Here is a 144,179-nt window from a genome sequence, read left to right as displayed (position 1 = left end):
TGCCACAGCCTACTTTGTCTTCACTTTGTGTCTGAAATAATTAATTCAAGTTCTTGAGGGAATTTTAAATCACAGTGAAAACAAAATTCTGGCCATGTGTGTGGAGGAAATTTCTAGATTGAGACAATGGAGGTAGAAAGGTCATCATAAATGTGGGTGGACCATTCTGTGGCCTGAGGTTCAGAACTGAATAAGAAGGAGAAAGCCATCTGAGCAGACAAGTACATAATTCTCTGCTTCCCAAGTGCTGATTCAAAATAATCAACAGTCTCATGCTCCTGTCATCACGCTGTGCACACCTGGAAGGGAGGTGAAAAGGAAACATCCATCTTAAGTTAGTTACCTTTACTAATTTTTTTTACATAACAGCATAAAAAGTTACAAAGCATTCTCCCATCATGATTTTATCTAAGAAGCAGAGAAATCCCTGAGTGAATATGTATTGTTGACATGGGCATGGCCATGCCAAGGACTCCATGGCATCCAGGGATGAACAGCAAAACAATTGGGAAGATGCTCAGAGGTGCATGAAAAAGCCTTCCTCTGATCAATGTGTGGGTTTTGATAATGTACAGAAAATTTCCACCATAGCTATCTCATTCTGGATGTCAACAGACTGAAGACTACCAAGATTATCTAAAAGGTCCCCTTAATCCAAAGCTGTGTACAAACAAGGCCTCCTGGTTTATATGTACATAACAATCATCTTTTCTTCCGCAGTTAATTGAAATAACTTTGTCTTCTTGTTCAACTGTATATAACAAACTCAACAAGCTTCTGGGATACTCTGGAGAACCAAGACTGCCCCACCCCCAGCCTTTGTTCCTTATGTGCGTCCATGTCATCTCCTCATTCTCTTTCTGCCCCAGGTCAGGACCATCTGTAAGGCTATGGAAAGACGTGGAATTTAAGCCTGGAGAGGTGCCAGTAATGAAGTGATTTCTGGGGATGTTCAAGACTCTGGGACTTACAGATAAAAACTATCAGGCTGTACTGACCCATGCAAACTATCAAAGTAACCACTGATCCATTTCTATTTGCCTTGTATGACCAAATAACATTATGTATATATTATGTATGTATACATATACTTTTTGAATATATTTATATACTGTTTTCTTAACTAAATTTCAAAGGCATGTACTGTTTGCTTACTACAGATTTCAATTTTCAATCAGATGTCAAAGTTAACATGAGTTCAGCTGATATGGTATTTTCCATATCAAAAATAATGCAGTTGGCCTTTTAACTGCTGACCTCAAGCAAAAATGCTTTCTTGCATGGGAAAAAAGTGCTCAGCAGACACTCTAGATGAAAATCTACAGAACCTGTGTAACCTGATAGGAAATACAGACAACCAACTTCTTAATAAGTATATGAGATGAAGTTGTTCTGAGACAGCAATTAAAAATGAAAAAAAAAGTTACTATTTCATCTCTGATTATTCCCCCAGGAAAAGTGTAAATATGTGTTCAACCAGGATCACACAACGGCGTATTCATAGCAGCATGGCTCATAAAGTCACAGTGTAGAACCATAGTGAATAATCAAGGGATTCATCCATTCACAGAACACTGTGAGGCCTTTAAAGAATAAGGCACAATGGGTGTCCCAGTGTGGACGAAGCTAGAAAGTATTGTGTTCTTTGAAGAAGTCAAGTGTAGAGACTGGGAGGAGAGGGACCTCAGTCAGTAAAGTGCTTGCCTGGCAGATAAGTGGACTTGAGTTAAGTTCTTATGACTCAGAAAAACAAACAAAAGAAACAACAAAAACAAAAAACATGCATGGTGGTGCCTGCTTGGAATCGCAGAGCAGAAAAAACAGAGACAGATGGGTGCTTGGAGTTTCTTGACCAGCCAAATTAGCTTGCTTTATACACTCCAGACCAATGAGAGTCATTGTCTCAGTTAATACGATGGCAACTGAGGCCTCAGTAAGGATACACAAACTCCGTTCCTGCAAGGCATAAAAAACCCGGACACAGTGGGCCATATGCATTTTATCATTCTACTGAAAAGAACTATTCAAATCAAGAAATCCCCATAACAAGAACTATATTTAATGTTCACTACAGGTGTGAAAAAGCAGCAAGTCTGGAGTTCCCTTCTGATGTCATGGAAATGCCTGAAATTAAACACAGTGAGTTAAACATATTAAATGACTTAAATTCTTATCTTTGTTTGTATGGCTTTTATCTTAATAATAAATAAGAAATTATTGCAACATGGAGGCCTAAGCAGAACCTTGGCTTCCTGTTTTCATTTTGGAAAAATCATGTGTGTCATTGTCATAGTTTGCTGACTACTATTGACTTCCTATGTTTAGAAAAAATGGTCTTTCATTCTAAATTTATGCTGATCTAATAGAAAGTGATGGTGTCAGAAGAGAACATATTGAGACCAAAATCAAAGAACAGATTTTAATTATAAAACCAATGATTTCCCTTTTTAATAATTATTTTTTTATATAAAACCAAAGCCTCATGACAAGCTTCAGATTTACAAGTGATCCTACTGGGGAAAGACGTGGATGAGTAAGAAGAAGAAGTAATTCAGACAGTTGCTGTAGCTGACTGATAGTGCCTCGGTCCAGTGGGTGCTGGACTCCAGTATACAATCCCATCACCAAAAGGAGGACACAAAGGAAGAGACTGAAGAAGTATCACACTTTTTATAGTGGCATAACAGTTATCCTCCCATTGAAACCAAACAAGAATCTCTTTTTCTTCACATCCTGAACAGCATTTTCAATTCTGTCAAATTGCCATTCTAACTGGAGAAGGAGATAATTTTATTGTTACAAGAGCTCCAATTCATAATATTAATAAAAACCCAGAGCCAGATATCAGGGGAAATGCTGAAAGATCAGCGAGAGAAAGGAGTAAGCCACAGACAACCTTACCTTGCTAACTCCTCTGCGGAAAAGGGGCTGAACTCATGTCTTCTCCCAACTCATTTTCCTCTCTCCACCCAGCCACACACTTTCTGTATAGACATCCAGTGCTTGACTAGTGGCTAGCTACACTCTCTTATCTTCAGGAAAGCTTTATTTGTTTAAATACAAACAAGATATTACCACGTTTCCCTTTTTTATGTGTCAAAGACCAGTTTCGGCAAAAATACCACTTACCAGGACAAGGGCTTGGGGATTAGAAGAGTAAAGGGCGTGAAGTCGTGAGTAAAAACAATAAAACAGAAACATAGGACAGTATCAGGAGGAAGTTCCAGTGAATACTGAAATCTGCCTATGCTTAATTTTCCATATACTTTTATACCCCAACACAAGAGGGGGAAGGAAACAAAAGACTGTATTAGCATGATATAAAGAAGTGAACATACTAATTGAAGGTTGCAGGCTACATTCTTAGTTAAACATTAATTTGCCAGGATAAGACAAGTCACACTCACACCCTAGACCAAAACATTCTGTAGGCAAAAAACTCCCTGGGTAGAATTCATTGTTCTCTCCTTAAGGGAGCAGGAACTTAGTTGGATCCTTAGACTTTTGTTTGAGGTAAAAACATATCTACTTCTCTATTTCCTGAAATACAAGGTCTGGATATTATCCACACCTGCTGACAATAACGTTGAGAGAGCAGAACTCTCTGATCTAAATCTAGGTGGAACCTTTGCTTGAGGTAGAAACAGACAACATCCTTGAAGGAATAGAGATAAGTTACAACTCTCTGACCTATGGTCAAGGTGGAAATAGACTCATATTTTTGGGCCTCCACATTTTTGTCCAAAATAAAAGGAAAGTTATAATACAAGAAAAAATATATACAATGACTATATACAGTATTTACAGGCAATAAACACATAAACAATCTCTAGTTTACTAGCGAATTACAAATTTAGAGAAAATAATCCATACATATCCTATCTTGATGAGTCTAAAAGTTTGTAGCTAATTCCCTTTCTATTCTAACTTACATTACCAAAACTATCTTTAATGTCTCTCTACCTTATATGCTTTATACTTCTTTAGTAAATTTCTTAATCTGGTAACAAGGAAAACTTTAGCTATAACTATGAAGTCTTCAACTCCATCAGACACCAGAGAAGGAAATAATATTGCCTGAGTAAATAGGAAGTGCAAGAAAGTGACTTCCAAGATATGTAAGATATGGCAGAAACAGCTGGCTGCCCAGACACTCACCCAAGGTTTCCCTGCAATGTTGGGGACATCCATCTTCAATCAACAGGGCTAGCATATTTGACAGACTGTTTTATGAAGCAGAATATTGTGAAGGGCTATCCTGCTTTGTCTTGGCAAAGTTTGACAATCGTTTCCTTTATGTCCTTCTTGTCCAATTTGGACAATATACTGTAAGAAGTTGAGGCAAGGACATTTTTTTGTCCAGTGGCTTTCTTTTGCCACAAAGAACTTAAAATGCATGTGAATTTTCTTTGGTGCCCATCACCTTCTCTGAAGTACATTGATGCTGCCAGGAACAAACATTTCTCATTGTCCTAAAAAAGAACCTACATTATTAAAATATCTTAGATGCCACATTCTGTAGATCTCTGAAGTGTTTGAAGATGACCTGTCTATCTAAAATATATCTCTATTGACTTTGAAAACTTACCTAATATGATTACAAGTTAAATTATAATAGGTGACTAATTACTAACCTTCATTTCCTTATTATCCAGTTAGTAATAATAACTTTCAAGAACTAAAAATATATATCACATTGTTAAATGAGCTATAAGATACAATATCTTGAACAAGATTAGAAATGTTAAGTACAAATTAATCTCAAATTTTTATCAATATACAAAGATCCATATCAATGTAAAATATTTAAAACAAGTAGCTGCTTTTTGTTTAAAAGTAGATTCAACAATTTACCTTTTTATCCTATTTCTACATTTCCCCTTTTGCTTTTCAGAGTAGGTTCAGTAATCTACCTTTATATCTTACCATATCTATATCTCCCTAAAAACAAGAACTCTGAATCTTATCTCCTTTGCTCATTTTTTTTACTGACCATTACCAATAGCAACTTGTAATCAGCCCCCCTAAACAAAGACAAATATCCATAACCCAATGAAAGACCAAAAAACTCCCACCCCACCTCTGGGGAATATGGGTGTTATGTTCTCCTCTTCTGCCACTTAGAAGATTATTAGAAGAGATGTATACAGGCCTGGTGAAGTCGGAAGTCAGTGTGCAGAAAGAGTGGGTGTTATGTTCTTAAATTTACTTCCTGCTGTCTGGGGTCAACAGCATCTTTAGGGGATCCTGAAAAGAAAATTTTGGATTAGTTATCAAGTCCATGGGAGAGGTAGCTGTATTATTTGTTTTCCAGTCTCTGTTTAATGCATAAGTGCAGGGATTGTCTCAACCATGGCTAAAGTAGTCTGTAACATGGAGGGGCTGCATGTTGGGGTTTTTGTCCTGCTCAGTTCCCAAAGATGGCAAGTCCCAAAGAAAATCACGCAGAGGTTTCCATAAGTTATAAACTGATTGGTCCATTAGCTGAGGCTTCTTATTAACTCTTGAAATGTATATTAACCCATTATTCTTATATATGTTAGCCACATGGCTCGGTACCTTTTTCAGTGGGGTAGGTCACATCCTGCTTCTTTTGTGGTCTGGGCAGAACTGGGGGGAATGGGCTTCCTCCTTCCTAGAATTCTCCTGTTCTCCTTGCCCCACCTCTACTTTCTGTCTGGTTGACCCACCTATACTTTCTGCCTAGCCAATCAGCATTTATTTAAAACATGATTGACAGAATACAGACAATTCTCTCACACCACTGAAGACGTAAGTCATAAACAATGCCACACCAGTTTGGAATTATGATTAATAGGGTGGTATTTATTTAAAGGGGAAAAAACTTACAGATCACTGTCAGCCCTCTGCGTAACCAGGAAGGAAGTCAAGTCACCGGCGGAGCAGGAAGTGAAGAGAGAGAGGAGAGGGAAGTGGCCGCTTTTTTAAAGGGAGAGAGACCACGCCCCAAGGGGCTGGTATCTCAGCGGCGATAGGCTGGAGGAGTGGGAGGACCTCCCGTAACACCTCCCCCTTTTGTTTAAATAAGAGAGTTCTAAACCTACTATGAAATTATATACAATAAGTACAAATATCCTATTCTAACTAGCTTAGGTCTTGTATAATAAATAACTTGGCCAAGTCATGAGAGAAAAGTAACTACATCTATATAGTCTTCAACCCCATCAAAGATCTGAGAAGGGAAATAATGTTACCTGGTTAATTAGGAAGTTCAGTAAAACAACTTCCAAAACATGCAACACATCACAGAGACAACTAGCTACCTAGGCAATCACCCAAAGTCACATTAGCAGCGTTGAAGCAACCAACTTTGGCTAAGGCCTAACATAACTGACACACCATTTTCAAAGGCAAGCAACTTTTCAAAACTATCTTACCCTGTCTTGGCAGGATAAGACAGCCCTGTTTTATCCATTGATGCACGCTCTGTATCTTTGTCAGTGGTTGAGGTATGGGCATTTCTTTGCCCCAAGGCCAGTTCTGCCAAAAGGAAAGGCTCCAGGTGGAGTGTCTTTGGTGCTCAACATTCTCTCGGGAATAGAGTGGTGTTGCCAGGAGCAGTTGTGTCTCACTACCACAAAACTCTGAGTTAGATTAAAGGCCATTTTCTACAGCTCTTTGAAGAAGTTGAAGATTATCTATCTATACTGAGTATAATCTCTATATATCTAAAGAACCTGATTAGTCTAATTATAAATGACAAACTTAGATGACTATTAGTCTATATAATTCTCAATATCTATCTAACTTAAAGACTAAGAAAATAAACAACTGTGAAACAAATGAGGACAATGACCTCCAAATATAAACAATGTACAAATATACATTGCAGTAGGTAAATATATATCAATACACAAACATTATATAAGTATCTTAATCAGAGGTAGAAATGTACACTGAAATATGGTAAATATATACAATATATATATCAATACAATATATGTCAATACATAACAATGTTTTAAACAGAGGTAGAAACATGCATGCATACAATAGTCAATACAATTTAACTTTGTATCAATATACAAGAATCTATATCAATATATTTGTCTAACAACAGTAACTCACAATTACAAATCTATTATCCCATCATCCCTCTTTTTTTTTTCAAAAAGATCCCTGAGCTTATAAAATTCCTCCCCCAACCCTCAATCGTATACTAATTATAATCAACCCCTAAATGATGTCCCTAAACCCAAGGGCAAACTTTACTGGGAGAGGGGACGTCGTCCTCTAGAATTACTTCCAGCTGTCATGGAAGTAATTCTTTCTGGGGGATCCTGTGAAAGTAAAATGATGGTTAAATTTCAAGATCAAGTCTTTTAATATTGCCAAGAGTCTCTGAGTATTTTGTGCAGGTCTGACCAAAATGTTGTATAAGATGTGCACCATTTCAGCTAACCAAGTTGGAACTGTCTTGTGCAGCTGGTACCCAAAGCAGGTCTTGTAGTAGCGCTATCAGTATCATGACGTCATATCAACCAGGTGGAGTTGTTGTTATGGGGCCCCATCTTCTTCCTGGAAACTTCAAATGTCACTTCAGGAAAAACTCATTGTTCATTGTGAAAAACTTAAACGTTAATCATATAGACATGTATAGACATAGATATACATATTCACTGAAAGGCATGATAGATATGTTCAATGAAAAGTATGATAGATATGAAGAAAAGCAAAGATGTTTTCTAAACTCATATTTCTTTCTGTCCCATATCATGGCTCTTGACATGAGACAGAAACTCCAGAAACTCTGGGTTTTTCTCTTACTAACAGGCTTGGAATTGGAGAGGAACTGAGCCAGAGTCCAACTTCAAAACCAGCTTTATAAATTTAGAAATATGGTTTAATATTACTTACACAACCCATTCAGTTTTCTTGATATTTCCTATCGGGCAGGTATTTTTCCATCTGTCAGTATCCAAACATCCAGGGTCCCTTGAATTTCTCAAAGATGAGTGTTTTCCTGTGGAGATAAGAACAGAACCCTGCCCCCATTCTATATGTTTTTCTTACCACCTGTATGAATATCATCATTGTGGATGAGTTGTCATTTCTCCTTTCCAAGAGGTTTCTCCTCTTCAAATCGAAACTTTATTAATTTTGATGGTATCCACAATTTTTCTTCTCCTGTGGAAACAAGAGCAAAACCCCTTCCCCAACGTAGCACATCTCCTGGCTTCCACTGAGAGGTCAGCACATCTTTGAAATAAATTGGTTGATTTAGTTCAGCAGACTTTTCCATTACCCAATGTCTTTCTGCTGCTGTCGTTCCTTTCTCATTAGCGTTAAGAAAATTCAAGGTTAATAAAGCATTATGTAATCTATTTCTGGGGGTATTTTCGGTCCCTTTCTGTTTGTTCAGCATATCCTTTATAGTACGATTTGATCTTTCTATAACTGCCTGACCTGTAGGATTATTTGGTATACCTGTAATGTGTTTTATATTATAATAATCAAAAAAGCGTTTCATTTTCTTAGATACATATGCTGGACCATTATCTGTCTTTATTTGCGCAGGTATACCCATGATGGCCATAACTTCCAATAAATGTGTGATTACTGAATCAGCCTTTTCTGAGCTCAGGGCAGTAGCCCATTGAAAACCTGAATACGTGTCTATCGTGTGGTGTACATATTTTAATTTACCAAATTCTATAAAGTGGAACACATCCATCTGCCAGATTTCATTTCTCTTAGTGCCCTTTGGGTTACTCCCTGCAGGCAACGGTGTTTGATTATAGAAAGAACAAGTAGGACATCTCTTTATAATGTCCTTAGCTTGTTGCCAAGTAATGGAAAATTCTTTCTTTAGGCCTTTACTATTGACATGATGCTTCTTATGAAATTCTGAGGCCTGCAACACACTTCCAATCAATAATTGATCAATCTCAGCGTTGCCTTGGGCTAGAGGACCAGGCAGACCTGTATGGGAACGGATGTGTGCTATGTACATCGGACAAAGCCTGTTCCTGATTATGTCTTGTACCTGGATAAACAATGAAGTCAACTCTGTGTCATCTGGTATAAATTCAGCGGTTTCAATATGCAAGATAACTCTTTCTGCATATTGTGAATCTGTAACTATATTAAGAGGTTCTTTAAAATCCCTTAGCACCATAAGAATGGCATATAATTCTGCCTTCTGGACAGAATTATAAGGGCTTTGTTCCACCTTACTCAATTCATCTGACTTGTAACCTGCTTTCCCTGATTTATTTGCATCAGTATAGAACGTACGGGCTCCAGTTATTGGAGCATCACGTACAATTCTAGGAAGAATCCAAGAAGTTCTTTTTATGAGGTTAAGTCTACCACTTTTGGGATAGTTGCTATTAATTTCTCCCAAAAAATTAGCACAAGCTCTTTGCCACGGTTCATTGTCTTCCCATAACTTTTTTATTTCTTCAGTAGTAAAAGGCACTATAATTTCTGCTGGGTCTATACCTGCTAGTTGACGAAGTCTCAGCTTACCTTTTATAATTAATTCAGAGACTTTTTCCACATAAGTTTTTAATTTTTTACTTGGTTTATTAGGTATAAATATCCACTCTAAAATAATATCTTCCCTCTGCATTAGAATCCCTGTAGGAGAAATTCTGGAAGGCAATATGACTAGGATGCAGCTAAGATTTGGGTTCACCCTATCCACATGTGCCTCCTGTAATTTTTCCTCAATCATTGTCAGTTCCTTTTCTGCTTCAGCTGTCAGTTTTCTTGGACTATTCAAATCTTTATCACCATCTAAGGTTTTGTTTAAATGAACTATTAGATCAGGTGTTATCCCAACAGCTGGTCGTAGACTGGAAATGTCTCCTAACAATCTTTGGAAGTCATTAAGAGTCTTTAACCGGTCTCTCCTAATTTGTGCCTTTTGCGTTTTAATTTTCTCTAACCCTATTCTGTAACCTAGGTAATTAATAGAATTTCCTCTTTGAATCTTTTCAGGGGCAATTTGTAATCCCCACCTAGGCAAGACTTTCTTTACTTCTTCAAACATCCTTTCTAAAGTATCTTTATTTGAATCAGATAACAAGATGTCATCCATGTAATGATAAATAATGGACTTGGGGAATTGTTTACGATTTATTTCCAATGGCTTACTTACAAAATATTGGCACAGTGTAGGACTATTGAGCATACCCTGTGGGAGGACAGTCCACTGATATCTCCTATTAGGCTGAGAATTATTATAAGTAGGCACTGTGAAGGCAAATTTTTCTCTATCCTTTTCTTGTAACGGTATAGTGAAAAAACAATCTTTCAAATCAATAACTATAAGAGGCCATCCTTTTGGTAACAGAGAAGGCAAAGGAATTCCAGATTGTAATGGGCCCATAGGTTGAATTACTTTGTTGACAGCTCTTAGATCTGTCACCATTCTCCATTTACCAGATTTCTTTTTTACAACAAACACAGGAGAATTCCAAGGGCTGGTTGATTCTTCAATATGGTGAGCATCTAGTTGCTCTTGCACCAATGCCTGTAGTTTATCTTCAGCTAGAGGCCACTGTTTGATCCATATTGGCTTCTCAGTTAGCCATTTTAAAGGTAGGGCTGTTGGTACCTCTAAAGGTTTGGTATTTGCTGTATGTTCTTGTACAGCCTGAATGGCTGGTGACCTTTTTCCATAATACCTCATCATATACTTCCCAGAATTATGAGTTCCTGGAACTACAGGAATGTTAATCTGGGTATTCCATTGCTGTAGCAGGTCACGGCCCCATAAATTTATGGCAATATTGGCTATATATGGCCTTAGTCTTCCTATTTGCCCTTCGGGCCCTATGCATTCAATCCATCTTGTGCTTTGTTTTACACGAGATAGGGTTCCAATTCCCAGGAACTGAACATCTACCTCTTGAAGAGGCCAATTCGGATGCCAAGATTCTGGGGTAATGATACTTACATCCGCACCTGTGTCTAATAAGCCTTCAATAAAAGTGCCATTTATACAGACTCTTAGCTTTGGTCTTTGATCATTAATAGAAGTCTGCCAAAATATATGTTTACTCTGTCCAACTGGGTTTTTTGACTCATCCTCCACATGGATTTCATCATTTAGACCAGTATTACTTTTTACAGCAGAAATTGGAGCTTTTAATTTTCTTGGTGAGACACGTTCTCTACTGTGACTGGGAATGACTGGGCCACTGTTGGCTTGGGGGCCTGCGAGAGGCCCCTCAAGGAGTTTCCCAACGGTATCGGGTTGCCTTGTTTGTCTGTTGTTGACCTGCATTCATTGGACCAATGTCGGCCTTTACCGCATCTCCTACATATACCTGAAGGCCTAGGTCTCCTATTTTTGTCATTCCCAGAGGAGATAATATTCCTAGAAATTCTGTGCCTGCAATCCCTTTTCAGATGTCCTAATTTACCACAATTAAAACACCTGGCAGTTTGATGTCTCCTCATTGCTGTGGAAATTGCTTCTCCTACCCAAGATTCATCGTTATAGCTAAACGTCTCAACATTCATCGTATGCTGAATCCATTCATCCATAGGTGCTGATCTAGACTTTAAAGGCCCAATTATCTTTTTGCATTCTATGTTTGCATTCTCAAAAGCTAGAGATTCAAGAAGTATTCATCTAGCTTCTGGGTCTGTTACCCCTATGTCCAGAGCCTTAATTAATCTTTGCAAAAAGTCAATAAAGGGTTCTCTCTGTCCCTGCCTAATTCTGGTATATGATTCAACCCTTTTTGCTGGATCTTGTATCCTATTCCAAGCATTTAAAGCTGCTTGGTGACATAGACACAGTACTTCATCATCATAAAGAGCTTGGACCTGTGGATCAGCATATTCTCCTGCACCAAGAATTTGATCTTGGGAAACCTCAATACCTTTTGCTCTTCCTTGCTGTTCCATATGTTTGGATTCTTCTCTGAAATAAATTCCAAACATCAAGGAAGATCCATTATCTAAAACTGCAGACACTAACTGATGGAAATCATGGGGGGTAGCTCTAGCATTAGAAGCCCAAGTCCTTATCATTTCCTTTACGTATGCAGAGTGCAAGCCAAAATTAACAATAGCTTGCTTAATTTCTTTTAGATCATTCATTGCTATTGGCGTCCATCTAGCTTCTCTGACTCCCTTTGAGCCTTTAGAAGTTGACGCTTTGTCAGAATTAAGTATAGGGTATGCTGCTAAAACCTTTGGTAAGCCAGTTCTAATAGCTGGTGTTGGCATTGTATCCTGTCCTTGTGCCTTATTACTCTGTTCACCAGCTCCAATCATTTCTTCAATCATTTCAAGTCTTTTTATTATTGTCTCTTTTGAATCCTTAATCTCCTGACCTGCATGAGTTTCTAGTAAAGATTGTATGGTTCTTAGGAGTGCCATGATCTTCCTAAATGATAGAATATGCAAAAGAATACTGAAACCTAGTAACCAGTAAATTAAGTTATCCCCATAGTCATATAAACCTTGCATGATATAACCCATTGTATTGGTAACCAGAACAGTAAAATTCGCGTTTGAAACGAGAACTGGCATATTACCTATTATCCAGCAGGTGGCACTGTTGCCAAGTCTCGACAAAAACACGGTCCTGTTTCAGAGTCCGCCTAGTATTTGTTAAAAACTGGAAAATGTAAGTTGCTCAACAAAGTAAATGTAATTAAATCAATTCCAGAGATGGAACCAGAAACCAGAATCCAGGGGTAGAGAAGAGCAACCTGGAAGCCGCTTATGCCTCCACATGACAGAATCACCCTGAGGGGTTGCAGCTTTCAGCAACCGTGTGCTCTGGTTCACGCCACTTAAGAGCTGTGCTTGCAAGGGAGATTTAAAAACGACTCAGAAAAGAGCAAACCAGGTGGGCAGAGACTACGCGGGCCTGTGGAGTTTAAATCCCACGTGGGGAGGCCAAGGCCGCAGCCGCAAGGCACAGGCAGCGGCTGAGGAAGGGAGGGCTCCTGCCAAGCCGCGGCCGGCAGCCAAGCGGGGAAAGGAGAGGTTCTAAAACCAAACGTTGGGTGCCGATTGAAGACGTAAGTCATAAACAATGCCACACCAGTTTGGAATTATGATTAATAGGGTGGTATTTATTTAAAGGGGAAAAAACTTACAGATCACTGTCAGCCCTCTGCGTAACCAGGAAGGAAGTCAAGTCACCGGCAGAGCAGTAAGTGAAGAGAGAGAGGAGAGGGAAGTGGCTGCTTTTTTAAAGGGAGAGAGACCACGCCCCAAGGGGCTGGTATCTCAGCGGCGATAGGCTGGAGGAGTGGGAGGACCTCCCGTAACACACCACTTCTCCCTCTTTGTTTTAAACAAAGGAAAATGTCCATAGTCCATTTTTTTGGAATGTGGACATAGTATTCCAGGCTACTTCCTGCTGGTTGGGGGCACTGATAATCTTATGGGAACCTAAAGAAAATTTAGAATTATGATCAAGTCCTGACTGGAGTATCCTGTGAGGCTTGATCATCTCAGGCAGCATCTTGAATCTGTTCTGGATATAGAACTCTGACATCTGGGTCATCTGTTCCTATTGGAGATTTCTCAGGTAGTCTTCCTTGATCAAACCTGATTTTCTTAACTCAGAATGAAACCACAGCTTCTCATTTCCTTTGGAAACAAAAGCAAATCCTCTTCTCCAAAGTAACATACCTTTTGACTTCAGTTTTGAAGTCAAGGTATTTTTCAAAATACCTATCTTGGATTAATTCAGCAGCATTTATAAGCAAGTATCTTTTAGTAGCTGTTGCTCCTTCCTCAGCATTCAAACAATTCAAAGAGAGCATAATAACATACAGTATCAAGATTCTCTGTGTACTTTTAATCTTTACATGGCTTTATTTTAACCTCTATTTCTTTTATTTTTACTTTTAACTTTTGGTTTTTTGAGACAGGTTCTCTGTGTATCTTTGTCCTGGAACTCCCTCTGTAAACCAGGCTATTCTTGAACTAACAGAGATCTGCCTGTCTCTGCCTCAGGAGTGCTGGGATTAAAGGTGTGTACTACCACATCTTGAACTCACAGAGATCTGTCTGTCTCTGCCTCCCACGCATTGGGATTAAAGATGTGTACTACCACACCTTAAAATCACAGAGGTCTGTCTACCTCTGTCTCCTAAATGTTGGGATTAAAGGTGTGTACCACCACACCCAACTACTCTCTTTCTTCTTTATTTTAAGGACTTTAACATTTTTTTCAATCCTGCATATGTTTTTAACATACTGTAAACCATTTAGAGGTTTTCTTTGTTTTTGAATCTCTCTTTATTGTATATCTCTCTTTTTCTAACCACATGAGTCTTTAATTTACCAAGCAATATGGATAGGATTAAAGCCGTGGCTTTGACAGCTGGATCCAGCCCATTCCTTAACTTTCTGCGATTCCAGCCTCATGGCAGAGGTACCAGCTGTAGCCATGTTTATTGCCACAACTCTATGGTGATTCAAGGTTCCTGCCAGCAAGAAAGCTGCAGCAGTGTGCTCACAAACCACACCAAAATGATCTGTAGTTGGACCACCTGCCTGAAAGAGTCAGAGTTTGCCCTGGCAGGATGGCCCAGAAAGCCAGCATTTTAAAACAGGGTGGCTTTTTTCCTGCTATGACTGAAAATCAAAAAGCATGTGGTCAGCTTTTCATCAACACTATTTTAGTGTTTCATGGCAGGACCTCTTAAAAGAGCTTAAGGTTTTGCAGCTAAAGCTGAATGAGGAGGCCTCTCTTAAATGAGATCTCTTGCTTGCCTCTATCAAGGAGAGCAGACCCCAGAAATTGCTGATACCAAGAAGCCATGCTTTACTCTATTCTTTTCTTCGTAAAATTACTTCCCAAGCTCTCTCAGGTTTTATGTGGATGCGGTTGTCCACGTGGGCACCATTCTGTAGCATGAGGGCTTGCTTGTTTGTCCCGGCTGCCCAGCTAGCTTAGCCTGAAATAATCACACAGAAACTGCTTTCATTTAAACACTGCCTATCCCATTATCTCTAGCCTCTTATTGGCTAACTCTCACATCTTGATTTAACCCATTGCCATTTATGTGTATTTCCATTTGACTGTGGCTTACTGGCACGAGTATAACCAGTGTCCATCTCGGGCAGGAGAACCATGGCGTCTGCCACACTGCCCTTCTTCCCAGCATCCAGTTCTGTCTTCTCTGCCTACCTAAATTCTGCCCTATCAACTGGGGCAAGGCAGTATCTTTAACCACCAATGAAAGCAACACAAATACAGAAGGACCTCCTACACCAGTAGTCTGTGAGGCTTGATTATCTCAGCTAGAAACCTCGAAATTGTCCTGAACAGTTCGGAGTCCTAAGTTAATGTTTAGGTGGTGTTTTCAGCTTAGTGGCATTATCATCGTCCTGGGAAATCATTATTGTGGGGCCCCATCCTTCTTCTGGAGACTTCAAAGGTGACTGTTAGGCATGGTCTTGATTCATTGCATAAAACTTTTTAAATAAAACATTTTAAATGTCATATGCAGCACATCTCAAAAGGTTAAAGGACCACACTTTGTTATGTACATCTGGAGTACAAAACTTAATATAGCATGGCAACTATAGTTCTCTGAGCGAGGGACATCAGGATTAACACACAAAACAACCTCAGATTCTGCAGACAAGCCTTTATTCCACTTTCTCACACAGTATAGATAGCCCTCAGCAGGGGAGGCCAAGCCAGCAAAAGCAGGAAGCTCATCACTGTAATTCACATGGCGTAGGGGTAAACATGCTTAGAAACATTACTGAAAACAACAGATTTTTCCTGCTTTTGTTTCTGTTTTCAGAACAACCAACCACAAGAGTGCAAAACAGTGGGGTGCAAAGGCCTATCCTCAAGGGACCCAACACTAGTTATGTGATAGACACTCAAATCTGAAATCATGTACAAGAAGCTAGATGGAGCCTTTCTGTAAAAATAGTACTCTATATGAACATTAATATCATGACAAAAACTTTAAATACATATAGATTAATCTTATAAATTTTGCTATATTAATTTTATCTTAAGAAAAATTTTATTGTTTTTCTTATTTCCATATCAGCTGGCTCTTCTGCCATAAAATAGTGATTTTGGATTTTGCGTCCACAAGCATGCTAGTGTTTAAAGAAAGAGAGAGCCATGCTCCAACTCCAAAGCCAGCTTTAATTTTATTTAGACTGGGACTACCAAAAGACCATTTGTATTATATATCTGCAGAGAACAGCAAAAACAATCATTTGTGAAGATTTATGAAGTTTTATTCTTTGGAGATGTGATATATCAATAGGACAACTTATGTTGAGAGGTTCCACAAAATCCATTAATAGCATAAGCATAATATCATGAGCATATAATTCTGACTTTTGGATAGAGTCAGAAGGGTTTGATCTAATTTGTTTAAATTTTATGATTTGTAACCTGCTTTTCTGATTTATTTGCATCAGTATAATATGTCAGGACTCCAGATATTGGCGTTCACTGTACGATGCAAGGAAGGATGCAGTTAGTTGTCTACAAATTGAATTCTCTCATTTCTGGAATATTTGTTGTTAACACCTCACAAAATTGCTGCAATTTTCTACCATGGTTGACTCTCTGCCCATAATTTTTCAGTTTCATCATTAGTAAAAGCTACTACAATTTCTGCTGGGTCTATTCATGCTTATTGATGGAGTCTCAATTTTCCTTTTAGAATCATTCAGAGACCTTTTCCACATAATTTTTAAATTCCTTACTCTGTTTATGTGATAAAAGGATCAATTTTTAAGATAATATCTTCCCTCTGTTTTACTACTCCTGAAGAAGAACAGAAAGGCAGTCAACCTTTGGACACACGAGCATTCTGCAATTTCTATTGCACCAAAGTTAATTCAGTCTCAGCAACAGCTATCATTATCTTGGACTATTTAAGTCCTTGTCACCATCTAAGATTTTTAACAGATTACACAATCATCAGATTTTACCCCAATAATGGGCTGTAAATTGTGAATGTCTCCTAGCAATCTTTGAAAGTCATTAAGAGTCTGCAATTAATCTCACTTAATTACACATTTTGGCGACTAATTATTTACAGACTTATATTATACCCTAAATAATTAATAGAATCTCCTCTGTGGATTTTTTCAGGAACAATTTGTAATCATCAACAAGGCAAATTTTTCTTTACTACTTCAAGCATTCTTTCTAAAGTATCCACACTTAAATCAGTTAGTAAAATGTTGTCCACATAATGGTAAATTATAGACTGAGAAAATTGCTTAAGTATAATTTCCATTGGCTGATATGCAAAATATTGACACAGGGTGGGATTATTTAACATTCCCTGTGGGATAATCTTCCATTGATATCTATTAGAAGGCTGAGAATTATTAGAAGTAGGCACCATAAAGACAAATTTTTCTGTCTTTTTGTTATAAAGGTATAGTGTAGAAACAATCTTTTAAATCAATAACTATATAAGGTCATCATTTAGGCAATAGAGAAGACAAAGGGATTCCAGACTGCACAGGGCCCATTGACTGAATCATCTTAATAACAGCTCTTAGATCTGTTACCATTTTCCATTTTTCAGATTTCTTTTTAATAACAAATATAGGAGAATTCCAAGGGCTGGTTGTGTCTTTAATATACTGAGCTTCTCCTGTGCCAGCTCTTCTAAGACCTGCAGTTTCTCTATTGCTAAAGTCCATTGCTTAACCCTTATAGGTTGCTCTGTCAACCATTTTAAAAGTATTGATGTTGGTGCCTTTGAAAGATCGCCAGCTGTTGTGCCCTGTTCTTGTACAAGCTGAAAGGTTGGGGACTGTTCTTTATAATACCTTCTGATATTTTCCCCAGAAATATACACTAATGATGGCTTGTTACTGAGATTGGAGGAATGTTAATCTGAGTATTACATTGCTGTAAAAAATCATGACCCCATAAGATCATTGCTATGTTAGACACATATGGCTTCAATTTTCCTCTTTGTCTTTCTGGCCATATATATTCAACACATCTCATGCTCTGTTTTAGCTGAGATAAAGTTTCAATCCCTAAAAGCTCCTCAAGAAGCCAATTTGGATGCCAAGATTCTGGTGCAATTATTGTAACATCCACACCTGTGTCAACAAGACCTTCAATGACAACATCATTTATTCATATTTTTAATTTTGGTATTTGTTCATTTATGAAAGTTTGCTAAAAAATTTACATTATGGTTTCTCATGAATTTTTTGTTCTATCTTCTGTAGCTTTTCTATCATCCAGAGCACTTTGGCTTTTCATGTTATTTCAAAGACTTAATGGGTAAAGTACTTGTTAGGCAAACACTGGGAACTGAGTTTAATTCCTGGCAACCCAGTAAAATCTAGAAATGAGAGCATGTGTCTGTGGCATCAGCACTCCTGTGGAAAGATAGGAAGTGGAAGTGGGAGAAATCATGGCATGAGACTGAAATGGGGTGAATAGTAAGGACCCTCACTCAGAGTCTTCCCTTGCCTCCATGTGTGCTGTACTATATTGCATGCTACACTAACACCCGCAAAAAAATGCACAAACGTATACTCATACACATAAATGTACACATACGCAAATAGAAGACATCATTCCTGAAACATTTGGGTTTTAATCTTAAAGGGGAAGCATTAAAATTGTATTTAGAAGTGTAAACACCATTACATTCTAGACCCTGTAATACTTTTAAAAAACAATGAAATTATTGCTCAAGTCAAACAAACAAACAAATATATTCATCAGCTTACAAGGTTGCTTTTCAATGCATACAGAGTAAAGGTCTCGTTATAGTGCCAATGTAAAGGCTATTACATGACTATCAGCATTCAATGACTTACCTATAATTGGTGGACCTCCAAGACTGATTTTTCCCCAAGAAGATGGTTGAAATTATTAATATGTTGATTCTTTTCAAGGAAAATATTGTTTCATAATTCAAAAATTCAACAAATAAAATTCTAAAATTTCAGTAATCTTTTAAAATTAATTGGAACTTATATATTGTAAATATTGATTGGTCTATAAGAATATTTTCAGAAAGAATCTTCCCTGATGATGTTTGCCACCAATATCTTCCTTTCTACTTACTTTCTGTTTATGTGTATATACACACAAATGTATATATTGTTTCATGTGTCTATAAAAACTATTATCCGTGAATTAAGAAGCTGTTATTTTCTCCAAGTCTGACTTATTTCACCAAAATATGATTATAACCTGTTAAGTCAATTATCTTGAAAATGGAATAATTATATTTCTCTTTGTTTTGTGTTTGAATATTAAGTAGTATGTTCTGTATCTATACTGATGTGGGATGTCCTTTTGTACACTGGGAATATGTGTTGCTTTTATTGCTTGATGAATAAATCTGATTTGGCCTATAGCTGGGCAAAAGTGGGAAAGCCAAACGATGCAGAGAGAAAGAAGGCAGGGTTGAGGGAGATGGCAGCAGCCACCAGGGAAGCAAGATGTGAGGTAAAACCATAGCCATGTGGAAATACATAGATTAACAGGAATGGTTTAATTTAAGATGTAAGAGCTAGTTAGTAATAAGACTGAGTCATTGACAAAATATTCCACTTCCTATCTTTCCACAGGAGTGCTGATGCCACAGACACATGCTCTCACTTCTAGATTTTACTGGGTTGCCAGGAATTAAACTCAGTTGCCCATGTTTGCCTAACAATTACTTTACCCATTAAATGTTTGAAATAACAACCCCCTAAACTTTCTGGTCATTCTGCAGGGGCTTCTCTCCCTGGATACTGCCTCTCTTCCTATCCTATCCCAGCTTGCTCCCAGGCACCCCCTCCCTTCTGTGGGGTCATAAGATCCCCCAACTCAGCCTGTTTTGGGGCTGAGGCTCTGGGGACAAAGTGGTGAGTGCAACTGTGCAGGAGTTCCTTTGTTTCACTGAGCCTGCACGCAGCAAGCTAGTCCTTTTCTCTGCGAGGGTCCTGGGTTGAGGAATGTCTGCGTTCCCTCCCAGGGCTACCGATAGCAGGTCAGGAACACACTCACCCTCCGATGAATCTTCTGGTACAGGATCAGGGCCCCTTGCAGACTTCTTGTTTATTATTCCTATGCAGTTCATTTAAAATGTAATGTATAGTTAAGAAATACAAATAGTCACATATAATAGTCAAACTTATAGACATGTTACTTAGGTTTTCTACATATGCAATGATATATTTCAGATTGATAGGTAACCACAAGTACTATATTAAATAGATATGGAGAGAGTTGACAGCCTTGTCCTGATCCTGATTTTAGTGAAATCGGTTTAAAATTCTCTCCATTTAGTTTGATGTTGGCTGTTGGCTTGGTGTATTATTATGTTTAGGTATCCCTGCTCACTCCAAAACCTTTGTCATGAAGGGGTTTTGGATTTTATCCAAAGCTTTTACAGCATCTAATGAAATGATCATGTGATTTTTTTTCAGCTTGTTTACATCATGGATTACACTGATGGATTTTCGTATGTTGAACCATCTCAGTATCTCTGAAATGAAGCCTATTTGACCATGGTGGATAATTTTTCTGATTTATTTTTGGATTCGGTTTGCAAGTATTTTATTGAGTATTTTTACCTCAATGTTCATGAGGGACATGGGCTATAATTCTCTTTCTTATTAATGTCTTTTTGTGGATTGGATACCAGGGTAACACTCAACTTGGAAAAAGAGTTTGGCAATGTCCCTTCTATTTCTATTTTGTTGAACAATTTGAAGAGTATTGGTACTAGTTCTTTGAAATTCTGGTAGAATTTTGTTCTGAAACCATCTGGCTTTAGGATTTCTTTTGTTGTTGTTGTTGGGAGATTTTTGATGACTGCTTCTAGTTCCTTAAGGCTTATAAGGTCTATTTAAATTGTTTATCTGTTCTTGATTTAATTTTGGTATGTGGTACCTAACCAGGAAATTTCCCATTTCCAATTTTGTGGAGTACAAGTTTCTGAAGTATGACCTAATGATTCTCTGGATTTTTTCTGTGATTATAATTATTATTATTATGTCCTCCTTTTCATTTCTGATTTTGTTAATTTGCATATTCTCTCTGCCTTTTAGCTAATTTGGATAAGGGTTTGTCTATCTTGTTGATCTTTTTAAAAAGAGTTTATTTATTTATTTATTTATTTATTTATTTATTTTATTACTTTAAAAAATACCAATCCAAATTCCCACTCCCTCCAACACCCTCCCACCCCACGCCCTCCATCCTAAGAGAGAGCAAGGCACCCTGCCCTGTGGAAAGTCCAAGGCCCTTCCTAGTACATCTACGTTGGGCAAGGTATACATCCAAAGAGAATAGGATCCCAAAAAGCCAGTCCATGTAGTAGAGACAAATCCCAGTGCCACTGCCAGTGTCCCCTCAGTCTGCCCCAACTGTCAACCACATTCAGAGGGATTAATTTGATCCCATGCTCATTCGCTCACTCCCAGTCCAGTTGGAGTTGGTGAGCTACCATAACTCAGGCAAGCTGTCTCAGTCGGTGAGCCCCTCATTGTTCTTGATTTCCTTGCTCATACTCTCACTCCTTCCACTCTTCAACAGGATCTTGGGAGCTCAGTCCAGTGCTCCAATGTGGATCTCTGTTTCTGTTTCCATCTGTTGTTGCATAAAGATTCTATGGTGATATTTAAGATAATCATCAGTCTGACTACAGGACAAGGCCGTTCAGGCACCCTCTCCTCTATTGCTTAGGGTCTTAGATAGGGCCATCCTTGTAGATTCCTGGGAACTTTTCCAGAGCCAGGTTTCTTGCTAACCCCATAATGGCTCCCTCAATCAAGATTATCTCTTTCCTTGCTCTCATATCTGATCTTACTCCATCTCAACTATCCCATTCCCTCGAGTTCTCCTCAAACCTCCCCTTCTCCCCTTCTTTCTACCTCCCACCCCCATTCTCCCAATTTTGTCAGACGATCCTATCTGTTTCCAATTTCAGGTGGGTCTATATATGTTTTTCAAACTATAGGCTCAATGTCCTTTGTTTATGGCTAGTATCCACTTACGAGTGAGTACATACCATATTCATTTTGGGGGGTCTGGGTTACCTCACTCAGGATAATGTTTTTTAATTCCATCCATTGGCATGCAAAATTCAAGATGTCATTTTTTTTTACTGCTGAGTAGTACTCTAATGTGTAGATGCGCCACACTTTCTTATCCATTCTTCAGATGAGGGGCATCTAGGAACATGGTTGAGCAAATGCTTTTGTAGTATGATTGAGCATCTTTTAGGTATATTCCCAAGAGTGGTATTGCTGAATCCTGCAATAGGTTGATTCCCAGTTTTCTGAGAAACCACCACACTGATTTTCAAAGTGGTTGAACAAGTTTCCATTCCCACCAGCAATGGATGAGTGATCCCCTTACTCCACATCTTCTTCAGCAAAAGCAATCATTAGTGTTTTTGATCTTAACCATTCTGACAGGTATAAGATGGTATCTCAGAGTTATTTTCATTTGCATTTCCCTGAGAGCTAATGAAGTTAAACATGTCCTTAAGTTTTGGCCATTTGAAATTTTTTGTTGAGAATTCTCTGTTTAGTTGAGTACACAATTTTTAATTGGGTTATTTAGAATTTTAATGTCTAATTTTTGATTTTGGAGATCAGTCCTTTGTATGATGTGAGGTTGGTGAAGATATTTACCCATTCAGCAGGCTGCCTTTTTGTCTCATTGACTGTGTCTTTTGCTTTACAAATGCTTCTCTGTTTCAGGAGGCCCCATTTATTTATTGTTTTTCTTATTGTCTGTGCTTCTGGGGTTATATTTAGGAAGTGATCTCCTGTGCCCATGCATTGAAGGTTACTTCCCACTTTCTCCTCTATCAGGTTCAATGTGGTCGGATTTATATTTAGGTCTTTAGTCCTTTTGGACTTGAGTTTGTGCATGGTGATAGATATGGATCTATTTTCATTCTTCTACAGTTTGACAACCAGTTATGCCAGCACCATTTGTTGAAGATGCTTTCGTTTTTTTTCATTATATAATTTTAGCTTCTTTGTCAAAAATCAGGTATTCATAGGTTTGTGGATTAATATCTGGGTCTACAATTTGATTCCATTAGTCAATATCTCTGTTTTTGTACCAGTACCAAGCCATTTTCAGTACTGTAGCTCTGTACTAGAGTTTGAAGTCGGGGATGGTAATGTCTCTGACATTTCCTTTATTGTATAGGATTGTTTTGGCTATCTTGTTTTTTTTCCATATGAAGTTGATTATTGTCCTTTCAAGGTCTATGAAGAATTGTGTTGGGATTTTGATGGGAATGGCATTGAATCTATAGATTGATTTTAGTAGAATTGCCATTTTTACTAATGTTAATCCTTCCTATCCAAGACCATGGGAGATTTCTCCATTTTCTGGTATCTTCTTCAATTTCTTTCTTCAAAGACTTAAATAGTTCTTGTTAAATAGGTCTTTCACTTTTTTGGTTAGTGTAACCCCAAAATATTTTAGGTTATTTGTGGCTATTGTGAAAGGTGATGTTTCTCTGATTTCCCTCTCAGCTTCTTTATTTTTTTTGTGTATAGAAGGGCTACAGATTTTTTTTTTTTGAGTTGATCTTGTATCCTGCCACATCACTGAAGGTATTTATCAGCTGTAGGAGTTCTCTGGTAGAGTTTTTGGGGTCACTTGTGTACACTATAATATCATCTTGAAACAACGAAAGTTTGACTTCTTCCTTTCCAATTTGAATCCCCTTGATCTCCTTATGTTGTCTTATTGCTATTGCTAGAACTTCAAGCACTATATTGAAGAGATATGGAGAGAGTGGACAGCCTTGTCTTGTTCCTGATTTTAGTGGAATCGCTTTGAGTTTTTCTCCATTTAATTTGATGTTAGTTGTCAGCTTGCTATATATTGCTTTTATTATATTTGGATATGATCCTTGTATCACTAATCTCTCCAAGACCTTTATTATGATGAAGGGGTGTTGAATTTTGTCAAATGCCCTTTTCAGCATCTAATGAAATGATCATATTTTTTTTCTTTCAGTTTATTTATATGATGGATTACATTGATAGATTTTCATGTGTTGAACCAGCCCTGCATCTCTGGGATAAAGCCTACTTGGTCATGCTGGGGGCGGGGACGGTATCAGATGCCTGTGTTATTGTGGGTATAGCTATCTTCTTTGGGTTATGGTTTGTTTTTAGTACTTTCTGTAAGGCTGGGTGTGGATATGTATTGTTTAAATCTGTTTTTGTCATTTAATATCTTGTTTTCTCCATCAATGGTGAATGAAAGCTTTGCATGGGCTTGCATCCATGGTCTCTTAGTGTCTGCAGCATATCTATCCAGTTAATATAAAGTTATATTTAAGGTCGTTTTCTTCTGCATCATCTGTATTAGCTGTTCATGTCTTGTTGGTGTAGAACCACTCATTTCTGGTGATGCATATTGTTCTTAATGTTGTTGAATGTGTTCTTACACTGCTGCCTGACCACCTTTTCCTTCAATGGGTGCAGGTGGGCCTGTGGTTTAAGTGGTCACTCATCCTTATGGTTCAGAGGGTCCATGCCTCGGGTGGATGTTGATGTGGCTCTGAAGCTCCTCCAGGTATAGATGGGAAAAAGGGTCCAGTGGTTGCAGATGCTGTCTTAGGTGGTCAGGAGTGTGGGGAGGCTTCTCACAGATCTCTGGGCCTTCACTGGGTGTGGGTAGTGTGCAGGATGTGCCTCTGGGGGTTAGGGTCCAAAATGTAGGGTCCTCTAGCTGGCGACCCAGACACTCACCCCTGCAGGTGCATTCAGGGCCAAGGCTCTTTCCAAGTGGAGGTGGGGCCAAGGCTATTGTGGCCTAAGATGCTGTGGGAGGGGGTGGTTGGTTGTGTGGGGAGACTGCTTCCAGGTCCCTGTGGCTTTGCTAAGTGGTGATTAATCATTGGATGTGCCTCTGAAGACTGTGGCCTAGAGAGCAGGGCTCTCCAGCCAGGGAGCCAGAGAGGTGGGGGAGGGGCCAAGGATCCAGTAGATGATGTGGGGGTGGTTGGAGGTGTAGAAAGGTTGCTCCCAGGTCTCTGGGGATTCACTGAGTGAAGTGAGGGTATGGAATGTCCTCAGAGAACTATGGCCTAGAGAGTAAGACTCACCAGCTGGAGAGCCCAAAACTCACCTCTCCGGGTGGGGGTGGGACCAAGCTCTGCTGAATGCAGATGCTTTGAGGGGTTCTGGGGGTGTGGAGAGGTTGCTCCCAGGTCTGTGGGGCTTCACTGTGTGGGGAGGGGCATGGGATGTCGTCTCTGAACTATGGCCTAAAGAGTCCAAATCCTCCTTATTTATAAAGATTCTGATGAAAAGATTTTATAGTAAATGTAACAGTTCTTGTTTTATAAGTGACTTTACCTTTCCTGCAGCTTTCAGTGTCATGTTTTACTCTGTTTTTATTAAATCATGGGATTTTCTTCTCTGATCCTCTGTGTTTGGTGTTTGCTTGTTCATGGCTGGGCATCTCTTTAGGATTTGGGGATTTTGTCTGTGACTTCATTGAAAATATTCTTTGATACTTATAACTTCTATTTTGCATTCATTTGTGGTTACCTGGCTGGGGTTAATTGTATCTCCACTCCCATTGTTGTTCTCTTGTCTTGCTTTCTGTCTCTTTTTTGTCATTACTACTAATTAATCATTACCAGGATTTTTAGTAAATATGCATCTAGGTCATAAACTCTCTCCCACATGGCAAGTCATGCAAATCACTCACATCTTAATGCTAGATTCCATATGCTGATCTCTGAATTCATTTGAATGACCATTGCTTTTCTCATGCACTGGGAATCTACTTTATATTATGTTGTTCTAGTCACCAAACGACATTGGAATCTGTGTGCATCAAAATGGTATTTCCCCTCGTGGTCCCGACTTCTTTGCTCATGTTCTCCCTCCATCTGCTCCTCATTGGGACCTTGGGAGCTCAGTCCAGTGCTCCAGTGTGGGTCTCTGTCTCTATCTCCATCCATCGCCAGATGAAAGTTCTAGGATGATATGCAAGATATTCGTCAGTATTGCTATAGGATAGGGTCATTTCAGGTTCCCTATCCTCAGCTGCCCAAGGAACTAACTGGGGACCTCAGCTTGGGCACCTGGGAGCCCCTCTTGGGTCAATTCTCCTGCCCACCCTAAAGTGGGTCCCATAACTAAGAATTGTAGTTCCGTGCTCCCCTATCCAACCTTCCTTTATCCCGATCCTCCTATTTCCCCAAGTCCCCCCTCCTTCCCTTCTACCTTTTCTCTCCCCATCTCCCCTTACCCCCTTCCCACCCCACCCCCAAGATCCCACTTTTCTCCCCGGCAATTTTGTCTACTTCCCTTATCCAAGAGGATAACGATATGTTTTTCCTTGTGTTCACCTTCTTACTTAGGTTCTTTAGGTTCGCCAATTGTAGATTCTGTGACCCCTATTTATGGCTAGAAACCAATTATGAGTGAGTACATCCCATGTTCTTCTTTTTGGGTCTGGGATACCTCACTGAGGATAGTGTTTTCTATTTCCATCCATTTGCATGCAAAATTCGAGAAGTCATTGTTTTTTACCGCAGCGTAGTACTCTAGTGTGTATATAGTCCATACTTTCTTCATCCATTCTTCCATTGAAGGGCATCTAGGTTGTTTCCAGGTTCTGGCTATTACAAATAATACTGCTATGAACATAGTTGAACAAATGCTTTTGACATGTGATAGAGCATCTCTTGGGTAAATTCCCAAGAGTGGTATTGCTGGGTCCAGGGGTAGGTTGATCCCGAATTTCCTGAGAAACCGAAACACTGACTTCCACAGTGGTTGCACCCACCCACTGAGACAGTGGAGCTGATCTACTGGGAGCTCACCAAGGCCAGCTGGACTATTACCAAAAAAAGCATGGGATAAAACTGAACTCTCTGATCATGACGAACAATGAGGGCTGATGAGACGCCAAGGACAATGGCATGCAGTTTTGATCCTACGCAATCTGCTGGCTTGGTGGGAGCCTAGCCAGTTTGGATGTTCACCTTCCTAGATATGGACGGAGGGGGGAGGACCTAGGACTTAACACAGGGCAGGGAACCCTGACTGCTCTTTGGACTGGAGAGAGAGGGGGAGAGGAGTGGGGGGAAGGGGAGAGGGGTGGGAGGAGGGGGAGAAGAGTGGGAGGAGGGGGAGGGAAAGGGGAGGCTGGGAGGAGGTGGAAATTTGTTTTTTTTTCTTTATTCTTCTTTTATCAATAAAAAAAAAGAAAAAAAAATGGTATTTCCTTGTCATTGTCAAAGTACCCTGAATAATGTTATTGTTGTGGATGGAGCACAGAGAAATGGAAAGACAAAACACTAGAAAATCATTACAGAGAAAAGAGAGGGACTCGTAATGATCACCCAGTAATCTACATTTCTTAACTGAAATGATCCACATGAGGTAGTATTGACAACCATGTTAATTAAATCAACTAAAATTTTTGAGTCCTTTCATTAATGGCCAGACAAAGAGCAGGCTCAGATCTCTGAAAAGTCTCTTGCTTAATAAGCTCAGGGGTGCAGATTTTCAAAATACAATACCATAATACATCAGTGCCGGAGGTCGAGTTACATCAGTGAGAGATATGGGGTCTCCTAATAAAGTCTATTTTCTTGCAAAGCTCAGCAGCATTTTCCAGACAGCACACGGCAATAATCTTTGATTTAGACTTCCTCTTAGTTATTTTAGATTTGTTTAAAATATCAATTATTTTGGTTAATATGTCTGGACCGTGGTCAGAACTGTGGGCAGTCCCAAACGTATTGCATAGGAGGATGTGGCTGTTGAGGGATGGAAGGCTTAGACATGTCTAGGTAGTCATAAAATAAAGTTTGGAGAAAATATTGTTCCCTTGATTTTTTAAATAAAATTCAATGCCTTGAAGTGATGATGCAAACCTGGAGTTATCTGTTCGCTCCTTTGTCTTTTCTCAGTAATATCCATTGGCTTCCAATCACTTAACGCTTGTTCTTCAGCTGAACACTGCCTCCTGGCTGTTATATCTTAGTATATGCTCTTCTTTCTTCATTTTCAAAATCCTCTCCTACATTGCTCCTTATTTTTCCTCCTTCTACTGCTCCTATTATTCCATTAGCAACCCGTTGGTAACCCTCATAAAAGGAAGTCTCAGCTTACCTTTAACTTCAAGCACAGTTTCCATGAGAAATTCTGCTTACATAGCAGCTTTATTCATCTCTTCAGACCAGTTAGCATGGATATATTTCAAGAAGAAACATTTTTCCTTTGTCCCGTAAAGTTCAGCAACCACTGCCTGCTAAATACATGTACAGATTGCATACTTTAAAAACACAAGACAAATAATAAAGTTTAATTTGTCTATAAATGAGAGTTTCATAGAAAATAAACAATAACATTATGCAGTTTTAAGAAAGGATGAGACTTACAGGAAATTGCTAGAAATCTAAAATCTGGCAGAAATAAGTGATAATATTTTGAAGCTTACACACTTTTCAACAAAGTTTGATGCTTTACAGGTCAAATGAAGAAACAGAGAAAGATTTTGTGTGTCTGAAGGAATATTACTAAGAAGGATGTACTGGTTGTAACGGGGGAATCGTCTTGTGTCCACATAGTTTAAAGTGCTTCTTTCCCATGAATCATCCACCATAGTCTACAGCACTTTACTGGGATTCAGTGAGCTGTGCTAACACACTTATGAGCTATGATTTATGTGACATGTAATGGTTGTTCATTATGCATACAGGGCTAATTTTTCATATTTTTTATTTTATTTTTCTTAAATTTTATGTAGTAGCCTCAGTTTCACCCCCTTCCCGTTATCCCTCCCCCCATCTCCCCTCCCCACAATCCAGTCCCCATCCACTCCTCAGAGGAGTTAAGGCCTCCTTTAAGGACTCAACAGAATCTGGTATACCAAGTTGAGGCAGGACCAAACCCTTCCACCCTGTAGCAAAGCTAAGCAATGTATCCTACCACACAGAACGGAATTCAAAAACCAGTTCATGCACTCAGGATGAGTCCTGGTCCCACCATCAGGACCCTCCAACAAATCAAGCCACAAATCTGTCACTCACATTTAGATGGCTTATTTTGGTCCATGCAGGATCCCCAGCTGTCAGTCCATAGTCTGTGAGCTGTCTCTGTGGATTTCCCACTAATGACCTTGATCCCCATTGTCCTTTATTTGTGGCTAGAATCCACTAATGAGTGAGTACATACCATATTCATCTTTTTGGGTCTGGGTTACCTCACTCAGGATAGTGTTTTCTATTTCCATCCATTTGCATGCAAAATTCAAGATGTCATCATTTTTTACTGCTGAGTAGTACTCTAATGTGTATATATTCCACACTTTATCCATTCTTCCATTGAGGGGCATCTAGATTGTTTCCAGGTTCTGGCTATTACAAATAATGCTGCTATGAACATAGTTGAACAAATGCTTTTGTAGTATAATAGGGCATCTCTTGGATATATTCCCAAGAGTGATATTGCTGGATCCTGGGGTATGTTGACCCTGAATTTCCTGAGAAACCGCCTCACTGATTTCCAAAGTGGTTGCACAAGTTTGCATTCCCATCAGCAATGGATGCGTGTTCCCCTTACTCCACATCCTCTTCAGCAAAGGCTCCTATACACAAAAGATAGAGAAGCAGAAAGGGAAATCAGAGAAACTTCACCTTTTATGATAGCCACAAATTGCATAAAGTATCTTGGGGTAACTCTAACCAAGGAAGTGAAAGATCTATTTGACAAGGACTTTAAGTCTTTGAAGAAAGAAATTGAAGAGGACATTAGAAAATGGAAGGATCTCCCATGCTCTTGGGTGGGTAGGATCAACATAGTAAAAATGGCAATTCTACCAAAGGCAATCTATAAATTCAACTCAATCCCCATTAAAATCCCAACAAAATTCTTCACAGACCTTGAGAGAACAATAATCAACTTTATATGGAAAAACAAAAAACCCAGGATAGCCAAAACAATCATATACAATAAAGGAACTTCTGGAGGCATTACCATCCCTGACTTCAAACTCTACTACAGAGCTACAGTAATGCAAACAGCTTGGGTATTGGCATAAAAACAGAGAATTCAACCAATGTAATCGAATAAGAAGACCCGGATATTAACCCACAAACCTATGAACACATGATTTTTGACAAAGGAGCTAAAAGTATACAATGGAAGAAAGAAAGCATCTTCAACAAATGGTGCTGGCATAATTGGATGTCAACCTGTAGAAGGATAAAAATAGATCCATATCTATCACCATGCACAAAACTCAAGTCCAAAGGGATTAAAGACCTCAATATTAATATGAACACACTGAACCTGATAGAAGAGAAAGTGGGAAGTACCCTACAACAGATGGGCACAGGCGTTCGCTTCCTACTTATAACCCCAACAGCACAGACAATAAGGGCAACATTGAATAAATGGGACCTCCTAAAACTGAGAAGCTTCTGTAAAGCAAAGGACACTGTCATTAAGACAAAAAGGCATCCTACTGAATGGGAGAAGATCTTCACCAACCCTGCATTAGACAAAGGTCTGATCTCCAAAATATATAAAGAACTCAAGAAACTAGACGTTAAAATGCTAATTAACCCAATTAAAAAAAATGGGGCTGGATGGTGGTGGCACACGCCTTTAATCCCAGCACTTGGGAGGCAGAGGCAGGCGGATCTCTGTGAGTTCAAGGCCAGCCTGGTCTACAAGAGCTAGTTCCAGGACAGGAATCAAAAGCTACGGAGAAACCCTGTCTCAAAACTCCAAAAAAAAAATGGGGCACTGAACTGAACAGAGAATTCTCAATGGAAGAAGTTCAAATGGCCAAAAGACACTTAAGGTTGTGCTCAACCTCCTTAGCAATCAGGGAAAAGAAAATCAAAACAATTTTGTACCGCATTTCTTTATCCATTCATCTGGTGAGGCATACCTAGGTTGTTTCCAGGTTCTGGCTATTACAAATAATGCAACTTTGAACATAGCAGAGTAAATGGCATTTTGGTATTATTGTCCATATTTGGGTATATGCTCGGGAGTGATATTGGTTAGTCTTGAGGTAGATTGTTTCCCAGTTTTCTGAGAAACCACCATACCGATTTCCATACTGGTTTGGCTGTGTAAGTTTCCACTTCCAGCAACAGTGCAGGAGGGTTCCCCTTACTCCAGATCCTATCCAGCATAAGCTGTCATCAGTGTTTATGATCTTAGCCATTCTGAAAGGTATAAGATGGTGGTTTTGATTTGCATTTTTCTGATATCTAAGGATTTTGAGCGATTCCCTAAATGTCTTATTGGGCATTTGAGATTCTTCTCTTGAAAATTTTCTATTTAGATCTATACCCCATTTTTAAAATGGATCATTTGGTATTTTGATGTCTAGTTTCTCAAGTTCTTTATATATTTAGAAGATTAGCCCTCTGTCAGATGTAGAGTTGGTGAAGATCTTTTTCAATTCTGTAGGCTGCCATTTTGTCTTATTGACCACATCCTGACGGCAGAGTGATAGGATGCTTAAAAGAAATCCCACACTGAGAGATATATAGTTATTTAGTGTAGTGATGAGGTGAGCAGGCCTGCTTTTCGTCCCACCTGGCTTCTGCACAGCTAGTTTTACACCCAAAATAACCACACACAAACTGTATTCATTTAAACACTGCCTGGCCCATTAAATCTAGCCTTTTCTTGGCTAACTCTCATATCTTGCTTTAACCCATATCTAGTAATCTGTGTAGCACCATGAGGTGGTGGCTTACTGGGAAGATTCTAACCTACGTCAATCTTGGGGCGGAGCTTCATGGAGTCTGCTTGACTCTGCTTTCTTCCTCCCAGCATTCTGTTCTGGCTTCCCCACCTACCTATGTTCTGACCTATCAGGCCAAGCAGTTTTCTCTATTAATTAACCAATGAAAGCAACAGATAAATAGAAGACACTCATACATCAATTTAGGGGGAAAACTTACAAATCAGGATTCTCTGCTTGAACGGTGGATGGAGATGGGATCCAAACAAGCTGAACAAGCAAACAAAAACCAGGGGGAAGGAGAGAAGGGGCAGACTCTGCAGCTGCGTACAGGTATATAGTATAAGAGGCCATGCCCCAGTAAGTGGGTAGTTACAAGCTGTAAGCCTTTCCGCAGCCATATCCCTTGCCTTATAAAAGCTTCTTAAATTCAGGAGGTCCCATGTATAAATTGCTGCTTTCAGTGTCTACTTTCCACTTTCTTTTATGGCGGGTTAAGTGTAACTGGATTTATGTTGAAGTCTTTTATTCATTTGTACTTTAGTTTTATGCATGGGCATAGATATGGATATATTTGCATTCTTCTATATGTCGACATCCAGTTACGCCAAGCACTATTTGTTGAAGATGCTTGCTTTTTTCCATTGTACAATTTTAGCTTCTTGTCAAAAATCAGATATTCATAGGTGTGTGCATTAGTGTCAGGGTCTTCAGTTCTATCCCATTGATCCACATGTTTGTTTTTATGCTACTACCTGGCTGGTTTTATTACTATAGCTATGTAGTAGAACTTGAAATCAGGGATAGCGAGGTGTCCGGAATTCTGTTATTGTACACAATTCTTTTGTCAATCCCATATTTTTTATTTTTCATACGAAGTTGTGTATTGTCCTTTCAAGGTTTGTGGAGACACAGATTGCAAATGCACAAAAAGGACCAAGAGGTAAGTGATCAACTTCCTGGCTGGACAGTTCAGTCTCTAGGCACTAGGCCCCTGGGCAAATCCCCATGTCCCTCCTCCACCTGCCTCAGTCACACTACCTGGTCAGTTGCCAAGCCTTCTGAAGGCAGGCTGCCCCAGCACAACATCATCAAACTCTGAAATCTACACGTTCCACTCTGCCCCCAAATGCACCTATTTCCCATGACCTCAGTGGCTCCCAGAGACGCAACTACAGCTGCACAGAGTGGACCAAGAGAAGCAATTTAAATAAACCTAAGCAGTCAGGAAAAATTTACTGTGCCAAAGATAAATAAAGAAACTGCCCATCGTGACCAGGTAGGCTTCAACCCAGGGACACAGGGTTGGTTTAGTATATGGAAATCTGTCAATGTAATCCACCATATAAGCAAACAGAATGAAAAAACCCATGATCATCTCATTAGATGCTCAAAAAGGTTTTGACAAAATCCAACACCCCTTGGAGAGATCAGGGATACAAGGAACACATCTAAACATACTAAAAGCAATATGCAGCAAGCTGACAGTCAACATCTAATTAAATAGAGAGAAACTCAGTGATTCCACTAAAATCAGAAACAAGATATGACTGTCCACTCTCTCCATATCTGTTCAACATCGTACTCAGTGTTCTAGCTAGATCAATAAGATAACAAAAGGAGATCAAGGGAATACAAATTGGGAAGGAAGAAGTCCAATTTTCACTATTTGCAGATGGTATGATAGTATACATAAATGAGTCCAAAAACTCTACCTGAAAATCCCTACGGCTGATAAACACCTTCAGTAATGTGCCAGGATATAAAAGTAACTTTAAAAAGTTCAGTAGCCCTCCTATATGCAAATGATAAACTGCCTGATAAAGAAACAAGTGAAACATCACCATTTACAATAGTGACAAATATAAGTATCTTGTGGTAACTCTGACCAAGCAAGTGAAAAATCTGTATGACAAGTCTCTAAAGAAATAAATTGAAGAAGATATCAGAAAATGGAGAGGTCTTCCATGCTCTCAAATAAGTAGGATCAACAAGATAAAAATAGCAATCTTAGCAAAAGCAATCTACCATTTCACTGCAATTCCCATCAAAACCCCAACACAATCTTTCACAAACTTTGAAAAAACAATACTCAATTTCATACGGAAAAACAGAAAAACCCAGAATACCTAAAACTGTCCTGTACAATAAAGGAACTTCTGGAGGCATCACTATCCTTGACTTCAAACTCTACTATATAACAATAGTAATAAAAGCAGCTAGGTATTGGCATAAAATCAGACATGTGGATCAATGGAATCAAATCCAAGACCTTGATATTAATCCACACACCTATGAACATCTGAGTTTTGACAAAGAACTCAATATGGTACAATGGAGAAAGGAAAGCATCTTTAACAAATGGTGTTGGCATAACTGGATGTCAACATGCAGAAGAATGAAAATAGGTCCATATCTATCACCAAATACAAAACTCAAGTCCAAATGCATCAAGGACCTCAACATAGATCCAGTGACATTGAACATAATAGAAGAGAAAGTGAGTAATATTAAATACATTGGCACAGGAGATCAATTCCTAAATATAAAGCCAGTAGTACAGACAATGAGAACAATAATCAATAAAAGGGACCTCCTGAAACTAAAAGCTTCTGTAAAGCAAAGGACACGTTAAATAAGACAAAATGACAGCCTACAGAGTGGAAAAAGATCTTCACCAAGATCTGGCGATGGATGGAGATAGAGACAGAGACCCACATTGGAGCACTGGACTGAGATCCCAAGGTCCAAATGAGGAGCAGAAGGAGGGAGAACATGAGCAAGGAAGTCAGGACTGTGAGGGGTGCATCCACCCACTCAGATGGTGGGGCTGATCTAATGGGAGCTCACCAAGGCCAGCTGGACTGGGACTGATGGAGCATGTGATCAAACCGGACTCTCTGAACGTGGTGGACAATGAGGGCTAAGTGAGAAGCCAAAAACAACGGCACTGGGTTTTGATCCTACTGCATGTACTGGCTTTGTGGGAGCCTAGTCTGTTTGGAAGCTCACCTTCCTAGACCTGGATGGAGCAGGGAGAAACTTGGACTGCCCAGAGGGCAGGGAACCCTGACTGCTCTTTGGACTGGAGGGGAGGGAGTAGAGGGATGGGGAGAGAAATGGGAGATGGGGAGGAGGTGGAAATTTATTTATTTATTAAAGATTTCTGCCTCCTCCCCGCCACGGCCTCCCATTTCCCTCCCCCTCCCTCTCCCTCTCCCCCGATCAAGTCCCCCTCCCTCATCAGCCCAAAGAGCAATCAGGGTTCCCTGCCCTGTGGTAAGTCCAAGGACCACCCACCTCCATCCAGGTCTAGTAAGGTGAGCATCCAAACTGCCTAGGCGGAAATTTTTTATTTAAAACATTAATTAATTAATTTAAAAAAAAATCTTCACCAAGCCCACATCTAACAGAATATATAAGGAACTCAAGAAACTAAACATCAAAATACAAAATAATTCAACTAAAAATGGGATAAAAAGCTAAAGAGAATTCACAGCAAAAGAATCTCAAAAGGCCAAAAGACATTTAAGGAAATGTACAACATCCTTAATCATCAGGGAAATGCAAATCAAGACCACTCTGAGATATTGTCTTACACCTGTCAGAATTGTTAAGGTCAAAAATACTGAAGATCTTATGTTGGAGAGAATGTAGATTCAAGGGGATACTCTTTCATTGCTGGTGGGACTGAAAATTTATACAACCACTTTGGAAATCAGTATTGTGGTTTCTCAGAAAATTGGTTCTCAATCTACCTCAAGACCCATGGATGTATATATATCCCAAAGGATACTCAATCCTTCCACAAGGACACTTCCTCAACAATGTTCACAGCAGCATTATTTCTAATAACCAAAACCTGGAAACAACTTAGATGTCTCTCACCAGATGAATGGATAAAGAAAATGTGGTTTATTTATACAATGGAATATTTGTCAGCTGTAAAAAAACAATGACATCATGGAAATTTCAGGAAAATGGATAGAACTTAAAAAGAAGCATCCTGAGTGAGGCAACCAAGATTCAGAAAAACAAACATGGTGTGTACGCACTCATAAGTAGGTATTAGCATAAAGCAAAAGATAACCAGACTACAATCCACAGCTCCACAGAAGCTAGGTAACAAGGAAGACCCAGGGGCTGGAGAGATGGCTCAGAGGTTAAGAGCATTGCCTGCTCTTCCAAAGGTTCTGAGTTCAATTCCCGGCAACCACATGGTGGCTCACAACCATCTGTAATGAGGTCTGGTGCCTTCTTCTGGCTTGCAGACATACACACAGACAGAATATTGTATACATAACAAATAAATAAATAAATATTTAAAAAAAACAAGGAAGACCCTAAGAGAGACACATGTATTGCTCTGGGAAGGGGAATTAGATGAAATCTCCTGGGCAACCGGGGGGCAAGGAGAATCGGATTAATAAATATATAAATAAGTAAACAAATAAATAAATATATTGAATAAGAAAATATAACACCAATTCTTCTAGTCTTCTATAAAATGAAAAAGTGATAAAGACCATCACACTTCTCCATGAAGCCAAACATAACATGTTAGCAACATTAGATAAAGATACAACAAAACCATAAGAAAACTATGGAATACTATCTGTTAAACATGGAAACAAATTTGCATTTCAAATACACATTAAGTATTTAGTGAGTTGGCTTAAAATTGTCAGCCAACAGTATAACCAATAGAGAAAAAAAAAGTTTTCCTTGATATTCTGGAAGAATACAGAGGTGTGTGTTGTTTACTCTATTCAACAAGCCAGATCGATGACATGATCTTCAGGCAGGAAGAGTAAGACAGTGCAAGAGATACCACTTATGTTCTAAACAACAGAAAGGATGTCTCCATAAAAAACCACATTGGAACTCATCTCTCAGTCTAGGCAAAACAAATCCAACAATTACTTTGAAAGGGTTCAGTGTTGAAGCTGTAGGTTTGACGTAACTTGGTGCTTTATGGATGCCAGTTCAATGCTCATGTGGAGCTAATGACATCCTGAAAGAGTAACAGAGCTCAGAAAGGCATGTCAATAGCTGTTGCATGGGATGATACCTTCAGGAAGTGCATGTGTAGTAGCCATAGTGGAATTAAAGAGACAGTCCCCATAGTGGGGAGAATGCCTGTTTTCAATTCGCTTGACATGGCATTACCATCCAGAATACATAAAGACTGAAAATGTCAAGCATACACGCAATTCACCCAATCAATAAATCTGCAAAAGTACTAAACAAAAAATATTTAAGCTGACAAAAATATTATTCAACCAAAATACGGAACAAGTTCAAAGCATAGTTACCAAGAAACTGAAATTGTAGTTATAAGGAGCGGTGGGGCTGCGTCCCCAACACCCCAGCCGCCTGCTCGGCTAGCTTTTGCCCCGAAATAATTACACGGACACTGTATTCTTTTAATCACTGCTTGGCCCTTTAGCTCTAGCCCTTACTGGGTAATTCTGATATCCCGATCAACCCATCTCTAATAATCTGTGAGCACCGGTCTAACCCGGAAGATTCTAGCCTAAGTCCATCCTGGGTCGGGGCTGGGGCATAGCGTCTCTCTGAGCCGTCTGCTCCGGAGAGGAGAGCTGTCGAGTCTGAGCTCACTTCCTCTTCCTCCCAGCGTTCTGTTCTGTTTACTCCACCTACCTATGTCCTAACCAATAAAATGGGCCAAGGCAGTTCCTTTATTAGCCAATGACCTTCCTCCATCACTGAAATATTTTACATTGTAAGATTCTGTTACAACCCAGTGAAATATCAACCATGCAGAAAATGTGATGATGGAGAGATGGAGTTAAAGATGCTACATCATTTTTAAGGGGATGCAATGCAGTGTGGCCACTATGGACGTTGGTATGAAGTAGTTCAAAGGTTAAAAAATCAAACTCAATGACCATTCTGTAATGACTCCTTAGATTTAACTAAATTAAACATGCATCTGTGTTATTGCCATGTAATCCAATACAGTCAAGGTATTGAATCAAAACAAATGTCAGTTAGAGATGAACGAAAAAGAATAAAGTATTTGGTAATATTAGATATAAAATTCTCCCCAGCTGTAATAACACACGCCTTTAGTACCAGCACTTGGGAGTCAGAGGCAGTGTGATATTTGTGAGTTCAAGGTCAGCCTAATATTAGAGTAAGTTCCAGTACTGCCATGGTTATTATACAGAGAATCCCTGTTCCAGAAAAAAAAAAGAAGAAAATATAAGAAATAAATTCTCCCATAAATGACACTGAAGGTCTCTCATTTTCATTTTGAGAAAAAAGTATGAAATTTTTCTCTGTAATCTTAATATCTTAATGAGATGTATGTTCCAGGATATTTGATTATAGTATGTAAGGATATGTCACTGTGATGGTTTAATAAAATGCTAAAAAGCCAAAAACTAGGTGGTAGAAGGTATAAGTGTGACTTCCAGAGCAGTCTAGGAAGAAGAGAGGCAGAGTAGCCAGCAGGAAGCAGAGAAAGCAGGCCATGCAGGAGGAGAGGTAAAAGCCATGAGCCACGTGGCAGCATGTAGATTAATTTAAATTATAAGAGTTAGTAAGAAACAAGCCTAGGCTAAGGCCAATCTTTCATAATTAATAAGAAGTCTCTGTGTCACTATTTGGGAGCTGGCTGATGGGACAGAGAAAGACTCATTACAAGTGTGGAGAAACGTCAACCAAAGAGATGTTTCATCAAAAAGCACTGGTCAATTGGGACTGAGGATCAGGCAAGAGATAAGCATTGTAAGTAGGACTGATCATGAATGTCCACAAAGGGCTGGAGTTGAGTCTGTGTAATTCCAGGCATTGCTGGATTGAACACAACAGCAGGAATTTCAGGAAGATTGAGATTCTATACACATGACTAGCACACAATTGTTAGGAACAATATAGACAGCACTTGGCTCTCTGAATGGTATGGGCCTTTTATGTCCATATCAATTCTCATTTAACTGTGGGATTTCTGATGAAACCCACTGAAATGATCACCAGTGGGGTACACGCACATGGCTGTTGACACAGGGTGTGGTCCAAGCTACTAAAGAGGAGATCGTTTATGCCATGGACATGAATAAAGTCATGGCACATGAGGATGGAGCCCATAATCCTCCCAACATGTTTTCTGACAAGTGTTGATCATAAGTTCTAGACCTCAGATGCGGATCCTGAGGCCAGAATTTCCCAAATGTATCCAGGAAGCATTGCACTGGATGAGTGGGAAGAAACTGGGATATATGTGAACCAACAGTAAAAAGTGAACACGCAGACATAAACGTGTGTGCGATGTTTGTCGGTGTGAGAAGTAAGTTTCACAACTGCTCCATCATAGGTTCTGGCCAGTATGGGTGTAGCTGGAGGCTGCTCATTCATTTCCCGGCCACCCAGACCCAAAATAATCTATATTAATTGCAACTATAAAAGAAACTATATTAATTGCAATATTGTTTGACCAACAGTTTAAACATATTTCTAGCCAGCTCTTACATCTTAAATTAACCCATTTCTGTTCATCTGTATACTGTCAAGTGGTTGTGCCTTACCAATAAGGTTCCTTCCAGCATCCAGCATCTGTCTCTTGCGGTGGCTACATGGCTTCCCTCTAACTCTGCCTTCTTTTCTTCTCTATCTCTGCTTGGAATTCCCCCCTTGCCCTGTTCTGCACTGCGATAGGCCCAAAGCAGCTTCTTTATTAAAATGGCATTCACAGCATACAGAGGGGAATCTCAGATCACAGGAGGAAGCTGTGTGCTTTCATTATTGCCTTCTTGCTCCTGAAGTTTTCTCCTATCTTTTGCAGTTTGACAGAAACCAGCCGATTTTGGAGAATAAAGCACAGGAAGATGATGATGGAGGTTTGTGGGCTGGCTGTTGTTTTATTATTTTCATGACTCAGAAACCTATAGAAGAAAATTGTTACAATCCTCTAATTTTAGGTAAGTTATTAGCTTCTTCATTTCCTTCATAAATATCTTGAATTAGAAGTTTGTGTCTGCCCAGATAAGACCTTAAGCAATACAGGGGAGGGACCCCGATCTTAACTTGCCCTGTAATAAGACTGATGGACATCTTAAACATCACCATAGAACCTTCATCCAGCAATTGAAGGAAACAGACACAGAGACCTGCATGGGAGCACTGCACTGGGCTCCCAAAGTCCAGTTGAAGAGTGGGAGGAGTGAGAATTTGAACAAAGAGGTCAAGACCATGATGGGGACACCTACTGAAACAGTTTTCCTGAGCTAATGGGAGCTCACCAACTCCAGCAGGACAGGGAAAGAAACAGCATAGGTCCAAACTAGTCCCTCTGAATGTGGGTGACAGTTGTATGGCTGGAGCAGACTGAGGGGACACTGGCAGTGGCAACAGTATTCATCCCTACTGCTTGTATAGGCTTTTTGGATCCTGTTCTCTTTCGATGGATACCTTGCTCAGCCTAGATATAGTAGGGAGGTTCTTAGACCTTCCCCAAAGCACTGTGCCTTATCCTCTCTGAGGAGTGGATGGGGGTGGAGTAATAGGGTTAGATGGAGGGAAGGGGAGGAGGGGAGGGAGTGGGAACTGGGTTTGGTATGTAAAACAATAAAAGATTGTTTTCTTTTAAAAATAAACAAAAAAGAAGTCTGTGTCTATGTAGAGAAACTCTGTGGGCTTCTGGACTGTAACAGTACAGTGCTTCCCACTGTAACATTAGGAACTACAGAAAATAAATTCTTATGTAGATCACTATTTTAATACTTTTAAATGTATCACAGTTTAGTTGCAATTTCTTACACTGGTTTCCTTTTCAAAATCTGGACATTGAAAGAGATTAGTTCTAATTTTTGTTTCTTCATGGATTTCCTTATGTTGAAAATTGTCATTGCAGAAGTTCTCTTGATCTGCCATGAATTCACAATGCACACCACAGGCATGAGTTCAATATGAAGAGCCTGCATCATTGCGTATCTTCAAGCGTCTGCCAAGGAGTCCTACATCAGCTCGTAATCTAAAGGCCTTTGTAGAGAGATTACTTATTTTTGGTCTAGTATACATGATTACATGTCTAAAATTACACAGCTGCTTGTGAATATACACACACATTACTTTAAAAAACAGTCTCTAGCCGGGCGGTGGTGGTGCACACCTTTAATCCCAGCACTCGGGAGGCAGAGGCAGGCGGATCTCTGTGAGTTCGAGGCCAGCCTGGTCTACAAGTCTACAAGAGCTAGTTCCAGGACAGGAACCAAAAAAGCTACAGAGAAACCCTGTCTAGAAAATCCAAAAAAAAAAAACAGTCTCTAAATGAACCCTTCTTATCAGTTTTGAGCTGACATTGAGTACAGGAAAAATAAAGCTATCAGCTTTGAGATTTTGATAGCAGAATATTGTTTTGGTTGACTTGTGCATATGTACAGTAACAGATTTGGGACATAATCAGCACCAGATAGATAATTGTTCATTTTATTAATGAATAAACATAAATTCAGGGATATTCTGAAACTGTTGTATTTCCCTGCATAAGGTGTTCTAAACATAGCTATGAAGTTCTCAGTGTTCACGTGTGGGACCGAGGTAACCAGTGGAAATTGCTCAGCTTTGGTGCTATTCACCATGTCTGGGGACTGATGTTTCCCATGTTTTCCTTAGTCTCTGACTCTTATCCCATTTCCTATTTAGTTTGAATCGCTTTGGAATTTTGCAAACACATTTTCCAGTTGTTAGCTGCAAGATTCCCATGCACTTAGATTCCCATGATGACTTCATATTATTATCCCTCAGTGCTTAGTTAGTAGGAATTGCATTTCTGTTGTCTTCTAGGTGAGTTCCCACTTCATCAGCAAGATAATGTAAATTCTCATTAATGACACTTTTATAAGTAGCAATAAGAATTATTATTAAAAGTATACGAACCATGTCAATACACTTTCCTCCCTGTTTACTATAGGAGGTCATGGTGGCTGTGGAGGTCTCCTCCATTTTGGTCTCTAGTGAAGGGTTGCTAGGGTGTAACTTTGTCCTAAAGTGTTACATTATTTTGATAAGACCAGATTCAAATTCTCTTGTAAAGTACAGGTATAAATTGCTTTATTGAAACTTAAATAGTTTTAAGTTTTTAGATCATATACAGTATATCTTTATCCTTTGTCTAAACAAGAGTACTACTAAGCTATACAAAAATCTTAAGTAATGTACAAAGTTAGTGCTTTCAACATGGGACTATTAATTACTAAGTTATGGTGAAAATAGTTCCAATCTAAGTGCCTCTTTCTTCTTGAGATGATTGGGTATTGTGAAGGAAATTATTAGCGTTTCCAGTCTTGCTGTTATGCTGCTTGATTTTTGTCAGTTTTGCACAAACCTAGACACATTGAGAACAGGGAATTGAGGAATGGCTACCATTGGTTTGGCCTGTAGACATGTGTGTTGCATGTTCTTAACTAATGATTGATATGAGACGACCTTACTGCCTGTGGACAGAGCCAACACTTGGGAAGTTGTTCTGAGAGTTGTAAGAATGAGAGAACTGTGGCTCTCACGGAGGTGAAACCAGTAAGCATCATTCTTAAATGGACTCTGATTGAATTTCGGCATCCATGGGCATTCCTTGGCTTCTATCAGTGAAGTTGGCCCAAGGTATATAAGTAAATAAACCATTTATCATATGTTGCTTTTGATCATGGTATTTTGTTACAGCAACAGAAGCCAAGACATCAGCAAGGCAGTAAATTACCTCAGCTGGGATTTGGAATATAATAGACTACTGATGCAATAAAAGGAAGTGTTTTGAAAAGATTAAATTTAAAAAAAGAAAAGATTAAATTAAGATTAACATTAAGAGGGAATGTTAGCAAAATGTGGAGTATAGCAACAACATTACATATTGTGAATGGCCCTCACATCAGTGCTGGAATTTGAATCAGCTTTAATTCAAAGGGATGTTAGGAATATTAGCTAACATACTAAGAAGGACACAGTTTATGAAAAGGAAAATGAGGTTCAGATTGTGCCTAAAGTAATGGACCTTGCGTTCTATGTGAAAACATCATTTCATTGAGAACTGGACAACACTGAGAGAAATCCATAGTGAAAATAATGGCATTCATAATACCTTTTCAACAACAAGGTCAGGGAAGTCACTCCAGCTGAAGGCTCTTTGTATTGATTTTTATCAAATAGGAGCTACTAAATTTTTTGAGCTTAACATTATCTATCTATCTATCTCTCTCTCTCTCTCCACTTACACACACACACAAATTCTGAAATCAGTTGTTGAAGATCAGTGTCATTTTTTCTCAAATTTTGTTAATTATTTTGTTGTTATTAACTGTTATTTTATTTTGGGGATTGTAATATAATTGTTTCTCCATTACCTTTCCTGTCTCCCAAACCCCCTTATTCCCATCCTTGCTCCTAAAATACACATGGCATCTTATTTCATTAACTGTTATTGCATGTATATACATGTTTGTGTATACATATACATTTCTAAATATAAACTGTAGAGTCCATGTAAATTACATGTATTTATGTTGTCAGGGATCATTTTTTTGGCATTAGGCAGCCAATCTGTGTTCCCTTCCCTTGTGGTCAAAACTTTTCCATCCCTAGATTTACCAGTTTTCCTCTAGATGGGCGTGCAGGTGTGAGGCCTTGTGAGCCTTGTTCCTTCCATTTTGGCATGCTCACTGTGGTGATGTTTCCTAGGATCATAGTTTGGGAGTCATGATTGTAAGACTTTTTGGTATGCCTTCTACTCTTCCTAGGATACATATGCTCATAGCAAGCTCCCTCATCCTCTGACTTTCAAGATCTTTCCCACTGTCATCTTCATTTTCCCTGAGCCTTAGATGTGGGAACATTTTGTAAGCGGATCCATTGCTGTTTGTAAAGGTCTATGTTGAAGTGGAGGAATCAGGATGGAGCTACTTCCAGGTGGTCTTTATTCCCTTCACTTTTTTTTTTCTGGGAGCATGGACTATAGTTTCTAACAACTTAAATGATAGTCAGTGGAGGTCAAGCTAGATATTCCCATATTTTATAACATAAGTAAATTTTATCTTTATGATTCTCTCCTTACCACCGGGTTGTATAGAGCAAACCAAAGCTTGTTTGCAATCCAAGCCTGTCAAAAAAAGAGAAAATCAATATTCTTCAATGGAGGGCCACTGGTTGTATCAGTCACACTACAGGAAAGGCCCCTGCCTTTTATTGTAGTTAGTCAACACAAAACAAATTTTATATGTTACTGTGGGGGGGGATTTGTTATTTTGTTCTCTTTGGGGCACTCTTTTGTCTTACTGGGTTTTTGTTTGTTACAATTTTCACTTTATGATTTGCTAAATTTTTTTAGGAGAAAGAAGAAAAATCAAGAAATTGGATGCATAAAAACGTGGGGAGAATAGGGTTAGTTTGTGGAGGAGAAAATATGATAAAATGTATTATTTGATAAAATGTAATTAAAATGTTGTTTTGGTTTTTATTTGTTTGGTTTTGATTTTTTAATTTATTAAAAAAAACATGAAAGATAAATTTCACTCTCCAATCAATGCACACAATCTCCTCTTTTTCCCCAGTGCAGTTTTGGATGGATACACTGTCAGGAAGAAAGAGTAACATCTGCCATTAGACAGTGTAGCTATTGCTGTGTGCAACTGAAAGCAATGAGCAAAGGACCTACATTTTCATTAAGGTGATTCCAATATTCTTCCCTTTTCTAGAAAAAAATGGGTGAACATAATGAATACATTTTAGGTTCCATTTAAATTAATAGGGGAACGTTTTGACAATGATACAAAAATGTCATTATGTTAAAAATACCTTGGAACCTGATAGATGATTCCCAATTATTCCAAATAGTTACGATAAACCTGTGAAGTATACACACTTTTGTTCAGTCTTCTATAATCCAAAACTTTATTCATTATAAAGTTTCTAAAATTATGATGATCTTTTGGTCACCCAAAAATACAGTCAAAAAAGAAAAATATTCATGCCAACAAAATCCTATCTGTTGTGTTCTTCAACTTACCTGAAAATAGAATAAATAGCCCTAAATTGGGATAATAACACTTAATAACATTGTTATCTTTGTATATTTACATTCTTGCATAAAGTGCCTTTGGGTTCTTAACTTAGAAGGGCTTCAGTCAAACATACAGAATCTGAACTCTGGTTAGGAATAGGTTGCTATTGGCTTCAGGATTTAGAGCACTTTGTTTAAAAAAATCTTTTCTCATTTTACATACCAATCCCAGTTCTCACTCCCTCCCCTCCTCCCATCCTCTCCACCTCTTCCCCACACACATCCACATCCCATCCCATGGGGGAGTCAACAATGTCTAGCACATTGCTGTGAGGCAGGACCAAGGCCCTCCCCACTATATCTAGTCTGAGCAAGGTACCCTCCAAAGAGAATGTGTTTCCAGTAAGTCAGTACAAGCGGTAGGGATAAATCCTGGTCTCACTGTCAGTGGCCCCGCAGTCTGCCCCAGTCGTACAACTGTGAGGGACTAGTTTGGTCCTCTAATAATTCCTTCGCTGTCAGGCTGGAGTTGATGGCTTCCCTTAGCTCAGGTCAGCTCTTTCAGTGGGTGTCCCCATCATGGTCTTGACCTCTTTGCTTGTCTTCTCACTCATCCCACTCTGATAACGGACTTTGGGAGCTCAGCCCGGTGCTCCGCTGGGATCTCTTTAAAAGCAAGAACCCCCCTAGCTAATTCTTATGATGTTTCTCCCATGTGTCCCGGGATCCACTGAAGGCGTGGAGGAGAGCAGGGCGCGTGGGGCGTCGCGGTGCGACCTGGGAGGCGCCCGGCCGAGGCCCCGCCCCCTAGTCTTGCCAGCGCTGCGACTCCGCGAGAGGGCGCCAGTGCAGTGCGCATGCGCGTGTTCGGGCGCACTCGGAAGTCGCGGCTGCGTCGGTTGAAACAGTCGCCAGGTTTCCTGATGTCCTGTTGGTCAGTGAATGCTGGTCTCCCGGCTGGTAAGGCCCTGGGTGATGTAACCGGGTTGTTTAGCTTCACCTTTGGGATAGTGTGCAGAAAATGCGTTGTGTGTCGCTGGCAGCGTTAGCCCGCTGTGCACAACCCGCCCAGGGGCTGACTGGTTTGGGAGGTGCGTCCCCACGTGTGTTAGTGATGTTGGTGGGTGCCTCTGACAAAGGTTTCGAAGAAAGATTCTCTAGGTTATTTACGAGTTCGAGGAGAAGCTTTTGGTACAAGGTGCATGCACATTTTAGAATTTGCCAAGGTATTACATAACAGAAACCAAACTAGCTCCGCCCATTGTCTGTATATTTTAAAATACCGTACCGTGGTGAAGTTTTCACAGATTTTTGTTGTTGTTTTGAGTGAGTATTTATGTATCTTTTGCTGTCCTGAAATCGTCTATGCTGACCATGCTCGCCTCAAACTCACAAAGATCCACCTTCTTTTGACTCTTAATGCTCGAATTAAAGGCGTGAACCATTGCGCCGGGCTACAGACCTTAAAACTGGGTTTTAGGAGTACTTTTAATACAAAAGCTAAGTGAAGAGTTGTTAATTCCCTTTCAGCCCCTTAGACATGTGCTATGTGTTTATAATTGCAGTAAACTTGTATTCTTCTATTACCTCCACCCAAACACTGAAATTAACGTATTAAAGAAAGCAAAACCAAAATTATGTCAAAGACATTTAAGGAAAATTATGGACTATACTTTGGATAAAATGTTACTCTCTGTGTCCTCCGCGGCTATTACCGGCTTGAACTTTCTGTTTCTGTTTGAATGTTATTGGACATCATTATGAAGCAGGGCTTTTGCCACTTCATCTAATAAAGGAATTCTAAGGGATTGTGGAAGTTCAGCCACTGAATAAATTGCAGAAACTCGGTTTTAGATCTGTGTAGCAGGGAAGTGAATATAGCAAGATGTATATCCATGTAAGTTAACTCAGATTGCATTTTCCTCCTAAAAACTATGCACATACTTTATATTTAGTATCTTTATGAGAGCACTTAAAGTAGGTTTTTATTTTTGCCACTACAACTGAGTTTGATATTTCAATGCTTATTCATGATTTTCCAACTTTCACTTAGCAAACAATTATTGTTTGTGATATACTAGACTATGTTTCAGAGGTACAAAGATAATCTAGTCACCATACTAAAGGTGATATTAATTACCTAAAAGTGATTTTAATGAGGAACAGTAGCACTTTGATATATGAACATTACAGAATTTTTGTTTTGATGGTTAGATTATGAGAGATGAGCTGGACTTCGGGGTAACTGTATTTTAGTTTTTTGGGATGATGAGAACAATCGTGTGTGCTGAGGAATTTGGATGCTATATTATCGATATGGGAGTCTCACACCAGATATGAGCAGGAGAAAGACATGACTCACTTTGAGTTTAAACCACTCTGTCTCCTGCACAAAGAATTTATGGTGTAGATATGGAATAGTCAGTGCCGTGGAAGAAACCCAGCTGGGCAGTGGCAGTTGTGTAGGGAAGAGGTGATCGCTGATTTCTGCTGGTGGTAAAAGGGACAATGGGCATAGGTGGGTAGAAAAGAATAGCAACCTAATGCCAGGAACAACAAAGCTTGGCAGTTATTGCTTTCTCTATGCCTGGTGACATCTTAGGTATTGAGTGATTATCACAAAGCTTTATGATGTCGGTGCTTTATACCTTATCTCTACATCTGGAGATACTGTATTTCAGAAGGGTTAAGTCATTTTCCTGAGGTCAGATAGCTCATAAATGTTAGAGGTGACATTTAAACAGTTGTTTTTCAGACTTAAGATAAAAATCAAGAGTTAAAGGTCTTGGAGGTCAATTAGACTACAGAGTCAGTGAGTTCAGGAAGCATAACTGTCTGTAACTCCCGTCTGTTCTGGGCAAGATGAGAGGAGATTCACATTTAAGCCCTGAGTTCAAGTCTGGATATGTTCATGAAGACTTTGGTATGGGACTGTCTTGGCCTGCCTCTAACTGTAGTCTTGGCCTTTGCTCCTCTGTCCCTTTCCAAACAGGAGTAGAAGGTGGGTTTGGTTTTTTTTCTTTCTCCTCTGTTTTCCAGCCACACTGGGCTTTCACCAAATGCACAGGCTTGTTTCCCTATTCCTCACATTTGTTCTGCATGACTGATCCCCGTGCTTAGCAGCTTCTGCGTGCCCTGTATTTTTCTAAAGCCATTTCTTGGCCTCCAAAATCCATTAAAAGTGCTCCATAAATTTTCTCTCAGGTACTAGGCAGTGTCTGCCTTTTGCTTTAGATGAAGCACGTCTCATCGTTTCTGTCTTACCAGTTTCTGTTAATTATGTTAAGTTCTGGAATGTAATGTGGAAGAGTATTGTTGAGCATCGACTTTTAAACTTTTTCCAATAAATGAAACAGATACCCATGTGGATGTTGACAAAGAGTCCATGGTGTGTGTGAAAGAGATTTTCATATGTGTGAGAGTCAGAAGGAATTACGAAACACTTTGTCTGTACTTTTGACTAGATAACTATTTTTTTTAAGCTGCCAGGCTGGAGCAGAGATAGACTGTGCTTGTTTCTTAGGTGTTGACTGGCATGTCCTAATTGATGAGGTTTTCATTCCACATTTGGGATTTCCTTCCTTTTTCAATTGCCATGGGATCCTAAAAGCAAATTTTCTTTGATTTTGTAAGATATACTGTTAAATGAAACAAAGCTTGGAGAAACTGATTAACTTCACTCTTTTTGCATCTTAAGTAAGGATTAAGAAATCAAGTTATGAACCATATGTATTTTTAGGTCCTCAGTTTTTTCTCAGGTGACTTAATATTTACTTGAACTGAGTATATTGACTTAGCGTTTAACTTGTCCTCTAGAAACAGATAACGTTTCAGATGTGTGTTTCACAAGGACATGCACGTATGGGTGACTTTAATAGATAATGCTCTCCTCATAGTGGAGACAATATCTGTATAAAGCAAAGCAGCTGTTCCTTTGCTAACAGCTTGTTGCAGTGTCTCCCTAAGCCTCCTTTCATTTCATTAATAGGTGAGATTCCTATTGAAAGAACCTTGAAGTTGGCACAAGATGCCCTAAGACGAAGATTTCAACACAAAGGAGGTTTATTTGCCCTAGAGAAATAAAGGTCAGGTAATAAGAGACAAAGATAGGGGATAGAGGATTAGGGAGAAGAGAAAAGGGGGACAAGTGAGAGAGGGAAGTGTTGTAATATGAGCAGCAGGCTGCTTCCCGCCACCCGGCTAACTTTACCCAAAATAATTACACGGAAACTGTATTCTTTTAACCACCGCTTGGCTCATTATATCTAGCCTTTTCTCGACTAACTCTCGGACCTGGACTAGCCCATTTCTAATAATGTGTGTAGCCCACGAGGTGGCTTACCAGAGAAGATCTTAACCTGTGTCTGTCAGGAGTGGGAGAATCATGGCGACTCCTTGACTCAGCTTCTTTCTCCCAGCATTCTGTTCTGTTTACTCCACCCACCTATGTTTTAACCTATGAGGCCAAGCAGTTTCTTTATTACTTAACCAATGAAATTAACACAAAACAGAAGACTCTTCCCCCCATCAGGGAAGGAATATTTGATCTGAGGAGCAAAAGACTTCCTCTGAGTAGACTGTAGGCAAATGGCAGTTCACACAGGGAAGAGGAGAAACCCCATGTTAGGATGCTGTTGGTTTGTTTTGATTGAGCATGTTAATTAGGATAGCCAAATGAGGGGCTTATGATTGCTGAACTTAAGTGCTTTAAAAGCTGGACGTTGGTAGTCAGCCTCAAGAAGAGGAAGTGGTCAAATAATGGAATGGACCTTGGTGGCTACCTTTAGGATTGTAATCTAATGGTTTAGCCAGGCAGAGGAATGGGAGAGAAGGGTTAAAGTTAAAACCCACAGGTGACATATTTGCCATGCTTGGGCTTGCTAGAGCCCTTCACCTTTCAACTCATAATCCAGGCTGTGGCAGTAGCTAACTGCACTATCTGTTTGTAGTTTAAAGGACGTGAACTAATCACCTTAGTAACTTTGTTAAAAGTTTGGCTTCAATATGTAACTTTTTACATAGGTGTCTTCATGTAGGGAGAATTCTCTTTTGTTGCTCAAGTAATCCTGACAAGCTGGGAGGACTCCTTTGAACGTTTAGATGCTACCAACCCATCTCATGCAAAGCCTTTAATTGGAGGCTGGAGAGATGGCTCAGAGGTTAAGAGCACTGACTGCTCTTCCAGAGATCCTGAGTTTAATTCCTAACAACCACATGGTGGCTCACAACCATCTGTAATGAGATCTGGAGCCCTCTTCTGGCCTGCAGGCATTCATGCAGACAGAACACTGTATATATAAATCTTAAAAAAAGATAACTATCAAGCTTGTGATTGGCTTAGATGGGAGCCAGACTGTGAACTCCAGCTGTTACAACCAGCAGTACAATAGACACTGCGGTTAGCACTGGGCATGCAGTGGTGCTTCCTGGAGTTTATGTCATATAGGAGAGGAGCAATGAAATAGATAATAATAAGAAGTAGTATAGGATATTGCTGGGAGCTGACCTTGTTGGTTTACTGGTTCCAGAGAGGATGCTAGGAGTATGTGAAGGAAAGTTGAGCCAGGCCACAGATATTGGGGAAATCTCTCAGCCTTACTAATTGGCAGTCAGAGTACATCCTTATTTGTACAAAATTCAGTACTGTGATCGGGGATAACTTCATGTTGTTCCAAAACAGATCCCGTCATTTCTGTCCCTGGGCACATGTTTAACTTCCTTTTACATATCTACATTTAGTTATCATTAATAAACCATGACAGAACATGTTATCTGTTTTCTTTATTCTCTCGTCTCTCCCCATAGTCCTCCTGTTTCATTCTCACCATCCCCAAGAGATTGGGTATTGTGGAAGGGACTAGGGGACACAAGGATCTCCCTGGGAGATTTTATGGGTAGAGTTGGGGATGGATTGTGGCATGGTTATCATTTAGTTAATGTCTAATATCCATATACCATATTTATCTTTGGACAGAATTATCTTTTACAGTCATTTTCCTTCATCAATCACATAGCCCAACTTCTAGGCTGATCTTGTAGCTTCAAGAACACTAGACAGAAAGAAAATCTATAAACTAGCCCAGGTAGATTGCTATATCCAAAGCACTGTATTATTGTTGTCAATAGGCCCAAGAAAAATCCTCAGGCCAGTGCTGATGCTATAATTATTCAATTTTTAGCACAATAAAAGGATTGCATTTCATATCCTTAGAGGATTCATTTGTATCTTTAATCCTGTCATTCTTCTGCTGTGTGGTCATTTGACATCAGAGTGGCTGTGTAGGAGTTAACTCTAAGAAAGGGAGGTCCTGACACCTCATTCTTTTATCATCTTTCTACACCATTTTTTGCCCACCAGGATAAGCCCCTGTGTAGGGCAGCGGTAACTTCAGCTAATCTAACTTTGTTGATGTATATGTCGTGTAATCGCCTGAGTGTATAATAGGAAGAAACTTGCACCGTGTTCTGATTGTATTGTTCCCGAGTAAGTCCAGGAGATGTTTCGAGAATATCTCAGAGCCTCATAAAGAGAACTCTGGCTGCTTTATGTGGGACACAACCTCCAGGGCGTAAGGAAGACCTTCAGGTGGGTGAGTGCGAGGAGTGCTGTGCTCAGTACTCCCTGGGGAAGCCAAGCAGCAGTACTTTTGGGAGAAGGCATTAATGATTCATAAGAAATTTCCCATCCATCCAGTTTTCCCAGGTTGTATAAATATTAAAAATCCCCCAAGCATGCAACCTGTGGAAAGCAAAACCAAAAATGGCATGGGTTTGCGGATCTTTGTCACACGGCTGTGCTGACTACTGTTTCTCTGTGACCATGAGAAGTAAACCTCAGAGCTCGACAAAACCACGCAGGAGTTTATTAGGGAAGGGCTGGGATAAGGGGAGGGCAGTGTGGTCCACCAGCAGTCACGGAGAATACAGGCAGTCCTAGTTTGTGTGCAGTTCTGGAGGGGGCTCCGGGGACTGTGGTGTCTCCCCTGAGGCAGCGGTTACCGGTGTGCTTCTCGCTGCTGTGCAGCAGTGTGCATCTACTGTGCCGTTACTATGCTGCGGTGTGCTGTCACTACCGTGCCCCTGGCAGGAGCATTGTCAGCCCCAGCAGGACGGGCCGGTAAATGCAGGAACCCCAACACTGGCTTTACCACTTTGCTGTTCCCACCAGGTATGGCTGTGCCAGGATATGAGTATGGTCTTGATAAAAGACAAGTTTGTGAACTGTAAAGACATATTTAAATAAATTTTCTGAGGAAATCTAGTGTATCTGTGCTATTTATCAAGTAAGAAGATTGATAGAAAATTGCAATGTGTCTCTCTTTGGGGATTTCTAGTAGTTAGGTTTGGTAAACGACTGTTAAGTAGACTGTAAAGTTCAGGCAGGGCACAGAGCAAGTAAAAAGAAGGCACAGTTGTGAACTTAGATCTCAGAGAAGCCATTAATTAAGAAAAAAAATACAAATGAGTATAGTCTAACAGGAAAAAACACTGGTATTTCAGACCATCTAAGTCTATTTCTTCAAGCCATTAAGTTTTATTAAATAGACATACATGCCTATGGGAAAATGAACAAGTTGCATCATATGGATTTTACAAAGGAAACAGAAACTTATAACTACTATCTACTCCAGAAAAGATGTTATAAGGATAGCTCTTCTAGTCCTGTGCTCCCAGTGATAACAATGCTCTTCTAGTCCTGTGCTCCCAGTGATAACTGTTCTTCTAGTCCTGTGCTCCCAGTGATAACTGTTCTTCTAGTCCTGTGCTCCCAGTGATAACTGTTCTTCTAGTCCTGTGCTCCCAGTGATAACTGTTCTTCTAGTCCTGTGCTCCCAGTGATAACTGCTCTTCTAGTCCTGCGCTCCCAGTGATAACAATGTTCTTCTAGTCCTGTGCTCCCAGTGATAACTGTTCTTCTAGTCCTGTGCTCCCAGTGATAACTGCTCTTCTAGTCCTGTGCTCCCAGTGATAACTGTTCTTCTAGACCTGCGCTCCCAGTGATAACGATGCTCTTCTAGTCCTGCGCTCCCAGTGATAACTGTTCTTCTAGTCCTGCGCTCCCAGTGATAACTGTTCTTCTAGTCCTGTGCTCCCAGTGATAACTGTTCTTCTAGTCCTGTGCTCCCAGTGATAACTGTTCTTCTAGTCCTGTGCTCCCAGTGATAACTGTTCTTCTAGTCCTGTGCTCCCAGTGATAACTGTTCTTCTAGTCCTGTGCTCTCAGTGATAACTGTTCTTCTAGTCCTGCGCTCCCAGTGATAACTGTTCTTCTAGTCCTGTGCTCCCAGTGATAACTGTTCTTCTAGTCCTGTGCTCCCAGTGATAACTGTTCTTCTAGTCCTGTGCTCCCAGTGATAACTGTTCTTCTAGTCCTGCGCTCCCAGTGATAACTGTTCTTCTAGTCCTGCGCTCCCAGTGATAACTGCTCTTCTAGTCCTGTGCTCCCAGTGATAACGATGTTCTTCTAGTCCTGTGCTCCCAGTGATAACTGTTCTTCTAGTCCTGCGCTCCCAGTGATAACGATGCTCTTCTAGTCCTGCGCTCCCAGTGATAACTGTTCTTCTAGTCCTGCGCTCCCAGTGATAACTGTTCTTCTAGTCCTGTGCTCCCAGTGATAACAATGTTCTTCTAGTCCTGCGCTCCCAGTGATAACTGTTCTTCTAGTCCTGCGCTCCCAGTGATAACTGTTCTTCTAGTCCTGCGCTCCCAGTGATAACTGTTCTTCTAGTCCTGCGCTCCCAGTGATAACTGTTCTTCTAGTCCTGCGCTCCCAGTGATAACTGTTCTTCTAGTCCTGCGCTCCCAGTGATAACTGTTCTTCTAGTCCTGTGCTCCCAGTGATAACTGTTCTTCTAGTCCTGTGCTCCCAGTGATAACTGTTCTTCTAGTCCTGTGCTCCCAGTGATAACTGTTCTTCTAGTCCTGTGCTCCCAGTGATAACTCTTCTTCTAGTCCTGTGCTCCCAGTGATAACTGTTCTTCTAGTCCTGCGCTCCCAGTGATAACTGTTCTTCTAGTCCTTTGCTCCCAGTGATAACTGTTCTTCTAGTCCTGCGCTCCCAGTGATAACTGTTCTTCTAGTCCTGTGCTCCCAGTGATAACTGTTCTTCTAGTCCTGTGCTCCCAGTGATAACTGTTCTTCTAGTCCTGCGCTCCCAGTGATAACTGTTCTTCTAGTCCTGTGCTCCCAGTGATAACTGTTCTTCTAGTCCTGCGCTCCCAGTGATAATGATGTTCTTCTAGTCCTGTGCTCCCAGTGATAACGATGTTCTTCTAGTCCTGTGCTCCCAGTGATAACTGTTCTTCTAGTCCTGCGCTCCCAGTGATAACTGTTCTTCTAGTCCTGCGCTTCCAGTGATAACTGTTCTTCTAGTCCTGTGCTCCCAGTGATAACTGTTCTTCTAGTCCTGCGCTCCCAGTGATAACAATGCTCTTCTAGTCCTGTGCTCCCAGTGATAACTGTTCTTCTAGTCCTGCGCTCCCAGTGATAACTGTTCTTCTAGTCCTGCGCTCCCAGTGATAACTGTTCTTCTAGTCCTGTGCTCCCAGTGATAACGATGTTCTACTAGTCCTGTGCTCCCAGTGATAACTGTTCTTCTAGTCCTGCGCTCCCAGTGATAACTGTTCTTCTAGTCCTGCGCTCCCAGTGATAACAATGTTCTTCTAGTCCTGTGCTCCCAGTGATAACTGTTCTTCTAGTCCTGCGCTCCCAGTGATAACTGTTCTTCTAGTCCTGCGCTCCCAGTGATAACTGTTCTTCTAGTCCTGTGCTCCCAGTGATAACTGTTCTTCTAGTCCTGCGCTCCCAGTGATAACTGTTCTTCTAGTCCTGTGCTCCCAGTGATAACAATGCTCTTCTAGTCCTGCGATCCCAGTGATAACTGTTCTTCTAGTCCTGCGCTCCCAGTGATAACTGTTCTTCTAGTCCTGTGCTCCCAGTGATAACTGTTCTTCTAGTCCTGCGCTCCCAGTGATAACTGTTCTTCTACTCCTGTGCTCCCAGTGATAACAATGCTCTTCTAGTCCTGTGCTCCCAGTGATAACTGTTCTTCTAGTCCTGTGCTCCCAGTGATAACTGTTCTTCTAGTCCTGTGCTCCCAGTGATAACTGTTCTTCTAGTCCTGTGCTCCCAGTGATAACGATGTTCTTCTAGTCCTGCGCTCCCAGTGATAACTGTTCTTCTAGTCCTGTGCTCCCAGTGATAACTGTTCTTCTAGTCCTGTGCTCCCAGTGATAACTGTTCTTATAGTCCTGTGCTCCCAGTGATAACTGTTCTTCTAGTCCTGCGCTCCCAGTGATAACTGTTCTTCTAGTCCTGTGCTCCCAGTGATAACTGTTCTTCTAGTCCTGCGCTCCCAGTGATAACTGTTCTTCTAGTCCTGTGCTCCCAGTGATAACTGTTCTTCTAGTCCTGTGCTCTCAGTGATAACTGTTCTTCTAGTCCTTCGCTCCCAGTGATAACTGTTCTTCTAGTCCTGCGCTCCCAGTGATAACAATGCTCTTCTAGTCCTGTGCTCCCAGTGATAACTGTTCTTCTAGTCCTGCGTTCCCAGTGATAACGATGCTCTTCTAGTCCTGTGCTCCCAGTGATAACTGTTCTTCTAGTCCTGCGTTCCCAGTGATAACGATGCTCTTCTAGTCCTGCGCTCCCAGTGATAACTGTTCTTCTAGTCCTGCGCTCCCAGTGATAACAATGCTCTTCTAGTCCTGTGCTCCCAGTGATAACTGTTCTTCTAGTCCTGCGTTCCCAGTGATAACGATGCTCTTCTAGTCCTGTGCTCCCAGTGATAACTGTTCTTCTAGTCCTGCGCTCCCAGTGATAACTGTTCTTCTAGTCCTGCGCTCCCAGTGATAACTGTTCTTCTAGTCCTGTGCTCCCAGTGATAACTGTTCTTCTAGTCCTGCGCTTCCAGTGATAACTGTTCTTCTAGTCCTGCGCTCCCAGTGATAACGATGCTCTTCTAGTCCTGTGCTCCCAGTGATAACTGTTCTTCTAGTCCTGTGCTCCCAGTGATAACTGTTCTTCTAGTCCTGCGCTCCCAGTGATAACTGTTCTTCTAGTCCTGTGCTCCCAGTGATAACTGTTCTTCTAGTCCTGTGCTCCCAGTGATAACGATGTTCTTCTAGTCCTGCGCTCCCAGTGATAACTGTTCTTCTAGTCCTGTGCTCCCAGTGATAACTGTTCTTCAAGTCCTGCGCTCCCAGTGATAACTGTTCTTCTAGTCCTGTGCTCCCAGTGATAACTGTTCTTCTAGTCCTGCGCTCCCAGTGATAACTGTTCTTCTAGTCCTGCGCTCCCAGTGATAACTGTTCTTCTAGTCCTGCGCTCCCAATGATAACTGTTCTTCTAGTCCTGCGCTCCCAGTGATAACTGTTCTTCTAGTCCTGTGCTCCCAGTGATAACTGTTCTTCAAGTCCTGTGCTCCCAGTGATAACTGTTCTTCTAGTCCTGTGCTCCCAGTGATAACTGTTCTTCTAGTCCTGTGCTCCCAGTGATAACTGTTCTTCTAGTCCTGTGCTCCTAGTGATAACTGTTCTTCTAGTCCTGTGCTCCCAGTGATAACTGTTCTTCTAGTCCTGCGCTCCCAGTGATAATGATGTTCTTCTAGTCCTGTGCTCCCAGTGATAACGATGTTCTTCTAGTCCTGTGCTCCCAGTGATAACTGTTCTTCTAGTCCTGCGCTCCCAGTGATAACTGTTCTTCTAGTCCTGCGCTTCCAGTGATAACTGTTCTTCTAGTCCTGTGCTCCCAGTGATAACTGTTCTTCTAGTCCTGCGCTCCCAGTGATAACTGTTCTTCTAGTCCTGTGCTCCCAGTGATAACTGTTCTTCTAGTCCTGTGCTCCCAGTGATAACTGTTCTTCTAGTCCTGCGCTCCCAGTGATAACTGTTCTTCTACTCCTGCGCTCCCAGTGATAACTGTTCTTCTAGTCCTGTGCTCCCAGTGATAACTGTTCTTCTAGTCCTGCGCTCCCAGTGATAACAATGTTCTTCTAGTCCTGCGCTCCCAGTGATAACGATGCTCTTCTAGTCCTTTGCTCCCAGTGATAACTGTTCTTCTAGTCCTGCGCTCCCAGTGATAACTGTTCTTCTAGTCCTGTGCTCCCAGTGATAACTGTTCTTCTAGTCCTGCGCTCCCAGTGATAACTGTTCTTCTAGTCCTGTGCTCCCAGTGATAACTGTTCTTCTAGTCCTGTGCTCCCAGTGATAACTGTTCTTCTAGTCCTGTGCTCCCAGTGATAACGATGTTCTTCTAGTCCTGTGCTCCCAGTGATAACTGTTCTTCTAGTCCTGTGCTCCCAGTGATAACTGTTCTTCTAGTCCTGCGCTCCCAGTGATAACTGTTCTTCTAGTCCTGCGCTCCCAGTGATAACTGTTCTTTTAGTCCTGCGCTCCCAGTGATAACTGTTCTTCTAGTCCTGCGCTCCCAGTGATAACTGTTCTTCTAGTCCTGCGCTCCCAGTGATAACTGTTCTTCTAGTCCTGCGCTCCCAGTGATAACTGTTCTTCTAGTCCTGCGCTCCCAGTGATAACTGTTCTTTTAGTCCTGCGCTCCCAGTGATAACTGTTCTTCTAGTCCTGAGCTCCCAGTGATAACTGTTCTTCTAGTCCTGTGCTCCCAGTGATAACTGTTCTTCTAGTCCTGCGCTCCCAGTGATAACTGTTCTTCTAGTCCTGTGCTCCCAGTGATAACTGTTCTTCTAGTCCTGTGCTCCCAGTGATAACTGTTCTTCTAGTCCTGCGCTCCCAGTGATAACTGTTCTTCTAGTCCTGTGCTCCCAGTGATAACTGTTCTTCTAGTCCTGTGCTCCCAGTGATAACGATGTTCTTCTAGTCCTGTGCTCCCAGTGATAACTGTTCTTCTAGTCCTGTGCTCCCAGTGATAACTGTTCTTCTAGTCCTGCGCTCCCAGTGATAACTGTTCTTCTAGTCCTGCGCTCCCAGTGATAACTGTTGTTTTAGTCCTGCGCTCCCAGTGATAACTGTTCTTCTAGTCCTGCGCTCCCAGTGATAACGATGCTCTTCTAGTCCTGCGCTCCCAGTGATAACTGTTCTTCTAGTCCTGAGCTCCCAGTGATAACTGTTCTTCTAGTCCTCTGCTCCCAGTGATAACTGTTCTTCTAGTCCTGCGCTATCAGTGATAACTGTTCTTCTAGTCCTGCGCTCCCAGTGATAACTGCTCTTCTAGTCCTGTGCTCCCAGTGATAACGATGCTCTTCTAGTCCTGCGCTCCCAGTGATAACTGTTCTTCTAGTCCTGTGCTCCCATTGATAACGATGTTCTTCTAGTCCTGTGCTCCCAGTGATAACTGTTCTTCTAGTCCTGTGCTCCCAGTGATAACTGTTCTTCTAGTCCTGTGCTCCCAGTGATAACGATGTTCTTCTAGTCCTGTGCTCCCAGTGATAACGATGTTCTTCTAGTCCTGTGCTCCCAGTGATAACTGTTCTTCTAGTCCTGCGCTCCCAGTGATAACTGTTCTTCTAGTCCTGTGCTCCCAGTGATAACTGTTCTTCTAGTCCTGTGCTCCCAGTGATAACTGTTCTTCCAGTCCTGTGCTCCCAGTGATAACTGTTCTTCTAGTCCTGTGCTCCCAGTGATAACTGTTCTTCTAGTCCTGTGCTCCCAGTGATAACTGTTCTTCTAGTCCTGCGCTCCCAGTGATAACTGCTCTTCTAGTCCTGCGCTCCCAGTGATAACTGTTCTTCTAGTCCTGTGCTCCCAGTGATAACTGTTCTTCTAGTCCTGTGCTCCCAGTGATAACTGTTCTTCTAGTCCTGCGCTCCCAGTGATAACTGTTCTTCTAGTCCTGTGCTCCCAGTGATAACTGTTCTTCTAGTCCTGCGCTCCCAGTGATAACTGTTCTTCTAGTCCTGCGCTCCCAGTGATAACAATGCTCTTCTAGTCCAGCGCTCCCAGTGATAACTGTTCTTCTAGTCCTGTGCTCCCAGTGATAACTGTTCTTCTAGTCCTGTGCTCCCAGTGATAACTGTTCTTCTAGTCCTGCGCTCCCAGTGATAACTGTTCTTCTGGTCCTGCGCTTCCAGTGATAACTGTTCTTCTAGTCCTGTGCTCCCAGTGATAACTGTTCTTCTAGTCCTGCGCTCCCAGTGATAACTGTTCTTCTAGTCCTGTGCTCCCAGTGATAACTGTTCTTCTAGTCCTGTGCTCCCAGTGATAACAATGCTCTTCTAGTCCAGCGCTCCCAGTGATAACTGTTCTTCTAGTCCTGCGCTCCCAGTGATAACAATGCTCTTCTAGTCCAGCGCTCCCAGTGATAACTGTTCTTCTAGTCCTGTGCTCCCAGTGATAACTGTTCTTCTAGTCCTGTGCTCCCAGTGATAACTGTTCTTCTAGTCCTGCGCTCCCAGTGATAACTGTTCTTCTGGTCCTGCGCTTCCAGTGATAACTGTTCTTCTAGTCCTGTGCTCCCAGTGATAACTGTTCTTCTAGTCCTGCGCTCCCAGTGATAACTGTTCTTCTAGTCCTGTGCTCCCAGTGATAACTGTTCTTCTAGTCCTGTGCTCCCAGTGATAACTGTTCTTCTAGTCCTGTGCTCCCAGTGATAACTGTTCTTCTAGTCCTGCGCTCCCAGTGATAACAATGTTCTTCTACTCCTGCGCTCCCAGTGATAACAATGTTCTTCTAGTCCTGCGCTCCCAGTGATAACAATGTTCTTCTAGTCCTGTGCTCCCAGTGATAACTGCTCTTCTACTCCTGCGCTCCCAGTGATAACAATGTTCTTCTAGTCCTGCGCTCCCAGTGATAACTGCTCTTCTAGTCCTTTGCTCCCAGTGATAACTGTTCTTCTAGTCCTGTGCTCCCAGTGATAACTGTTCTTCTAGTCCTGTGCTCCCAGTGATAACTGTTCTTCTAGTCCTGTGCTCCCAGTGATAACGATGCTCTTCTAGTCCTGCGCTCCCAGTGATAACTGTTCTTCTAGTCCTGCGCTCCCAGTGATAACTGTTCTTCTAGTCCTGCGCTCCCAGTGATAACTGTTCTTCTAGTCCTGCGCTCCCAGTGATAACTGTTCTTTTAGTCCTGCGCTCCCAGTGATAACTGTTCTTCTAGTCCTGCGCTCCCAGTGATAACTGTTCTTCTAGTCCTGCGCTCCCAGTGATAACTGTTCTTCTAGTCCTGCGCTCCCAGTGATAACTGTTCTTCTAGTCCTGTGCTCCCAGTGATAACTGTTCTTCTAGTCCTGTGCTCCCAGTGATAACTGTTCTTCTAGTCCTGTGCTCCCAGTGATAACTGCTCTTCTAGTCCTGCGCTCCCAGTGATAACTGTTCTTCTAGTCCTGTGCTCCCAGTGATAACTGTTCTTCTAGTCCTGCGCTCCCAGTGATAACTGCTCTTCTAGTCCTGTGCTCCCAGTGATAACTGTTCTTCTAGTCCTGCGCTCCCAGTGATAACAATGCTCTTCCAGTCCTGTGCTCCCAGTGATAACTGTTCTTCTAGTCCTGTGCTCCCAGTGATAACTGTTCTTCTAGTCCTGTGCTCCCAGTGATAACTGTTCTTCTAGTCCTGCGCTCCCAGTGATAACTGCTCTTCTAGTCCTGCGCTCCCAGTGATAACTGTTCTTCTAGTCCTGTGCTCCCAGTGATAACTGTTCTTCTAGTCCTGTGCTCCCAGTGATAACTGTTCTTCTAGTCCTGCGCTCCCAGTGATAACAATGTTCTTCTACTCCTGCGCTCCCAGTGATAACAATGTTCTTCTAGTCCTGCGCTCCCAGTGATAACAATGTTCTTCTAGTCCTGTGCTCCCAGTGATAACTGCTCTTCTACTCCTGCGCTCCCAGTGATAACAATGTTCTTCTAGTCCTGCGCTCCCAGTGATAACTGCTCTTCTAGTCCTTTGCTCCCAGTGATAACTGTTCTTCTAGTCCTGTGCTCCCAGTGATAACTGTTCTTCTAGTCCTGTGCTCCCAGTGATAACTGTTCTTCTAGTCCTGTGCTCCCAGTGATAACGATGCTCTTCTAGTCCTGCGCTCCCAGTGATAACTGTTCTTCTAGTCCTGCGCTCCCAGTGATAACTGTTCTTCTAGTCCTGCGCTCCCAGTGATAACTGTTCTTCTAGTCCTGCGCTCCCAGTGATAACTGTTCTTTTAGTCCTGCGCTCCCAGTGATAACTGTTCTTCTAGTCCTGCGCTCCCAGTGATAACTGTTCTTCTAGTCCTGCGCTCCCAGTGATAACTGTTCTTCTAGTCCTGCGCTCCCAGTGATAACTGTTCTTCTAGTCCTGTGCTCCCAGTGATAACTGTTCTTCTAGTCCTGTGCTCCCAGTGATAACTGTTCTTCTAGTCCTGTGCTCCCAGTGATAACTGCTCTTCTAGTCCTGCGCTCCCAGTGATAACTGTTCTTCTAGTCCTGTGCTCCCAGTGATAACTGTTCTTCTAGTCCTGCGCTCCCAGTGATAACTGCTCTTCTAGTCCTGTGCTCCCAGTGATAACTGTTCTTCTAGTCCTGCGCTCCCAGTGATAACAATGCTCTTCCAGTCCTGTGCTCCCAGTGATAACTGTTCTTCTAGTCCTGTGCTCCCAGTGATAACTGTTCTTCTAGTCCTGTGCTCCCAGTGATAACTGTTCTTCTAGTCCTGCGCTCCCAGTGATAACTGCTCTTCTAGTCCTGCGCTCCCAGTGATAACTGTTCTTCTAGTCCTGTGCTCCCAGTGATAACTGTTCTTCTAGTCCTGTGCTCCCAGTGATAACTGTTCTTCTAGTCCTGCGCTCCCAGTGATAACTGTTCTTCTAGTCCTGTGCTCCCAGTGATAACTGTTCTTCTAGTCCTGCGCTCCCAGTGATAATGATGTTCTTCTAGTCCTGTGCTCCCAGTGATAACGATGTTCTTCTAGTCCTGTGCTCCCAGTGATAACTGTTCTTCTAGTCCTGCGCTCCCAGTGATAACTGTTCTTCTAGTCCTGCGCTTCCAGTGATAACTGTTCTTCTAGTCCTGTGCTCCCAGTGATAACTGTTCTTCTAGTCCTGCGCTCCCAGTGATAACTGTTCTTCGCTCCCAGTGATAACTGTTCTTCTAGTCCTGTGCTCCCAGTGATAACTGTTCTTCTAGTCCTGCGCTCCCAGTGATAACTGTTCTTCTAGTCCTGCGCTCCCAGTGATAACAATGTTCTTCTACTCCTGCGCTCCCAGTGATAACAATGTTCTTCTAGTCCTGCGCTCCCAGTGATAACGATGCTCTTCTAGTTCTGCGCTCCCAGTGATAACTGTTCTTCTAGTCCTGCGCTCCCAGTGATAACTGTTCTTCTAGTCCTGCGCTCCCAGTGATAACTGTTCTTCTAGTCCTGCGCTCCCAGTGATAACTGTTCTTTTAGTCCTGCGCTCCCAGTGATAACTGTTCTTCTAGTCCTGCGCTCCCAGTGATAACTGTTCTTCTAGTCCTGCGCTCCCAGTGATAACTGTTCTTCTAGTCCTGCGCTCCCAGTGATAACTGTTCTTCTAGTCCTGTGCTCCCAGTGATAACTGTTCTTCTAGTCCTGTGCTCCCAGTGATAACTGTTCTTCTAGTCCTGTGCTCCCAGTGATAACTGCTCTTCTAGTCCTGCGCTCCCAGTGATAACTGTTCTTCTAGTCCTGTGCTCCCAGTGATAACTGTTCTTCTAGTCCTGCGCTCCCAGTGATAACTGCTCTTCTAGTCCTGCGCTCCCAGTGATAACTGTTCTTCTAGTCCTGCGCTCCCAGTGATAACAATGCTCTTCTAGTCCAGCGCTCCCAGTGATAACTGTTCTTCTAGTCCTGTGCTCCCAGTGATAACTGTTCTTCTAGTCCTGTGCTCCCAGTGATAACTGTTCTTCTAGTCCTGCGCTCCCAGTGATAACAATGCTCTTCCAGTCCTGTGCTCCCAGTGATAACTGTTCTTCTAGTCCTGTGCTCCCAGTGATAACTGTTCTTCTAGTCCTGTGCTCCCAGTGATAACTGTTCTTCTAGTCCTGCGCTCCCAGTGATAACTGCTCTTCTAGTCCTGCGCTCCCAGTGATAACTGTTCTTCTAGTCCTGCGCTTCCAGTGATAACTGTTCTTCTAGTCCTGTGCTCCCAGTGATAACTGTTCTTCTAGTCCTGCGCTCCCAGTGATAACTGTTCTTCTAGTCCTGTGCTCCCAGTGATAACTGTTCTTCTAGTCCTGTGCTCCCAGTGATAACTGTTCTTCTAGTCCTGCGCTCCCAGTGATAACTGTTCTTCTAGTCCTGTGCTCCCAGTGATAACTGTTCTTCTAGTCCTGCGCTCCCAGTGATAATGATGTTCTTCTAGTCCTGTGCTCCCAGTGATAACGATGTTCTTCTAGTCCTGTGCTCCCAGTGATAACTGTTCTTCTAGTCCTGCGCTCCCAGTGATAACTGTTCTTCTGGTCCTGCGCTTCCAGTGATAACTGTTCTTCTAGTCCTGTGCTCCCAGTGATAACTGTTCTTCTAGTCCTGCGCTCCCAGTGATAACTGTTCTTCTAGTCCTGTGCTCCCAGTGATAACTGTTCTTCTAGTCCTGTGCTCCCAGTGATAACTGTTCTTCTAGTCCTGCGCTCCCAGTGATAACTGTTCTTCTAGTCCTGCGCTCCCAGTGATAAAAATGTTCTTCTACTCCTGCGCTCCCAGTGATAACAATGTTCTTCTAGTCCTGCGCTCCCAGTGATAACAATGTTCTTCTAGTCCTGTGCTCCCAGTGATAACTGCTCTTCTACTCCTGCGCTCCCAGTGATAACAATGTTCTTCTAGTCCTGCGCTCCCAGTGATAACTGCTCTTCTAGTCCTTTGCTCCCAGTGATAACGATGCTCTTCTAGTCCTGCGCTCCCAGTGATAACTGTTCTTCTAGTCCTGTGCTCCCAGTGATAACGATGCTCTTCTAGTCCTGCGCTCCCAGTGATAACTGTTCTTCTAGTCCTGCGCTCCCAGTGATAACTGTTCTTCTAGTCCTGCGCTCCCAGTGATAACTGTTCTTCTAGTCCTGCGCTCCCAGTGATAACTGTTCTTTTAGTCCTGCGCTCCCAGTGATAACTGTTCTTCTAGTCCTGCGCTCCCAGTGATAACTGTTCTTCTAGTCCTGCGCTCCCAGTGATAACTGTTCTTCTAGTCCTGCGCTCCCAGTGATAACTGTTCTTCTAGTCCTGTGCTCCCAGTGATAACTGTTCTTCTAGTCCTGTGCTCCCAGTGATAACTGTTCTTCTAGTCCTGTGCTCCCAGTGATAACTGCTCTTCTAGTCCTGCGCTCCCAGTGATAACTGTTCTTCTAGTCCTGTGCTCCCAGTGATAACTGTTCTTCTAGTCCTGCGCTCCCAGTGATAACTGCTCTTCTAGTCCTGCGCTCCCAGTGATAACTGTTCTTCTAGTCCTGCGCTCCCAGTGATAACAATGCTCTTCTAGTCCAGCGCTCCCAGTGATAACTGTTCTTCTAGTCCTGTGCTCCCAGTGATAACTGTTCTTCTAGTCCTGTGCTCCCAGTGATAACTGTTCTTCTAGTCCTGCGCTCCCAGTGATAACAATGCTCTTCCAGTCCTGTGCTCCCAGTGATAACTGTTCTTCTAGTCCTGTGCTCCCAGTGATAACTGTTCTTCTAGTCCTGTGCTCCCAGTGATAACTGTTCTTCTAGTCCTGCGCTCCCAGTGATAACTGCTCTTCTAGTCCTGCGCTCCCAGTGATAACTGTTCTTCTAGTCCTGTGCTCCCAGTGATAACTGTTCTTCTAGTCCTGTGCTCCCAGTGATAACTGTTCTTCTAGTCCTGCGCTCCCAGTGATAACTGTTCTTCTAGTCCTGTGCTCCCAGTGATAACTGTTCTTCTAGTCCTGCGCTCCCAGTGATAATGATGTTCTTCTAGTCCTGTGCTCCCAGTGATAACGATGTTCTTCTAGTCCTGTGCTCCCAGTGATAACTGTTCTTCTAGTCCTGCGCTCCCAGTGATAACTGTTCTTCTAGTCCTGCGCTTCCAGTGATAACTGTTCTTCTAGTCCTGTGCTCCCAGTGATAACTGTTCTTCTAGTCCTGCGCTCCCAGTGATAACTGTTCTTCTAGTCCTGCGCTTCCAGTGATAACTGTTCTTCTAGTCCTGTGCTCCCAGTGATAACTGTTCTTCTAGTCCTGTGCTCCCAGTGATAACTGTTCTTCTAGTCCTGTGCTCCCAGTGATAACTGTTCTTCTAGTCCTGCGCTCCCAGTGATAACTGTTCTTCTAGTCCTGTGCTCCCAGTGATAACTGTTCTTCTAGTCCTGCGCTCCCAGTGATAACTGTTCTTCTAGTCCTGCGCTCCCAGTGATAACTGTTCTTCTAGTCCTGTGCTCCCAGTGATAACTGTTCTTCTAGTCCTGCGCTCCCAGTGATAACTGTTCTTCTAGTCCTGCGCTCCCAGTGATAACAATGTTCTTCTACTCCTGCGCTCCCAGTGATAACAATGTTCTTCTAGTCCTGCGCTCCCAGTGATAACTGCTCTTCTAGTCCTGTGCTCCCAGTGATAACAATGTTCTTCTAGTCCTGTGCTCCCAGTGATAACTGCTCTTCTACTCCTGCGCTCCCAGTGATAACAATGTTCTTCTAGTCCTGCGCTCCCAGTGATAACGATGCTCTTCTAGTCCTGCGCTCCCAGTGATAACTGTTCTTCTAGTCCTGTGCTCCCAGTGATAACTGTTCTTCTAGTCCTGTGCTCCCAGTGATAACTGTTCTTCTAGTCCTGTGCTCCCAGTGATAACTGTTCTTCTAGTCCTGCGCTCCCAGTGATAACAATGCTCTTCTAGTCCTTTGCTCCCAGTGATAACTGTTCTTCTAGTCCTGTGCTCCCAGTGATAACTGTTCTTCTAGTCCTGTGCTCCCAGTGATAACTGCTCTTCTAGTCCTGTGCTCCCAGTGATAACTGTTCTTCTACTCCTGCGCTCCCAGTGATAACAATGTTCTTCTAGTCCTGCGCTCCCAGTGATAACAATGCTCTTCTAGTCCTGCGCTCCCAGTGATAACTGTTCTTCTAGTCCTGTGCTCCCAGTGATAACTGTTCTTCTAGTCCTGCGCTCCCAGTGATAACAATGCTCTTCTAGTCCTGTGCTCCCAGTGATAACTGTTCTTCTAGTCCTGTGCTCCCAGTGATAACTGTTCTTCTAGTCCTGTGCTCCCAGTGATAACAATGCTCTTCTAGTCCTTTGCTCCCAGTGATAACTGTTCTTCTAGTCCTGTGCTCCCAGTGATAACTGTTCTTCTAGTCCTGTGCTCCCAGTGATAACTGTTCTTCTAGTCCTGTGCTCCCAGTGATAACGATGCTCTTCTAGTCCTGCGCTCCCAGTGATAACAATGTTCTTCTAGTCCTGTGCTCCCAGTGATAACTGCTCTTCTAGTCCTGTGCTCCCAGTGATAACGATGCTCTTCTAGTCCTGTGCTCCCAGTGATAACTGTTCTTCTAGTCCTGCGCTCCCAGTGATAACAATGCTCTTCTAGTCCTTTGCTCCCAGTGATAACTGTTCTTCTAGTCCTGTGCTCCCAGTGATAACTGTTCTTCTAGTCCTGCGCTCCCAGTGATAACAATGCTCTTCTAGTCCTGTGCTCCCAGTGATAACTGTTCTTCTAGTCCTGTGCTCCCAGTGATAACTGTTCTTCTAGTCCTGTGCTCCCAGTGATAACAATGCTCTTCTAGTCCTTTGCTCCCAGTGATAACTGTTCTTCTAGTCCTGTGCTCCCAGTGATAACTGTTCTTCTAGTCCTGTGCTCCCAGTGATAACTGTTCTTCTAGTCCTGTGCTCCCAGTGATAACGATGCTCTTCTAGTCCTGCGCTCCCAGTGATAACAATGTTCTTCTAGTCCTGTGCTCCCAGTGATAACTGCTCTTCTAGTCCTGTGCTCCCAGTGATAACTGTTCTTCTAGTCCTGTGCTCCCAGTGATAACTGTTCTTCTAGTCCTGTGCTCCCAGTGATAACGATGCTCTTCTAGTCCTGTGCTCCCAGTGATAACTGCTCTTCTAGTCCTGTGCTCCCAGTGATAACTGCTCTTCTAGTCCTGTGCTCCCAGTGATAACTGTTCTTCTAGTCCTGCGCTCCCAGTGATAACTGCTCTTCTAGTCCTGTGCTCCCAGTGATAACTGTTCTTCTAGTCCTGTGCTCCCAGTGATAACTGCTCTTCTAGTCCTGTGCTCCCAGTGATAACAATGTTCTTCTAGTCCTGTGCTCCCAGTGATAACTGTTCTTCTAGTCCTGCGCTCCCAGTGATAACTGTTCTTCTAGTCCTGCGCTCCCAGTGATAACAATGCTCTTCTAGTCCTGTGCTCCCAGTGATAACTGTTCTTCTAGTCCTGTGCTCCCAGTGATAACTGTTCTTCTAGTCCTGTGCTCCCAGTGATAACAATGCTCTTCTAGTCCTTTGCTCCCAGTGATAACTGTTCTTCTAGTCCTGTGCTCCCAGTGATAACTGTTCTTCTAGTCCTGTGCTCCCAGTGATAACTGTTCTTCTAGTCCTGTGCTCCCAGTGATAACGATGCTCTTCTAGTCCTGCGCTCCCAGTGATAACTGTTCTTCTAGTCCTGCGCTCCCAGTGATAACTGTTCTTCTAGTCCTGTGCTCCCAGTGATAACGATGCTCTTCTAGTCCTGTGCTCCCAGTGATAACTGTTCTTCTAGTCCTGCGCTCCCAGTGATAACTGTTCTTCTAGTCCTGCGCTCCCAGTGATAACTGTTCTTCTAGTCCTGCGCTCCCAGTGATAACTGTTCTTCTAGTCCTGCGCTCCCAGTGATAACTGTTCTTTTAGTCCTGCGCTCCCAGTGATAACTGTTCTTCTAGTCCTGCGCTCCCAGTGATAACTGTTCTTCTAGTCCTGCGCTCCCAGTGATAACTGTTCTTCTAGTCCTGCGCTCCCAGTGATAACTGTTCTTCTAGTCCTGTGCTCCCAGTGATAACTGTTCTTCTAGTCCTGTGCTCCCAGTGATAACTGTTCTTCTAGTCCTGTGCTCCCAGTGATAACTGTTCTTCTAGTCCTGTGCTCCCAGTGATAACTGCTCTTCTAGTCCTGCGCTCCCAGTGATAACTGTTCTTCTAGTCCTGTGCTCCCAGTGATAACAATGCTCTTCCAGTCCTGCGCTCCCAGTGATAACAATGTTCTTCTAGTCCTGCGCTCCCAGTGATAACTGTTCTTCTAGTCCTGCGCTCCCAGTGATAACAATGCTCTTCTAGTCCTGCGCTCCCAGTGATAACTGTTCTTCTAGTCCTGCGCTCCCAGTGATAACAATGTTCTTCTAGTCCTGTGCTCCCAGTGATAACTGCTCTTCTAGTCCTGTGCTCCCAGTGATAACAATGTTCTTCTAGTCCTGTGCTCCCAGTGATAACTGTTCTTCTAGTCCTGCGCTCCCAGTGATAACTGTTCTTCTAGTCCTGCGCTCCCAGTGATAACTGTTCTTCTAGTCCTGCGCTCCCAGTGATAACTGTTCTTCTAGTCCTGCGCTCCCAGTGATAACTGTTCTTCTAGTCCTGTGCTCCCAGTGATAACAATGCTCTTCTAGTCCTGTGCTCCCAGTGATAACTGTTCTTCTAGTCCTGCGCTCCCAGTGATAACTGTTCTTCTAGTCCTGTGCTCCCAGTGATAACAATGTTCTTCTAGTCCTGTGCTCCCAGTGATAACTGTTCTTCTAGTCCTGTGCTCCCAGTGATAACTGTTCTTCTAGTCCTGTGCTCCCAGTGATAACAATGTTCTTCTAGTCCTGTGCTCCCAGTGATAACTGTTCTTCTAGTCCTGTGCTCCCAGTGATAACTGTTCTTCTAGTCCTGTGCTCCCAGTGATAACTGCTCTTCTAGTCCTTCGCTCCCAGTGATAACGATGCTCTTCTAGTCCTGCGCTCCCAGTGATAACTGTTCTTCTAGTCCTGTGCTCCCAGTGATAACTGTTCTTCTAGTCCTGCGCTCCCAGTGATAACTGTTCTTCTAGTCCTGTGCTCCCAGTGATAACTGTTCTTCTAGTCCTGTGCTCCCAGTGATAACAATGCTCTTCTAGTCCTGTGCTCCCAGTGATAACTGTTCTTCTAGTCCTGCGCTCCCAGTGATAACTGTTCTTCTAGTCCGCAGATTATTTTCCTTTGCGTTTCACAGCATTGCACCTCTCCCAGGCGCAGCTCAGCCACACATGGGTGGTAGCCCTTTCTGGATTGAGGGACTGCTCACCATAGCGAATAGAATAAAGCGCACTGGAAGTGGGCCTCAGGCCCAGTGCACAGAAGACTTCCACATGGTACATAGTGAACGTGGAGAGAGATGGAAGCCCAGGAATTTTATAGCTATCTTATGAATTTGTTGCTAAAATTGGATCAGTAAAATTAATAATATAATGCAACAGATAAAAGCCTCGTCATTTTAGTTCATGAAAGACAAGAATTAAAAGACAATGAAATAAAATTAAAGGATAATGACCTGATAGCTAAAAACAAAAGGGGAGTCCTAATTTTCACTGGTGTAAAGATCCAGAGTCTTCCGTCCATGTCCTGGATCAATCCTTAGGTCTGAGCTGCTGGGTTCTGAGAGCCCTGTCTCGGTTGCTGTCTCTACTCCAGAGGTAGTTTCAGTTGTGTTCCTCCTACTGTTGTGTCACCTTCTGCCTCATCACAGGACTCACTCACTCTCGTTTACAGAATTGGAGGCGGTGATTCTGGAAGTCTCACTAAATGCAACTGTCTAAGAAGTGTTTTTAGCGCTTTTTCCATTACAGCCATCTGTGGCTGTCCTGTATCTGTTAGTGAAGGAGGCTCTTAAGGAAGGTTGTGGTCTGACTCGCGTATTCAGTAACATTAAACAAGTTTAGGTTAACCAGACTCTGCTTTGTAGATGTGCCCGCCAAACATGCTCTGAACATAGACTTGTGGTGCTCAGCGTTGTGTGTGTTTACTGATGGATGAACTCTAATTTTCCACTGCAGTGTCTGGATTTGGAGTCGTGTCAGTGGCAAGCAAACGGACGGCAATGTTTTGACAGCATTTGAAGATTTTCTACTCACTGTTTATGTAAGTGCACACCTTTACCCTCTTGACATGTTTGATTTTAATGGGCAAAGTTATTGGATAGAATACTGTTTCTGTAAGTCTGGGTAAACTGCTTAGTTGAACTGGGTTTTTAATTTACATGTAAAATTTGAAATGTTCTCATCAAATAGAATTCCTGATAATAGATGGATTAGGAAGAAACAAAAAGGTTAGCAGTGCACATGAGCCATAAAAATGACACACTGAGGCCTGGATACCCTCTTCTCCCCTTCAGAATCATTTACTACCCCAATAAAATAGCAAAATAATAATAATAAATATAAATAAAAAATTTCCCTAAGAGTAGATAACACAAAACTCCTCTGTGCTTGAGTGTGACCTTGTGTTGTTAGTCTCTTCCTCTCTGCTGTGTCTGAGCTTGGCTAATGAAGTTACCATAACCGGTAAAGTGGGTGTTTCTGTCTGTGACCCTTCTGGTCTCTAATGAGGTGAAGGAACCTCAGACAGAGTCCTCTGCCGCTCCCTGAATGCTCTCAGTTTGAGGTCTAAAGCAGAATATGTGAGAGCAGCATTTCCTGGGTCCTTAAACAGGTGAACATTTTAAATTAAAAAATATTAAACTGGGGGAGCTGGAGAGATGGCTCAGCAGTTAAGAGCACTAACTGCTCTTCCAGAGGTCTTGAGTTCAATTCCCAGCAACCACATGGTGGCTCACAACCATCTGTAGTTCTGTAATGAAATCTGGTGCCCTCTTCTGAGCTGGAGGGATACACACAGATACAGCACCGTATACATAATAAATAAATAAATGAATGAATGAATAAATAAATAAAATATTTTAAAAACTGTTTTAAAAAACATGTTTAAAAATATTAAACTGGGTTTCTGCCTTTAGAATGACTCCATGTGGAGATGAGACTCTTTTAAAGTGTGATCGTGTATCTATCTCTCAGTGACAGAGAAATGCGTTATGGGCGATTCAGGCTCTACGTGAACCTTGCAGTGTGTGCTTAACAAACTGAGTGTTCAGCCATAAGACCACCATCCTGGAAGTAGTCCCTAGCTTGACATGCCCTTTGGCACACTTATTAATGAGGCTTATAAAACTAGACATCCAGATCTCGGCACTGATTGCAGGGATTTCTGTGTGCAGGTACTTTTGATAGAAACTTAAGTTCATTTTAAGTTAACCAATTGGTTCTTTTAGGGAAAATGGATTTTTCTCACTTTATTCTTTGTGAATATAAATCATTTCTTTCTTCTTTTTCACTTCCTTCCATACCACAGTTATAAATTACCTCTGTGATAAAGACTTCGATGAGGAACAGTTGAGCCTAGGTTTTAGTATCCCAAAGATCTTATATGGCTGAGGTGTTTTTTGTTTTTTTTTTGTGTGATAACAAAACAATGAATCAGCTTGACAGCCATCAAATGTGTAATTAAAGTGATTGCTATTGGGAAAACTCTGGGTGTAGTTCTGTGCAGGAGGAAATACTGAGTATTAACTCCATTTTCTATCTCTTAGAACTTTTTAAATTATGTATACGTATGTGTCCAAGTGGAGGTGGGGGTGTCAGCCCCTGCAGCTGGCATCCAGGCAATCGTGAGCAACACCGTAGAGAATTCCAGCTTTGCCAAATGTGTAGTTAATGCTCTCTGGAAGCCTGTGATCATGTTGGATGTAGCCTAAATATAAATTTGCCTTTTGGTTTCTGCTTTCAGGGTTTTCATAAGTCTGTAAGAGGATTTTCCACAGAAGCAATGTCTGTGGTAAGGTGATACTTAATTTCATTTGGGATACATAGATTTTAAATTTTACTTTCTTCATACTTGACATTTACTGTAGTGTCAATACAGTGGAAAACTGATATCTTCACTTTTTTATATGATGATATTGTATTATAGTTCTATATTTACCTCGTATTTGATTGTTTTGTTGCCTGCATTATCTATAAATATCTCTGCCTAAGTGCTTCATAAATACTTTATGAAGACATTACAGTTTTTATTAGTTTAAACCACAGGCAAATTCTTTTCTTTTGCTTTCTGTCAGTTTGTATCACATTAGATTTTTATGTGCTAAATTATGATGTACCAGATTGTATCAATGAAAATCTTTATATTTGTGATACATTTTTTAAGCCAAATTTTCATTGTTTTATAAAAGTTTGACGTTTAAAGCAGCATTGGAAAGGTTCCCATATGCACAGCTGAGTGAACCTGGAAAGAATGCCGTGTGTTGATAGAGTTAATATAGGAAATACCTGCATTTGGTACTGACTTATGTGTCTGTGTGTGTGCATGTGCCTGCTTGAGTTTACGTGCACTGTGCACAGAGTCAGAGGTGATGGGGCTCCTTAACTGGAGTTATAGGTGGACTGTGCGTACTCAGTATGGGTACTATAAACCAAGTGTGGGTCCTTTCTGCAGGTAAGGGAAGCTTTTAACCACTGTATGTGCATAGAAAGTGCATGTGGATACCAGCGACTGATGGGTAGGTGTCTTGCTGTATTCCTGTCCACAGTATATCGTGAAGCATTGATATCTTATCAAACACAGAACTTGCAAACTCTAGTCCAGCTAGCCAGCTTGCTCCCAGGGTCCTCTGACTCTGCCTCCAGAGCAGTGTGATTACTCGTGAGCTGCAAACTCAATCAGCACTGACCTGGGCGCTGTATTCCTTTCACATGTACGGCCAGTGCTTCATCTGCTGACCTTCTCAGCCCTGCTGAGAAGGTGGATTTTCATTTTTTAGGCATATATTGTCTTGACTTTTATACACTGCTTTAAACTATATTTTCTTTAATAATGCTGTTCTGACAGAGACTGCTCTTTCGTTCCTGGCCACCCAGACCCAAATTAATCGCACAGAATTAATTACTACACTGTTTGGCCTGTTAGGTCAGGCAGCCTTCCTATTAACTAACTCTTGCATCTTAAATTAACCCATTTTTATTAATTTATGTGTTGCAATGAGGCTGTGGCCCATCAGTAAGGTTCCAGCATCTGTCTCCTTTGGCAGCTACATAGCATCTCTCTGACTCCACTTTATTTCCCTCCTAACCTTATTCCGCCCTGCCATAGGCCAAAGCAGCTTCTTTATTAACCAATGGTAATGAAATATATTGACAGCACACAGAGGGGAATCCCACATCACTGCTCAGGGATGAGGTTTGGTTTTGTTTGTAAGGTTCAGTTGTGGTGGTTGTATTATTGTTTGCTTGTATAGTTGGTTCTAGGGATTAAACACAGATTTTGTGAGTGACCGTCAAAGCCTCTGAACTGTACCTTCAGTCACCAGTCCTTACATTCTCATGCCCCCACTGTATAACAAGCTTTTCTCAAGCCTTCAAAACATAGTAGAAGCCTTTCATGTCTTTGTGAAATAAAGTATGATGACCAATATGCTAAATGATTTTTGAAGATGTTATCAGATTATCTTTAGTTTATACCATATAGTATAATATAAAGCCTGTAGCCTTCTCATGAATATGTTTTAGTAGAGCTTAGGGTAAGTGATTTTCTAGACCTGTGCAGTCTAATGCCATAGAGGCTGGTCATGTATGACTATTAAAATAAAAATACAGAAATAAATAATAAAAGTAGTTCTCTGTAGCCTGGTGGAGTGGTGTGCACCTTAAATCCCAGCATTTAGGAGGGAGAGACAGGTGGATATCAGAGAGTGAGGTCAGCATGATCTACACACACTCTAGGGACAGCCAGGACCACACAGAGAAACCACACAAAGTAAATAAATCGTCCTTGCTTGAGAGTGGTGGCACATGCTGTGGTCCTAGCATGCCAGAGAATGCAGCTAGAGCATCACACCCTGCGTCTCACAAGGAGACCCTGCCTCAATCCAGAAAATAACATGTTATTTCATAGCTGCGCTGGTTATAGTTAAGTTCTGTCTTTGCCGGTGTGTTTGCTAGGCCTTATTGGACAGGAGCATTCTAGTTCTTCTAGGGGTCGTCATAGAGCAGTAGCGTGCCTTAGGAGGCACTGTCGAGAAAGGGAATGTGAGATCACATAACCAGCAAACACAAGGTAGGATGCTATAATACTACATGCCTGTTGTTATAGATATTAGACATCGGCTCATCAGACTGCTTGTAGATCTCCGGTGTAGGTTATGTACAATTGCTTGTAAGTTCTGTTTGCTCTGTAGTTTAGTTCCCTGTCACCACCTATTGCTGATACACATTTGCTTACCACTGCCCTTACCCACCCTGTTAACTCTCCCTAACAGCATTTGTTCAGGTTCAAACTGATTTTGATGCCTCCTACCTTCTGTAGTCTCCTCTTAGGGAAGTCACATTTTGCTGTCAGCCAGGGAAAAAAAATTAACTCATTTGTATTTATTTTGTAAATTTATATGTAATGTTCTAGATGATTTCCATTCAAGAGTACATTAACCCAGTTAGTAAGAGAATGACTATGCAGAAAATCCATTTATTGATTTATATTGAAGAGTAACTTAGCTCTATAAATAGGTACTGACTAATTTCAATGGACTGTCAAATTAATGATGTCCGAGTGTTTTGTTGTTTATTTGGTTGGTTGGGTTTTTGAGTGAGCAGTTAGGTGAATAGTGGTTCATGTCCCTGTGTGGCTTTCCCATGCATCTCAGAGTCAGGAACAAGATCATTGAGGTGGCTTAGGGGTCTATCTTGAGCTTAGGCACAGAGCTTTTCTGTTTCTTTTGCTGAACATTGCTTCGTCATAATTGAGCTTTAGGTCCTCGATAGCAGAGAGCTCTGGTTGCCCCCTGGGTGTCCAGAGGCTTCATCACACTTTGTCATCATCATCTGGAAGATTCTCTTAGATCTGAAAAATTGAGTTAAAAGTAAGAATTTCCTTTCTGTTACTGCTTCAGCTTCTGCATTTTAATGGAATTTTTTTTGTACTTTCTTGTTAAAGAAATATAATGAATGTTTAAACTTTTATAGACTGGTGTGTTGATTTCTGTTTATGAGCAGAATTGTTTCAAGAAAACCCATTGGTATCTATGGTAGCCTTATTGTTTCCAATCATACCACCCCGAAAGTCATTCTTTTTTTTTTTAGGATAAATCTTTTAAAATGAATTGGTACAAACTTAATAATTCACAGTTGTTATCATAATATTATAACATATAAATATTGGCTGGTAAATTTGCTATCTTTTCTTTCTTTAGGTCCCAGTAGCACCTTATACATACACACCCCTGAATCTACTTAAGGATGGCGCAGTTGTCAATGTCTGTGGTGTTGTGAAGTTCTTTAAGCCTCCCTACTTAAGCAAAGGAACTGGTAGGTGTCAGAATGGGCATGTTTTATGGACAAGAGCTGCATTGTTGGTCTCAGGGCCACAATGCCTTCAGTGTCCTGGGTCTGAGAACAGTGTCATGAAACCAATGTCTGTTTTTGGTCATTTTAATTTATGAAGTGAATGTGGTCACAATACGAATGCATATTTTAGAAGAGTGCGAAGTGGCATGAAAACATTCAGAAGTATAACATTTGTTGGTGAAGGTAAGTACGTTACCACGTACTGAACATTGCAGTCACTCTCAAGTCTGCAGAGAAATGAAAACTAAACAGAAAAAGACATTACTATAGCATCTGTATAGGCTACATTGTGATGATGAAGTGTGCTGGGGGCAGTGAGAATATTTATGTAATTGAAGTTAAATGTCTGCAACTTTAGAACAATAATCAAAGAATGTCGTTACAGAAGCTCAGTGTAGACAGTGTAGAAGAAATTACCATAAATTCACCTGGATATGAGTCTCTCAAAGCATAATTAATACAGTCAGGAAAAAAGACAGTTTGTCAGGGTGGCCAGTGTTTTGTTGCTGTATTTAACATGGTGGTTGGGGGAAGGCTGGGACATAAAAACAATGGCAACTAACTGAGAAAGAGGAAATTAAATTGTGTTTGAGAGAATGTAAAATTGTAAATAGAAACCCTAAATACTGTGCCACACAGAGCCTTTGAGAACTAATAAATGTTTCAAGATTCAAACTTAGCATTATATAAATTGCGTTTCTGCAGACCAGTGATGAACAGTTTCAGAGGGTAACAGAGCACTACGGTTTAGAATAGCATCCATACTGTAGTGGACATTGGAATGACCTCATTCAGGGAAATCAGGCTCATGCTCTGAACACTCACAATATTGCTGGAATTGATTAGAGATGATACAAACAAATGAAATAATGTCCTATGCCAATAGTCTTTACATTTACAGTCTTCAAAGCAATGTGAAGATATATCACAATCGCACTTAAAAATTTCAGGGGATTTTTTTTTTAATAGGAAAAGGAAAAAATCAGTCCTCAAATACATAGGAAAAAGCTTGCGTGGGCTGAAGGAGAAGGAATCACATATTCTTATTTTATTAGTATACAAGAATAATGATTTTCTCTGTAGATGATAATGTGAAGACTGTTGAATTGGGGGATGATGATGAAATAGATCACACCAGAGGCTGCACCTGTCAATCTTAAACAACATGGCTGCCCAAATGTGAGGTGAACTGGAGATACAACAAAGTAGACAGGAAAAACCCAGGAGGCCTTAACCCCACTATATTTAGAACCACGGCAACTGAGGAGAAGTGAGCGCAAAGAAACAGCCTTCCCCAGGGAAAGTCATACAGATTGCTTATCTCTTACTAAATGCCACTGTACCTGAGGTGGTTTTGTTTGCTGGTTTGTTTTTTGTTTGTTTTAATTTTATGTCTGGGTTCTGGGGATCAAACATGAGTCCTCAGTGTTACTCAGCAACCCCCTCCATGACCGAGATATCTTCCTTGCTCCCTTGCTCTCCTTTTGGATTCTTCCTGATGTCATTCTGTCTTCAAGGTGACTCTGTATGGTGTGATGTGATGTCGACAGGAAAGCAGCACTCACGGTCTTTGCACCCATGCACATGTGTGTGCATGTGCATGTGCATGTGGGTAACCAAGGCTTCTCTTAGCCTCAGTGAAGATTCTATGTAAAAGTGGCAGGTTATCAAAGTACACCATTGTTTCTGGCAAACCAGCCGCATGTCTGACTACAAAATTCTTGTTTTCACCATTACAAGAAATGGGCTAAAATTGAAAAGATGTGGCTTCAATTGCAGTTCCAGCACCAGCTTTGGAAGTGTGTCAAAACCCAGCTGGAGAGTTAGGCGCAGGGTGGGCTTTGAGAAACTGCAACTGATTCAGAAAGTACTTTGGGGATTGTGGTAGTTTGAATGTATGTGACCCCATAATCTCAAAGGGAATAGCACTATTAGGAGATGTGGCTTTGTTGGAGGAAGTGTGTCACTGTTGGGGTGGGCTTTGAGGTTTCATCTACTCAGGATGTGGCCCAGTGAGTCAGTAGACTTCCTGTTGTCTCTGAGTCAGGATGCAGGACTCTTCAGCTTCAGCACCACTTCTGCCTGCATGCCACCATGCCCCAAATTAACTGAACTCTGAAACTGTAAGCAAGCCCTCTGAATTAAATGTTTTCTTTACAAAGTTACCGTGGTTATGGTGTCTCTTCCCAGGAATAAAAACCTAACTAAGATAGGGATGGTGATGGTACATGGGAAGAACATTTGCCAGCTGTGTTCAGTGTTTGTTGGTACTTGCTTCTATATACATAGTCTTCATGCACTCACTGGTGGAAGAGGAGAAAGGTAAACAACCCCTTGATCTACAGCGACGCTGTTTGCATGATGTGCTGGAGCAAAAGCTGTGGGAGTAACCAGCTACTGTCCGTTAGATTTAAGGCCTCCTCCATGAGATGGAGCCCATGCCTGACAGTGCTCAGCGAGCCAAGAACTCGAGACTAGATAGGCCATGGACCTAGGAGAAAACTACTACCAGTCTGCTAATAGAATGTTTGTTTTGCTCTATTTTGCTTTTGGTTTTATTGCCTGTTTGTTTTCTAATGAGATAGGGAAAGAAAGGGAATGGATTTGAATGTGGAGGATCTGAGAGGAGTTGGAGAAAGGAAAACAGATAAGAATATATTATACAAAATACTTTCTATTTAAGAATTAAAGAATTAATGTTTATAAAAGTAAAGTACAAAAAGAGAAGTGATAAATGATGCTTGTTTTTTAAATTTTTAATTTTTTTCTATTTTTTTTCTTTTTCTATTGCTTTATAAATAATACCATTCAAAATTTCCACCTCCTCCCATTTGCCTCCTGCTTCTCCACTCACCCTTCTCCCTCCCGCTCCAGTCCTAAGAGAAGTCAGGGTTTCCTGCCCTGTGGGAAGTCCAAGGCCCTCCCCCTCCATCCGGGCCTAGGAAGGTGTGCATCCAATCAGACTAGGATCCCAAAAAGCCAGTACATGCAGTAGAATCAAATTCCAGTGCCATTATCATTGGCTTCTCAGTCAGCCCCCAATTGTCAGCCACATTCAGTGAGTCCGGTTTGATCACATGCTCCATCAGTCCCAGTCCAGCTGGCCTTGGTGAGCTCCCATTAGCTCAGGCACACTGTCTCAGTGGGTGGACCAACCCCTCGTGGTCCTGACTTCCTTGCTCATGTTCTCCCTCCTGCTGGAGCTCAGTCCAGTGCTCAGATGTGGGTCTCTGTCTCTATCTCCATCCATTGTTAGATGAAGGTTCTATGGTGATATTCAAGATATTCATCAGTATGACTATAGGACAAGGCCAGTTCAGGCTCCCTCTCCTCTACTGCCCAAGGACCTAGCTGGGGACATCTCCATGGACTCCTGGTAACACCTCTAGAGCCAAGTCTTTTCCTAACCCTAAAATGGCCCCCTTAATTAAGATATCTTCTTCCCTGCTCCCATATCCACCCTTCTTCCCCCAAGCTCTCCACAATCCTCCCCTTCTCCCTTATCTCCCCCCATCCCCCTCCCCCCACCCCCATGCTCCCGACTTTTGCCTGGCGATCTTGTCTGCTTCCAATTCCCAGGAGGATCTATATATGATTTTCTTTGGGTTCACCTTCTTATTTAGCTTCTCTAGGATCACGAATTATAGGCTCAATGTCCTTTGTTTATGGCTAGAATCCTATAATGAGTGAGTACATACCATATTCCTCTTTTTGGGTCTGGGTTACCTCACTCAGGATAGTGTTTTCGATTTCCATCTATTTGCATGCAAAATTCAAAATGTAATTGGTTTTTTCCACTGAGTAGTACTCTTAATGTGTAGATGTGCCACACTTTCTTTATCCATTCTTCATTGAGGGGCATCTAGGTTGTTTCCAGGTTCTGACTATTACAAATAATGCTGCTATGAACATAGTTGAACAAATGCTTTTGTAGTATGATAGGGCATCTCTTGGGTATACTCCCAAGAGTGGTATTGCTGGATCATGAGGTAGGTTGACTCCTAATTTTCTGAAAAACTGCCACACTGATTTCCAAAGTTGTTGCACAAGTTTGTATTCCCACCAGCAATGGATGAGCGTTCCCCTTACTCCACATCCTCTCCAGCATAGGTTATCACTGGTGTTTTTTATTTTAGGCATTCTGACAGGTGTAAGATGGTTGTTTTGATTTGCATTTCCCTGATAGCTAAGGAAGTTGAACATGACCTTAAGTATCTTTTGGCCATTTGAAATTCTTCCGTTGAGAATTCTCTGTTCAGTTCAGTACTCCATTTTTTAATTGGGTTATTTAGAATTTTAATGTCTAGTTTCTTGAGTTCTTTATATATTTTTAAAAAAGAAAATAAACTATCTTTTTTCATTATACATACCAATCCAAGTTCCCACTCCCTCCCCTCCTCCAATTCTCTCCACCTACCCTCCTCCCCGCCACTCTCCAGAGAGAGTAAGACACATTGCTTTGGGGAAGATCTGAGGCCCTCCCTACTATATCTAGACTGAGCAAGGTATCCATCTAAAAGGAATAGATTCCCAAAAATCCAGTACATGCAGTAGGGATAAATCCTGGTGCCACTGCCAGTGGCCCCTCAGTCTACCCCAGCCATGACACTGCCAACCACATTCAGAGGGACTAGTTTGGTCCTATGCGTGTTCCTTACCAGATCAGTTGGTGTTGGCGTTCTTATGTTTATTTTGCCACTGAAAATTCATGTTGCCAGATATATATATAGATATATATAGATATGAAATAACCCCCTCTATTGGTTGGTGTTTGTCATCTTGCCACAAAGCTAGATGTATCGTGAAAGACAACAATCTTAATTGCAAAAATGCCTCCATCAGATTGGCTGTTGCCAAATCTGTGGGGGTATTTTCTTGATTGAAGATTGATATGGGGAACTCAGCCCAATGTGGGTAGTGCCAGGTGGCCCTGGGCTGTCTAAGAAAGGATGCTGAAAAAGTCATGGGAGCAAGCCAGTAAACATTTACCCATGGCCTAGGCTTCAGTTCCCACCTTGGTTCCTGCCCTGACTTCCTTCAGGGATGAAGTGTAAACTGAAATACAGTCTTTCCTCCCAAGTTGCTTTTGGCCATGGTATTTTCATCACAGTAATAGAAGCACCAACTAAGACCTTTCCTATCCTGATTTCTTTAAATTTTCATTGTTCTTCAATAGGAGGGCAAATGTTCCAATCTATTTATTCATTGCCAAATAAACTCCAGAATCTACTACAATTACCAAGCAGTGGACAAAAAAACAAACAAAACAAAAAAGGCAAGGAGAATCAAATGGCTATGAGTTTCACTGATTGTGTTGATACTGTTCCCCACCAATCAGTTATTTCTTATGAAACTCCTGGACAGTCTTCTGACCTCCTATTCTAGCAGATGGACTTTTGCCCTGGCCTTCTTTGTAGTTGGCTGAGGCTCATTTGTACCTAGGGTACATTTCTCACTGTATCCTAGGTGCAGTTTCCTTCTCAGGCTTGGTTTGTAACTTGAAGAACCTGGGGAAACACTGCATTTGCTTCCTGCTCTGGCCCATTTCCTGCCTCTGGTTTCTGTATCCGATGTCTTAAGGGTCAACGGGTGAGTCTTAAGTATGACAATGTAGGGTACACAACCTCCAGATGTCAGTATCTTCAGAAGGGGAATATTTTAAATCAGACTTTTTTTTTCTCCTAAGGAAAATGTTATTCCTTTAGAACACCATTGCTTCCTTTTTCCCTATTGACTCTTACATATTTTGTCATTTAAAAATATTTACACTAATTAATTTCTTTGGATATTTGGTGGCAGTGATTTGCTTTTCTGCCTTTTTTATTTTAACGTTATGAAAAAGTTATTTGTTCTCTAGAAAAATAGCAAATTTATTTTTGTTTCATTACAAGTCTGAAGGTTAATTTTTGTGGATTAATTTGGGAGTGGTATCACATTTTCTTAAAAGGCAATAATAGGGTAGAGTAGTATTTGTTTGACATTCTTAAATTAGCATATTCTTATTGTATAAATGCTTTGAAATTTCTTAGTCTGTGTTAAATATTTTTTGTTTCCCAGATTATTGTTCGGTTGTAACAATTGTGGACCAGACAGGTGTGAAGTTAACATGCCTGCTCTTTAGTAGGAAGTATGAGGACCTTCCAGTCATTTATAAAGTTGGAGACATTGTTTGTTTCCGCGGGCTAAAGGTATGATTCGTACTTTCTACATTTACTAGACGTCTACATCGTTCACCAAAAGTATCTAGTACTAACTGTATGACCACCTTCTTAGAGGGCGACACTTAGCATTCCAAGAGACAAGAAATGCAAATGGTATCAGCTGTCAATCATGTGAATGAATTTGCCTGCTCTCTTTCCTGAAGCACGCACTTGAAGCTGTCTTTCTAACTCGTTTCAGTTTGTCCTCTCACTTCCAAGTATAGTTGGTGTTACCAAGTTTCCATTTGTCAAGGATAGGGGCATACATCCTCATAACTTCTTTTTAATTAATTTAATTTTATTTAAGTTGGGGTCTTACTGTTGCCCTGTCTAACTTTAAACTCCTGAAGTGTGAGCAGTGTAGTTCTGGTAAACTGAGAAGGGGAAGATTAAAATTCAGTTCGGCTAAAAGAACTTGACTCTTCTGGACAAAGCACTGAGAGAAAAGACTGTACGGACTGCACCAGGAGTCCGCTTTGTGCCCATGCTACGTGACTGAAAGCTGTGCTGTACAGGCAGGGCAAGGTCACTTGAGGATTGCAAGAACCGGAAACAGGAAAGGGATGCAGTAGGATGCTGCAGAGCCAGCTAGTGAGTCTGCACCTCTTTGACACCATATTATTTTTCCTCATTACTATGACAAAATATTATCAGATGCAACTTATAAAAGTTCAGTGTGGCTCAGTTTCGTAGTAGAGATGTTGGCATTTTTCCTCACAATGCTGCCAGGGCAGGAAGCAGAGAAAGCAAAAGTAGAAATTGGAGTGGTATGGACCCTCCTTCCAACAGCCTAGGCCCAGTGCTGCCTAGTAGCCACAGACAGGGCTACTACCACAGGAGCATGAGGCAAGTTTGCACACACAGTAACAGGTACCTTGTCCACTACGGTAAGACATCACAAAGTCTGCCTTATCTCGCCAAGATTATAGGAAGGATTCTCATGCACATCTGTTAAAAACCTACATGATTCCACAAGGAACACTGTTTGCAGGGTGAGTCATACTAAGGAAGAAGGGCTTTGGGGAAACCCTGAGCTTGCTACAAATTCACCCTAAGAAGGCATAAATTCAAGCTTTTGTCCATTTCAGGAGCTCAGCTAGCAACTTGCCAAAATGACAAAACTGCCCCTCCAGAGGAGGTAACATAGTTCAGAACCTTTGCAGTGTTTCACTACAGGGTCTAGTCAAGAAGAAAAGCTCTAGGTACAAGTAGAGGAACTTAGAAGAAGACAGTTTTTAAAAAGCAATTAGACTTTCCAAATTAATTCCACAGGGGCACAGACATTAAGTCTGTTAAATAGTAATTTATCATCAGATACTGTAATTTTACCAAAAGATTAAGCAGAGCACCACTTTCAGCAAATTAAAAAATATTAAATGAGTAAAAAGAAATCAGTAACAGAAACAGACAAATAGAATCTGAAAAAGAAGCAAATAGAAATTCAATACCTAAAAGGAACAGCAAATGAAAAGTCTACTGCAGGGGTTGGTATGGAATAGACTTTAAAGATCGAGCCTAAGACATTACCAGGTATGAAGTACCAGAACTAGATAAAAATAAATGGAGCACAGTGGGCTTGGGGACCATGTCTGATAATGTAATTAGCATGTAGTCATGATACAGGAGAAAAGAGTGAATGGGATGTGGGATACATACACATACACACATCCAATCTTAGAAAGTCAGCAATGCTTGGAGAAGCCATGTTCCATATGGGAGAACAGCTGCAATGATTTTTGATAAAATTTCATTTACCTATAATTTTATTTCCAAATAAAATATTCTTCAGTAAAGTGGAACCTTTCCAAATAGAATCTTGTTAAGAAGTGGCAAAGCTATTTGAGAGTGAATAAATATGAAGCTTTTTTTGTTATTATTCTAGCAATTTCACTGAGATAAATGAGTGTTTGGGGCAAGAGCAGTCAGGTAAGAGGACAGTGTTGCCTAGTAGAGTGTGCAGAGGGCAGTGGGATGGAAAGCAGGGGGTGTGGTAGAAAGTACTGGTTCGGCACCCACCGAGACGCAAGGTTATTTATACCCCAGGAGTTATTTATACCCCAGGAGTTATTTATACCCCAGGTAGAAAGTACTGGTTCGGCACCCACCGAGACGCAAGGTTATTTATACCCCAGGAGTTATTTATACCCCAGGTAGAAAGTACTGGTTCGGCACCCACCGAGACGCAAGGTTATTTATACCCCAGGAGTTATTTATACCCCAGGTAGAAAGTACTGGTTCGGCACCCACCGAGACGCAAGGTTATTTATACCCCAGGAGTTAAGCGGTACCCTAAGAATAGCAAAGGAACAATAGGACACAGTTGCTGAACAGCACAGACTGGGGGCCAAAAGGGAATCGGCCCTGTGCAGCACTCCTGGACCTGTAAGAATGTTTTTAGAGTGAATGTGTTCTGACTAACAGCAAAGTATAAATAAGTAAATATCAAGTATCATGTGCTACCTACAAACTAAAACTATAAGAAATTATCAAGCAACAAGAAAATGAAATGGCTATATCTTACTATCAGACATGAAGAACCACAGAAATCTGTGAAGAGAAAGGGGAGCATTCTATATGAACAAAGTCAGTTCGTGAAGAAAATACTAAAACCACTTATTTGATAAATGAGCCTCAAGACTCAGGCAGCAAAAGTCCTTCCGGCACTGCCCAGCTCGCTCATGGCGAGGGTGACATAGCCTCTGTTGCATGTGCTTGGTTCACACATTGGGGGGTTCTGGATTCCACTATACCACAGAAATAACTGGCACGTTATATTTTCCTCAAGGAAAATTATACTTCAATAAATTAAACACACAAATGTAAGTGCAAAGAGAATCAGGATAACTATTAGTTAGCTGCTGGTCTAAAAAGTATCAATTGTACTGTTTTAAAGTTGCATGCTTATATACCCTGATACAGATGTGTTGATTGTATTGTTTCATGAATTAATTCAGTAAGAAATAGTAAAGGGTCACTCTGCTTCTCACACTAGAAAAACTTAACATCTCAAGTTCTTTGGTTCCTGGGTTTCATATCAGCTGTTTTGTTTGTTTTCTGCTTTGCCCCACGTTATTAGATCCAAGTATATAAAAACGAACTTCAGGCAATCAGTAACTATGGTTTTGCATCTTTGACATTTGATGGTACTTTAATGTCTCCTGTGACACTGCGCACTTCAGGCAAAAACTTTAACATGACTGCTCTGGACCACAATATGGTAGAAGCCTTGCGGGCTTGGGCATCCACACATGTGCCACCTTCCCCCACCCTACTGCCGCTCTCTGACGTCCACCGCATGCAGTACTGTGACCTGACCTGTCAGCTCCTGGGCAAAGCGGAAGTGGATGGGACATCTTTCCTTCTGAAGGTACGTTTTAAATCCTTGAGGCCGTGCGTTAGCACCGCCTGCCAGTAAGGAGCCTGCGGCCCTCCCATGACGGATTTCCAAGCTATTTTATATTGAGTTAAAATTCTTGATGCCGTGCTCCTGCATTTCTCTGTGCCTTCCCTCCGGAGAGAACACCATTGTCAGATGTGTACTTTACAAATGGTATGACATCTGCATTTATTTCTTATTTTAATAATAAAGCCCACGAGTTCTTTTAGTGACACTCCAGGGTGTGTTTCTGCTGCTTTGTGAAAGTCAGCTATGTTGTCCCCCATCCACTATCAGGGTCTGTTCTCATTCAGTTCTGGCCCTGTCATAACTGCCTGACTCATGGGAGAGGCACAGGTAATACTGAGATGTTTCTTATCATTCTTGTTTTTAAAGCAGCCAAAAAAAAAATAGTAACATAAGTAATGCCCATGAATGACCTGTAGAAGGTCATTACTTAATCAAATTCTTTGCTGGACCATACTTTTCAGGATTTTTTGAGCAGTACTGCTATATGACCAAGGTCCTGTGCTTAATTCTCTGTCACTTGTAATAATCAGACCATCAGTGAAATGTCCTGGTGCTTGGACAAGATTGAGGGCTTCCCCATACTGCTGGCACGCGTGAAGGTCCAGCTTCACGTAAACAGTGCTGGGAGAAAGTAAATACTTGAAGTGAGCGAGTGCAGGGAGGCTACCCTGAACTGATGTCCCCTGACCAACCACTAAACATTCCCGAGAACAGAGATGCTGACTCTGTGCCAGGTTCCTTTAGACGATTATGCTGAGAAAAGCAGTTGAATTCTGAGCTAAAGCCTTGCGAGCTCAGTGGATAGCGGCGAAAGTGCATTTTCTCTCTCAAGCACCGTGTGAGTAGATATAATATTTTTTTTCACATAAATCATCCAGCTCTTGAGTAACTTATTTGTACCTTGGAGAAAGAGTTTTTCTTTAAAAAATTTACTCTTTGAGAATCCCATGCTTGTATGCAATGAAACGTGATCATAGTCCACTCCCACATCTCCTCTAACTGTGGTCATAGACGTGATCATAGTCCACTCCCACATCTCCTCTAACTGTGGTCATAGACGTGATCATAGTCCACTCCCACATCTCCTCTAACTGTGGTCATAGACGTGATCATAGTCCACTCCCACATCTCCTCTAACTGTGGTCATAGACGTGATCATAGTCCACTCCCACATCTCCTCTAACTGTCCCTCATCCCTACTTCCTCTTGTAGCAGACAGCAGCTGCCAGTCACTTCTCGGTTAGGGGTGAAGCCTGGGCGGGTCCTCTGCCTTGAGGCTGCAGTGTTGATGAGTATGAACAAGATCAAGGAATTATTTGAAAATCAGCATTGAGAAGTGAATGTAAAAAAGTTAAGTTTTCTTAACGATAGTTTAAAAATATGTCTCAAGTCTTTGCATATCATCTAACAATTTTAATTGTATAAACTTCCTGTTTAGAAATTACTTTAAATGTTTGGAAAAAGTGCACTTGAAACAAAACCTGTTGTGTGGACTACTTCTGTGTGCTAGAATGTTCTTTAACTATATGTGAAGTTACAGACATGGCCTTGTTGAAATAAACTCTAGTAATAGTCTGCTTATTGATATGCATATTCATAGACTGAAAATGTCCATACAATAGCAAAAATGTCTTTGGAGGTAAATATGGTAACAATATTCTCTTAACGACTTTTGCAGAATGGAATTTTGATTTTTTTTTCTGATAATTTTTTTCTTTGAGATATGGTCTCTCTACAAAGCCCTTGCTGTCCTGGCTCACTATTTAGACCAGACTGGCTTTGAACTCACAGAGATCTGCCTACATCTGGTATTAAAGGTCTGCACTACTATTACTGGCCTCAGACATAATTTTTTAATTAAATATTAAAAACAGAAGAAAGCAGACATTATTCTCTCTGAATTATACCTGGTTAGTATGCAAAGTAATATAATTATTTCCTTCTTCAACCTTAGCACAGTACTAACTGTGGCCCCTTTTTAGTAATCATGGTGCATGCATTTCCGGTTTTCTCAGCAGCCATGTGTTCTCGTATCATTTCTGTTGCTGTGATGAGACCACAAGCAACCTAGGGAAGGGTTAATCTGGATTATACTTCTAGGTCACAATCCAGAGGATATCAGGGCAGGTACTCAATCAGGAACTTGAAGCTTGAAATTCCACACCAAAAATCCTCTAACTTTAAACGTAAAACTCAGTTAAGTATGGCAGAAAGCATGGAGGATGCTACCACTTGTTCACTGGCTTATAGACCAGCTTGTGCTGAGCAGTTTTGTTTCTTGGTTCAGGTCCACCTGCCTAAGGATGATGTAGCCCACAGTGGCCTGGGCCCTCCTGTACCCATGAATAATCAAAGCAGTCTTCCTCACACAAGCCAGTCTGATCTTGGCAATTAAGTGAGGCTCTCTTCTCAGACGAATCTGGGCTACGCCAAGTTGACAGTTAACCAGATCACCATGTTTTACCAGTGGCTTACGAATGTATTTTTTTATTACATGTATATGTGTGGGAATATGCACATTTATACAGATGCCTGGAGAGGCCGTAGGTGTGTGTCTGACGCCCTAAGGTTGAGGTTACAGGCAGTTGTCAGATGTTTGACGTGGGTGGTGGAAATCAAACTCATGACTTCTGCAAGAGCAGCATGCTTTGTCAGCTCTCTGGCCTCAGGGATCTTTAAAAATCATTGTACTTTCTTCTATTTATACAGTGCATGTGCGGAGCAAATGCTTTTCAGTTGTAATTTGCTCAAGCATATTCTGTTCTATTTAGTTTTGTTTTGTTATTCAGCTTGAAACTGTTATAGTTTCATGATTTAATACCTCCATTCCATCTCAGACCTTTATCTTTGGTAGCAATGCAGAAGTCATACATCCCCAAGGGGTGGGGTATGAGCACAGTGTCTTTGAGCCCAGAATAGAAAAAAAAAAAAGTCAGTCTACATCTGCACCAGGTTAGTTTCGTGTGGCATCGTGTGGTGATTTTCACATCTTCTACATTTGTTGTATGACAGACAGTACCTGTTTAGTTGCTCCATGGTCACAGAATAAGGGACTTCATACTTTAAAGCATTACAGATACCAGCGTGTGTCTGTTTATTTTTAAATTTGACTCTGTTTTTGCAAAAATATTCCTAAGATTTGCTTTACTACCCTATGACAGGTATGGGATGGCACCAGGACGAAGTTTCCCTCTTGGAGAGTCTGCATCCAAGACCTTGTGCTGGAAGGTGACTTAAGTCACATTCTGCGGCTGCGGAATCTGGTGATAGACGTTGTAGTTTATGATAATCATGTCCAAATGGCAAAATCCCTGAAGGTGATGTTGACTAGAAAGATGTATGCTATTTTGTGTCTGGGTTCTTTTTAATTGTAATTTTTGTTGATATAATTTTATTTGTAGATTTATTTGTTATTTAGAGTCTAGAAATTCATTTCAGATTTACTTGTTTCAGCTTTTAAGTTTAGAAAAATATGTGTGTCTAAGTTAAAGAAAGCTCTGAACCCATCTTATGTAGCCATATTTTTTATTGTAATTTTTGAGAATATAATTATATCACATTATTTATCCCTTTCTTCCAAACCCTGCCATGTATCTCTTCCCCTCACTTCCTTCCAGTTCTTGGCCTCTTTTTCTTTGTTGTTAATGTGCATATTATTGTGTTGATTCATAAATATATAAATACTATATGTTTGATCTTTATAGTGTTACTTGCATGTATGTTTTAGTGTGACATTTGGTATTGGATAACCAATTGATGAGCTCATCCCTGGAGACTCTTTCTCCACTCTCAGCACCGCTGGGTTGCCTGCAGTTCTTTGTTTAGGAATGAAGTATCACGGCCTTTCTCCCTTCCACATTAGCTGTCTGTTCATATCATCCTTGTTCAGGTCATGGTTAGGCAGCCTCGGAGATGAGACTTCATGGGTTTAGGTTCTCTTACATTTCTAGAGACATATTGTCACCATAAACTTCCAGTTCCTCTGGCTCTTATAATATTATCTCATGTCATCTGAAATGATCCCTGAACTTTAGGTGCAAGACTTGTGCTGTCGGTGTGTATTTACAGGACTAGGCTCTACAATTCTACATTTTGGTTGTGGCTTTTTGGTAATGATCTTTGTCCATTATAAAGAGGTCCCTTGATGAGTGGTGATGACCACACTTGCGGGTATAAGGTCGTGTATTTAGAGTGTAGTTAGGAATTATGCTGGTTTGTTAGAGTAGCAGTTGTGGGTTCTCCTCCAATCCATGACTTCACTAACCCTGGGTGGCTGGTGAGGTAGGTTCCCCTCTTGTTAAACCGACACTAGTCCGATTACAGAGCTGTTGGTTCCCACTAAGGTTCACAGGCGACTGCTGCATCCTTGGGGTTATTGTGCCATGCTGGTCGTTGTTGAGGTTCACGGGCATCGTAGCAGGGTAGGACTCTCGGATGCTTCTTTCTTTAGAGCCTCACATGACACCTAGTACCATGAAAGCTTATCTTCAAGGAGGGGGCCCTAAGGTCAGTTTCAGCTCAGGTTCTCTGTGAAATTCGTTTGGTATTAAGCTATTTTTCTAGTATTTTTTACAGATGTACAAGTACAAAATGACATTTTAAACTTTTGTCTATAAGCTAAAATCATACTTACTAATACACACTCATATCTCCATGCAGCCTTCAAACAGTGTAAAATATTCATAGTTGTTACTACATCTTGGCCAATTGTGAACCAATAATTGTAGATTGACTACAGGAAAAAATAAAGATATTGTAGTTTTTTGGCGAGAAAACTCTTGTTTTTAATAGTTGTATATTGGTTAGACTTTTGTGTTTTACTGTCGTTCTCTACTTATAGAACCCTACTGCATTATTGATGAGACCACGCAAGTGATCAGCATCAGGCACATTGCACAGTAACGTCTACTCAAACTTTAACAAGATACAGCGTTGTCTCCAGAAGGCATTTCTGATAAGAGCAACTTGTCATCTTTACTCTGTGATGTGTTCTCTCTGGCCTGTAGATCCAGATAGTGCAATGTGGTGCAGGATAATAAACCCCCGGCATTCACTATGAAACTTCCTCTTGAAGGTTTACCTCAGGTTCCTCTGAAGCAAAGCTGCATGTGGAACCTTCTGGCGTCCCCACTGTCTCTGCCTCTTGCTCTCCAGAGTGCTCTTGACCTTTGTCTTTCATTCTCATTTTTAGAAAAAAAAAAGACATTTTCAGATGTCATGAAAGACACTGAAATTTCTGCCTCTAATTTTCTTAAATTTAAAAGTTAATGGTAAGGAAACCATGGTTTTGGCAGTTAAATTTGTGTTTATTAATGTAATTTTTCTCTCCAAATTTCAGTCTTCTTTCTAGTCCTTTAAAGGTTACAAAAATCTGCTCTACTAATAAAAAAGTAAGAAGCATTCCAAAAATCATTGAGAAGTCGAAGTTGCTTCATTTACTATCATAGTATCTCACTTTGGATCCTTCTTAGAAAATGCATATTTCCCTCGTGGTTTTCTGTTTTGTTTTTCTGAGGAGCCAGTAAAGGAAGTTGGGAAAGAGTAGACTTGATCCCTCCTCTTGCCTCCCTGTCCTCAGAAGCACACAGGGGCCACAGAAAGTGAAGTGCCCTGGCCTGAAGGGGTGGTGGTGGGAGAATGGATCTTCATCCTTACCACTGTGCTCCATCAGAGAATGCAGAGTGGAAGCTGGCTTGGGCTCCTTGTCGCTCCCTTCTACCCCCTCCCCTCTCCCTCCATTTGATACCTCTTTCCACTGTATTATGTCACCACAATGAAGCAGGATTTGTAGGGACAAAGAGAAAGGTGTGTAGTGGCATTTCATTTGTATTTTAATAAATAAAGCTTGCCTGAAGTTGAGAGAGTAAAGCAACCCCACTGGTCAGCCTTACACACCAGGCAGTGGTGATGCACACCTTTAATCCCAGTAGCTCCTTTAGGTGCCGTAGAAACCAGGTGGTGCATACCTTTTATCCCAGGGTTCACGCCTTTAATCTCAGAACTAGACAGGATTACAAAATGAGAGGAGACAGCTCTGTCTCATTCTGAGATTCCTGGAGGCAGGATCGCCATTTTTGGACTGCGGTTGTGGTCAGAGCCAGTGGCTGACTGCTTTGCTTTTCAGATCTTCAGTTTGAACCCCAATTTCTCTCTGAGTTTGTATTAATTGTGCTTCATGGGCGCCTTCCCACCTGCTGCAGTCAGGAACGCTATTTTTATGCAAGTGAATGAAGTGTCCTTTTCTGCAGTCCTTTGTTCACGTCTACATAAACGGCAGCACAGATCACGTTGTGTGTCTTGTCCCGTTAGGTGGAGTGGCAGTCTCTGTTCAAATTGGGTTGTTCAGGCTAGGTTTGAACCCATGACAAACAATACACAGTATTCCCCAATACCTGGTAATAGAGACTTATACCACAGCACTACATCTAAATGCCTGTGTGTAGTGAGGAGCGACGGGCTACTTATGCCCTGAAATAATTACACGGAAACTGTATTCTTTTAAACACTGCCTGGCCTCTTATCTGTAGCCTCTTATTGGCTAATTTTCACATCTTGCTTAACCCATTTTTAAAAATGTGTGTAGCACCATGAGGTGGCTTACCAGAGAAGATCTTAACCTGCGTCTGTGTCAGGTGGGAGAATCATGGTGACTGCCTGACTCAGCTTCTTTCTCCCAGCATTCTGTTCTGTCTACTCCGCCTACCTAATTTTCTGTCCTATTAAAGGGCCAAGGCAGTTTCTTTATTTAACCAATGAAATCAACACAAAACAGAAGACTCTCCCACATCACCTGTGGCTTTGACTAACCTACTACATGTTCTTACTTGAAATCGTCATTGGAAAAAAAACCTCTAGTTGTTTTTTACACTAAATGTAGCAAAATAGCCAAGATTAAGTCTAATATCGTTATTTCAAAATTCTGGCTTAATCCTATATTTTACTTTACAGATATATTTTGCAAGATTGTGATAAAAGTACAAGTGCTTCATTAAAAAAACTTTGATATCAATAGAATTTGTAGGATGGGGAAAAGCACATGGTGGCACATACCTATAATCTCATCAGTCAGAAGACTAAGGCACAAGCATTGCTGTAGCTATCGAGAAAATTATCTTGTAAAAAAAAAGGCCATTTTTATGTAGTTACATTTTATAAAGTTTTTCTCCTGTCTCATAGTGAGAGGATATTATTCCCCATATTTAATCTCATTTAAATTTATTCAAGCAAATTCTTTTCAGAAATAACTATCAAAAAGAATTTTATTTAGGTCTTGGATTCCTTGCGTATATTTTATTGATGGCCCTCTGGGATTGGCCTGCTAGCGTTGTGTAGTGAGCACGTGGGTGCGTGCATATTCATGCCCCTCGTGCACGATCTGATAAGGGCCCCTGAAGCTGCTGTGCAGTGCCAGTGCCTGCCTGCTGCCACTCTCCCCTGGGTAGATGCCGTCCTTGCTTGTCGAATTGCTACCTCATTTTGGTTTTGAATTATCAAATATCAGAAATTGTTTTCATTAGGCCCCTTTTCTGAAATGATCTTCTTTAATAATCTTTCAGATTGGAAGCTTTCTTAGAATCTATAGCCTCCATACCAGACTTCAGCCAGTTAATTCAGAGTCCATGACTTCACTGATAAGGTTGGAGTTTCATCTTCATGGAGGAACCAGCTATGGTCGGGGGATCAGAGTCTTACCAGAAAGTAACCCTGATGTAGATAAGCTGAAAAGGTGAGTTTTTTTATTCTCTTCTTAGAAAATATAAATATGATCATCTTTAGGTTAATTTATAAGGAAGTATCATTCCTGGGCTGTGTGTGACCTTTGTCTTTTCCCTGATTCTCCTCATGGACTTGTGGAGAATTTAACTCAGACTCTAATCCTTTCTAGGCCAACTGGGCCTCTGATCTTCCCATCCCAGTCTAGGCAGACTGGGTCACTGGTATACTTAGACCCATCCGCATAGTGTTTATTATTCTACTGTGTACAGAAAAACTTTCATATTCTAGAGCACGCCATTCTGTAAACTGACAAAGTTATTGTCATATCAGTTTTAATTCATTTCAATTGCTTTTTTTTTAATTTCCGCAACTCCATAAAATCCCCAACCTTTTTATTTATTTATTTTTAATTTTTTATTGAGAAAAAGGAAAAAAAAAGTTTCCGCCTCCTCCCAGCCTCCCATTTCCCTCCCCCTCCTCCCACCCTTCTCTCCCTCCCCCCACTCCTCTCCCCCTCCCTCTCCAGTCCAAAGAGCAGTCAGGGTTCCCTGCCCTGTGGAAAGTCCAAGGTCCTCCCCCTTCTGTCCATGTCTAGGAAGGTGAACATCCAAACTGGCTAGGCTCCCACAAGGCCAGAACATGAAGTAGGATCAAAACCGCGTGCCATTGTCCTTGGCCTCCCATCAGCCCTCACTGTTCGCCATGTTCAGAGAGTCCGGTTTTATCCCATGCTTTTTCAGTCATAGTCCTGCTGGCCTTGGTGAGCTCCCAATAGATCAGCCCCACTGTCTCAGTGGGTGGGTGCACCCCTCGTGGTCCTGACTTTCTTGCTCATATTCTCCCTCCTTCTGCTCCTCATTGGGACCTTGGGAGCTCAATCCAGTGCACCAGTGTGGGTCTCTGTCTCTATTGCCATCCATTACCAGATGAAGGTTCTATGGTGATATGCAAGATATTCGTCAGTATTGCGCTAGGATGGGGTCATTTCAGGTTCCCTATCCTCAGCTGCCCAAGGAACTAACTGGGGACATCGCCTTGGGCTCCTGGGAGCCACTCTAGGTTCAAGTCTTTTGCCAACCCTACGGTGGCTCCCTTAACTAAGAATTGTGCTTCCGTGCTCCCCTATCCAACCTTCCTTTATCCCAATCATCCTGTTTCCCCAAGTTCCCCCCATCCTCCCCTTCTCACTTTTCTATCCCCATCTCCCCTTACCCCCATCCCACCCCACCCCCAAGATCCCATTTTTTTCTCCGGCAATTTTGTCTACTTCCCATAGCCAGGAGGATAACTATATGTTTTTCTTTGGGTTCACCTTCTTATTTAGCTTCTTTAAGATCACCAATTATAGACTCCGTGACCTTTATTTATGGCTAGAAACCAATTATGAGTGAGTACATCCCATGTTCATCTTTTTGGGTCTGGGTTACCTCACTCAGGATAGTGTTTTATATTTCCATCCATTTGCATGCAAAATTCAAGAAGTCCTTGTTTTTTACCGCAGCATAGTACTCTAATGTGTATATATTCCACACTTTCCTCATCCATTCTTCCATTGAAGAGCATCTAGGTTGTTTCCAGGTTCTGGCTATCACAAACAATGCTGCTATGAACATAGTAGAGCATATACTTTTGTTGTATGATAAGGCCTCTCTTGGGTATATTCCCAAGAGTGGTATTGCTGGGTCCAGGGGTAGGTTGATCCCGAATTTCCTGAGAAACCGAAACACTGATTTCCAAAGTGGTTGCACAAGTTTGCATTCCCACCAGCAATGGATGAGTATACCCCTTCCTCCACAGCTTCTCCAGCAAAGGCTATCATTGGTGTTTTTGATTTTAGCCATTCTGACAGGTGTAAGATGATATCTCAAAGTTGTTTTGATTTGCATTTCCCTGATCGCTAAGGGGGTTGAGCATGACCTGAAGTGTCTTTTGGCCATTTGAACTTCTTCTGTTGAGAATTCTCTGTTCAGTTCAGTGCCCCATTTTTTAATTGGGTTAATTAGCATTTTAAAGTCTAGTTTCTTTAGTTCTCTATATATTTTGGAGATCAGACCTTTGTCTGTTGCGGGGTTGGTGAAGATCTTCTCCCAGTCAGTAGGTTGCCTTTTTGTCTTAGTGACAGCGTCCTTTGCTTTCCAGAAGCTTCTCAGTTTTAGTAGGTCCCATTTATTCAATGTTGCCCTTAATGTCTGTGCTACTGGGGTTATACATAGGAAGCAATCTCCTGTGCCCATCTGTTGTAGGGTACTTCCCACTTTCTCTTCTATCAGGTTCAGTGTGTTTGGACTGATATTGAGGTCTTTGATCCATTTGGACATGAGTTTTGTGCATGGTGATAGATATGGGTCTATTTTCGTTCTTCTACAGGTTGACATCCAGTTGTGCCAGCACCATTTGTTGAAGATGCTTTCTTTCTTCCATTGTATACTTTTAGCTCCTTTATCGAAAATCAGGTGTTCATAGGTTTGTGGGTTAAAATCCGGGTCTTCTATACGATTCCATTGGTCGACTTCTCTGTTTTTATGCCAGTACCACACTGTTTTCATTACTGTAGCTCTGTAATAGAGTTTGAAGTCAGGGATGCTAATGCCTCCAGAAGATCCTTTATTGTATAAGATTGTTTTGGCTATCCTGGGTTTTTTGTTTTTCCATATAAAGTTGATTATTGTCCTCTCAAGATCTGTGAAGAATTTTGATGGGACCTTGATGGGGATTGCACTGAATCTATAAATTGTCTTTGGTAGAATTGCCATTTTTACTGTGTTGATCCTCCCAATCCAAGGATTTCTGGTATCCTCTTCAATTTCTTTCTTCAATGCCTTAAAGTTCTTGTCAAATAGATCTTTCACTTCCTTGGTTAGAGTTATCCCAAGATATTTTATGCTCTTTGTAGCTATCGTGCAAGGTGATGCTTCTCTGATTTCCTTCTCTGCTTCCATACCCTTTGTGTATAAGAGGGCAACTGATTTTTTTTTTGTTTTTTTTTAATGTATTTATTTATTAAGGGTTTCTGCCTCCTCCCCGCCACCGCCTCCCATTTCCCTCCCATTCCCCCGATCAAGTCCCCCTCCCTCATCAGCTCGAAGAGCAATCAGGGTTCCCTGACCTGTGGTAAGCCCAAAGACCACCCACCTCCATCCAGGTCTAGTAAGGTGAGCATCCAAACTGCCTAGGCTCCCACAAAGCCAATACGTGCAGTAGGATCAAAAACCCACTGCCATTGTTCTTGAGTTCTCAGTAGTCCTCATTGTCCGCTATGTTCAGCTAGTCTGGATTTATCCCATGCTTTTTCAGACCCAGGCCAGCTGGCCTTGGTGAGTTCCCGATAGAACATCCCCATTGTCTCAGTGTGTGGGTGCACTCCTCGCGGTCCTGAGTTCCTTGCTCGTGCTCCCTCTCCTTCTGCTCCTGATTTGGACCTTGAGATTTCTGTCTGGTGCTCCAATGTGGGTCTCTGTCTCTGTCTCTCCTTTCATCGCCTGATGAAGGTTAATATTCAGGAGGATGCCTATATGTTTGTCTTTGGATTCACCTTATTTAGCTTCTCTAGGAACGTGAATTATAAGCTCAATATCCTTTATTTATGGCTAGAAACCAAATATGAGTGAGTACATCCTATGTTCCTCTTTTTGGGTCTTGCTTACCTCTCTCAGGATAGTGTTTTCTATTTCCATCCATTTGTATGCAAAATTCAAGAAGTCCTTGTTTTTTACTGCTGAGTAGTACTCTAATATGTATATATTCCATACTTTCTTCATCCATTCTTCCATTGAAGGGCATCTAGGTTGTTTCCAGGTTCTGGCTATTACAAACAATGCTGCTATGAACATAGTTGAGCATATACTTTTGTTGTATGATAAGGCCTCTCTTTGGTATATTCCCAAGAGTTGTATTGCTGGGTCCAAGGGTAGGTTGATCCCAAATTTCCTGAGAAACCGCCACACTGCTTTCCAAAGTGGTTGCACAGGTTTGCATTCCCACCAGCAATGTATGAGTGTACCCCTTTCTCCACAACCTCTCCAGCAAAGGCTATCATTGGTGTTTTTGATTTTAGCCATTCTGACAGGTGTAAGATGATATCTTAAAGTTGTCTTGATTTGCATTTCCCTGATCGCTAAGGGGGTTGAGCATGACCTGAAGTGTCTTTTGGCCATTTGAACTTCTTCTGTTGAGAATTCTCTGTTCAGCTCAGTGCCCCATTTTATAATTGGGTTGATTAGCTTTTTACGGTCTAGTTTCTTGAGTCCTTTATATATTTTGGAGATCAGACCTTTGTCAGTTGCGGGGTTGGTTAAGATCTTCTCCCAGTAAGTGGGTTGCCTTTTTGTCTTAGTGACAGTGTCTTTTGCTTTCCAGAAGCTTCTCAGTCTCAGGAGGTCCCATTTATTCAATGTTGCCCTTAATGTCTGTGCTGCTGGGGTTATTCATAGGAAGTGGTCTCCTGTGCCCATGTGTTGTAGAGTACTTCCCACTTTCTCTTCTATCAGGTTCAGTGTGTTCGGACTGATTTTGAGGTCTATAATCCATTTGGACTTGAGTTTTGTGCATAGATATTGATCTATTTTCATTCTTCTGCTCCTGATTTGGACCTTGAGATTTATGTCCGGTGCTCCAATGTGGGTCTCTGTCTCTGTCTCCTTTCATTGCCTGCTGAAGGTTAATATTCAGGAGGATGCCTATATGTTTTTCTTTGGGTTCTCCTTATTTAGCTTCTCTAGGATCACTAATTATAGGCTCAATGTCCTTGGTTTATGGCTAGAAACCAAATATGAGTGAGTACATCCCATGTTCCTCTTTTTGGGTCTGGCTTACCTCACTCAGGATAGTGTTTTATATTTCCATCCATTTGCATGCAAAATTCAAGAAGCCCTTGTTTTTTACTGCTGAGTAGTACTCTAATATGTATATATCCCATACTTTCTTCATCCATTCTTCCATTGAAGGGCATCTAGGTTGTTTCCAGGTTCTGGCTATTACAAACAATGCTGCTATGAACATAGTTGAGCATATACTTTTGTTGTATGATAAGGCCTCTCTTGGGTATATTCCCAAGAGTTGTATTGCTGGGTCCAGGGGTAGGTTGATCCCGAATTTCCTGAGAAACCGAAACACTGCTTTCCAGAGTGGTTGCACAAGTTTGCATTCCCACCAGCAATGGGTGAGTGTACCCCTTTCTCCACAACCTCTCCAGCAAAGGCTATCATTGGTGTTTTTGATTTTAGCCATTCTGACAGGTGTAAGATGGTACCTTAAAGTTGTCTTGATTTGCATTTCCCTGATCGCTAAGGAAATTGAGCATGACCTTAAGTGTCTTTTGGCCATTTGAACTTCTTCTGTTGAGAATTCTTTGTTCAGCTCAATGCCCCATTTTATAATTGGGTTGATTAGCCTTTTACGGTCTAGTTTCTTGAGATCTTTATATATTTTGGAGATCAGACCTTTGTCAGTTGCGGGGTTGGTGAAGATCTTCTCCCAGTCAGTAGGTTGCCTTTTTGTCTTAGCGACAGTGTCCTTTTCTTTCCAGAAGCTTCTCAGTTTTAGTAGGTCCCATTTATTCAATGTTGCCCTTAATGTCTGTGCTACTGGGGTTATACATAGGAAGCAATCTCCTGTGCCCATCTGTTGTAGGGTACTTCCCACTTTCTCTTCTATCAGGTTCAGTGTGTTTGGACTGATATTGAGGTCTTTGATCCATTTGGACATGAGTTTTGTGCATGGTGATAGATATGGGTCTATTTTCGTTCTTCTACAGGTTGACATTCAGTTTTGCCAGCACCATTTGTTGAAGATGCTCTCTTTTTTCCATTGTATACTTTTAGCTCCTTTATCGAAAATCAGGTGTTCATAGGTTTGTGGGTTAAAGTCAGGGTCTTCTATTCAATTCCATTGGTCGACTTCTCTGTTTTTATGCCAATACCAAGCTGTTTTCAATACTGTAACTCTGTAATAGAGTTTGAAGTCAGGGATGGTAATGCCTCCAGAAAATCCTTTATTGTATAAGATTGTTTTGGCTATCCTGGGTTTTTTGTTTTTCCATATAAAGTTGATTATTGTCCTCTTAAGATCTGTGAAGAATTTTGATGGGACCTTGATGAGGATTGCATTGAATCTATAGATTGCTTTTGGTAGAATTACCATTTTTACTATGTTGATCTTCTCAATCCAAGAGCAAGGGACGTCCTTCCATTTTCTGGTGTCTTCTTCAATTTCTTTCTTCAAAGACTTAAAGTTCTTGTCAAATAGATCTTTCACTTCCTTGGTCAGGGTTACCCCAATATATATTATGCTATTTGTGGCTATCGTGAAAGGTGATGCTTCTCTGATTTCCCTCTCTGCTTCCATATCCTTAGTGTATATAGGAGGGCAACTGATTTTTTGGAGTTGATCTTGTATCCTGCCACATTACTAAAGGTGTTTATCAGCTGTAGGAGTTCTTTGGTAGAATTTTTGGGGTCGCTTATGTATACTATCATATCATCTGCAAATAACGAAAGCTTAACTTCTTCCTTTCCAATTCGAATCCCCTTGGTATCTATCTTGATGTTATGGTGTGTTTCTTGGGAACAACAGAAGGATTGATCCTGTTTTCTATTCCAGTCAGTTTTTATTTAGGAATTGGGGCCATTAATATGGAGAGTTATTAATGAATAGTTAATATTTATTAATTCTTAATATTTTCTTATTGTGGTATGGGCTTCCCCCCTCCTCAATTTAGACCAACTTCTGGGGTTATTTATTCCTTTTATCCACTTGGGTGTAATTAACCTTCTCTTCAGAATGAAGTTTTCTTTTTTCTCCTTTCTGTAGATTAGTGCACAGAAATTGCTTGAATGTGTTTGACTGTGAAATGTTTTCTTTCATCACCTATTGTTATTGGTAGCTTCACTGGTACATTTGTCTGAGCTGGTGTCCATGATCTCAGTCCAGGCCCTCCTGGCTTTTATAGTCCTCACTCTAAAGTCTGCTGTTATTTTAATAGGTCTGTTTTTATATGATACTTGGTCCTTTCTCTTCCACCCTTTAATATCCTTTCTTTGTTCTGTTTGTCTAGTGTTTCCATTTTGAGGATCATGGGGAGTTTCTTTCATGGTCCTTTCTATTTGGTGTTCTGTATGCTTCTTATACTTTGATAAACATCTCTTTAGATTGGAAAATTCTGTGTTATTATTTTGTTGAAAGTATTTTCTGTGCCTTTGACCCAGTTTTATCCTTCTTCATTTATTCCTATTATCCATAGAAAAGATCTTTTCATAGTGTCCCAGTTTGCTGGTTATTCTGACTTCTCTGTCAGTTTCTTTTACCCCGTCTTCAAGCCCTAACGTTCTCTCTTCCAAATCTTGTACTCTGTTGGTGAAACTTACCTTAGAGTTCTTTGCTTGACATCATTACTTTTTCATTTTCAGGATTTACTTCAGTTTGTGTTTTCATTAGTATTTTTCTTTATTAAATTCTACTTTCATGTCTTGAATTGTTTTCATTATTTCTACTGTTTGAGTTTTCAAATATTTCATTAATTCATTTATTCCTATCGTCTTTAAGGTCTTTAAACATATTCATAATTGCTATGTTAAAGTCCTTGTTTTATATTTTAGCTAAATTGCTCTTCTCAGGGACTATTGCAGAGGAGTTGCTGCCTCTGGTCTTGGGTACTCATGTTTGTGTTTCTGTGCTGTGAGCTAGGCATCTGTTGTGAGGATGCTTCAGATGTTTCTTGGTGTAGATATCTAGTTTTGTCTGTGTAGGGTAGGTGTCCTGTCCTTTGATTTGTTTTGCCCAGTCTGTCTGATCCCTGAGTCTCAGGGAAACGTGATGGCTGCAGCATCCCTTGTAGAGAGAGAGAGAGCTTTTCTGCTCGTTGGCAGGGGTCACAAAGGAATGGAGATGGGGGCTATAAGGAGAGGCTGAGAGGAGTCATATTGAAGAATTAGTGGGATCCTGGGTCTGTACCAAGACCCTGAGTCCACTTAGGATGTTGATGTGAACAGGGAGGAGGGGCTCCTTAGGTAGGCAGACTGCAGCGATACAAAAGGTAAGTGGCAAGTGTGGGGAGGCTAAAATGAGGAGGACAGGAAGAGGGATGTTGGTCTCCCACCTGGGACTCAGCAGAGAGGGTGAGTCAAAGAGGAATGAAGATGGCTGAGCTGGAGGGGAGGCTAACACAGACTGCCAGGTCTAGCTCAGGGGGAGAACAGGGACTTCTTCCATACCGGCTGGCAGTGTCCCTCGTTGATGCTGCTTGCTTTTCCAAACTTGAGTGACATTCTCTCAGCTGCAAATGTTAGCCATTCAATTCCCAGACAGTGTGTTTGTTTTTGTAGTATTATACTGACTGGCTCATCCACGCAATATCTTTCTTACCTTTGCTCTTAATTTTGAGGGTGTTGTAGTCCTCAGACAGTTTTATAAAAGCCATAGACAGTTGAGTAGAATCTGGCACATTTTATGATTGTATGGATTCCTGGATTTAATGAGTAGAGGTAAATTGCCATACTGACTTTCTTACTCCATTTGACTTCACACTTTTGTGTTTCAGAGCTTTAGAATCTGTAGATTTGGCAGCCATTCAGCCCTCAAATGATACCTGTCAATCAGAAGATGAAGACAACTGTTTAACACCTTCACGTAAGGACAATGTGTAGCACTGACATTTTACTTCCTCATAATCCCACGAGCACAGTTACCTTTGTGAATGTTTTCTTCCCTGTCTCTTTTTAAATTCATATGTCTATACATGTTGTGCATGTGTATTCACATTAAAACACCACCTTCAGCCTTTGTCCTTGTCACATCCAAAACTAAGCGTGGCTCACTTTTTAGTATATATTCACACTTTCATATTAGAGTAACAGTGATTACTTACTTATGATGTGGGTATAGTTTTTCGTATTCATTGAAAAAAAATCTCATTGGATTTCCTAGGCAACAACTGTTTTGCTTATCAGTTTCTAAAAGGAACAAAAGGTTCCTTTACCTTTATCTTAGCCAGTCCGTAGTTTTTGCTCAAGAGCATCTTGGGTTTTGATGCAGATGGAGGCATCCAGATCTCACAAAGGTGGTATTCTTTTGTGGAAGTTAGTGGACTGTATGCTTCTGTGCTGGGTTCTGTCGCCGTGATGGAGCCTATGTCAGTAGCTCCTGACTTGATGTGGAGGGACGAGGAGTGATGGAAGAACTTCTGGTTAGAGTACCTGTTCCCTTTTCATGTTTAAATAGCTTCAGTGCCTACCAGAACATCAATGAGCTAAATGAGTTTATTTTGTGGCTTCTATTTTCCACTTGTGAGTGTATTGTGACATATGTGGTCTCCCTTACTAATAATTTTTAGTGGTTGCAAAATCGTTTCTTGTAAAAAAAAAATACTATATTCCTTATGAGTTGTCTTCCTTTCTTTGTCAGCAGTCAAAGTGTGGGTTGATTTCTAAGTTCTCTTTGATATGTTGGTTTGCCAGTCTTTATGATAATACTGTAGTTTATTGACTACTGTGTCTCGAAGTCATGTAGTATAAATACACTCATGTTCCTCTGTCATGATCTTCAATTATCTAAATTCCCCTTAAAGAGGAGAAATGTTGCCTATCAATTTTTGTGACTAACCTGTTATTTTTGTTAGAATTATGTTGAATTTACAAATAATTTGGGGGGGAGACATTTGAACATTTATTTATGCTTTCTTCAGTTTCTCTGGAGAGTGTTACGTAGTCTCGGCTTTATATTAAGTTTCTAACAGATATCTTAAAGAGCTACATATTGTGTTATTTTCTTTTCTCTTCCTGTAGACTCTGACTCAGACTTGGTTTCACTGTATGCGGTAGAAAGATGTCAGCAATTCTGTGCTACAAGTAAGGGCCACTTCCGGTACAGTAACTACTGCGCATACACCTGCTTAGGAAGCCCACTGCTGTTGCAGCAGCCAGCTCACAGATACCTGCTTTGCATCTCCCAAATGATCCCTTCGTACCTACCAGTGACCTATGATCCTCATAGGGACACTTAATGCTTTTATTTAGCTTTTATTCCCCTGCCTCATCCTACAGTGGTATAAGATAGAACCCATATATGTGCATATTTCTATATTGAATATGTGTTTTAACTTATAAATAATTAAGATTTATAAAATTTGTAGTATTCAACATGTTCTAAGCTTAATGATATAAATTCTACTCTGACATTAATTTCAATAAAATTATGTAATGTTTTTAACATTGTACATGTAAGAAACTCTTTACCCTGTGCCCCGGAACAATGATGGTACATGTTTACCAGATAGACCCTTCTAAGTTGGCACAAAGCTTTTATCCAGAAAAAAAAAAATGTGATCAGAAGTTCATGAAATAGTTCATTAAATGTATGGTGCTGTGCAGTAGGAGTTTTTCCTGTTGTAAGCATGGAATGGGAGCTGGGAAAGAAGGTGCCTTATAATCAGGCCTTAGATGTTATACAGAAATTGCCATAGGAGCACTGTGCAGAGGCAGCGACCTCCAGAAGCAGTAAGCATATATAGTGCACAGAAAATATACTTATGAAAATGTTCCAGGTATCTCTGGAGGAAAAACAGATTCCAGTGGGCTAAAATGGCTAACTAATGTAAAAAAGAGAAAATACTAAATAACATCATTTTGCCAACACAGTGGTAATTATTGGTTTGTGAGTCTGTGGCTTTTAAACTACTAGATTCTAAATAAAGAATAACACATTTACCTTTGCAAGTTAGAAGGATGGGGAATTCGTTCAGAATAGATTAGGCTATGCATCCTTTAATGAGCTGCACCAGTCCCTCCCCTGGAGGAGGAGAGGAGGTCCATTCTCGTGCATTCATTCCTTGTGTACTGAGAAGTATAATGTCAGGTATGTAGTCTCTATGCCAAAAAAGCATGATCAGAATCTCAAACTGAGAAAAAACAAACCGGCCGTACCTGAGTAGATTTGTACTCAGCAAAATAACCACTTGCACTTTTCCAATCAGTGTCATAAGGTAAACAGGTAAATAGACAAAGAATCATTTGATGTTGAAGCCTGAACACAGGAAAGATAAATATGCATTGTCTAGAATTACAGCAGAAAGGCAAAGACAACTGGAGAGAGGGAAGTATCTGACAATCCCATAATAGTCTTAAATCTGTGCTAATTATTTGAAGCAGGCACTGTAGCTATGTGAAGGAAACACATTGTTTTCATGAAATACTAAAGTGCTCAGAGGGTGGCAGATCAGGACCTGATGTCTGGAAGCTGTTTCCAGTAATTTAATACACATAGGGAAAGAGGTGGACCAGAGGGCAGAGTGAATGTGCCTGTGTACAACTATTTATGAATCTTTTTAAAGCCTGTTCAGGGGGACTTTATGTTCTCACAGTTTTTCCTAAAAGTAATACAAAGTTTAAAGTTTTTGAAACAATGTTTCAGAATGCAACCTGAAGCTGCTGTTTCGTTCTACTTTAAATTGATGAAGCCTGCCTGGCAGGGAGTGTTTCACTGTAAGCTCTCAGCTGTTTACCACAAGAAGGAGACATCTGTGAGGGTCTTAAAGCTGTGAACAGAAGTGATTTTCCTGGGTTTATGAAGTTTACAAGGCTGCGTACAAGTTTCATTCTCTAAAATAGGAAAGTGCACCCTAGAATATCAAGAGACTGAGGAGTAGACTCATTCCTGTCATCCCGATTTCCTATGCTTCTAATTCCGTGTTTCTGTTTGCCAGTCATTGCTCTGTTCTCAGGCCTTCTCTTCCTTTGTGATTCTGATTGCTTCCCCTCTTCCACCATCTTCCCTTTCTACCTGCAAAATAAATCCCTTCTCATGCAAACACTGTGATGATTGGGCTCCTCCTAATAACCGTTTTCACCTCACATTCTGACTCTTTGATAATGGACACTTCAGTAAAGTCTTCAACCCAGGTCAAAAGACCATGTGACAAATAATATTTGGTGAATGTGGTTTTTTTTAATATCTCTTGATCAAATTCTACTTATAAATAACATAAGCTACTGCCTGAAAATATTTGTCTAAGAGATTGGCAATGAGCAATTTTACATGTTATACAGGTACCATTCATTATATTGGTGAAATAAACCTTACTATTTCCCACAAATTAGAGTTTTCCTGGAATTTCTATTAGTCCCATAGAGAAGTACTTATGTGCTTCGTATGTAATTAACATGTCCGTTGTCCTGCTGTGCCCCTGGCTTTGTGTCCATGGCCAAGTCCGCATCTCATCACTGCGACTGCAGCCGAGAGTAACTTGATGTTATGGTGTGTATTTGTTTCAGGGAAATTCATGTTGAGCATACATAAGACACTGTTCTTTATTTACTCTTACTCAAATATTCTTTACAGAACTTATAGATCACCACTATTTAGAGAAGACACCACTGCATGCCATTTTGCAGCAAAGAGCTCCTCGACAATATCGAATCCTAGCAAAACTGAGATCATATGAGCCCAGAAGACTTTTCCAGTCTGTTAAACTTCTTTGTCCTAAATGTAATTCATTGTAAGTATTTTCCAATTAAAAAGAAAAGTTTTTGTCTCATATTGTTTGATTATATGCATGCCCATATGTGTGTTTGCTTGTGTGTGTGTGTGGTTTTAAGTCCTAAGAAATGGGTAAATTATTATTTAATTTGTTGTATTTGAAAAGAATGCTAATGATTTGAGGGAAAGTGCTAAATTCCTACAAAAAAATTTTGAGTCATTCTTAGTAATAATAAATAAAAATGGATATTTTCAGGCTTGGAATCTAATGTTTGGTAGCTTTGGTATGAATATAGAAAGTGTAGTGCCTTCAATCCAGACATCAGCTTTTATGTATAAGCACAGGCACAGAGCTTTTTATTCTCAACAATGCATATTCATCTCGAAACATGATAAAAGAACTTTAAACCCTGTTTATTTTTTCAATGCAGTGAACCATAGTTCCTCAAAATACAGAATGGCATTTGGGGAGGTGCAGGAAGTGCAGAAACACGCACACGGGATGGTGTATGTCTTAGGGTTTTTATTGCTGTGAATAGACGGCATGAACGCATAACTCTTATCAGAAAAACATGTAACCAGGGTGGCTCACTTATGATTTCAGAGGTTCAATTTGTTTTCCTTCTGATGGGGAGCATGGTGGTGTTCGGGCAGATGCCCTGTAACTGAGAGCTTTTCCAGAATAAAGCTATGCTATGATGTCCTTCTAGACAAAGCACTTTAGAAAGTGTAAGAGAGAACCTAAAGACACACCGATGTCCAGCTGGTTCCACACCAGGCCGTGTTTACCACACGGAAGTTTATCACACTGGTGTAAATTACCAGTTAGTAAAAACAGTGAAGCTAATAACTTTTTAAAGTAGGTCCCCCGTGACAATGAGATTAACTGGGGTAAAAACTTGTTCAACAACTAATTGGGCCCGGGAATAACTACAGGTCACCTTGGGCACTACACTGCGCAGTAGGTGGAGATGCCTGTTGCCAAGCTTGTGACCACCATAGTAGGAGATTGTTCTCTGACCTCTACAGACCCTATAAATACAATCTCTCTGTGATTATGGGAATGGATTTATCTAGCCATACGATGTTGAATACCTATTGAATAAAACTTATTAAATCCGAAATTAAATTAAATGAAATTCATTAAATCTTAAGTCCTTAATTTAAACAAGCTTAGCTAGTTTAATCTGCATATAAAATAGTATTTAAAGTTTGTTGTAGATTAATTTATTTTGTTTGGGTGTTTTGCCTCTGTGTGTTTATGTAGGGGGGGGCGGTGTGGGTGTACCTTATCTATTGCCTGATTCCAGTAACCATGTCACAAGAACAGCAAATGGCAATTAAAACTCAAGGTGTCAGCGCCCCAGGAGGAAAACTCATTAAGAAGGTTACAAGACTGCAGACTCTGCAATATCTCTTTGCTTCTGTTGTAACTTTGCCTGTTCCTGCTGTCTTCCCTGGTGGATGTGGGGAGTCCCCACTGCCTATACTGTAGTGTTTATTTCATGAATATCTCTCAGTCTACTGAGCATTTTTATTTGTGGATTTTTAAGAAGATAACTCCTCCTTAGCTGTACTGTCTAATTGGCATTGACAATGTTAGCTGATACAGGGCTGTGATGAATGAAAATGAACACAAAGACATGCCTCCCAGTCAGGGCCTGTGAGGTCCCCAGGAGCCACGCTGGCTCTAATTATCTTAATGCTCAAAATATGCATTTTCAGATTTTGTTATGCGCCATTTAGCAGAAACAAAACTTTAAAATGATGTTAGTTTAGAACAGATGCCTTGCTAGTGGTTTTTAAGATATACATCCCCAGAAAAACAATTTAAAAGTTTACAAGGACAGATAGCTGAGCGTCTGATTTGTTGGGCTAGGGTTAAAAGTGCACAGCAAACTGATTGCTGCTTGCACTTTCCTTGCTAGGTCTGCTTGGTTAATTATCTGTAGATTTTTGACCTCCGTTTTCTGATATGGGTATGAACTCTGAGACTCGTAGTTCAGACTCTGAGTTCAGCTGACTGACTTTATGTATAAAATGGGTCCTGGAATCGTGCTGATGACAGCACAAAAGCCGAAGTCTATAAACAGAAACAGCCTTTGTTCAGAAACATGGCAGGAAGAGAATTTCTGGCTGGTCAGGGCTACAGAGAATAATTTGACTTTATAGCCTTGAGAAAGAGCTACAAGTTTCTACTTCCAGTCAATAGTTACAGTAAAGAAAGTATACTTTTGAGATATAAAACACTATTGGTGTCACAATGTCTTGGGAGTGCCCACTAAGCTGTAGCTAAGACGTACGGTATCTCGGGAGTGTTGATTTGAGCCCATACTGGAGGATTTATGTCACCCAAGAGGCTCCTTGTCCTGGGCTCCTCTCTCTGAGGCGAGAGAACCAAATGTTTGTAAAGGACATAAGTGAGTGTGTTTTCTTATTTTCCTTGGCCTCATTAGTTTAGGGTTATGACTCCTTTAAAATGCTTTCTAAGATTACCTCTCACGACAGAAAATATAGTGACCGATCTTTATGACTGCAATTTGCAGCCCTCCAAGATACAAATTACTTAGATATATTGCGTGTGAGTTGTCGGGATGACTGTTTTTCATCATTCGCTTGAGAAAGGAAATGTAAGCCATTTGTGACTTCTGCTTTGCCTGAAAGATTTTGTTAGGTATATAAGCTGTGGGGGAAAGAGGAGAGCTAGATGGAGAACAGAAGGAGGAGTTAAGATGGCTAGAAAGAAAACACCAGGGATGAGAGAGTTAGAAGGGAAATATCAAGAGTAAAGATGGTGTTAGACGGAACACAGGAAGAACACAGAAGTACAAAGAATATAAAGAGAAACCGTGAGGAAAGCATGTCTTCTTCCCTAACCCCTCAGATGGAAAAGTTTCAGTTTTCCCCGATGCTGCGGCTTTCCCTTTGAGTCCTGTACAGCCTTGAGGCTGGTCCCCACGGCTGTGGTAGCCAATAAAGTTCAGAACTGGAGTTACAAATGTTTGAAGTCACCATATGGGTGCCGGGGAATGAACCTTAGTTCTTTGCAGGAATATCAAGTGTTCTTAACCTCTGAGCCATCTCTTCAGCCTCTAAAATAATTTGCTTTTGAGTCATTTATTCAATTGGAATTTTTAAAAATATACCTACTTTTTTGCTAATAATTTGTCATCAATCATTTTAGGCAAGAAGTTCCATGCGAGGAAAATGTGGATAAAATTTTTCAGGATGCTGCAACTAAATCTCCAGAGAGCAAACTGCAAGGTATGTCACTGTATGACTCACAGGTCTGGGCCACCAAAGGTCAAGGAGGACGTCGCGTCGCTGTCCATTTTCTGAGAAGCCATGGCGCCCTCCCTCGTTCAGACGAGTGTCTAATTCTGATAGAAGGTAAGACACTTGGGATTTGATTTTTCTACTATTCTTTTGTATATTTTCTCCCCTATTATTGTTGACTATATTTTATGGAACTTTGTACCTGTGAAGTAAAAGTGCTCTTAATTTAAATTTCTCAAGACAGTATATCAGATTCAAATGCATGAGCGCACACATCTACTTGAATTGCACTTTCATAGTAGCATTGAACTTGCATTTGCCTACATTGCTGGATTCCTGTCTAATCTCATCAGCTCAGAGTGGATTTCATAAATCATGTGAAGCTGTCATCTTGGCCTCTGGGTGTCACTGTTGGGTCATAATACTGGGATGAAAATCGCCAACCATGGATGGAAATTGTGCTATTTCCTATCCTTTTTCCATCTAATTCTTATGTAACAGTTCAATTTTTCTTTGTCATGCAAAGTTTACATTTTTTCTAAACTTGTAACTTCTTTTGCTGTGTCACATTTTGCTGTGGGAGGGCCTTCTGTATTTGTATTGCTTTTATTGGTTAGTGAATAAAGCTGTTTTGGCCTATAGCAAGGCAGAATATAGCCAGGCTGTAAGAGGTATAGAGAGAGCGTAGATGGAGTCAGGGAGACACGGTGTGTAGCTGCCAAAGGAGACAGATACCCTTTCCAGTAAGCCACAGCCTCGTGCCAATGCACAGATTGATAGAAATGGGTTAATTTAAGATATAAGAAATAGTTAATAAGAAACCTGAGCTTATAGGCCAAGCAGTGTTGTAATAAATATAGTTTCTGTGTGATTATTTGAGTCTGGGTGGCTGGGAACTAAAGAGTACTCTCTGTTTACAAAATGACACCAGCTTGGGACAACTACATCCACATAAAAACTGAGAGAGCTTGGGAAGGAATTCTAGACACAAGAGAACAGAGTTGAGCACAGCTTCTTGGTAGCCATGTTTTTCTTTCAGATAGGCTCTGTTTACTAGCAGTGAACAGAGGTGTGGCTCACCTAAGAGACGGCTTCCTGACTCAGCATAAGCAGCAAAAACTGCAAGACTTCTTTAAACAGTGGCTTTCTGGTTCATGCTGGGAGCACAGACTCTGGCTCTTCCAGGAGGCCCTGAACTTAAATGGGGTTTGTGAGCAGTGTGCTACAAGTTGGTTAATGGTGACATGGACCCGCTGCATCCCTGGGCTGGGTCCAGGATTGTGCCTCGCAGAGCTGGCAGTGAACAGACCAACCACGCAGAGCCAAAGTCAAAGCCACGCCATTAGCATTTTAAGAAGCGCCCTTGGTCAGAAAATGATTACAGATATGCAGTAAAGACAGATTCAGACAAAAATAAACCTCTGAACGGGTCACAGTGTGTTTCAAATGTGAGAGAGAAGGAAAGGAGCATAGACAGTTATAAAAAGAAGTAAATAGTTTAAAGAATAAAGCAGTCTTTAAAGAGACAGAGTACAGACAGTCTTAGATTAAAGGAGTAAAGGAAAATAAACCATGTAGAGATGGAATGCACACGGAGTCTACTGATGCACATTATTGTTTTCTTGAATTCTCTGACTACAAAGAGACATTTGATTCTGGGGGCAGCTAAGTTAAACCAACAACTTACGTTACTTACATCCTGCGTCTTGCTCTGATGCCATGGGCTTTGAAGAGTTCCTCTATTGTTTTACAGGAGGACGACTCTGTGAAATCTCTAAACTGTCAAGCGTGTTTGGCGGTGTGATCCCTGTGAGGTCCGGCCCTGAGGACCTGGAGCTCCTAGACCTTGCAGCACCATTCCTCATACGAGGAAAGGTGTGTCACTATGGGTGTGTGTTCATCTCGAGCATCAGAATTACAGCTGCGTCTCCATTGCTTGTCCTCCAGTTGCCCTGTGTGCGGCTGATACTGGTTGTGCCAGTTCCTACTGAGAGACAGTTCCCAAGGAGTAGTGATTGTGTCCAGAGATACCGACTAGTGCAGGGGCAGCAAACTCTCCCTTTCTAGTCTGGTGGTGTGTGATGAAATAGTCAGCATGCTAGGGAGTGACTGTCTGTCAGGGTAAACAGCTGTGTGGGGCGCTACATCTAGATGTGTTGATGCAACCCTATAGAGTTCTAGAGGATCCTTACTCAGTTTTTTTTTTTTTTGGTTTTTTTTTTTTTTTTTTTTTTTTTTTTGGTTTTTCGAGACAGCGTTTCTCTATGGCTTTGGAGCCTGTCCTGGAACTAGCTCTTGTAGACCAGGCTGGTCTCGAACTCACAGAGATCCACCTGCCTCTGCCTCCCGAGTGCTGGGATTAAAGGCGTGCGCCACCATCGCCCTTCCCTTACTCAGTTTTTCTTGTACGTTTATAGAGTTCTAAACACTCTGTGTGCAACATATAAAGCTTACAACATTTTGTATCTCAGACACAAACTAAACTTGTTTCTTACACAAGAATTTAGGAATCAGCTAAGGGGATATTTCAGAGTTGCGAACTGAGTAAGTTCCAGAACTGCATACAGCATTTTGCAAAGTTACTGCCACTGAAGACTGGCAGAGAGCGTGGAGCCTACGGCAAAGTAAAGTGCCCTATAGTTGTGATGAAACAGTCACTCTGAAACTGTAACCTAGATGTTGTTATCCCATACCTTGACCCCCTCATTTTCTTTTTAAATGTTGTTGTTGTTGTTATAATGAACCTAAATTTTAATTTTCATTAAAAAATTACTTTCTGCCATTATCATAGCTGCATGATTGTGGCGCTTAGAGTAACCAGAGTAACCAATGGGCTTTGCCCTTGGTTTTCTTTCATACACAATGGGTGAAAAACTTAAGCAATAAAATATAAATGAATGTCTGTACCTAATTCTCTGAAGCACCCAGTGTCTATATCTTTAAATGTCTTGGAAGGTTATATACCACTTAGTTGAAATATCAAAACACATCGTTTCCTGTTGTTCCTTGAATAAATCCATGGACTAGGCTTTGCTTCTGACAGGATCATCCCTCATTCTTTTCTCTCCCTTCATTTCTTCTAACCTTCCTCATACACAGTACCGAAGTCTAACCCCAGACACCAAAAGTTAGGTACCAGCTTGCCTATCAACTTGTCTAATATTAGTGATTTCTTTTCATTCCATTATCTTTTCATTATTACTGTTAGTGAAGAAATATCTATATATTTAATGATTAAATGAATCCTCTTTCCCAATTTATAAATTACAGGTACTCTTGAGTTCTAAATTTTATTCAAATATATTTTGTAAGCATATTTTCTTACTACATCTCATACACATTTCATCTTGCCTAATAAAATTAAATTACTGTTTCAGATGTTCTGTATTCCAGACAGGAACTGACTTGCAGGCATCATACATGATGCTTTTGAATTTGTGCTCACTAAAAACAGGAATTTGCCTGAGATCCAACTTGTCCCCAGTGTTCATTCAGAATAATTTTTTCTTACTATATTTTTTTAAGACTGACCACTAGATATTGCTCACAGAGCTATAAATTCAATGTTCCTGCAACTTCTCTCTCATGTCTTTTTGTTTTAACAGATAAGAAAATTAACAGCCAAATTATGTAATGATTTGGACCAAGAGTCCAGTTCCTGGTTCTCAACTTCAAGTTATTCATTTTGAAGCCCATTGTCTCAGTCACTGTTCTTACAGTGTGAGGAGACGCCATGCCCAAGGTGTCTTATAGAAGACAGCATTCTAGTTCCGGACCTGCGTACAGTTTCAGAGTGCTAGTCCGTGGTTGGGATCGCAGCGGCAGGGCAGCAGACAGGCAAACACGATGCTGAGGCAGGGACCGAGAGCTCACAGCTATATCCACAAGTGAGAGGAAGAAAGTTAACTGGGCCTTTGGAAACCTCAGCCACACACACCTCCTAAAGCTTCCCTCACAGTTTGACCAGCTGGGAAAGAAACACGCAAGCATAGGAGCCCCTGAGGGCTGTTATTGGAGCCACCACAGCCCTGTCTTCTGTTGCTTTTGTGTAGTAAATCAGTCATAACTGGTTTATAAAGCAACCATTAGAGCATCGATAGTGAGGTGCTCTTCTACTCAATAGCCGGTTCTAAAACTGTCCGTGCTTAACAAGATGTCATACTTGAGTAAATTTGATTGTATTTAAATACTTCCCATTTCTTCTTACTCGTTTACTCATTTTAGATGTAAACAGTGCTCAAACTTGAAACCCATACAAAACCTAAGAACCATTCCTAATAAAAGACTGTGGATTCCTTCTTCTGTGGCAGAAGGTGAGTTGGATTTTTGTCCTAAAATTATAATGCTCTTTCATCTCACTGACCTAATACTTATGTCAAAACTAGCTTAACTTTTCTTAATCCTATTTGTAACAATTGTGCTAAAATAAGGACTAAGTATTTAAGATACTCGTGTTCCTTTACAAGCACCGCGGGCGGAACCGTATCTCAGAGTTGGGCCATTTGTTCCCATGTGATCCCTGATGGCAGATGCAGATCCTGCGACACTCCTGGCACAATCCTAGTGATGGACAAGGTGTCGGGATGGCTGTTACCTTCTAGTTTCAGTCAGCACATAGGAGGCTGTCGCCTGCACACATGAATCACCCAGCCTTTGGTTTTAGCTTCCAGGAGCAGGGTACATTATAAGGCATAAGCTTTAGAAAGCCCTTATTAGTGAAGTCAGGTCTGCCTACTAAGATGGATCCTGTTCTTGTATACGTATGTCTTTCCTCTTCTATAAGGACAGTGCTCTTCGGACGCCTCAGTGTTGTGTCCCTGTTGAGTCCACATTTTCAGGCTGGCCGTCTTCCCTGCTTTATTGCTTTTCCGTTTTCCTGACTTCTTTGTCTCCTCAATCAGTCTTCACTCTGCCAATGTTTTTCTGAGTTTGCCCTTTACAGCGATTGAGAGCTGTGAATTTAGTTTGGGCAACTCAAAATATAGTGAGAATTACTATTTTTGTGAGAGTGTACACCCAGATTTTTTCTCCTAAACTAAAATTTTATTTTATAAACATGTTTATGTGTGCTTCTTGTGGCCTGTTTTGTTTTGTGGTACAACTGTCTCATACCCTGTTACTTCGCATGAGCTTCCCCTGTCAAGCTTCCCATCCGCCATGGTTTTGAGTCTCATCCTTCTTTGGGTTGCTTCAGTGGAACTATTGAGACCTTTTTAAGCCAGAATTTCCATACTAATTTTCTTCTGTGCCCCAATTTATTCGTCTGTTTGCCTCCCTAATTAATCTTCCTGCCATAATATGGTCTGTGAGGATAGAAGGTCATAAAACATCCCATGCGCCTGGCAGTGTCTTCAGAGACGTTTGCCTGTAACTAAAGTTGTCATGTGTAGTGTCTACACTTTATTCACTCTTTCTCATCCTGGCAATTATGGAACCCCAGATTTTAGCATGTTTATTCTTTCAATCAGATGACATCTCTGAAAAAAATTAATAGTAATAAGGGATACTCTATTCAGTGTAAAGGGGTATAAGCCTTTAACAATATTATGTGTTGCTTATTGTGTGTTGCTTTCTAGAGCAGTCTATGCTTTTAATTTCATTTTTCATATAATTAACATGTAATGAATTGCCCTAATTCATTAGCTAATTAATAATTAATTGTTATGGTTCTACCAAGTATTAGAATATTATATTGTTATAAACTATAACTGCATAAGTGTGGTGGAATGTTCCAGAGGGTTTTTGTCGCATGGTTTTAACAAATTGATCCTAGAGAAGAAAGCAGTTCTTTGTTGTGATACCCTGAGTAGTCATGGTCTGCACCTGTTCACTAGAGTAGAGTATTTAGGGTTTAACTTATAGAAAAATCTAGCAGCCTGGAATAATATGCTCTTTTTTTTTTCACTAGTTTTGGGCATTGTTCCTCTGCAGTATGTGTTTGTCATGATGTTCAGTTTTGATGATGGAACAGGAGTATTGGACGCTTACCTTAAGGATTCTGTAAGTAAGAGACCTGGTGAAAATAGTTAACTGAAGTTTTTATTTCAAGTTTTAGTGTTCATCCTACTTAGTTTTACTTCAGTATAACTTACTGAATCCTTTTGAACCCTAAAACTCAGTTTCTTTGTATTTTGTTCTCTTTTTTTTTTGTTTTTTGTTTTTGTTTTTGTTTTTTCAAGACAGGGTTTCTCTGTGGTTTTGGAGCCTGTCCTGGAACTAGCTCTTGTAGACCAGGCTGACCTCAAACTCACAGAGATCCGCCTGCTTCTGCCTCCCGAGTGCTGGGATTAAAGGTGTGCGCCACCACCGCCCGGCTTGTATTTTGTTCTTAAAAGGATTTAGAATATATAACAGCAATACAGCCACATAAATCTAAAACTGTATGGTCTATAGCTTTTGATTAGATCAAAATTTTAAAATATGAAGTTGAGGAATCCATATCTGAGGAGCCATTCCTTCAGAAATTCCAGTGTTCGGCAAAGAGCAGCTGTGGAGCCGTCCGTCGTGAGCTCACTGCACTGTGCAGGCCTCCGCGTGCTTTCCTCTTAAAGGAACTGAGCTTGCATGATAAGCAGAGACGTAGTATTGTATGAGATGTGGAGGAGCCCCAGACACCGCTGTCATTTCTGACATTAGTAGTTGACGTTGAGAATTCCTTGAGGCCTCCCTTAGCTTCAGAATTCCCAAGCTCATCCTCTTTTTTTTTTTATAATAAGATGAATCAAAAACTTTAATATTGAAGTTGGACACGGCAACCCAGCAGGAGTTAGAGTCCCAACAACAGGCACAAGAGTCATGACAAACTTGTTCTCACTGTCAGGAGTCCCATGAAAATAAACGAATAGCTCTAATATATACACAGAGGACCTGGTAGAGACCGTGTTGGGCCTGCATTCTGCTGCTGCCCTCCCTCCCCTCTGACTCTTAGAATATTTCTACCTCCTCCTCTTCTGCAGGATTCCCTGAGCTCTGAGGGGGAGGGATTTAATGAGGACCTCCAGTTTAGACTCTTTCCCCCTCATGGTATCTGGCTGTGGGTCTCTGCAGGTCCAGATGTTTTTCAATACATGGACTTAAATCTCCTGCACTGAATATAACAGTGTACATGGAGTACTGGCAGCTAGGGATGCTTGACTAGACTAGACCAGTAGTTCTCTGACTTGACTAGACTAGACCAGTAGTTCTCTGACTTGACTAGACTAGACCAGTAGTTCTCTGCCTGCTAACTAAAGTTTTTGGTGACCCCAACCATAAAATCATTTTGTTTTTACTTTGTAACTAATTTTGCTTCTGTTTTGAATTGTAATATAAATATCTGATATGCAGTGTCTGATTTGTGAACCCTGTGAAAGGGTCATTTCAAACCCCACCCCTGCAAAGGTAGCGACCTACAGGTTGAGTACCAGTGACCTAGGCTCTGGTGTGATTTCAGCACATACATTGTCATAACTGACTGCTCATGTGGCTGATTGCTCTCCTCCTGCATACCCCAAGCTCCCCAACTTCAAATGGCATTCGTAGGCCTTCCAGAGTGACCTGTAGCTCCAGGAAAAGTTCACCTGCCCCCACAAGCCATGCCATACTAAATACAAAGAGGAGGACCAATGTTTCGTTAGAGTAAGACAGTTTTGCTGTTGCTGTTTTGATTTGTTTATTTATTTATATATTTATTATTTTATATTTGGGGTTTGGTTTGGTTTGGTTTTTTAATAAAAAAATGGAAAACAATCCAAGTTGAGGTTAAGTGTTTTTTTTTTCCTCCAGGCTGCAAAGTTCATGCAACCACTTATTAAATGAATATTAACTGAGCAGCTGCTGTGTGCCATGTCTGTGTTCAAAATAGAACAGTTAGCAAGGCAAGAAAAATCCCTTCCCCTAAACATAATGTAGAAGGAGAAGAGATCAAATAAATTTTTCTTAATGTTGCATCATTCGCACTCAACACTAGATTTACTTCCTGGGTAAACCAGTGTCATCAGCCTTGCTGCGTGATCGTGACCATGTGTCCGTATGCGTCCCAAGGCTATTTCACAGTTAAAGTGGAGGCCAATCTATGAATTCTGCATCCTTAACAGACTGATACGTGTATAAAAGGTCATTTTAGCAAATTAGTTACTGACATTCTGTGCATTAAAGCTTTTCAGATGATGAATATTTCCTTTGTTTGTCATCATTTTTAGGAGAAATTTTTCCAGATCCCAGCATCCGAAATCCTCACTGATGACAGCCTTCAGAGAAATCTGGAAAAGGTCATGGATGTGATTTGTCCTCCGGGAATAAAAATTGGTAGGCAGTATTTTAAAGGTGCTTCTTTCCCTTTCTTGAAAAATCACCTACTGTGTATCTAATCTGTAGGCTGTGGGTGGAAGGAGGAAAACTATGTAACCATGGGAATTACTAAATGTGGCCAATAACTTTATGGGATGACAGCAGAAGTAAAATTAATGTAAATAAAGAAGTTTAAAATGTTTGGAAACACTTAAAGCATAGCAGTTATGGCCACAGCGTCTTTGACTCTGAGTTTGCCCATATAGCATAGAGACACTGAAGCTCTTTAAAGTGAAATTTCTTTATACCAAATGGATGCGATGCCCTCAAATAAACTGCATTTCTCCTGTTTGACTCAGTGTGTTTCCTCTGTAGTATTAGTGATCCTCAGAATTTCCATTTTCATTGTGCACAGTCTATGAAGTTTGGTTAGTTCTGCATGACACCAGCTTGTGCACTGGCTCCGCATAGGTGAGAGTTGTGGCCATTGTAGCTACTGCTACCAGGTGCTTCTGTGGCCAGCAATTCCTTTCTGCTGGAACCTGCAGGCGTAAATTATGTCAAGCTGATTGATTCTTCTAGTAATTGTTTTCAGTGAGAAGTCTCTTTTCTGTCTGCTTCTCTGTTAGATGTTGCTCCTCAGCAAGGTTTCTTCCTCCACAGTCGGTCTCTGCATTTTAACATCAGTTTCCAAGAGATGGGAAATTTTGCTCCCCTAAGGCAAAGTTTAATCCAGATACATCATTTGTTTTCAGTTTTGTGTTAGCTATTGTACTTACCATGCTTAGATTTCCAGAAATAAGTCTCTGGGCTTATTTTTGTCATATACAGGAAAATTGTGTGTGTGTGTGTGTGTGTGTGTCTGTGTGTGTGTCTCTCTCTCTCTCTCTGTGTACAATGTAATGGATACCAGCCATACACAGGAGCTCCTCACTTTATCCTGGGTGAGCTCAAGTGCTGTCCCAGATGCCTTTTGGATCTACCAGAGCTTTCTGCTGAAAGAAATGAGCCTGTCCTACCGCCCACCAAACATGGAGTTGACATCATTGCTGCCATCACGGCAAGGCCCAAAGTTGCTCCCACCTGGGCAGGTCACATAAAGGCTGAAGCTAATATGATCTTGAGTTCAGGTTCCAACTGTTGGTAGTCAGTCAAGGAAAAGCCAGGGGCAGCCCATGAGCGGTCAGCACAAGGAGAGGAGTAAACGTGGGTGAGACGATTGACGGCCTCTGCGGCAAGTGTTTGGAAACTTAAATCACTTTCATCTGAGGCTGGTACAAATTCTAATTAATCGGCATTACTCATTATATGCTTGGTTCAATGGCTAATCGGGGTGCTCTTGTTCTGTAGATGCATACCCGTGGCTCGAGTGCCTCATCAAGTCCTACAACGTCACAAGCGGAACAGAGCAGCGAATATGTTACCAGATATTCGACACCACGGTTGCAGAAGACATCATCTAGTGACTCTTCGGTGCCATGTAGAGGGGGTTTGTTAAAGTATCTTCAGATTTTCACTACAGCTTAAGTTCTTTTGTACAGAAAGACATTTCTTGTGAATATGCTACAACACCTATTGCTCAACATGCCTAGGGTTACTACTACAGTTACAGACAGGACCACACTTTTGTGTGGGGACCAAACTTTCATTCTTCTTTCTGTTCCTTCAGGAGTGCTATGTTATTACTGGTGGACCCTGAGGCTCCATCTCCCACCGTGAGACTCTTGTTTCTATGCTGCCACCCACTGTCCCCTCGTTGGGTTTCATTTTCTGTCCTGAGTTTTACACCAGCAGTTGATGGTAATGTGGGTATAGATGAGATATCCTTGAGCTCTTGCATTCATTAATAAAACAGTGGTGGCTACTTTTCTCTCAACCTATTCCATTTTCCTTTATTTATGTACAGAGGAAGTGCTTAGCCAGTCCTGGGGAAGGAAGTCTTCCTGTACCTTCACACGCACGCGCTTGCTTGAACAAATGTTTGTCTGAGTGAGCTACAATGTACTAAAGAGAGTATTGGATTTAAGGAAGAGTGGCAGAGTTTTGTTTGGTGCTTAAGTTGCCCATTTTAGGGTGAGTCTGTCACTTTAAACCAGATGTGTTTGATTTCTGCTTCTCTCTGTAAATATTCCATCCTATACCAGCTAAGAGGTGATTAAATTTAGGATTTTTTCTTAGCTGAAAAACTATTATATTTTTAATAGCCTTATGTAAAAATATTCCTACATTGCAATAGAATGATATGCTTTTTAACTCAGTGGTGTTTATCAAGTTTAAAATCATGAGTAGTCAATTCCTATTGTACATATGTGTACATATGCATTTGTGTATTTGCTAAAAATAGAGGGATAACAGATCTGTGTGGCTTAAAATAATAAGAAATAAATGCATGTATTTCTACAGCTTCAATGATTGGCGGTGATATAATATGGTGAGGTGGCTACAGTAGTTTGAGTCTTGACTGTCCTTCAGGTGGTCATAAATTAAAACCATGGCACCATTCGGGGTTGTGGCTAACTTAAGGTATGGAACTTGTGGAGGAAGTTAGTTTGTGGGTGGCATACCCTGGTCCTGACTACATCTTGTCTCACTCTTCCTCCTGCCATGAGGCAAATGGGCCTTTCCTGCTTTCTGTTACCTGACTATCATATCAGACACAGGCCCAAAAGAGCAGGGCCCAATACCATGGACTGGAAATTCTGAGACCATGAACCAAATTAAGTGCTTCCTCTTTATAAATGTTTTATCACAGTAACAGAAATCCAACTCTGCTATAGTGCTTGTAGACCAGTTCCTGGAACTGTCTGCATCACAGGTGCTGTGCTCAAATCTTCACGTGTTTAAATAATCTAATAAGATAGCTGGATCCTCTTGGAAAACGGACTTCAATGCATTCCTATGTGCCTCTGTGCGGGAGTAATGAGTTGAGTACATGCGGTCTATACGAGGAGCCACCCCAGCCAGGACCCTCAAGGTAAGGGTGCTGTGAGCCCTACTTCAGACAGCTGTAGGAAATACCGAAAGGAACCAGTGTGTTCTCTGCGTTATAGAAAGCACCTGTTTGATGACGCGTTGCCCCTTTCAATAGCCCCGAATTCCGTTTCTTTGCTGTGTCAATATGTTTCTACACCCAGCTCGCACCATCCTGTATTTGAGATAGTGAGAGACTGATGCTATTCAGTCAATGAACTCTTGGTTCAAATCTTTCATAGGAAACCCACTGAGTAAATATGCTCAAAATTACCAATACTCTTGGGATTTGGAATGAACATTCCTCTGCCGTCAGGAAGAAAATTGCCAATACTCTTGGGATTTGGAATGAACATTCCTCTGCCGTCAGGAAGAAAATTACCAATACTCTTGGGATTTGGAATGAGCGTTCCTCTGCCGTCTTGGGATTTGGAATGAGCGTTCCTCTGCCGTCTTGGGATTTGGAATGAGCGTTCCTCTGCCGTCTTGGGATTTGGAATGAGCATTCCTCTGCCGTCAGAGCACCTACTCTACTCCCAGGAGGGCTCAGCTGTCACAACCTCACTCTGAATGTGTCATGCCTGCAGGTTTACAAAGGGAAACTGAACCTTGCTTTCCTTTCCATTTGCATTAAATAAGCGCTCATTGCGTGATTTTTGTCTTTGCTGGGTGGTTTTTGTTCTCAATTGGGGAGGAGTGTTCCACCAACACAGTATTTTTCCAGTGACAACATACACATATTATCCTTATTCTGGGAATTTTCACCTCTAGAACAGTTGTATGGTGGTAGCTCATAAGTCACGGCCAATTTTCTATCTTTCGTTTGGTAACATCTTCCTGATTAACTATTATACATAATTAATGAGGTATTTTGTTTACAGCTTCTTACTCAATTTTCCAGTTTATGTAGTATCTGTGTAGATGGGTTGTCTTCCTCTTCCACATTTGCTTGTCTGTAAGACAGAAAGAATGTACCTTAAGAACCAGAGATGTGCCCTGCTTGCGGCTTCTTTAATTGGTATCTCTTACCGGCGATGCTTTTCTTGAGAACTACAGGTGTCAAGGCACTGTATGCACACCTTTTCTTTGATCATTGATCACCTTGCACACCACAACATGTTTCTAAATGAATCGTAGAAAGACTGCTGTGAATAGAACACAAATGGATAGATATATGATGTCTCCTGTAGACTCATAATCCCGTGCTTTAGCTGTTGCCACTGTATAGTTCCCTCAGTGACCACACAGTTCTCTTCCTGCCCGCGGCCTCGGTGACCACACAGTTCTCTTCCTGTCCGCGGCCTCGGTGACCACACAGTTCTCTTCCTGCCCGCGGCCTCGGTGACCACACAGTTCTCTTCCTGCCCGCGGCCTCGGTGACCACACAGTTCTCTTCCTGTCCGCGGCCTCGGTGATCATACAGTTTTTCTTTGTTTTCTTGAAGTACTTTTGTTATCTAGGAGAAAAAGATAAATTATCTGATTGTTTCAAGTATTTTTTTTTTAGGTTTTGCCCTTATATTTTATCAAGTAATTCTAAAATCCATACTTTTATGCCCAGTCCGTGGGGACCCCAAAAGACCACCAGAGAGACTGATCCACTGAAATGCAAGGTTTATTGTGTGCACAATACAAGCCAGCAGGGACCTTGTCAGTGCAGCAGCAGCAAGAGAAGGTACCCGCCCTTCTAGAGGGCATTATTAAAAGGCAAGCACCGGAGAGTTACATTAGCACGGTTTGTGCTGGCAGGTGATCCTATCTTCAACGGCTGGAATGTTAGGAGATCCTTTTGGATGGTCTGTTTCTGGGTGGTTCCTGGGTGGTCTCAGTTTGTGGTCTTCATGGGAACCTCGGGGTAAACTGCTGAGACTCAGGCCTCTATTGAGCTTGTCACCGCTGGGCCCTACATTTTCCCCTTCAAAAGTACCAATGCAGCCAGGCGGTGGTGGCGCACGCCTTTAATCCCAGCACTTGGGAGGCAGAGGCAGGCGGATCTCTGAGTTCGAGACCAGCCTGGTCTACAAGAGCTAGTTCCAGGACAGGCTCCAAAAAAAATCACAGAGAAACCCTGTCTCGAAAAAAACCAAAAAAAAAAGTACTAATGCCAGGACCCAATCATAGGTCCTGCTTGCCCAGGGAGTTAAGGAGATATTATTGGGACCTAAGAACCATTAACTCACAGATTTTTTCAGGGCAGAGGCCATCCTACCAGGCCCTGTAGCACTGATCCTTTGAGTACAACTGAATTGTAATCCTGAATGTCCCCTTTGGTTCTGTGGTTCTGCATAAAGAATCAAAGTGTCTTTTTACTGTAGGACCATTTTGTTAATAAATAACTCTGGGCCTAGTTTTCTGGTATATCAATGGGCACCATAGGTGTCATTTTTTCCCCCATGCCAGGGAGTCCCCCTTGTCTCAGCATTTCAACTTATCCTGGTCAGGGAGCACGAGATGATGTGTTCTTTCTGCAGCTACTTCAAGCTGATTGGGGCATTGTCATCAGGGCCAAAGTAGGCTGAAAGGCTGGCCGAAGGTAAGGAGGGAGTTCAGGCCATGGGGCACTCATCAGAAGCATCTGGTTCTCAGACTCTGCTGAAGAGACAGGGAGCACTCACATCAGCTGCCCTGGTCCACATCAGCTGCCCTTCAGCAAGGCCAGGGCTCGCGGTCATTTGGAGCAGGTTGTAGTCAGGACTGATGCTTAGATGTAGCTGCCAGCTAAGTGGAAACCTATTGAGATAAGTTTAAACTAGGAACAGATGTTAAAATTTATGTACTTAAGGAAAAATAATACATTTGAAACTTTTAGGCCCATATTGAAATCTGTATCAGAGATAAAAGCAGAGAATGGGTATCTGTAAACAGCAGGCATAGACTCATACCTTTGAGTCCTAGCAAAAACTACAGATTTTGGTTAGAAGCATGTATATTTTTCTGCTGTCCAGAGAGCCAGGTATGGATTGGACAGAGATATCTCTGGCCTGATGAGAAACACCTTTAAATTCATATTTAAATGACAACCAGAATGAATCTAAAATCTTGAGCCTGAGATCCAGACAGTAAGTAGCCATTGCCCTATCAGCTTGTCAGAACCATACCCTAGAAGGGAAAGAAATCAGAAACATTTTCCATATCTTAACCTGTATTTACATCTCAAATCACTTTTTAGACCCTTCAAACATTTTTTTTTAGTCAAGAGACCTAGTATCTTTTGACAAAGCAAGCTTTGATTTCTGTATCTATAAAATGAGCTAATGGTCTGGCTATAGCTTTGTGGAGGGATCTGAATGCTGCTGCTGCTGAACTGACAACATTACAGCTGGCCTAGCCATCAATGCTACCAGAGATCCTAAAGGATAAATAAATTATACCTGAGTACAGAACAAGCAACTTCCAAATCTATTCAAAATGACAGGGACCAGAGTCCATACGCAGTTAGCCATACCCAGGTCTCCATAGCATTGGAGGCAGAAGTATCCAGAACAGCAGTCTTACAGTCTTAGCCAGGCCCATAAGGTGATCTTTGTTCCCTGTGGAAGAGGGAAATGGAAAGACTGACCTTGTTTTGTCTAGGCAAAGGTGATGCAGTCAGTTCTCCAGTGTCCTGCTGTCTGTGTGTCCACAGTCTGGCCTGGGTCTGGCACTGGTGTTGCACTGGAGCTTATAGCCCAGTGGTCGGCATCATCATAATCCAGGTGGAGACAGCACGGTGTCCCATAATCTTTGGAGACCTTGGGGTACTGCTAGGATCTTGGAGTCTCTGTCTAATATAAGCTTTTTGATCATTATTTTAAATGCCATATTCTGAGGATGTCTGAAGTATGAGGGCTACTGAGGTATATCTGATTGGACAAACTTTGTTTCTAGTTACTTGACTTTGAAAGCATATACAGGGAACTAAATAAGGCTTATCCCTGTCATTAACTATAGCAGTACTTTAAGGATGACTGACTAGCTGGTCTAAGTCTATAATAAGTTAGCAGCTTTTATAAGACTAAAGCTTTACATTCTGTCAGGTTTAGCCTTGAAAAATAATGATTTTGAGTTGAAGCTAATAAGGAGTCATTCTGAGGGTAAAAACAGAGCAAGTTTGTACTTAGCTGTTAATGCAAAGGCACAGAAAAGGTCCCAGGACAAAACGGGAAGGGGGGGGGAGCCTAGGGGCTAGCATTACCCTTGACAAGTTCTAAGGCAGCCACACAGCCACTGTTAGGGAAGAGCCACAAGTTCCCTTTGCCAGAGATGAGAAGGGAGGAAGAACATTCTCCAAGCAACCTGAGGGACTGGGAGCTTTATCCAAATGCTTGGCCTTGGGAAAAGAACTTTGTAGGTTTTTTTTTTCTTAGAAAAAAAAAAATTTCCGCCTCCTCCCATCCACCCATTTCCCTCCCCTTCCTCCCACTCCACTCCCCCTCCCCCCACTCTTTTCTCCCTCCCTCTCCAGACCGAAGAGCAGTCAGGTGGAAAGTCCAAGGTCCTTCCCCCTCCATCTAGGTCTAGGAAGGTGAGCATCCAAACTGGCTAGGCTCCCACAAAGCCAGTACATGAAGTAGGATCAAACCCCAGTGCCATTGTCTTTGGCTTCTCATCACTCCTCATTGTTCAGAGAGTCCGGTTTTATCCCGTGCTTTTTCAGTTCCAGTCCAGCTGGCCTTGGTGAGCTCCCAATAGATCAGTCCCTCTGTCTCAGTGGGTGGGTGCACCCCTCACGGTCCTGACTTCCTTGCTCATGCTCTCCCTCCGTCTGCTCCTCATTGGGACCTTGGGAGCTTATTCCAGTGCTCCAATATGGGTCTCTGTCTCTATCTCCATCCATTGCCCGATGAAGGTTCTATGGTGATATGCAAGATATTCATCAGTGTGGTTATAGGATAGGGCCATTGCAGGTTCCTTATCCTCAACCGCCCAAGGCACTAACTGGGGACATCCCCCTGGGTACCTGGGAGCCCCTCTAGGTTCAGGTCTCTTGCCCACCCTAAGCTGGATCCCTTAATTAAGATATATGCTTCCCTGCTCCCATATCCATAGGACCCAGCAATACCACTCTTGGGAATATACCCAAGAGATGCCCTATCATATTACAAAAGCATTTGTTCAACTATGTTCATAGCAGCATTATTTGTAATAGCCAGAACCTGGAAACAACCTAGATGTCCTTCAATGGAAGAATGGATGAGGAAAGTGTGGAATATATACACATTAGAGTACTACGCTGCGGTAAAAAACAATGACTTCTCGAATTTTGCATGCAAATGGATGGAAATAGAAAAGACTATCCTGAGTGAGGTGTCCCAGACCCAAAAAGATGAACATGGGATGTACTTACTCATAATTGGTTTCTAGCCACAAATAAATGACATTGAGTCTATAATTTGTGATCCTAAAGAAGCTAAATAAGAAGGTGAACCCAAAGAAAAACGTAGTTATCCTCCTGGATATGGGAAGTAGACAAGATTGCTGAGCAAAAATTGAGATCTTGGGGGTGGGGTGGGACAGGGGTAAGGGGAGATGGGGAGAGAAATGTGAGAAGGGGAGGATGGGGGGAACTTGGGGAATTGGGATGGTTGGGATAAAGGTAGGATGGATATAAGAACTTTGTAGTTTTATCTCAAGTGTGAGCCTTAGAAAACAACCATTTTTCAATTGACATTCCCTTTAGTATACAAAAAAATACAATACAAAAAAAACTATGACTCAGTTTATTTAAATAGCTTAAACCCAACAAAGTTAGCAAAGACAAGGAGGCTAAACATACATTTTTAAGCCTGAATAGACCTTGAGCAAGGAGATGCCTTTTTTAAGCCACTGATTTTCAACCTTTTAATGGTTTGACCTTTTATTATACTTTCCCATTGTTATGTTGCAACTGCAGTTTTGTCATTGCTATGAATCTTAATGCAAACATCTGACATGCAGGTGGTCCTAGGCAGGTGGTCCTAGGTGACCAAAGGGTCAAGAGTCAATGGCCTTAGAAATTATATCAAATCTTTTGCCAGACTGCTTAGGTCATTGTCTTATGCCTCTGACCTAATTTTTAGCCTTTTATTAAGTCCAAACATTAACAATATAAAACATTTTATAAGCACAAATGTTCCATAGTTTTAACTGTTCTTTAAAAATTAAAATCTCTTAAATGTCTTCCTGCAATATCAAAAATAAAGTACCTCTTTTGCTCCATCTTTGACGCCGTATACATAGTCTGTCTTTTAGATCTCCACCTACTCTATTTCAATGTAGCTGGCACTTCTGGTGCCTATCGCCTAGCACTGGCATTTCTAAAACTGTTAATGTCCATTCGTGCCACTGCTAGTCCTGTCACGTATTTGTCAGCCTCAGCTGTTTGCTGGGATCCCTTTATGTCTTATAACTATTATCACCCGGGGGACTCTTAAATCAACAAATTCTAGCTGGAAGAACAAAGTACAATTTTTAGTATAAAATTTTCAATAAAGAACAGCATAAAATACTTTTAACATTATTTATACCAAAAAGTCATCTCAATTTCTGCTAACCCAAATCCAGTAACCAGAGCTCAGAGATAAATTCTGAGGTCAGGCCCGTAAATGTGGCCACAGCAGTGATGGGTGGCAGAGACAACTAAAATATCTAAACATTTCTGTCTCAGCTCCATGCTCGCAAGAAAACTTACATAGACAAACTTTTCAACAAAACAAGTATATTCGGTATTCGCAGGTATAGGAAACCACAACCAACATAGTTCACGTCCCCTTCTGACCTTCTATAACCTTTTATAAACCTTCAATCCATCTTTCCTCTCTTCGTTCTTTCAGTCTCCTGCTCTCTCCCTTGCTTTGCAGACAACATACCGAAGTCTTTCTCACTTTTTACTAAAGTCTTTCTCACTTTTCAGACAACATAAAAACTCTTACGGGGTTGGAGAGATGGCTCAGAGATTAAGAGCACTGAATGCTCTTCAAAAGGTCCTGAGTTCAATTCCCAGCAACCACATGGTGGCTCACAGCCATCTGTAATGAGATCTGGTGCCCTTTCTGGCCTGCAAGCATACAGATAGACAGAACACTGTATACATAATAAATAAATAAATCTTTTTTTTTTTTTGGTTTTTTCGAGACAAGGTTTCTCTGTGGTTTTGGAGCCTGTCCTGGAACTAGCTCTTGTAGACCAGGCTGGTCTCGAACTCACAGAGATCCGCCTGCCTCTGCCTCCCTAGTGCTGGGATTACAGGCGTGCGCCACCACCGCCCGGCAATAAATAAATCTTTAAAAAAAAACTTACCAAAGTCTTTTTTATGATTTTCCTCAGTAGTATATAATACAGTGTATGGCTACTAAAAACAAAAACATTCATATACTGTAACAAAAAATAACTATAAATTTACATCACATAGAATCATGTACCACTGTGAAGCATTTGAGACTAACAATAGTTTTTTTTTGCCACACCCTAACCAATAGTAATTTGTAACCAGCCCTTCTAGACTATAACAGATATTTATAACCCACTAGGTCTGAATAACCACCGCAGCTCTGGTGGAGGGAAGTCTGGCTCTAGTGTCACAACACGGCCACTGCAGCAGCTTAACACCTATAGCCAGTGACCTTGGCCTGTGGAGCCAAACCTTGGTCAGGCATGGCCGGAAGTCAAGGCCCACAGCCCCTAGGGCACGCTGAGGTGGAGGCATCATGGGAGGTGGGGGCAGAGTGGCATGCAGCATAGGAGTTTTTAGGGGAAAACTTGCAAAAAAGAAGGGGGTGCAGTCAGATTAGGTGGAAACAATTAGGGCCAAAACAACTCCCACAGGTATCAGATGGTCTGGTTTGTTGAGAACCTGGAGATTTATACAGATGGGATGGGAGCCATTCAGTAAGGCTACCTGATCCCCAGAGACTTCAGATTCAGAGTTACAGATGGGGCCCAACTGAGTTCCTGGCAGGATGGTCTCAGATGCAAAACACCCATCCAAACGAGGAAAGGGGACATCTCCTGATTCCTCCAGGTCAGCCCTCTAACATGTCCATCAGGACGTATTGACCTGTTCAGATTATGAGATCAGAGCCAACAAAAAACATGTAAGACAGACAAGATTTCGAACACTCCTCCCTCCCTCCAGGCTTAGAAAGGTGAGCATCCAAATAGAAGAGAATCCCAGAAAGCCAGTCCATGCAGTAGAGACAAAACCCAGTGCCATTATCATTGGCTTCTCTGTCTTCCCCAGTTGTCAGCCACATTCAAAGGGTCCAGTTTGATCACATGCTCGTTAAGTCCCAGTCCAGCTGGATTTGGTGAGCTCCCATTAGTGCAGGCACACTGTCTCAGTGGGTGGACCAACATCTCGTGGTCCTGACTGAAGGCGTAAGTCACAAACAATGCCATACCAATTTGGGATTATGATTAATAGGGTGATATTTATTTAAAGGGGAAAAAACTTACAGATCACTGTCCCAGGCAACAGCCCTCTACGCAATCAGGAGTCTAGTCACCGGTGGAGCAGGAAGTGAAGAGAGAGAGGAGAGGGAAGTGGCTGCTTTTTAAAGGGAGAGAGACCACGCCCCAATGGGCTGGTATCTCAGCGGCTATTGGCTGGAGGAGTGGGAGGACCTCCCGCAACACCTCCCCCTTCTGTTTAAATAAGAGAGTTCTAAACCTACTATGAAATTATATACAATAAGTACAAATATCCTATTCTAACTAGCTTATGTCTTGTATAATAAATAACTTGGCCAAGTCATGAGAGAAAGTAACTACATTTATATAGTCTTTAACCCCATCAAAGATCTGAGAAGGGAAATAAAGTTACCTGGGTAATTAGGAAGTTCAGTAAAACAACTTTCAAAACATGCAACAAATCACAGAGACAACTAGCTACCTGGGCAATCACCCAAAATCACGTTAGCAGCGTTGAAGCAACCAACTTTGGCTAAGGCCTAACATAACTGACACACCATTTTCAAAGGCAAGCAACTTTTTAAAACTATCTTACCCTGTCTTGGCAGGATAAGACAGCCCTGTTTTATCTATTGATGCACGCTCTGTATCTTTGTCAGTGGTTGAGGTATGGGCATTTCTTTGCCCCAAGGCCAGTTCTGCCAAAAAGAAAGGCTCCAGGTGGAGTGTCTTTGGTGCTCAACATTCTCTCGGGAATAGAGTGGTGTTGCCAGGAGCAATTGTGTCTCACTACCACAAAACTCTGAGTTAGATTAAAGGCCATTTTCTACAGCTCTTTGAAGAAGTTGAAGATTATCTATCTATACTGAGTATAATCTCTATATATCTAAAGAACCTGATTAGTCTAATTATAAATGACAAGCTTAGATGACTATTAATCTATATAATTCTCAATATCTATCTGACTTAAAGACTAAGAAAATAAACTACTGTGAAACAAATGAGGACAATGACCTCCAAATATAAACAATGTACAAATATACATTGCAGTGGGTAAATATATATCAATACACGAACATTATATAAGTATCTTAATCAGAGGTAGAAATGTACACAGCAATATGGTAAATATATACAATACAATATATGTCAATACATAAAAATGTTTTAAACAAGGTAGAAACATGCATGCATACAATAGTCAATATAATTTAACTTTGTATCAATATACAAGAATCTATACCAATATATTTGTCTAAAAACAGTAACTCACAATTACAAATCTATTATCCCATCATCCCTCTTTTTTTTTTTTGAAAAAGATCCCTGAGCTTATAAAATTCCTCCCCCAACCCTCAATCGTATACTAATTATAATCAACCCCTAAATGATGTCCCTAAACCCAAGGGCAAACTTTACTGGGAGAGGGGACGTCGTCCTCTAGAATTACTTTCAGCTGTCATAGGGGCGACGTTCTTTCTGGGGGATCCTGTGAAAGTAAAATGATGGTTAAATTTTAAGATCAATGTCTTTTAAAATTGCCAATAGTCTCTGAGTATTTTGTGTAGGTCTGGCCAAAATGTTGTATAAGATGTGCACCATTTAAGCTAACCAAGTTGGAACTGTCTTGTGCAGCTGGTACCCAAAGCAGGTCTTGTAGTAGCGCTATCAGTATTATGACGTCATATCAACCAGGTGGAGTTGTTGTTATGGGGCCCCATCTTCTTCCTGGAAACTTCAAATGTCACTTTAGGAAAAACTCATTATTAATTGTGAAAAACTTAAACACTAATCATATAGACATATATATATATACATATTTACTGAAAGGCATGATAGATATGTTCAATGAAAAGTATGATAGATATGAAGAAAAGCAAAGATGTTTTATAAACTCACATTTTTTCTGTCCCACATCATGGCTCTTGACATGAGACAGAAACTCCAGAAACTCTGGGTTTTTCTCTTACTAACAGGCTTGGAATTGGAGAGGGACTGAGCCAGAGTCCAACTTGAAAACCAGCTTTATAAATTTAGAAATATGGTTTAATATTACTTACACAACCCATTCAGTTTTCTTGATATTTCCTATCGGGCAAGCCGAACTCGCGGCTGCGAGCCGGGAGAGGTTCTAAAACCAAACGTTGGGCGCCAAAATGAAGGCGTAAGTCACAAACAATGCCACACCAATTTGGGATTATGATTAATAGGGTGATATTTATTTAAAGGGGAAAAAACTTACAGATCACTGTCCCAGGCAACAGCCCTCTACGCAATCAGGAGTCTAGTCACTGGTGGAGCAGGAAGTGAAGAGAGAGAGGAGAGGGAAGTGGCTGCTTTTTAAAGGGAGAGAGACCACGCCCCAATGGGCTGGTATCTCAGCGGCTATTGGCTGGAGGAGTGGGAGGACCTCCCGCAACACCTGACTTCCTTGTTCATATTCTCCCTCCTTCCTATGAGTAACAGGGATAGAAGAACAAGAATTCCAGCTCAAAGGCACATAATTTATATTCAACAAAATCATAGCATAGAAGAAAACTTTTGCAACCTAAAGAGAGACATGCCTTTGAAGATACAAGAAGCTTACAGGGCTTCTGGTTGTGGTGACACATGCTGGTAGGATTTGCTGAAGAAGGCAGAGGCAGGAGGATCACGAGTTCGAGGCCAGCCTGAGTTACACATTGCCAGGTGGTGGTGGCGCACACCTTTAAGCCAGCACTCAGGAGGCAGAGACAGGCGGATCTCTGTGAGTTCGAGGACAGCCTGGTCTACAAGAGCTAGTTCCAGGACAGGCACCAAAGCTACAGAGAAACCTTGTCTTGAAAAATACCAAAAAAAAAAAAAGAAGAAGAAGAAGCTTACAGAACACCAAATAGACTTGACCAAAAAAAAAAAAATACCACAAGACATAGTAATTAAAACACTAGACATACAGAGTGAAAAAAGAATACTAAGAGCTGCAAGAAGAAAACTAAATACCAAATAGAGGCTCACCTTTAGAATTATGCCCATGTTTACAATGGAGACTATGAAAGCCAGAAGGTCCTGGATGGATGTTTGTGGATGTTAAGAGACTACAGATGCCAGACAAGCTACTATAGCCAGCAAAACCTAAGAAACAAGCTCGTGTAACTATCCTAATATACAACAAAATAGGATTCAAGCTGAGGAAGAACATTTCATATTCATCACAAGAAAAAAAATCCATCAAGACAAAATCTCAATTTTGATCATCTATGCCCCAAATACAAGGGGACCACATTTTTATAAGAAGCATTACTTAGACTTAAATCATACATAAGATTCTACTGTCTAATAGTGGGAAATTTCAATACTCCACTCCCACCAGGGGACAAGTCTGCCAGATAGAAAATAAACAGAGAAATATGGGAACTACAAAATTGGATAGGTATCTATAGAACATTTAACCTAAACACAAAAGAAAATACCTTCTCAAAATACTGACTAAACTGTCATCAGATAACCTACATCGAAAAACGGGTGGAAGCTCATGCAGTGACCTCTGCCAAGCACTGGTCTACACTCATGGAGATCTGTTAAAGAGAGGGAGGAGGATCATATGAACACATTCAGAGGGTCTTGTTTGGTACCATGCAGGTTCACCAGCTGTCAGTCAATAATCTGTGAGCTCCCACTAGCTTGGGTAAGATCTCTGTGGATTTCCCCCATCATGCTCTTGACTGCCCCCATTCATACATCAATTTGTCATAACATTTGGTAGTTCCCTTAGGAGATCAAGAAGATACAAATTGGAAAGGAAGAAGTCAAACTTTCACTATTTACAGATGATATGATACTATACATAAGTGACCACAAATATTCTACTAGGGAATTCCTACTGATGTTAAACACTTTCACTAACGTGGTGGGATACAAGATTCATTTAAAAATTCACAGTCATCCTATATACAATGGATAAACAGTCTGAGAAAGAAATCAGAGAAAGAACACTTTTTACAATATCCAAAATAACATAAAATATCTTGGAGAGGGCTGGACAGATGGCTCAGAGGTTAAGAGCATTGCCTGCTCTTCCAAAGGTCCTGAGTTCAATTCCCGGCAACCACATGGTGGCTCACAACCATCTGTAATGTGGTCTGGTGCCCTCTTCTGGCCTGCAGGCATATGCACAGACAGAATATTGTATACATAATAAATAAATAAATATTTAAAAAAATATCTTGGAGAAACTCTAACCAAACATGTGAAAGAAATTGAAGAACATAACAGAAAATGGAAAGATCTCCCATGCACATTTATAGGTAGGATTAATATAGTAAAAATGACAATCTTGCCAAAGGCAACCTAAAGATTCAATGCAACCCTATCAAAATCCCAACTCAATTCTTCACAAACCTCAAAAGAATGGCTTCATATGAAATCCACATAATATGGAAAAACAAAACCCAGGACATCTAAATAAATCCTGTTCAATAAAGGAATTTTCAGAAAAAGCCAGCCAGCCAGCCAACAAAGAACCTGTTCAAAATATCTTCAGCTCATGTTGAAAACAATTTATGCTTTTCATAGACTCTCATAACTTCAGTTGCACTCTCAAAGCAATTTTTGGGACTCTAAAGAGAGCAGGTCAAGTCTCCTGCCCTGAGGCAATCCACCCAGAGGGGTGAGTGTGTGAACGCCTGGCCAGAAGATCACCAGAAGGGAGTGCAGGGCACCTCCAGCTCCTGCTGCAGGGGCTTCTTTGTTCCACACAACCCTGCCTCCCCCAAGACTGCCCATTGTCTGCAAGGTCCTTGGCCCAGGAACAGATCCTGCTCCTGCACTGAGGAGATCAAGCCAGAGGGCACTCCTTTCCATCTGCAGGGTCCTTAGATCCGCCAGCACAACCAGCTCCAGTGCTGAGGGGCCCTAAGAGAGGCCAGACCAAGAAAATCCCCCATGTACACTGTCATTCACAGCAAAGATTGGACCAAGATGACAGACTCTCCTGGCTGCATTTGAAGGAAGAGATGGGCAGGCACCAATGCAAGAATTCCTCCAACAATCTGAAAGGCAACATGACAACACCAGAATAAAAGGATCACACAACAAGAAGACTTGAACACGCTATTCCAGAAGAAGTAGTTTTTTAATGGACTTTAAACGTAACATGATGAAAATAATAGAGGACCTTAAACAGGATGTGAAAAACTCCTTTAATGAAATGGAGAAGACAAACAAAAAGGTAGAAGAAATGAATAAATCTCTCAAAGATACCCAAGAAAACCAAGATAAAGCAATCAAACAGGTAATAGAAACAGTTCAAGACTTGAAAAATGAAAAGGAGGTAATGAAGAAAACACAAACTGAGGGAAGGCTGGATATGGAAAATCTGGGTAAATGAATAGGAACTACAGAGACAAGTATAACCAACAGAATAAAAGACATAGAAGAAAGAATCTCAGATGCTGGTAATCCTATAGAGGAAATAAACTCATTAATTAAAGAAAACAGCAAATCCAACAAATTCTTAACACAAAACATCCAGAAAATCTGGGACACTATAAAAAGACCAAACCTAAGAATAATAGGGGTAGAAGAAGGAGAATTACAGCTCAAAGACCCAGAAAATATATTCAACAAAATTATAGAAGAAAACTTTTCCAACCTAAAGAAGGATATTCCTATGAAGGTACAAGAAGCATACAGAATACCAAATATATTGGATCAAAAAAAAATCCCCTCGCCATATAATAATCAAAAACACAAAACATACAGAATAAAGAAAGAATATTAAGAGTTGCAAAGGAAAAAGGTCAAGTAACATATCAGTATAAAGGTAAACCTATCAGAATTACACCTGACTTCTCTATGGAAACCATGAGAGCCAGAAGGTCTTGTATAGATGTGCTGCAGACAATAAGAGACCATGGATGCAAACCCAGACTACTATACCCATCAAAGCTTGCATTCACTATTGATGGAGAAAACAAGATATTCCAGGACAAAAGCAGATTTAAACAATCCATAGTCACAAACTTAGCCTTACAAGAAGTACTAGAAGGAAAACCACAAACCAAGGAAGCCAACAACATCCATAATAACACAAGCATCTGACAACCCTCCACCAACACAACTCAAAAAAGGGAAACACACAAACACTACCACCAAAAAAATAACCTGAGCTAGCAACCACTGGTCATTAATATCGCTTAATATCAATGGACTCAATTGACCTATAAAAAGACACAAGTTAAGAGAATGGATATAAAAACAGGACCCAACATTCTGCTGTTTACAAGAAACACACCTCAACCTCAAAGACAGATGCTACCTCAGAGTAAAGGGCTGGGAAAAGGTTTTCCAAGCAAACAGACCTAAGAAACAAGTGGGTGTTGCTATACTAATATCTAACAAAATAGATTTCAAACTAAAATCAATCAGAAGAGATGTAGAAGGACACTTTATACTCATCAGGATGAAGTTGCAGTCCTGAATATCTATGCCCCTAATACAAAATCACCCACATATGTAAAAAAAAATTACTAGAACTCAAAGCAAGCACACATCAAACCCCACACACTAATGGTAGGGGATTTCAACACTCCTCTCTCACTAATAAACAAGTCAACCAGACAGAAACTTAACAGAGAAATAAGAGAACTAACAGATGTAATGAATCAAATAGACTTAACAGACATCTATAGAACATTCCACCCAAACAGAAAAGAATATACATTCTCAGCATTTCATGGAACTTTCTCAAAAATTGATCACATAAATGGTAACAAAGCAAACTTCCAAAGATACAGAAAAAAATATTAGTAACCACCTGTGTCTTATCAGATCACAACGGAATAAAGTTAGAATTTAACAAGAATTTCCTCCAGAAAGCCTACAAACTCATGGAAACTGAACAGACAACTACTGAACCACCACTGGGTCAAGGAAGAAATAAAGAAAGAAATTAAAGTCTTCCTTGAATTCAATGAAAATGAAGACACAACATACCCAAACCTATGGGACACTATGAAATCAGTGCTAAGAGGAAAGTTCATAGCACTAAGTGCCCACTTAAAGAAAATGGAGAAAGCTCACATTAGAGATTTAAAAGCACACCTGAAAATTCTAGAAAAAAAAAAGAAGCAGACTCACCTATAAGGAGACTGGAAATAATCAAACTGAGGGCGGAAATCAGCAAAATAGAAACACAAAAAACAATCCAAAGAATCAATGAAACAAAGAGCAAGTTCTTTGAGAAAATCAACAAGATTGACAAACCCCTACCCAAACTAATCAAAAGGCAGAGAGAGAACATGCAAATTAACAAGATCAGAAATGAAAAGGGGGACATAACAACAGACACTAAGGAAATTCAGAGATTAGGTCTTCCTACAAAAGCCTGTACTCCACAAAATTGGAAGATGTAAAAGAAATGGACATTTTTAAGATAAATACCATATACCAAAATTAAATCAAGACCAGGTGAACAAGACCTATAAGTCACAAGGAAATAGAAGCTGTCGTCAAAACAATTCCTACAAAAACAAAAAAAAAAACCAGGACCAGATTGTTTTAGTGCACAATTCTACCAGAACTTCCAGAAAGAGCTGATACTTATACTCCTTAATGTATTCCACAAAATAGAAACAGAAGAGTCATTGCCAAACTCTTTTTATGAAGCTACAGTTACCCTGATACCAAACCACTCAAAGACTCAACCAAGAAAGAGAATTACAGACCAATCTCATTCATGAACATCGATGCAAAAATTCTCAATAAAATACTGGCAATCCTAATCCAAGAACACGTCAAAAAAATCCATTATGATCAAGTAGGCTTCAGCCCAGAGATGCAGGGCTGGTTCAACATGAAAATCTATCAATGTAATCCATCATATAAATAAGCCGAAAGAAAAAAAACCATATGATCATTTCATTAGATGCTGAAAAAGCATTTGACAAAATTCAACACCCCCTTTATGATAAAGAGATTAGTGATACAAGGATCATATCTAAATACAATAAAAGCAATATACAGCAATATAACAGCCAACATTAAAGTAAAAGGAGAGAAACTCAAAGCGATTCCACTAAAATCAGGAACAAGACAAGGCTGTCCACTCTCTGCATATCTCTTCAATATAGTGCTTGAAGTTCTAGCAATAACAATGAGACAACATAGGGAGATCAAAAGGATTCGAATTGGAAAGGATGAAGTCAAAGTTTCATTATTTGCAGATGATATGATAGTGTACATAAGTGACCCCAAAAACTACCAAAGAACTCCTACAGCTGATAAATACCTTCAGTGATGTGGCAGGATACAAGATCAACTCAAAAAGATCAGTTGCCCTCCTATACACAAGGATAAAGAAGCAGAGAGGGAAATCAGAGAAGCATCACCTTTCACAATAGCCACAAATAGCATAAAATATCTTGGGATAACTCTAACCAAGGAAGTGAAAGATCTATTTGACAAGAACTTTAAGTCTTTGAAGAAAGAAATTGAAGAGAACACCAGAAAATGGAAGGATCTCCCATGCTCTTGGATTGGTAGGATCAACATAATAAAAATGGCAATTCTACAAAGGCAATCTATAGATTCAATGCAATCCCCATTATAATCCGAACAAAATTCTTCACAGACCTTGAGAGAACAATAATCAACTTTGTATGGAAAAACAAAAAGCCCAGGATAGCCAAAACAATCCTATACAATAAAGGAACTTCTGGAGGCATTACCATCCCTGACATCAAACTTTATTACAGAGCTACAATAATAAAAACAGCTTGGTATTGGCATAAAAACAGAGATGTTGACCAATGGGATCGAATCGAAGACCCAGATATTAATCCACAAACCTATGAACACCTGATTTTCAACAAAGGAACTAAAATTATACAATGGAAGAAAGAAAGCAGGTTTAACAAATGGTGCTGGCATAACTGGATGTCAACTTGTAAAAGAATGAAAATAGATCCATATCTATCACCATGCATAAAACTCAAGTCCAAATGGATTAAAGGCCTCAATATAAATTCGACCACACTGAACCCGATAGAAGAGAAAGTGGGAAGTAGCCTGCAAAACATGAACACAGGAGACCACTTCCTATGTATAACCCCAGTAGCACAGACAATAAGAGCAATAATGAATAAATGGGACCTCCTGAAACTGAAAAGCTTCTGTAAAGCAAAGGACACAGTCAATAAGACAAAAAGGCAGCCTACTTAATGGGGAAAAACCACACTACAATGAAATGCATTAGAAAATATTAAAATAATGATCAATAAAGAAGAAAATTTTCTGTAGTTACTAACATTACAGAGGGATGGGCAGGACAGAAAGCCACAGAGTTTCTCTGCACAACCACAGACTTCTAAGTCATGATATTTGTGCAAGAAATGAAGCTAATGACTTACCTAAATTTGATTAGAGTATTATAAAAAAAATCTTCCTCTATAGGTTCTGGAGTCATAAAAAGAATAAAAACACAGTCAGTCTGCAAACCTCCATTGTCATCTTCCTGTGCTTTATTCTCCAAAAGCAGCTGGTTTCTGTCAAACTGCACAAGATGAGAGAAAACTTCAGGAGCAAGAAGGCAATAATAAAAGCACACAGCTTCTTCGTGTCTACCAGGAAGTAAGACAGAGCAGAGATGAAACCCGTTTCCCATTCAGACAGACTCCACACACGCATTCATGTCTATGTGCCTGTTTCATTGCTGCTGCTGACTAGGAAGCACATACATGTACCCCAGTTCACATTTGCCCCGGATACACCTGGAAAATCCTGACCTCAGGATCTGCATCTGAGGTCTGCAACATTTTCATCAGCACAGGTCAGAAAACATATTGTGAGGATCATGTTCTGCAGCCTCAGGTGGCATGATTTCAACAATGCCCACGGCATCAATGCCCCAGGAACAGTCTCCTCCTGAGCACCGCAGGCCCCACCCTGGGACAACAACCATGTGAATAAACACCATTGGCAATCATTTCAGTGGATTTCATCAGCACTCCATAGTAAGATGAGAGGAGAGACAGTCATAAAAGTCCCATGCTAGTCAGAGCTATTGCTGAACTATGGGACAACATGTCCTCCATTGTCCGTAATATAGAAGGGCAGCCTCACCTACAACGTTCAGCCAGCAGCAGAGCAAAGTTCTCTGTGTTGTTCATCTATTAATGTCTTCGAGACACATGTGCAGAATCTCATGCAACTACTGCAGGGCTGAATTATACAGACCCATATTTCTGCATTGTATGGCAGACAGATTTTTCAGGGCACGGTTTGCACCTGCCACACAGAAGTTGGTCACCTAGCCTTTTGAGACAAACTGACGCCATCCTCAACGAAGGGTCAGGATACGCTAATGTCGCTCTGCTCCTTCTTTGTAATTTGGACGATGCATGGGAAAAAAGTGTTAATTCAGTCTACATGACAGAGCAGGCATACAGAGTAGGCATGCGAAGCGGGCATGCGGAGCAGGAGGACTTGACAAGATGTGTAGTGGGCGTAATAACCAGGCTAGCTTAATATGAAACAACACATTTTAATGAAGGAATAACTTACAACACCAGAGATCCAGCGAAGAGCAGGAGATACCAAAAAAGAGGCCGGGGCGGGGCTCAAGCTCGCCAGATTTATATGTAAACATTAGCCGGAGGCGAACACGCCCGCTAATGGGCTGGGCTTATCCCTCCAAAGATGGGCATAGAACGGTGCGGACATGACCACACTCGTTCTCCCGCCTACCTAGGAGACAGGATGCTAATGAATTTCCCCCTCAGTTTACGTTTTGGTATAAAAAGCTGTTTGCAAAATAAACATGGGTGATTTTTTGGGATATGAACTCAGGATTTTGTGAGGTATCCCTGAAAACTTCCTCCCGATAAAGTCATGTAAGTTGTGCCTCAATTATTCCCATGCCTTCCCTCTAGTCTGAGAAATAATTTATGTCTCGGCTCAGGCTGGCCCCGGACATGACAAACTACCTGTTTCCTGCCCTCTGGAGAATCTGTCATCATGCTAGTACCGGGAAATTTATTAATTAGTTAATAATTATAGTGACTCAACACCTTCCCAATCCAATATGCTTACTAATGCAGGCAATCAGATTGATTTCTAAAACATCATCCCTCCATCTGCTGTTCAGTTCCCATGTTTAATGTCTTCCAATAAAGCACTTCTTCATTTAGAATTGTGAGTTCCCCCCCACAGGCTCCTCTTCTAGGTATCATATCTAATTTCCAGATGGAGTTTCTTCTTTTAAGACTTTGACTATAAAAAGAACCTTTCTTTGTTTGGAATGTAGAAACTCATTGTCTGGTAGAGAGTCCATGAATAAGTGTTGGGTTGGTCTCTTTCCTGTATCGTTGAGGATGACAGTGAATGAGCTTCACTGTTATTTCTGGAAGGTTATATAGCCCATATGTTTCTCTTTTATCTTATGGTGTTATTTTGTGATTCCCATATCTTGACTCTCCTGGATGATATGGCAAAAGATACGGCTGTCTCTATAGGACTTGGAGTTACACATGCCGGCTACATTTCCAGGAGTTACCGGTATAGAGTTTGAATTGTAATTTTTGATCCAACTTTATACTAATTTTCATGATAGCCACAGTAGCTAGATTCCATCCATTCCCACTAGAAATAGAGGGAATTCTTCCCCCTGCATCCTACCCACAGGGTTGCATTTATTTTCTGGGTGTTTGCCGTTCTCAATGGGTTGAAAAGAAATCTCATATGAATTTAACTTGTGCTTTCTCTATCAGGTTACAATTCTGAAATTTTTGTAAACTCAATTGTGTGTTTCCTACTTTTTTGTGTCTTCTGCTCAATACTTTTGCAGACATGGGTGGATTGAACACTTGGGTATTTGAGATTTTTCTTTCTTCGTGTATTCTGGATGTTAATCCCAGTGAACGGGGAGCAGACACTTTCCCCATTCTGAAGACTGCCTCTCCACTCTATCCTGGCTGTGCAGACTCTCTGCCTGCAGCTCCCTGTGAAGCAGTCTGAACTGCCATTCTGAGCTGTTGACAGCCATCTGGGATGCTCCTGCCTGCATGCGTGCATCAGAATGGTATTTATATAATACACTCAGATTATGTCAGATCTGCATGTCATTCAGGTTGAATTTATTTTTTCCATAGAACAACAGATAAAGTTCCATGTGTGTTAGAGCACAGGAATTTACCTTGTGCTTTGTCTGTTTTCAGACTTGATGCTTATGAGAATGACAAGTATGCAGAACTGACATTCTAATTTTTTGTTATTCATTTATTTTGTTTTTACACCTCAATCAAAGTTTCCCCTCCCTCCTCTCATTCCATTTCCTCCTACTCAACTCCCTTCTCCCCACATCGACTCCTCCTCTATTTCTCTTCAGAAACAGAGGGTGTCCCATGGATATCTTCCAGGCATGTTTATGAAGATGCAGTGAGACTAGGCAGTTCTGCTGAGGTTGGATGAGGCAATCCAGCAGGAGAAATGGGTCCCAAAAGCAGGTTAGAGACTCAGAGACAGCCCCTGCTCCCACTGTTAGGAGTTCCACAAGACCAAGTTACACAACTGTAACATATATGCATAGAGCCTAGGTGGGTCCCATGCAAATTCCCTGGTTGTCTGTTTAGTCTCTGTGAGCCCCTATGAGTCTAGGATAGTTGGTTCTGTGGGTTTTCTTGTGGTGTCCTTGACCCCTTTGACTCCCTCAATCCTTCTCACAAGATTGCCTGAACTCCACTAATGTTTGGCTGTGGGTCTCTGCATGTGTTTTCATCAGTGGCTGGGTGAAGCATCTCTGATGACAGCTGGGTTAGGCACCAATCTATGAGTACAGTAAACTATCATCAGGAAGCATTTCGTTGACTTTTTGCCATTCATGTTTGGCTCTATCCTAGGTCTCTGGGGTACCCCACCTCTGGGTCCTTACCCTGTAGGGCCCTGGTCTCCCTTATTCCTGTGGTGCATTTGTGGGGACAGTTTATGATCAACTACTAAGCTTCCTGTGTGTTTCTGTGCTATGCCTGCCCCGCCTGGTGGTTAGCTGCAGGGCATTCACTCCATTGATAATATGATAATTTCCCACCTGCCTGGGTGGAGATCGTGGTTAGCTGCAGGGCATTCACTCCATTGATAATATGGTAATTTCCCACCTGCCTGGGCGGAGATCCTTGTGCTGCAGTCAGGTAGATAAAAACTCCCCCAACGCTGAATAAAGTGGCATTCGGCTGATCTCCTTCCGAATGACCCTGGTCTCTCTGTGTCTTCTTTTCAATCTCCAGGCCCTTGCCCGACTCGCGTTCGGTACAGTGGCGCGCGAACTGTACCGAGGGTGTAACACCAAATCGGGTGTTACAATTGGAGGCCCCGCTGGGATGATCATCGGCAACTAGACCCATCTGCGAGATCGGGAAGTAGGGATCCCTGAGAGGTCGCCCTCGGGAAGGCTGGCCAGCAGGTAAGAAATTGTGCGGCGAGGGTGTATTGGTTATGGGTGCAAGTTATTCTGTTCCTGTGTTAAAGGGCCGGTTAACAGGCCAGTTGTTAGGTCTTTTGGAAAATAAAGGCACCGGTATTAAAGTTGAGACAGCACAAGAGATCATTAAGACAGTTTTAGAGTTTAGTCCCTGGTTCCTACATGCAGGGGGTTTTAATATTACTGATTGGGAGCAGGTAAAGGCTGATCTTCAAAATGCACTAAAAGAGCGAGGGCCACAAGAATTCCCCATGGCGATATTTTCAACTATGGCGCTTGGTCAGAGATGCTCTTCTCAGTGATGATGTTAAGTGAAAGAGCAATTAGAGAATTTAAACAAAACCCTTGAGGAGATTCAGGAAGTAGAATCTATGAGTTCTATTAAGAGTTTTGAGGAACAGGAAGTTACAGGAACAGGAAGTATTAGAAAGGATATAGAAGAAGAAGAAGAAATTTTAGAAAAGGAGATCGCACTGATAAAAAAGAAGTTAGAAAAAGAGGAAAGGAAGGAAGCAAACGGAGATGTCTCCATGAGACCGCCTCCGCATAATCCTTACACTACTGCTTCTGCCCCTATGGATTTAGAGGCAGAAATCCGAGAGATCCGGGACAGGTTAAATAATCTAAGTGGAGAGAAGCAGATTTATCCTGTTGTGGAAAAGATTGATCAGCAGGGACAGAGGGCCAGGCAACATAACCCTCTGGCCTTTAAGGATATTAAGCAGTTAAAAGAAGCAGTTGTAGACTATGGAGCTCATGCTCCTTTCACTGTAGCTTTATTGGAATCCTTTGCAGACCTCAACCTCATACCAAATGACTGGATGCAGCTTTGCAGGGCTTGTCTTTCAGGGGGAGATTATTTGTTATGGAGAGGTGAAATGCAGGAAAATTGCAAAAAGACTGCGGGCAAAAATGCTGAAGCAGGTTTCCCCCAGAATAACCTTGACATGTTAACTGGGGAAGGACAATATGCTAGCTTAGAAGCACAGATTGCTTATGATCCTGCAATTTATGCTCAGATAGCTGCAGCAGCCGTTAAAGCTTGGAAAACTTTACCTAACAAAGGATCACGAGAACAGCTTTCAAAGATCCTTCAAGGATCTTCAGAACCTTATTCTGAGTTCATTGACCACCTTCTACAGGTGGGAAGCCGCATTTTTGGGGATGTGGATTCAGCTATGCCAGTCGTTAGACATTTGGCCTTCGAAAATGCAAACAAGTTCTGTCAGCAAGTCTTATGCCCCCATAGAGATGGAGATTTGAATGACTTTATCCGATTATGCAGAGACATTGATGGCACCCACGTGATGGGCCAGGTCATTGTTTCTGCCCTCAAGGAAGGTCAGGGTGGAGCTAGACCTAGGAATTGTTTTCAATGCGGAAGGTCGGGACATCTCAAAAGGAGCAATTAATCAGCCTAGAAGGAATCCAGGTGTTTGCCCAAAATGCCAAAAGGGAGTTCACTGGGCCAACACCTGTCACTCTAAGATGGACAGTCAAGGAAATCTTATCCCCAGGTCAAAAAACGGGGGGAGGGGCCTGCCCCGGGCCCCCAATACACAAGTGTACGGGGCCATGAGCGGAGCAGCAGCTCCCATCAGATTCATTCCTCAGAGAATGACCTTGTACGAGGCACCTCAGGAAGTGCAGGACTAGATCTCTGTACCTCCGCCCGAGTAGTATTGACCCCACAAATGGGTGTGCAAGCCTTGGGGACTGGAGTATTTGGACCTATCCCAGATTGTTCAGTAGGTATAGTTTTGGGTAGAAGTAGTTCTGCGCTCAAAGGAATCAAAATTTTACCAGGAATTATAGACTGTGATTTTACTGGAGAAATTAAAATTATGATTGAAGCTGGTATGGGAGTCCTTGTCATCCCTCAAGGAGCGAGAATAGCTCAATTAGTGCTTTTGCCCATGTTTCGCTCTACTAATCCTTTCTTCAAACAAGAACGAGGGGACAAGGGATTTGGCTCCACAGGATCCCCTGGAGCTTATTGGGTTTCTAGTTTAGAAAATCGCCCCACTCTTACTTTAATAGTCAATGGGAAAAGGTTCCAAGGCCTTCCTGATACAGGGGCTGATTCTTCAGTGATTGCTAAAAGGCACTGGCCTGCATCCTGGCCTCTACAGCCAGCCTCTACTACCTTGCAGGGAGTAGGAACGGCCAGTTCTCCAGAGTGCAGTACTCAGTATTTAGATTGGGAGGACGAAGAAGGCCATAAGGGCATTTTTAAACCATTTGTCCTGGAACACCTTCCTCTTAATTTGTGGGGAAGAGATGTTTTGCAAGCTATGGGAGCAGTTCTGACCACTGAACCTGTGCAGCGTATGCTATTGAAGCAGGGCTTTGTCCCTGGTCAGGGTTTGGGCAAAAATCTGCAGGGGGATGTGCAGATTTTAGCAGACAAGAAAATAATACAACAGCCACCTGGACAGCGTGCAGGGTTAGGAAATTTTTCCTAGGGGCCATTGCAGAGCAGCTAGAAAGCATTCCTATAAAATGGAAAACTGAAAAACCTGTTTGGATAGCGCAATGGCCCCTGAGTAAAGAAAAATTACAGGCTGCTCGTACTCTAGTCCAGGAACAGCTAGAAGCAGGACACATAGTGCCATCCACTTCTCCCTGGAATACCCCTATCTTTGTTATTAAGAAAAAGTCTGGTAAATGGAGGTTATTGCAAGATCTTAGAGCAGTAAATGATTGCATGGAAATTATGGGGGCAACTCAACCTGGGTTGCCTCAGCCTGTAGGTATTCCTGCAGGATATTATCTTTTAGTTATTGACCTGAAGGATTGTTTTTTCACCATTCCCTTGCATCCAAAAGACTCTGATAAATTTGCTTTCAGTGTACCTTCTATAAATTTCAAAGAACCATACAAGCGCTACCAATGGGTAACATTGCCCCAGGGTATGGCCAATAGTTCTGTAATTTGCCAAATGTTTGTGGCACGGGTTATTGCCCCTACTAGGTATAAATATTCTCAACTGTATATAAGTCATTATTTGGATGACATCCTATTAGCTGGACAGGACCCAAAAGTAGTCCTTGAGGCTTTTGCTGACTTGCAAGAATGCCTAGCACATGCTGGGTTAGTTATTG

At 41.2% G+C, this 144,179-nt stretch overlaps 1 protein-coding gene across 7 annotated transcripts; it reads left to right on the top strand.

Moving 5' to 3' along the window:
• Positions 1-45,550: 45,550 nt before the first annotated feature.
• On the top strand, positions 45,551-118,698 carry LOC142851706 (protection of telomeres protein 1-like). 7 transcript variants are annotated; one of them, XM_075975675.1, is made up of 18 exons: positions 45,621-45,662; positions 69,565-69,649; positions 71,351-71,403; positions 72,064-72,122; positions 74,805-74,919; positions 81,016-81,146; positions 84,235-84,525; positions 87,726-87,881; positions 92,121-92,290; positions 100,814-100,902; positions 102,057-102,119; positions 104,608-104,764; positions 107,930-108,135; positions 109,775-109,910; positions 112,246-112,334; positions 113,930-114,021; positions 116,202-116,307; positions 117,640-118,698. In XM_075975675.1, the coding sequence occupies exons 7-18, from the start codon at positions 84,310-84,312 to the stop codon at positions 117,750-117,752; spliced, it is 1,593 nt and encodes a 530-aa protein (XP_075831790.1). In that variant the 5' UTR covers positions 45,621-45,662; positions 69,565-69,649; positions 71,351-71,403; positions 72,064-72,122; positions 74,805-74,919; positions 81,016-81,146; positions 84,235-84,309; the 3' UTR covers positions 117,753-118,698. The 7 variants fall into 7 exon arrangements, with proteins under 7 accessions (XP_075831787.1, XP_075831793.1, XP_075831794.1 ...); XM_075975672.1 differs by lacking the exon at positions 72,064-72,122 and having other exon boundaries at positions 45,551-45,662; positions 71,351-71,398; XM_075975678.1 differs by lacking the exon at positions 72,064-72,122 and having other exon boundaries at positions 45,566-45,662; positions 71,351-71,398; positions 84,338-84,525.
• Positions 118,699-144,179: the final 25,481 nt, after the last annotated feature.

Source organism: Microtus pennsylvanicus, chromosome 6 (genome assembly GCF_037038515.1).
Source record: "Microtus pennsylvanicus isolate mMicPen1 chromosome 6, mMicPen1.hap1, whole genome shotgun sequence".
Lineage (NCBI taxonomy): Eukaryota > Metazoa > Chordata > Mammalia > Rodentia > Cricetidae > Microtus > Microtus pennsylvanicus.
The sequence above is the reverse complement of the archived record's forward strand: the minus strand, read 5'-3'. Positions and strand labels throughout refer to the sequence as shown.

Excerpts from the sequence above, each read along its gene's own strand:
- LOC142851706 (XM_075975672.1), top strand. Across the intron at positions 74,920-81,015 it reads CTACTTAAGCAAAGGAACTG|ATTATTGTTCGGTTGTAACA; the intron begins GTAGGTGTCAGA and ends TTTGTTTCCCAG. Across the intron at positions 100,903-102,056 it reads CAACTGTTTAACACCTTCAC|ACTCTGACTCAGACTTGGTT; the intron begins GTAAGGACAATG and ends CTCTTCCTGTAG.